Consider the following 144,179-nt stretch of genomic DNA (forward strand, 5'->3'; position numbering starts at 1 on the left):
CTCTTAAAGTTATGTACTTACTCGATTCCTATGGTCTATGTCTAGTACCATCAGGTTGAATGCACTTATTGTAAGTCGCTTTGGACAAAAGCGTCTGCTAAATGACATGTAATGTAATGTAATGTAATGTAATGTAATGTGTGTGTATTTGAACCGATACACAAGACTTGTGTCTACTATTTAAAGTTTAAATGGAGCGGAGAAGTAGACGTTTAAAAATCTCCAATTAATGTTCTTTTTTGCTCATTTTTTTCGGCCGTCATTCATTTCAATGCAAAATTTTGGGCAGTTTTTCGCGACTTACGTTGTGAAAAATTCATATTCTGTAGAGAAAAGTAATAGCACACCAATCCCGATCAAACCGCACGTTTTGATATATAATTTGTCCTGCAACTCTTCAAGTTGCAGGACTAGTAGCGGGACGAAATTGCGTCCGGAAGAGGAAGAAGAAGCCACGGGATATGACTGGCATTAACTTGCATTGTAGCCAAATCCGTGTCAGTTTCTCACGGAAATTTGAGCGATTCCGTGGCTATTCCACGGATTTTGAGTTAAGCGAATCCGTGGCTATTTCACGGATTTCTGTGAGACCAGATTCACATTTAGACAACATTTTTTTTGTTTCTAGCTGCAGGTTCAGCCGTCACCAGAGCCGACAGACGAGCTGTTTCCCCGTCTGTGCCACCTGCTGAAGGGGGAGAACGGCTACGGCTTCAACCTGCACAGCGATAAGAAGGGAGGACAGTTTGTGCGCTCGGTGGACCCCGGATCAGCTGCTGAGAGCGCCGACATCAGGCCCCGAGACAGACTGGTGGAGGTAGGAACCAGAGCAAACACACACTGACACCTGACTGATGGGGAAACAATGCCAGCGCTCCCCGTTTTAACCCACTGAGGCCTAAAAAATGCCTGTAAAACCTCTGGGCGATTTTAAAATCAGCCCCTAAAACCTGAAGTTTTTCTGGAAATTCAACAGAAGTGTCAACTCTTCTACTAAATAATAGGTTTTTCAGCCTCTGTAGCAGATAGAAATGAAATTCAAAAAGTATTTGAGAGCTTATACAAATACTACAAAACGACGTATCCGCTTACCAGGCTTCAATGGGTTAATCAGGTCTGTGATTGGATTAGAACAGATTAGCTGCACTCAGGATTAGAGTGGTGGGAGAGTGAGGTGTTGTTTAAAGGGGGAAAGGAAGAAAAGACGGCGAGGGATCATCTTGAAGTGTAGACGAGGGTCTTGTGTTCATGTGTCTCTACACTGTAAAAAATGTTTGTAGAAATGACAGTAAAACACTGTCAAATTGCATCAGAAATAGGTCGTAAAATTAAACATTGTACATCACCGTAGTAGATACTTTTAATTACTGTAAATCAAAGAATAGTATAAAACTTAAAATTCTACTGTCATAAACTATAGAAAACACACAGTTTTGCTGTAAAAATATAACATTTTCATTGAAAATTAATGGAGAAATACCACGATGATACAATTATCCTAAAGGTAATTGGATTATTCAGTATAAATTACAGTTTTTGCTGATATTTACATTTACATACGCTCACTGTGATTTTTACGGTGAAGTTCTGGCAACCACAGCTGCCGGAATTTTACCGTAAATTAAACAGATTTTTTTTTACAGTGTACATGAGGCCTAAAACAGGGTTAGTGCACCTGTTCCAATGTCAGATTCAAGCACTTTTTTGTAAATATGTTTTATTGGTTTTTACAGTTTTTATCCCACAGAGATGAAAAATACAGAACATATGCATATTACTTCAATTTACACATTCATCTCCAAAAATGTACAAGTGTATTGTTTAGCACAGCTATTCTCAACCTGGGGGTCGGGACCCCAATTGGGGTCGCGAGATGATTTCTGGGGGTCTCCAAATCATTTTGGAAGTCAGCTCTGTCTCCACTGTGTTAAAGTGTTCATGTGTTTTAGTCTTTTTGGTCATTTAATGTCTTTTTTTTTGTCATTTTGTGTCTTTTTTGGTCATTTTGTGTCTTTTTTTGATCATTTTCTGGTCAATTTGTGTCTTTTTTGGTCATTTTGTTTCCTTTTTTTGGTCATTTTGTGTCTTTTTTGGTCATTTTGTTTCCTTTTTTTGGTCATTTTGTGTCTTTTTTTGGTCATTTTGTGTCTTTTTTGGTCATTTTGTTAATTTTTTTGGGTGATCTGAACTGTGCGTGTGAGATTGTGTTCAGTGAGCGGGGGTCGCGGACAACATGCATGTTAAATTGGGGGTCGCGACTCAAAAAGGTTGAGAACTGCTGTCTCAGGGAATGGTTTTTACAATTTATAAAAAATGATAAAAAATACAGAATATATGCAAATTACTTCAATTTACACATTCATCTCCAAAAATGTACAAGTGTATTGTTTAGCAGAAACGTTGATAGAGCGAGTTCCCCTCCCTCCCTCTCATAGGGTCATAGGGTATAAAGCACATTTAGGAAAACAAAAGAAGAGAGAAAAGAGAGAAATAAAACAGAAGCAAACACAACAACGACAACAAAAGCAAAAGCAATACGCTCCTGCAAGGAGTCATGAAAGTCGAGAAAGGGCCTCAATATTATTATATAATAAGATTGAGAGGAACCTTTGAGTGTGTATTTGATTTTTTCTAGCTTAAGAAATACATAACGTCCTGACCCAATGAGAAAAGGATGGTGGAGCTCGTTGTTTCCATCTGAAAAGTATTAAACGTCTGGTGAAGGAGTTTGGTAAAGGCTATAAGATTCAAGCACTTTTTAAGCATTTTCAAGGTGCATTTTTCAAGCTTTAATAGTAAATTACATCCTTATATACATCACATACTTTATATTCTGCCCTACAAAGCCTAACTGCAGTGGCTATATTTTCGGTCGAAATTGAGTTCTAACTAAAATGGAACTCCTTGACGTCTGTTTTATCTTGTGACAATGTTTTAGATTCCAAATTTGCTTTATTTCAGAGAAATAATGATATCAAAATTGCAGTAACTACAAAATCTAACTCAAAACCAAAGCAGACTGCAGTAATTGTACTTACCACCGTCTACTTTGGATAAATATACAAATTATAACCAATATAACCAAATAAAATACATATAACCAAAGCAGACCGCAGTAAGTTCACTTAACGTGGTTTTCTGTGACTGTGATACAGTGTAGCCTTGTATTTCTTCATTGTGTTGAATAGTGAAGACAAGAATAATAGAAATTATAAGTTTATTTTTATCTAGATCAGCTATTCTCAATCTTGGGGTCGGGACCCCAATTGGGGTCCCGAGATGATTTCTGGGGGTCGCCAAATCATTTTGGAAGTCAGCTCTGTCTCCACTGTGTTAAAGTGTTCATGTGTTAATGTGTTTTAGTCTTTTTGGTCACTTAATTACTTTTTTTGTTCATTTTGTGTCTTTTTTGATCATTTTGTGGTCAATTTGTGTCTTTTTTGGTCATTTTCTTTCCTTTTTTTGGCCATTTTGTGTCATTTTGTGTCATTTTTGGTCACTTTGTCTTTTTTTGTTCATTTTGTGTCTTTTTTTGTTCATTTTGTGTCTTTTTTTTGGTCATTTTGTGTCCTTTTTGGTCATTTTTTGTCCTTTTTGGTCAATTTGTCTTTTTTTGGTCATTTTGTGTCTTTTTTTGTTCATTTTGTGTCTTTTTTTTGGGTCATTTTGTGTCTTTTTTTGGTAATTTTGTGTCTTTTTTTGGTCATTTTGTGTCCTTTTTGGTCATTTTTTGTCCTTTTTGGTCAATTTGTCTTTTTTTGGTCATTTTGTGTCTTTTTTTGTTCATTTTGTGTCTTTTTTTTGGGTCATTTTGTGTCTTTTTTTGGTAATTTTGTGTCTTTTTTTGGTCATTTTGTGTCCTTTTTGGTCATTTTTTGTCCTTTTTGGTCAATTTGTCTTTTTTTGGTCATTTTGTGTCTTTTTTTAGTCATTTTGTGTCTTTTTTTGGCCATTTTGTGTCTTTTGGTCATTTTGTGTCTTTTTTTGGTCATTTTGTATCTTTTCTGGTCATTTTGTGTCTTTTTTGGTCATTTTGTGTCTTTTTTGGTCATTTTGTTTCCCTTTTTTGGTCATTTTGTGTCTTTTTTGGTCATTTTGTTTCCCTTTTTTGGTCATTTTGTTTCTTTTATGGGTGATCTGAACTGTGCGTGTGAGATTGTGTTCAGTGAGCGGGGGTCACGGACAACATGCATGTTAAATTAGGGGTCGAGACTCAAAAAGGTTGAGAACTACTGAGCTAGATAGTGATTAAGTAAACAATTGAGATAAAATTATATAAGGCAAAAATATAACATTACTTTATAATATTAAAAGCTGAAAGAAGACAACAACATTGTAGTTACTGCACTCTGGTTTTACATTAGTATTAGAACATTTTACAGCGTGCAGTAACTACATTTTTGGGGTCAAAGGTCAAATAAATCATCATCAATACATGTAAAAATAAATGTCACCTACCTAAACAACTTTAACGCTGTTTTTCTCAGTTTTACCTCTTGTGTCGTTACTGCAGTTAGACTCTGTAGGGCAGTTCACTGATTATTTCACTTCTTCTTCACATTAAATCAGAATTTATTGTGCTTACACAACCAAAAATAGGTTTTGTGACAACATTCTACAACAGGATGTTGAATTAAAGGAAAACACAAGAAGTTGCATGTTTTAAAATGTGTCACTTGTTTCCTTTATAACCTGACTAACCCCAACAATTACTAAACAAATCATTTCAATAAAATCTTAACTGAAAATGTTCAAATAAGATAACATTAGTCTAATTTGTAGGCAGTCAATCAGATCCTTTTCCAATAAAATTACATATAATACTAAAAAACAATGAAATGCAGCTTCTAATTTAAAATATTAAATTATTATTTGGTCAAGCATATTCCTAACCTTGAACATAATGGCTAAAAGAAGCATTTTCTTTGGTAACACTTTACAATAACCATAATTTATAAATGGTAAACAGATAGTTTATTAATGTTTAATCATCATTTATAAACCGTATATAGACAATTTAGAATGGTAAAGACATAATTTATTAATGTTTAACTAACTACATCATTTATAAATGACAAATAGATGGTTTATTAATGTAAGTTTATAGTTACTTTACCATTACCAAAAATTAAATTATAATTAATAGTTCATTAATAGTTTTAGTTGCACTCATTTTAACACCATATTAAGTATGTAAATTATTTTAAAATGATTCATATACCTAAGAAATTGGTTGAAAAAGATTAAATATGTATAGCACTTTGTGAATAGTTAATAATTGGTCTATAAACCATCTATAAACATTATTTAGTTGGTTATTGTAAAGTGTTACCTTTTCTTTTTTTTTTTAGAAACCTTTCATTCAAAATAAAAATAAAAACATTAAAATCAAAGTGTTTTCAAGGATTTCCAGGACCGATACAAACCCTTTTCTTTCTTTTCTTCCCTTTCTTTTTTGCTTTCTGATTTGTGTTTGCATGAATTTGGACCTACATAATATGGAGCTGTGAGTTACTGTAACTGCTGTGTAGAGGAAGACTCTGGAGGCAGGAAGAGAGTTCATGCAAATAAACTCACATCTACTCAAATTGCAGATTCTATCTGAACCTTCTGCTGCTTCCTAATCTCTGTCCGTCTCATTAGCTCTCTCACTTATACACTACCGGTCAAAAGTTTTAGAACACCCCAATTTTTCCAGTTTTTTATTGAAATTCAAGCAGTTCAAGTCAAATGAACAGCTTGAAAGGGTCCAAAGGTAAGTGGTGAACTGCCAGAGGTAAATAAAAAAAGGTAAGCTTAACCAAAACTGGAAAATAATGTACATTTCAGAATTATACAAGTAGGCCTTTTTCAGGGAACAAGAAATGGGTTAACAACTTAACTCTATGGAGTCTTGGGCTATTTTGTCCATTTTTGAATTCTTTTCATGTCTTTGTAAGTCATTTTTGTCTTTTTTTGGTCATTTTGTGTTTTTTTTTTTGTCATTTTGTGTCTTTTTTTGGTCATTTTGTTTCTTTTTTAGTCATTTTGTGTCTTTTTTTGGTCATTTTATGGTCATTTTGTGTCTGTTTTTGGTCATTTTGTGTCTTTTTTTGGTCATTTTGTTTCTTTTTTTAGTCATTTTGTTTCTTTTTTTAGTCATTTTGTGTGTTTTTTTGTCATTTTGTGTCTTTTTTTGGTCATTTTGTGTCTTTTTTTGGTCATTTTGTTTCTTTTTTTAGTCATTTTGTGTGTTTTTTTTTGGTCATTTTGTGTCTTTTATGGTCATTTTGTGTCTTTTTTTAGTCATTTTGTGTCTTTTGTTGGTCATTTTGTGTCTTTTTTTAGTCATTTTCTGTCTTTTTTTGGTCATTTTGTGTCTTTTTTTGGTCATTTTGTTTCTTTTTTTAGTCATTTTGTGTGTTTTTTTTTGTCATTTTGTGTCTTTTTTTTGTCATTTTGTTTCTTTTTTTAGTCATTTTGTGTGTTTTTTTGTCATTTTGTGTCTTTTTTTGTCATTTTGTGTCTTTTTTGGTCATTTTGTGTCTTTTTTTGGTCATTTTGTGTCTTTTTTGGTCATTTTGTGTCTTTTTTGGTCATTTTGTATCTTTTTTTGGTAATTGTGTGTCTTTTTTTGTCGTTTTGTGTCTTTTTTTGGTCATTTTGTTTCTTTTTTTAGTCATTTTGTGTCTTTTTTTGGTCATTTTGTGTCTTTTTTTGGTCCTTTAGTCCAACATAAAATGTGATTTTGAATCTTTTTTTTTACTTTCAAAACACTATCATGCTCAATAAAGAATTTTAAATGTTGCAAATGTGCATTAATTTCAGAGTACACTGAGACATTAAACTGCATCATTTTCAATTCAATTCTGGAAAAGTTGGTGTGTTCTAAAACTTTTGACCAGTAGTGTAGTTTCTGCATCTCTTCTTCATTTCCTCTTCCCTTCCCTCCTCTGGTTCTGTTCTCTCTGACCTCTTGTATTGTGTCTCAGGTGAACGGAGTGAACATCGAGGGCCTGAGGCACTCGGAGGTGGTGACTCTGATTAGATCAGGAGGGGAGGAGGTGCGCCTCCTGGTGGTGGACCAGGAGACAGAGGAGCTCTTCCAGAGGCTGGGCGTCTCCCCCACCAGCAGCCATGTCAAAGGTCAAATTCTACACTCACATGCTGCGTTTCAGACCAAATATCTATTTTTTGACTTTCAGAATAAACTGCAGCTTCTCTCGCTAAGTGTGTACTGTTTGAAGTTTGAGCCCCTTGCTCATAAATATTCTGTATAGAGGATTGTGGGTCAGAAACAGTGGTGGGATGTAACTAAGTACATTTACTCAAGTACTGTACTTAAGTGCAATTTTGGGGTACTTGTACTTTACTTGAGTATTTCCATTTTATGTAACTTTATACTTCTACTCCACTACATTTAGCTGACAGCTTTAGTTACTTTTCAGGTCCAGATTTAACACAAAAAATGTGATTAATTTAGAGTGATTAGACTCATAACAGTATATTAAGTAGTTTAAATGAGCCCTGGCTTAAGAAAATAAAAAGGCTGTTTACATAAAAGCATCAATAATAATAATGTAATAATATATTTGGAATATATAAAACAGTCTAAGTGGGTCTATTTTGCATAACAAGTACTTTTACTTTTGATACTTCAAGTGCATTTTGATGCTGATACTTTTGTACTTTTACTTCAGTAAGTTTTGAATGCAGGACTTTTACTTGTAGTGGAGTAATTTCACAGTTTGCTATTAGTACTTTTACTTCAGTAAGAGATCTGAATACTTATTCCACCACTGGTCAGAAAAGCCAAAAAGTTTAAAGGTTTGCATGCAGCAAAATGTGAATAAACATAGTAGAACATCCTGCTGATATTGGCCTACTATTCAATTCAATTAGCTTTATTGGCATGACGTAACAATGTCAGAAAAAAAGATAACAAGATAAGGAAAGCAATATTTACAATAAATGATTATAATTCTATTATTCATTTTAAAAGAAAAGAAAAACTAATAACAAGAAAAGAAAGCAATATTTACAATCATTGAACAATATTTACAATCAATATATAATTCATACAATCTAACTGTAGATTGCCTACTACCTTGCTTCTTTGTTCATTTTAATGCCTGGTACGACTAAAGGTACAATTGTTTGGACAAATATAATGATAACAACAAAAATAGCTCATAAGAGTTTAATTTAAGAGCTGATATCTAGACATTTGCTATGGTTTTCTTGAAAATGATTTTGGTTATTTTCAAGAAAACCATGGAAGATGGCTAGATATCAGCTCTTAAATGAGCTGTTTTTGTTATCATTATATTGATCCAAACCTAGCTTTACCTTTAGTTGAACCAGGCATTAAAATGAACAAGAAATTGAAGGAAACAAAGGTCTAAAAATGTTTCCATGACTGTATGTTTTGAGACATGCTAAATCATTTTCTGCCATACTAAATAGTACAAACATGCACTAACTCTGTTAACTCTGGAGATAAAATGTCTCGTTTCTGTTTCTTCTCTCTCAGAGGTCTACCTGGATGAATCAGCCTCAGAAAGCGTCCCCCCCACCCCGTCTCCCACCACCGAGCTCCCCACCACAGACCCTCCCATCATAAACGTCACGCTGACGGACTCACCCATCACAGATACGTCTCCAAAGTCCCGAACCAATGGGAGCTCAGCATCTCAGTCCTCCAGGAGCTCCACCACCCAATCAGAGATCAGCAGCTCCGACATGAGCTTCCAGGTGGGAACGGGTGTGATAAAAAATTAATTGATAAAAATGGAGGAAATGAAAATGCATGTGAACTAAAAAATGGAGTGACACAATAATGCATTATTTTTTAAGATTAAGTCATGGAAAAAAATTACTAGACCACCCTTTTTCTTCAATTTCTTGTTCATTTTAATGCCTGGTACAACTAAAGGTACATTTGTTTGGACAAATATAATGATAACAACAAAAATAGCACATAAGAGTTTAATTTAGGTGCTAATATCTTTCCCATGGTTTTCTTGATAATAACCTAAATCATTATGAAGAAAACCATGTAAAGTGGCTAGATGTCAGCTCTTAAATTAAACTCTTATGAGCTATTTTTGTTGTTATCAATAGGTTTGTCCTAACAAATGTATTACAAGGACCTTAATATAAAGCGTTACCCATTAGATTATCATGGAAAAGTCCATTTCTAGTAGTTCAAGTCAAATAGCCTCAACCAAGTATTGAGTCATATAGATGGATACATATTTTGAGACACTGAATTTTAGGTCTTCATTAATGTAAGGCATAATCATTATAATTAGAAAACATTAAATAAAGACATGAAATGTTTCATTCTGTGTGTAATGGATATATATAATGTGTTATTTCCACTTTTTCAAATTGAATTACTGACATGAATAAACTTTTCTATGATGTTCTAATTTATTGAGATGAACCTGTACTTTAAACCTGCATTCTTTCTAATGACCAGCAGGGGGCGAACCTGCTGGTTGCAAAGAAAGAAAGAATTTAGGTGCTAATATCTTTGGTTTTCTTGATAATAACCAAAATCATGATGAAGAAAACCATGTTAAATGTCTAGATATCAGCTCTTAAATTAAACTCTTATGAGCTATTTTTGTTGTTATCATTAGATTTATCCTAACAAATGAACCTTTAGTTGTACCAGGTATTAAAATGACCAATTAATTGAAGAAAACAAGGGTGGTCTAATAATATTTTCGACATTTATGTGTATTTCAGGTCCCTGATGAGGATGAACGGCGTGTTTCGGACCCGTTCATGGAGAACGGCCTGCGTCTGAGTCCAACAGCTGCTGAAGCTAAACAGAAGGTGGTCGCTAGCCGAACCAAGAAGAGAGCTCCTGCTATGGACTGGAGCAAGAAACAAGAGATCTTCAGCAACTTCTGACTCCACAACACAAGGAGAGAAAAGAAATGGGCCGTGAGATCGGCCTAGGATGATGAATATTATGGAGATTCTTCTTGTAATCCTAAACACTGCACCACAGTAAAAGAAAGAGTCATGTGATATGGGAAAAAAAGTAACATTCCTAGATCCTGTTCTGTGTAAAAGTACATTGTAAGATATCAAATAGCATTCTCTAGACCAGTAGTTCTCAACCTTTTTGAGTCGCGACCCCCATTTTAACATGCATGTTGTCCGCGACCCCCACTCACGCACACGCACAGTTCAGATCACCCAAAAAAGAAACAAAATGACCAAAAAGAGTAAACAAATGACCAAAAAAGACACAAAATGACCAGAAAAGACACAAAATGACCAGAAAAAGACACAAAATGAACAAAAAAGGACAAAAAATGACAAAAAAAGACACAAAATAACAAAAAAAAAGACACAAATTGACCAAAAAGGAAACAAAATGACCAAAAAAGACACAAATTGACCACAAAATGACTAAAGAAAGACACAAAATGACTAAAATTAACACAAAATGACCAAAAAAAGACACAAAATGAACAAAAAAGACACAAAATGACAAAAAAAGACACAAAATGACCAAAAAAAGACACAAAATGACCAAAAAAAGACACAAATTGACCTAAAAGGAAACAAAATGACCAAAAAAGACACAAATTGACCACAAAATGACAAAAACAAGACACAAAATGACTTAAGAAAGACACAAAATGACCAAAATGAACACAAAATGACCAAAAAAAGACGAAAACACATGAACACTTTAACACAGTGGAGACAGAGCTGATTTCCAAAATGATTTGGCGACCCCCAGAAATCATCTCGCGGCCCCAATTGGGGTCCCGACCCCAAGGTTGAGAACAGCTGCTCTAGATGCTTATTTTACAGTATCTGTGAGGACCAGAACATGTTGTGGAGGTGTCAGAAATCTTACTACACACACATCAAACACTGTTAATGACTGGCTGAGAGACTCATCCATGCAAATGGTGCCTGGTCATATACATTTATTAAATTATAGTCATTTCAGAGCCATAGAGACTATAACAGCCACTCTGTTTGATTATTTTCTGTAGATACTCTTGTTGTTACTTTGGTAGATAGTTTCAGGTTTTTCAATTTTCATTGAGCTCAGTTCTTCGAGTAGTTTTATTAACTTTTTTTTGTCCATCAATTTAATGTAGAATACCACTTGTAAATGTAAATACAGAAGAAACGGTAGATGTTAAGTTATGAAATGTATGATGTCAGATCACCTCAGTGCTTCTCTTCAATGTTGGAGTGATTTCTGTTAAGGAGAATATTTAAAAAGGCAGATGGTTGACAAGGTAGTAGAACTAATTAGACTCTCTGATGTTTTGTTGTAGCTTTTGGAGGAAATGTCTCCCAACTGTGTTTGGCTGAAACTCCCTATGTAAAAAAATAAACTTTCAGAATATGTTCAAATGTCAGTAATTAATACATACAGTGTGTTGGATAAAGATTCCCGTGGAAGCCCGGTAATGATGATAAATACTGTTTGTTAAACACTGTTCTCTTGACCTACAAGACCTTTAAACTGCCTCACTCAGCAGAACCAGATACTCCTCACAGCATCACAGCATGCTAACCTACATTTGCTAAAACCACTTCGGCTTGTTTGATAGGCAGCTGGGACCAAAACATTATGTTTACAACATGAAGTTGGGAGCAAGGTTATTATAGTTAACGAAAACTAACGAAATAACGAAAACTAGAATTGAAAAAACATTTTCGTTAACTGAAATAAAAATAAAAACTAGAGTTTTTAAAAAAACGATAACTAACTGAAACTGTATTTTGTGGTTACAAAACTAACTACAACTAACTAAAATTATAGTGAAAATGTCCTTAGTTTTCGTTTTTGTCAACTTTTTTCATTCATAATTCAGTGTTTCTATTTGAACATGCAACACATGGTGAATATGTTTACTGAGACTGGGATGTTTACACTAGAACCAAAATACAAAACACCCAGAACTGTAAGAGTTAATAACCTTATTGGGGCTGAGATGATAAACCAAAGGAAATAAAGGAAACATTTATTATGACCTCTTTGAATCTGGCACCCAACACATAGCCCATTACAAAAAAACTAAAACTAACACTAAAACTAATAAAAACTAAACTAAAACTAAGCATTTTCAAAAAATAAAAACTAAACTAAAACTAGAAAACTGACTCTAAAAACTAACTAAAACTAACTGAATTTGAAAACAAAAATTCACAACAAAATTAAAACTAAAACTAATGAAAAATCCAAAACTATTATAACCTTGGTTGGGAGTATACAAAAGTCTGCAGAGTCAAAAACTCTGGTTTCATTGAGTTGGGCCCATTGCCTTCTGAACACCAGCTAACAACTTTTATTTTTTTAATCTGACAGCTTTAGCTACCTGTTACTTTCAGATTTAAGTTTTACACATAAAACCTATAGTGAGATTGTAAAAATGGTATATTGTTATAGTGGGGCGGATTAGCTCAATATTTTACAACAATCGTTCACTTTGTGATAAAAGCATGAAATTTGGTAGATGTGTTGGTGAATATGTTTCGAACAAATCTGGATATTGGGCCACCTCAAAAGCGCCCCCTAGTGGCCGTGGCAGGCATTTGTTATACGAATAAATCAATGATGAATAAAAACTGCCCTTTTAATAATACCAACTGATGATGAATTGTATATTGTTGGAAAGCCTGATTAGTCACCTTTACAACGAGGTACAGCTTGTAAGGATCGTGCATTCATGGAATGAGCAACGGGGCTAAACGTGTGGGTAGCACCCCCCAAAAATGTGCATCCCCTGTGTAGTGGGGCGGATTAGCTGAACAATCGTTCATTTTGTGATAAAAGCATCAAATTTGGTACACTCATTGCTGAATACATGTTTAATGAATCTGGATATTAGGCCATCGCAAAAAAAATTCTGATGGCTGTGGCGGCCATTTTTAAAAATGGCCATTTAAAAGCGGCCATTTTTTAAAATGGCCACCGGTGGTTACTGGCGAGGAATGCTTTGCCTACCCTACAGCTGCTGTTTCATGTTTTCAGCACCACAAATATAATTTAGAGACATGTTAAAGTGACAAAAGCTTTATTACAGTCTAATAGAAAAGAACATTAACTTTGTATAACATTTTAGTAGGTCTTGATATTCCCATTCACAGGCTACGGCCTCCTCTTTGGCTTGTATTCTTCTGTTGCTCCTTAAAAAGAAAAAATAATTTTCAATATTGTATGACTTGCAACAATAAAAACAAAACACATTTAGACAGAGAAAAAAATCATACATTTTAAAAATTCTACTAGGGTTACTTGTAGCAGGTTACTCTTTCTGGCAAAATCCTTGTACTGAGGTGTGTGACTTAGTCAGGACGCTTAGCCAAATAAAGGGGACACGCCGGACAAGAGCACCACATTTTTTCCACATACTCTCTATCATTATAGGTTTCAATTTTTAGTAGGAGCCACTTCATCAAGATTGTGGTGATGGCAGCCATATAAAGTCTATGAGAAATGCTATATCTTCCAAGCCACTTAGAAGGTCAATCTTGGTGTCAAAATATACATTTTCTGGGTCCAGGAATCATTTAAAGCTATTGAGAATATCACTAGATGATTATTTGATCAAACAGATATGTTCATTTTCACTCAGACTGGGCAACTCGCTTCAAGTGCTGCAGCAGGGTATCCTGAGTTGAAACTGTTTGGAATCAATGTTCACGGGAGAGTGTGGATTAGCTGCCATGTACACTGCTCAAAAAAATCAAGGATACGCTTTCATCTCATGTCAGATTGATCAACAAATTATTTACAGTGAGTCATCCAGTGATATTCTCAATAGCTTTAAATGATTCTTTGACCCAGAAAATGTATATTTTGACACCAAGATTGACCTTCTAAGTGGCTTGGAAGATATATTGGTTCTCATAGACTTATGGCTTATATGGCTGCCATCTCCGATCTGCAATCTTGATGAAGTGGCTCCTACCAAAAGTTGAAACCTTTGGTGATAGAGAGCATGTGGAAAAATTTTGGTGCTTTTGTCCGGCGTGTCCCCTTTCTTCTCAAATCTGGTCCTAAGCCACCTGACTAACTGTGATGGAGTTATAAAATACATTTAAAAAAAGAAAAAAAGAACCACATGGGCAAAGGAGACATTACATATAGTGTCTGTGTGTGTGTGTGTGTGTGTGTGTGTGTGTGCAGAGAGGGATGTCCACATTCCACAGGACATAATTTAACAGTGTCTTATTAAGCTTTCACACCCAACAGCCACTGATACATGTTCCAAGCTAACTAGCTAGCTTAAGTACCTATTTTTGCTATCTTGCTAATTTACTTTTCCGCCAAGGCCCATGATGATTGTTTTTCTCTTTAGCCTTTATGATGTTCATAGCATATTTTATTCATAATTATAACAGGTGAAATAAAATATTTAGACATACCTTGATGGACAGTCCACTGCACTGCTTGTCCCAGGAAGCAAATGCTAGCTAGCTCATTTGCTAGCTAGCTCGATGGCTAGCCCGATTGTGGTGGGGCAGGAAAAATAACTGAAACAGTGTCTAACTGGATTTTTGTTAATTTAATATGTGTATTTACATTTTTTAATTTACGTTTGTATATTTGGTTTACATTTTTTAAATATTTTAAGAAATAATTTAAATATTTTTTGTAATTTTAACGAAGAAAATGACTGCTATGGCCACTAGGGGGCGAATTTGCGATGGCCTAATATACAGATTTGTTTGAAACATATCCACCAACACATCCACCAAATTGTGTGCTTCTATCACAAAATAAACAATTCTTGTGATTTATTGAGCTAATCCGCCCCACAGGGGATGCACATGTTTGGGGGGTGCTACCCACACGTTTAGCCCCGTTGCTCATTCCATGAATGCACGATCCTTACAAGCTGTACCTCGTTGTAAAGGTGACTAATCAGGCTTTCAAACAATATACAATTCATCACCAGTTGGTATTATTAAAAGGGCAGTTTTTATTCATCATTGATTTATTTGTATAACAAATGCCTGCCACGGCCACTAGGGGGCGCTTTTGAGGTGGCCCAATATCCAGATTTGTTTGAAACATATTCACCAACACATCTACCAAATTTCATGCTTTTATCACAAAGTGAACGATTGTTCAGCTAATCCGCCCCACTAACTTAAGGTTGAACTATAAAATATGAAACAGTAGCATTACAATAACATGGCCCATTCTGCTGCTTCTGATTACATTTACTTACCTGTTGTTGTTTATACTTTTACCTATTTTAAAGAATTGTTCTATCACAGCCACAACAAACCAACCATCACCTTCAGCTTCTGCACCTGAGCAGGTAACAAAGCAGCAGCAACTGTTGGTTCTGAAAGGGGAAGCTAATGCAGAAGTACAGGTGCATCTCAATACATTAGATGGTAACGCTTTATATTAAGGTCCTTGTAATAACCATTAATTAACAAGTAAAAAGGCCCTTGTAAGTCCTTACAAGATGCTTATTAACATTACTGTGTGTTTATAAGCCTATATAAGTGTTAATAATGGCATTATAATACAGCTAATAGCAGGCTATAAGAGATGTATAATAAGAACATTAATAAAAACCTCATGAGTATCTTATAATTCTTCATAATAGCATTACAAACACCCATAACCCACCCATTATGTCTTTGCCATGCCTTTATTAATCTTTTGTTTGCTTATTGATATTAAAATATACTTTATTGCTCATCTATTATAAGTTAACTATGCATTTGTTAACAGTTAACTATGCTTTTTGCAGCTAAAGGGGATCTAAAGCCAGAACAATGCCTTATTACTTATTAATTAATGGTTATTACAAGGACCTTAATATAAAGCGTTACCCATTAGATTATCATGGAAAAGTCAATTTCTAGTAGTTCAAGTCAAATAGCCTCAACCAAGCATTGAGTCATATAGATGGATACATATTTTGAGACACTGAATTTTAGGTCTTCATTAATGTAAGGCATAATCATTATAATTAGAAGACATTAAATAAAGACATGAAATGTTTCATTCTGTGTGTAATGGATATATATAATGTGTTATTTCCACTTTTTCAAATTTATTTACTGACATAAACTAAAGTGACATTTAACTTAATAACTGAAATTGGTTACTTAATGTCTGAAATACATTAAAGTAACTTAATCTGCCCTGAACATTGAGAGTTCAATTGTATGAAAAAGTCCACTTTACTATAATTAATATCCAGTTTATTATATTCAAATGAACATGTGTGGAACATGTGGGTAGTGTTGGTGAAGGGCTAAACAGGCCTAATTAATCTGAAATAGCTGTGAGAACATCTGACCAACGAGGTTGGGAACTACTTCAGCAGGTTCTATAAACTCAAACACTTCTTTTTCTCACAAAAGACACCAGACTGGCAACGCTAACATCCGGCCTTCAGCATGCATGACATGATTTATTTCAAAAATCCAGAGATATTACACACAAACTATAAATCATATAAAAGACTTAAAGCATTTTATTTCCATTCCCACCTTCAAAAAAACGGGAACATGACTGGCGAAAGTAACCCACATATAGATAAACAAAACGTACTAAAGTCTGTCTGCCAAACTGCAATAATATCATGCTCTTTATTATATAAACAAAAAAAGTAATGTCTCCGTTATCTCCTTTCATCCCTCCTTTGTTCCCGTCATCTTTGCACGTATTAGAAAAAGCGGCCACACCTTTTTTCCTCTCCTTCAAACTCCTACTGAAGCTCGCTGCTGCAGCATCATCCAAAGAAAATGTACACGGATCCTTCAGATACAAAAACTGCTCGTGAAACTAATAAACATCAGTTACACAAATTAAAAAAGCACTAAAATTAACAAGCAACCCAAAGCATTTTCTTGTACAAGCTCTGAACTAGGAGGCTGTGGAAATGGAACTAGACTGGGGTTCAGATTGTCTCGTATTTGTCGTGATTAATGATTCAATTGATTATTGATTATCTCCGTGGTCACAGTCTAGGTCAGATCAGGTTCCAACGACTGATTGTTTCTAAACGTCCGCACGCTGGAAGATACAGAATATTAATGACAAAAATATAGATCCCTGTAGTCAATTTTACTGGCAAAAATGTTATTATTCCATAATTAATCTGAAAAGCCCTTCATTGCCTGTACTTTTACATCATGATGATGAACACATACTGAATATTGAAATAGCAGCTTATCTCTACTTACTGTCGGTTTTTTTAAATTTCAGTGGCTATTGCTCTTTGGCAGTGTCCTAGCTCTTCTGTTTCTAACTATATTGTGCTCTCCTCTTGTGAATTGAGGTGGTGTGTTGGTGTGTAAAGGGCAATCATATTACTCTGAAATATACGTCACACACACACACATTCACACACCCACACACACTCTCACACACACACAGTGAAGACACAGAGCATGCACACAAAGTAGGCTGTTGCAGGCTACACGTCCTTCCAAACAAAACTGGATTTGCACCCCTACTGAACGCCATCTAACTATCCAAAACATGCTCATAGGCCAAAAAACGGGAACTCATGCGCGCCGACTCATGCAGGATCTCACACACATGCAGGATCTCACACACATACACACACACCTCAGCAATATGGCAAAGTTAGTCATTGTAAAAGTGCGGATTAGTCCCAGTTTCACAGAGTTGTTTTTATTTGCCATTTAGTATTGGAATATTTTTGCCATTTAAAGACACTTAATTTCACAGTGCAACACAGTATGACAAACACTGACATTAGGGTCAAGACATATCATATGGGTGAGGTTAAAAAAAAGTCCATACAAAAAAGAAAAAAAAAAAAAAAAGGTAAAATAAAATAAAAAGTGCAAAAACAACTCAACAGTCACTGAAAATAGCATTAATTCAAATATTTTTTTTGCGTTAATTGTGCGAATTTAAGTCCACTATAGAAACAAAAATTATCAGTAGCAGCAAAACAAAAAAAAAAAAGAAAAAAAAGAATATGGACCATTTTTAAAACATTATAAAGATCACAATGACATTGCCAATCACTGTTTTACTTAAGATATCAATATGGCATCAAATGGATATCAGTACGAATGTAGACATAAACATATACACACACTCATTCTCTCACACACACACACACACACATACACACACAAACACTTGGTCACAGTTAACAGGTGCCAAGGACATTGCGGTGGGAGTCAAGTTTTAGCTCGGTACCATATCAAAAACAATACATATTTCACACACCGTTGACACAGAATGCCGAAGTGAGGATTTACAAACTGCACATGCACGCGCACACACACACACACATATACACACACAAAACCTCAAAAGAGGACAACTAAGGATGTGATGTTTTCTTTCTACGAGTTCCTCCCCTCTGGTGAGAAAACAAAATGTGTTAGCCCTAATCCTCCCTTCCAAGAGGAACGGTTTCTGTGAAGCCAAGAGGAAAGACACTTGCTTTTATTTATTTTTCTCTCTCTTTCTTTCTCTTTCTCTCTCGTTCTCTTTCTGTTTTGATCAGGTAGAAAATGTGACAGGAATATGTCTGATAAGATGGATAGCTCTGTGAAGCAGCACTCTGGTCAAAATGAAAGGTAGGTAACATAGATGCGGATAGCGAGATTATCTTACAGCTAAAGTAGAATTCAGTGACTACAGATAAAGTCGTTCATATTGAATCCTATTCCCCGGAAAAAGAAAGATATCACCCAGAAAATGAACAGAGTTTAGACCCCTGTCTGTCTGTCCCTAACTACATGTAGTAGGTCTAAAAAAAAGTCTAATATAATAATAATAGTGCCACCCACAGTCAGTTCCATGTACTGCATGTGCAGCGTGTGCATGTGTGTGTGTGTAAGTCTGTGTTGGTCTGTCTCTGTCGGTCAAGCTATCGGTTGCTCGAGTTTAAGAATCCCATTAAAATCTCAACTATCCCTGTCCTCCCAGTAACAGACCAGTCTGTGGCTCTTTTCTCTGCCTGTGTTACTGATCCCCTCCCTCTCTTTTCCCTGAACGTTGCTGGTTTCTCTCCCTCCGTCCCAACTTCCGTCTGTCCTCCATGTCCTTCTCTCTGTCCCTCTCTATCTGTCCCTACCAGTTAGTTTTTCTGTGTCGGGTCCCTGCCTAGTTAATCTAGAGGTGTCCCTCTGTCCCACCCTCCCACCCGCCCGCCCACCCTCCCTCTATGGACAAACACATAGGGCGTGGGGGCCGTCCGTCAGGGGGAGCGGCCAATAGCGTCCCTCTCCCTCCCCCCAGATCAGGGCAGTGCAATACACAGATGGATGAGTTTCCCATTCACCCTCCTCCTGCTGGCTCACCTGGTGGACGGAGAAAAAGAGGAAACATGAGGTTAACAGTAATAAGGACACTTTAAACCTTTGAGTTTAAATAGTAGTCCGGCGGCTTAGGACCAGATTTGGGAAGAAAGGGGACACGTCGGACAAAAGCACCACATTTTTTCCACATGCTCTCTATCACTATAGGTTTCAATTTTTGATAGGAGCCACAGATCGGAGATGGCAGCCATATAAAGTCTATGAGAACCAGTATATCTTCTAAGCCACTTAGAAGGTCAATCTTGGTGTCAAAATATACATTTCCTGGGTCAAAGAATAATTTAAAGCTACTGAGAATATCACTAGATGATCAAATAGATATGTTCATTTTGGCCATGTATTTACATAATTATTAGATTCCAAACATTTTCATCTCAGGATTCTCTGCTGCAGCACTTGAAGCGAGTTGCCTACCAGTCTGGGTGAAAATGAACATTTCTATTTGATCAAATAATCATTTAGTAATATTCTCAATAGCTTTAAATGAATCCTTGACCCAGAAAATGTAGATTTTGACACCAAGATTGACCTTCTAATTGGCTTGTAAGATGTATTGGTTCTCATAGACTTTATATGGGTGCCATCTTGGATCGGCCATCTTGATGAAGTGGCTCCTACCAAAAATTGAAACCTATAGTGATAGAGAGCACGTGGAAAAAATGTGGTGCTTTTGTCCAGCGTGTCCCCTTTATTCAGCTAAGCCGCCTGACTGTAGTGATGTGTGTGTGTGGGGTTACCTCTTGGGTGGGTGTAGAGAATCTAAACGCCATAGCAGGCTGCCAGTCTCTCCTTCAGCAGTGGAGGGAACTGCTCTGAGAACTGCTGCCAGTTCTCCTCCCCAACCTGCTCCTTAAAGCCATGCAGGATCTGCAGGAGGGGCAGAAGGTGGAGGAGGAAATTCATTTTAGACACGAGAGATCAGACAGCTTCACATTTCTAATATACTGACAATTCCGCTGTCATAGGGACAGATATAAAAAATCTTTCCTTCCACATGCCATCACACTGTACAATAACAAATAGCCTGGTTCATTACATACTGTTGCTATGCACTTTATGTGTTTTTTTTAATGCACACTGTTCATTGCACCTTATTTGTTACAAAGCACCAACATTTTTATACTGTATATTCATATTTATTCTGCACTGGAATTCTACTCCTTAACCCATACTCCTTCTTTAGACACTTATTTGTATTTTTACATTACATTTTATTGTATTTTTATATTTTATTGTTTGAAGTATGCCTAGGTTGTTCTTTTTATTTAATTATTTAATTGTGTTGTTATTGTCTCTGTGTGTAATGCTGCTGCTACACTGTAATTTCCCAGCTTGGGATAAATAAAGTATATCTATCCATCCATCCATCTATCTAATTCCAGCCGCAGTTGGAGGCAGCTTGTGTGGAACTAGCAGCAAGAAACATGCCAGAAAATTCCCCACAGAATCAATCCTGTAAACACCTGTAATCAGCTGTTATTGTACACTGGAGCAGCTGAGGGGAAGTACCCTCATAGTTTTTTTAAATTGCTTGTACCAAAGTTGTTTTCGCCTCTTTAATGGCAGTGACAGGCAGGGATGTGTCCTCCCTCATGAATATGTGATTTATTGTGATTTTTTATTTTTTGATGCCGTTTCTGCATTCTAAAATGAATGTGATAACATGCGTTTTTGTCATACGGTCAAATTTGGTCTAAAAACCACCTCCAGTACAGGCCAAAGGTTTGGACACACCTTCTCATTCAATGCGTTTCCTTTATTTTCATGACTATTTACATTGTAGATTCATCAAAACTATTAATGAACACATGTGGAATTATGTACTTAACAAAAAAAGTGTGAAATAACTGAAAACATGTCTTGTATTTTAGATTCCTCAAAGTAACCACCCTTTGCTTACTAGAATATAAGACATGTTTTCAGTTATTTCACACTTTTTTGTTAAGTACATAATTCCACGTGTTCATTAATAGTTTTGAGTATAATGTATTGAGATGTACCTGTAATGATTGAGAGACAGTGGTGAAGGCCTGATCACTGAGTTCATAGGCTGGTTGAATGTTATAGAAGTATTACTGAAATTCTCTATTCGTGTAAATACATGCATGTGTGGAGTTTGCAGAGATAACAGGCAGAACATTGTGTCTCCTGAGGGGGAGTGTGTTCTCTTCAGTTCTCTGCAGAACAACAGCGTGTCCTTGCTGCTGAGATGAGAACACTCTGCTGCCTGAGGTCTCTACACCTCACAGTGACTCACACAGCAGGGGAGAGAGAGCGGTAATGTCATGCTGCATTAAAATCAGCCTTTAGTATGGGAACTATTTGTGGAACAACCAGACCCTGCTCCTCTACATCAGCTATTCTCAACCTTGGGGTCGGGACCCCAATTGGGGTCTCGAGATGATTTCTGGGGGTCGCCAAATCATTTTGGAAGTCAGCTCTGTCTCCACTGTGTTAAAGTGTTCATGTGTTTTAGTCTTTTTGGTCATACCATGTCTTTTTTTGGTCTTTTTTGTCATTTTGTTTCTTTTTTTGGGCTGTTTTGTGTCTTTTTTGGTCATTTTGTGGCTTTTCTGGTAATTGTGTGTCTTTTTTTGGTCATTTTGTGTCTTTTTTGGTAATTTCGTGTCTTTTTTTTTGTCATTTTGTGTCTTTTTTGGTCATTTTGTGTCTTTTTTGGTCATTTTGTGTCTTTTTTTGGTCCTTTTGTGTCTTTTTTTGGTCATTTTGTTTCTTTTTTTGGTCTTTTTGTGTCTTTTTTTTGTCATGTTGTGTCTTTTTTTGGTCATTTTGTTTCTTTTTTTGGTCATTTTGTGTCTTTTTTTGTCAATTTGTGTCTTTTTTTGGTCCTTTAGTGTCTTTTCTGGTAATTGTGTGTCTTTTTTTGGTCATTTTGTGTCTTTTTTTGGTCTTTTTGTGTCTTTGTTTGGTCCTTTTGTGTCTTTTTTGGTAATTTCGTGTCTTTTTTTTTTGTCATTTTGTGTCTTTTTTGTCAATTCATGTCTTTTTTTGGTCATTTTTTTTGCTTAATTTTATGTACTTTTTTGGCCATTTTGTTAAAAGTAACAATAAAATATAAAAAAAATATAAATGTACAGACAGAGAGATGTTTTAGTGTTTGTCTGCTACATTATTTGTCCAAAAGTCATCGTATCAACTGAGTTTGTATGATCTGAACTGTGCGTGTGAGATTCCGTTCAGTGAGTGGGGGTCGCGGACAACATGCATGTTAAATTGGGGGTCGCGACTCAAAAAGGTTGAGAACTACTGCTCTATATGACCTGGACTTAGTATCTAGCCCTGAACAGCAGAGCCAGGAGCCCTCACCTTGTAGAACATGTCTCTCAGATCGTCTTTAGGGTTCACCCAGGAGGCCACGGCGTCACAGAAGAAGATGAAGTCCTGAACAAGTGAAAGGGTTTAAACATAAATCATCTGTGGGTTTACAGACATATACACATGGTGAAATGCAGAACTTCCTGCTTCCAGTGGACGTTGTCTCACCTGCACCACACCTCCCGGGTTCACACCGATCATCATGCAAATCCCGCGGAAAGCAGAGTCTTTCTCCTCGTTGTCTCTGATGTTCCGCAGAGACGTACACCTGCAGCAGGACATTTGTAACCAATTAGCAACTCTTGCACTTATTGATTGATTGTCTTTATTTCGAACATGCAAGCAAGTAAAAAAAACAACAAAAAAACAGTTTAAATATTAATAGATGAATAAATAACAAACAAAACAAAAAAGGCAAAAAAAAATTGAGAAAACAGACACTTTCTGCAAGCTCGAAAGTGAGTAGGAAGAAGTAAAAAAACGTATCGAGTCCTACCCCTTAACAGGTCTCTATATCTATATATGAATAATCAATATAGTCACATACAAATATTATAAACAATTATATATATATATATATATCACTTCTAAGAATTCTAATTATTTGTTTATGACAGAATATTTATACCATGAGTGAGCTAAAAACCCATTGCATAAAGTGAAATGCTAACAGTCAAACTGCTGTTGGCTCACTGTGTGTGTGTGTGTGTGTGTGTGTGTGTGTGTGTGTGTGTGTGTGTGTGGGAGGACATTTGTCCTTGTTCGAAGAGAAGTGACACACTGCAGAATGCATTTAACCCTTTAAACCAACAACCTACTGCTGGGTTTGAAAGGCAAGTTTGCCAAAATGGCACCATTTATCACAGCCAGAATTTATTTATTTTTTTTAATTTGTGTGTGACAATGCTTTCATCATAAAAAGTAACCAAATGTAAGCTTAAAATATGTTTTATAACAAACAAAAAAAGTGCTACATGTCTCTTTTAAAATGTCAAGAATAAACAGATCCTGTGAAGAAACAATGAATTCTGCACTTATCAGCTCAACTAGTGAACCATGAATATCAGTCGCATGAGAAAAAATCATCAAAACTTGAAATGAAACGCAGGACAAGAGAGGTTGCAAGTAGAAGTTGTATAAATGTAAATAGTTCAATATATAGCATGTGGTGTCCCTATTTCCCCCCAATATTGGCAACACTTGTGAGCACTTGGAAACGTGTGTATGTATAAATAAGCTGCATTTTTCATTGTTTTTGTAAAATTATAATAAAAAGAATTATCCAAAAAATGAAATGCGTCATTTTTCTTTTTCCAATTTATGGCATTACACATGTGCTACACTGCACAAAATACTTTTTCTGAGTACTCCTTTACTTATATGCAATTGTGCTGTTTCCATAGAGTTGCAGGACTCACAAGTTGCAGTGAAAAACAAGGCCCGAGTGAGTAAAAATGTGCCCTGAAACTGCTTGGGGTTCAGAGGGTTAAATAATGTCTGCTGCTGTAATTGCAGCAATGTGACCATACATAAAAGCAAGAAGGAAAAATAAGAAAAATTAAAAACAGAAATGGATTTGTATTGACTGACAGGGCTAAAAAAAAAAGTCAGCTTATCTGCAAGTAAAGATCAGCTAACACAATGATGTACAGAATGAAAAAAGTGGAAGAAGACAAAACGCTGTGGTTGCTGAGTTTGTGATAAAAAAATGGCCAGTGTGCAGATGTTGTAAATTAAGATGACACCACAAAGATGTCATCGTATTTGGATTGAAAAACACAAAAAAAGTGGTTAAATGTTTGCTCACCAGGGTCGGATAAACTGTGGCAGCATAGGAGCGACCTCCTGAGGACACACGTAGCCCAGCCGGCCGATGGTGATAGCTGGAGGAGGAGCGAGAGGAGGAGCGAGAGGAGGAGCGACTGCTGTTAGAATTATGTGAGCAGCACCATGACACTGACTGCACTGCCAGGCCTCATATAGAAAAAAAACAAGTGTTAAAAATAGGGGTGCACCGATTGCAATTTTCTGGCCGATCATCGATCACCGATTGTTAAAAAGCCTGACCTGCCGATTCCGATTTTTTTATAACTCACAGCTGAACCTTCAATGTTTGAATCTTATAATATTGAAAAAATAATAACACAGCAGTATTTTTCTTTAACAAATAAAGGAAATCACAGTGCCTGAGGTAGTTAATAAAATATTGAACTTAAAATAAACAGCAACAATTTACAGGACAAACTAAAAAAAAAACTGCAACCATAAATAAAGTGTTTTTTGTTCTGTACAACATACAGACAACTAGGGAGGGCATCGATTTTCGAATATTCCAATTCATTAAATCATAAAAAATCGAATAGTTCATCATATCTGGAAGAAAAAAAAGTTGTATTACTGGTGCCTTCCACACGGGGGCAGTGTAACATTTGATGATACAGTGTGGCGGCTAGATGCCAAACTGTAGAAGAAGAAACAAACTGTAGAAGAAGAAACAAACAGGGGAGAGGGTTTTCCACGGCAGTCTCTGGGCGGGACAAACAGAGATCGCTAAGTGAACACCTGCGCAGCAGCACATACACACTGTACTGCGACAGAGCTAACTGTAGCTAGCTGTAGCTAACTGCCGCTAACAGCGGCTCTTCTTAACAAGCCGGCCTCCGGCCTATTATCTAGGTAGATAAGATCGGTAGATAAGATCGGTTTGACTTAAAGGAATCGGCCGATCGCCGATCCCGCAAAATTAAGGAAATCGGCGCCAATCGATTGGCCGGCCGATCGATCGGTGCACCCCTAGTTAAAAATATCTGAGTGTCAATGTACCCGTGTTCTCCAGCAGAGTCTTGGGGGTGTTGGGTCGATTAATAATCTCCACCAGCTGGTTCAGAACCATCGCGATGTACGGCTGCATCTCCACTCCTGATGGAGACACACATCCACACGCTGCATCTCATATCCACAAGCACAAGCACTTAAGTGCATAACATAGCAATAGATTTGCTCCAACTCACCCATCTGCATGCAGATCTCTCCTATGGCCCAGGTAGCATTATTACAGACAGAGATGAACTCCGGGTTCAGATTTGTCCCAAGGATTGGCATGAATTCAGCTGCAGTGCACGCACACACAAAAAGAGAAAAGTTATAATCACAACCAAAAAGACGACTAAGGAACATTATGAATGCACTGTAGATAAGTGAGATAATTACCAATACAGGGTTTGACGTGAGGGAAGCAGGCCTTGGTCAGGTCACCCAGCAGAGCGAATGAACTCTGTCTTACTTCAGGCATCGTATCCTGAGACAGAAGAGACAGAGACACAGAGAGAAATGTGAACACACACCGTTAACAGAGTGGAGGACTTTTGCAGTGACACATGATCGATAGGATATTGACTTAGGCTGAAATTCTCTAAATCTGTGTCAATGTGATTGCCAGGGGCACTAACTTTAAATTTAAATGAACTCAAATTCAATGAACTGGTGGATTTCAAAACAGCACAGTTTATGTTCAAAATTAACAACAACATGCTGCCTGACTGTATTCAGAGAATGTTCAATCTAAGACAAAGCCATTATAATTTCAGAGGGGAGTGTATATTTAAAAAGTTAAAAACCAGAACCAACACCAAATCACGATGCACCACGGTAACAGCTGTTAATTTATGGAACAAATTGGAGAAAAACTTGAAAACTTGCAATACCATTAACTTATTCAAAAAATTACTTAAAAATAGGATGATTAATTTATATAAGTTAGAGTAATGAGTAATAAGCTTCTTTCTTTTCTCTCTTTTGTGACTGCTTATTTCTTTTGTTAATAAATAACAGATTGTACATTTCTAAATTTTAAATTTACTTGAGTTGTAACAGGGTTATAAGGTGTAATAAGCTGCTTCAGCCTTTTCGGTCCAAATGTCTATTATCAATTTTCTCTCTCTGTTTACATGTTGTTTACTTTGATCAATGTTTTGTTTTTGTTTTTTCTGGTTTGTTTTGATGACATGTATTGACCGAAATAAACAGATACGAAACGAAAAAAAACTTTAACTCTACTGGGCCAAATGTGGTCCTGGAGACTCATAGTGTCGGGGGAACTACAACAGAAGCAGTTTGAGTGATTGTAGTCTTGTTAATGTTGAGCAGCAGGTGTGTAGGTGACAGAAATCCAGATCAAAGACAGAAACTGTGCTGCAAGATGGGAAAGAGGTATTAACAAAACACCTCATATTCATGGAGGCTACAGCCAAAAAAGACTTATTATCACATTTAAATGAGCGACAAAACACATACTTATGCTTGGAAAAAAACAAAAATATGGCAGCAACTATTATTGTTATAAATGTGACTGCAGAAGAACAGCCAGGCTGCTTCTGAAATGCTTGGAGACATTATTGAGCTTCAGTGCTGCCAGAACCTGATGCAACCAGAAGCTGTGTGCAGTCAGCATTACAGTACAGTAAATCAGACTGGAAATAAATAAATAAATAAAATAAATAATAATAATTATATATATATACACACATACACACAGTCATGGAAAATAATATTAGACCCCCTTGTTTTCTCCTTGCTTTCTTGTTCATTTTAATGTCTGGTACAACTAAAAGTACATCTGGTTGGACAAATAAAATGATAACAACAAAAATAGCTCATAAGAGTTTAATTTAAGAGCTGATATCTAATATTTTTTCCATGACTGTATGTAAACAATCAGACTCTGAAAATAATGGACAAAAAGCAGGTCTTATATAAATATACAATCTATTTATCTTTGAGAGCTTCATTACTTTTTTTTCTTAAATTAGTCTTTTAATGTATTAACTGTCTATTAATGTATTTTTACTGTGGTTTTCTTAAACTGAAAGTTGTATATTTTAATCATTTTGTACATATAAAAGCCCCAGTAGGAACAAGAGCTGAGAATAAGCTAAAGCTTTAAACTCCCTCTGGGCACTTCATGCTTTTGTATTGAAAAACGTTAAATTGTTCCTAAAAAAAATAAAGAATAAACTGTCCTAACACTTATTGCATTACTAATATGAACACAACAATGTAATATCCTTCATTCATAACAACATGATAGTGATATCTGGACATTTAACATGGTTTTCTAAATAATAACCAAAATCATTATCAAGAAAACCACCTCTCTCACACACAGACACACACACACACACACACAGACACACACAGACACAGACACATACACAGACACAGACACAGACACACACAGACACACACAGACACACAGAACTCTTTTTCCTTTTGAGTCTGAATACACTTGTTGTTAGCATTTATTCGTCAGTTCTGCCAAAGTGTCTGCAAAATGAATTTCACCAGGTGCAAAAATGACTAAACCAGACAAATTGGAAAAAGGTGAAATGACACACACACAGGCTCTCCTCACCTGCATGCACTGGAAGAGCAGCGTCATGATGTTGCTGCGGGCCACCAGCGTGTCCACGTGGCCCCCCAGACCCTCAGCTAGGCCGCTTAAAAGATCCAGCGCCACGATCATGAAGTCCTTGTCGGGTGCTTCATACTGGTCCGGCTGCTGACTGTACATCTGTACCGCAGACACGGGAGAGAAGTTGGAGAGAAAAGGTCAGAGGTGGAAGACGATGGGACAAAGACACACACTTTGCCTCCTCGCATCTCTAGCACGCAAAACAAATTATCATTCAAAAAATTACTTAAGACACACTTGATGCCGCCCACCAAATGAATAATTACTAATATGTTGCAATTTATTTTGTTTTCTTATTTTATTTCTTTTTCTCTGCTAGATCTGTAGCCGGATGATTCTTCCTTTTAAATGTTCTCTAATGAAATGATAAATTATAAGTGTATACAGCTGATATTGACACTATAGACATCTGAATTAATGATTTTTGCAGTATAACATTTGTCGGGTAAATATGAATGTAGAATTTTTTTAACAGTATTGCATGTATTATTATTATTGTTAGTTTATTTAAAAGGGGACAGTGCAATTTCATAAAACACATGATTATATATGGTTAAAAAAGCCAGAGTTAGCCAGAAGGCTAGTTTTCATCTGTAGTCCCCTGGCCATGATGTAAAAAAGCAGAGAATTACGAAACAAAAAACAAAAAAAACAAAAAAAAACAACCCCAAAACAAACAAAAATAAAAAAATACGTACAATATACAAAATACATATACAAACACTTACGATACGATTAAGAAAAAATACAACATCACATACAACATCACAACATAACATTTTATCATAACAATGTATTAATTGAGTTTGTTATTGTTTTTCTTGTACTGTTTTTGTTTATGTTGTTTGTATGTCATGTTCTATGTCTTTTTAGGGACCCCAGGAGGACTAGCAGTCGCCAAAGCCTCAGCTGATGGGGATCCATTCAATAAACAATAAACAAATAAACAGAGTCCAGGAGCATGGAGTGTGTCTCACCATGGCCTGGGCCAGCGTCTTCTGGACCAGCGTGACGCAGCGCTGGTAGACGGGCTCGCAGTACGGCAGGAAGCCGCTCTGCAGCGCCGTGGCGACGGAGGACAGACACTCCAGCAGAGGGAAGAGATCTTTGTCTTCGTCCTTCAGCTCGTTCCACTTTGCTATCAGCGGAGGCATCAGCTTCTGGATGTACTCCTAAAACACAAGCGTGTGTCATTTTGGCTTATCAATTTCAAAAACAAGGCATAAATGTGCAAATGTGTGTATTTGTCCTCACAGGCTGGTTGAGATGGTGTCCCACAGAGTCAGCCAGTGTTCCTATAGCGTCGTAGAGGATCAGCAGGTTCTTGTGCTGGTACTTCCCAAAAGCAAACACCAGCGTGTCCAGGATGAAGCTCAGGTAAGGCACCAGCTCCGTACACGCCTCCTCCTCCAGGGTGGCAAACGCACTGTAGGAAAGACGAGATGGGTTAGATTTATGAGTGAAAAGAGAAAAAAAAAGGAGAGTTGGATGTAGGGTTGGGTGGTATAACTCGTAATACCGATATATTTTAGAAAAGAAACACTACCGGTCAAAAGTTTTAGAACACCCCAATTTTTCCAGTTTTTTATTGAAATCCAAGCAGTTCAAGTCAAATGAACAGCTTGAAAGGGTCCAAAGGTAAGTGGTGAATTGCCAGAGGTAAATAAAAAAAGGTAAGCTTAACCAAAACTGGAAAATAATGTACATTTCAGAATTATACAAGTAGGCCTTTTTCAGGGAACAAGAAATGGGTTAACAACTTAACTCTATGGAGTCTTGGGCTATTTTGTCCATTTTTGAATTCTTTTCATGTCTTTTTAGTCATTTTGTTTATTTTTTTAGTCATTTTGTGTCTTTTGGTGTCTTTTTTTGTTATTTTGTGTCTTTTTTTTAGTCCTTTAGTCCAACATAAAATGTGATTTTGAATCTTTTTTTTACTTTCAAAACACTATCATGCTCAATAAAGAATTTTAAATGTTGCAAATGTAGATTAATTTCAGAGTACACTGAGACATTAAACTGCATCATTTTCAATAAAATTCTGGAAAAGTTGGTGTGTTCTAAAACTTTTGACCAGTAGTGTATGTAGTTGAGACAATATCGCCATAACAATGTAGCCGCTATATATACTGGTATCATATGAAACTCGAAGATCTAAAGAATCTATAGGCCAAGTATGTCAGGATATCATCTCGGGAAGTTGTAGAGATGACACTGCAAATTTAGGCTATTTTTTTTATGTTTCATGGTGATTTTCAAAGCAGTCATGTGACCTCTGACATCATGTTCCTAAGAAAGAAAAACAATGGTTGTGTAATTTGGAGGTATTTCGGTAAACACCTACATAAAACAGTTTGATGATGATTTCTTGTGACGTTGAGTTAAAGCTAAACACTATGTACAGTCATGGAAAAAAATATTAGACCATTGTTTTATTCAATATCTTGATCATTTGAATGCCTGGTGCAACTAAAGGTACATTTGTTTGGACAAATATAATGATAACAACAAAAATATCTCATACGAGTTTGATTTAAGAACTGATATCTAGCCATTTTCGATGGTTTTCTTCATAATAACTAAAATCATTATCAAGCAAGGAGAGTCAGTTTTTGGTCCATATTGCCCAGCCCTAGTTGGATGCAAGGTTATTATAGTTAACGAAAACTAACGAAATAACGAAAACTAGAATTGAAAAAACATTTTCGTTAACTGAAATAAAAATAAAAACAAAAACAAGAGTTTTTAAAAAAACGATAACTAACTGAAACTGTATTTTGTGGTTACAAAACGAACTAAAACTGTATTTTGTGGTTACAAAACGAACTAAAACTAACTAAAATTATAGTGAAAATGTCCTTAGTTTTCGTTTTTGTCAACTTTTTTCATTCATAATTCAGTGTTTCTATTTGAACATGCAACACATGGTGAATATGTTTACTGAGACTGGGATGTTTACACTAGAACCAAAATACAAAACACCCAGAACTGTAAGAGTTAATAACCTTATTGGGGCTGAGATGATAAACCAAAGGAAATAAAGGAAACATTTATTATGACCTCTTTGAATCCCGCACCCAACATATAGCCCATTACAAAAAAACTAAAACTAACACTAAAACTAATAAAAACTAAACTAAAACTAAGCATTTTCAAAAACTAAAAACTAAACCAAAACTAGAAAACTCACTCTAAAAACTAACTAAATTTGAAAACAAAAATTCACAACGAAATCAAAACTAAAACTAATGAAAAATCCAAAACTATTATAACCTTGGTTGGATGTACAAGAAAGCCCAAGAGCTGTACCTGCATGCTGCTTCCTGGACCCTCTTGTTGCCGTCCAGGATGCGTTTGAGCAGCTCAGTCATGAGGGGCTTGAGGTGAGCGTCGGGGGGCTGGCTGACCACCCAGTGAGCGTAGCGGCTGAGGGTCCAGCAGGCGATGGAGCGGACAAGGGCCTTCTTGTCGCACAAGCACTGGATGAGGTGGGGGATGAGCTCGGGCAGGTAAGGTACCATGCCTTGCATACAGCCTGGAAGGACCAAAAGGTTTTATACGTCTTAAAAAGGGATAACTGCTTACAGATATTACTAGCAACAGCAATTAAATGCATTACAGTAAGGTGGTTGAAGCCCCAACATATAGTATGTGGTCTGAAAAAATAAAGGAAATATATCAAATGGAACAAAGAACATACTCCTTAAGACTTCAAAAACATATATTCACTAAAAAGGTGGTGCCCCGCTATGGGTATACTGATATAATTTTATTTATTTTATTCCATTTTAATTTATATTTTTCTTTGTCATTTTAGTCTCTGTATTTTTTTTGATGTATCATAAGTGTTACCATGTGTATGAAACAGCAGATATGTTGAATATGATTCTGTACACGATTGTGAATGAAACTTAAATAAAAACTAAGCTAAAAAAAAAAAAAAAGGGATAACGGCAACATTTTGGGAAATATGCTTATTCACTTTCTTGCCAAGAGTTAAATCAGAAGATCGGATGCCGCTGTCATGTCAGTGTATGAAATATAAAGCTAAAACAAGCAGCTGGTTAGCTTAGCTTAGCTTAACACACACACTGGACACACAGGGAAACCGATAGCCTGGCTTTGTGGAAAGGTAATCCACCTTCCCGCATTTATAAATCAAATCAAAATGACTATTTATCCTTGAGGGGAAATTCAGTTAGTCTGTAAGCTCTTCTGTAAAAAAGCTCAGTAATTAACATGTTACATCTACTTAGTTTTCTCTGTACAAAAACTGAGTCCAAAAAATTATAAATCCTCTTATATCATCCTATTTATATTGAAGATCATTTATATTTATTAATTTTACTGCCAGTTTCTAAGATTTACAATTTCTGGATTTTAATTTGAGTAAAAAAAACACTGACAGTAGTTCTGGATTTCAAAATAAAATAAAAAATAAATTAAACAAAACTGCTTGTGACAACTGGTTGCACAAGTTGCCAGACATAAAGTTGCCTAATATAAAACTTAATAATGACTGAGCCTTATTTGACTGAAATATACTGCATTTCAATAGCAAGTTATTGGTGCAGCTCACCCTCAGCGATGGCTCCCAGCACCAGGATGCCAGACTCCTTGATGACCCAGTCCGGGTGGAACAGCAGTCCTTTGAGCAGCGGCAGCAGGTGGGGGAGCAACTCCTCACGAAACACGTTGGCAAGAACGTCCAGAGCCGCAGCCGAACACTTCCCTGGAGAGGGAAACCACCGTCAGGGTTAAAGAACTTTGAAACAGTAATAATATTCTGTGGGATCATTGTTACAACACAGTAAGACAGAATCCAACAACAGACTTACACAGACAAACTGTGGGTAAACGGAGATGGTAAAAGATTTTCTTTTAACCTGCTTGAGAATATGTTAAACCAGGGGTGGGCAATTCATTTTCCCAAGGGGCCTCATGACCAACACCACGCAGGTTGCAGGGGCCGGACCAAAACTCTGAACTAAATTCTGCTCAATATTAATGTAATCGCTTTATAAAATATAGTAAATTATCTGGTTTTGAGTTGCTACTGATAGGAATACATGTTATGATGAGACTGTTAATGTGGAGTAAATCAAATATAGCAGTAAAAAGTAGTAAATACTCCAATCACTATATCACTTTTACATTTATTTTAAACACAACTGTAAATGACCTTTAGCAAGGTTCCTATTTGTGTTTTTGTATTATATAGCTTGTTTTTCATGTTTGTACATTGTCTAGGTGTTTTACAATGTTGTGATGCTTTTATTTTGAAAAGGTGCCGTCCAGTGTAAAACGGGTGCTTTAATTTTGAAAGGTAGTGACAGGAAATAACCGGTAGAACGGTTAAATGAAAAAACGAACGGTAAATAATAACGAGTGCGTCGTAATTCATATAAAGTTGATATAAAGTATCAAAAGGCTTCTATAGTGGCTGACTGACAGGACACAAGGTTTGTTAAAGTTTATTTTCTTCTGTCATATATATTAGTGGCTATATTTGTTGTCTTAACTATAGTAAGCTTGTTAGCTCTAGTGCTAATGCTAATGTTTGCTATTTTTTTCAAAATAAAAGCACTGCGGTTATATTGATTTCTAATTTCTGGGTAACCTCACGCGGGCATGCCCCCCCGGCGGAAAAATGTTGTACATTTAGAAGTAAAATGCATCAATCTTGAGCACTTTGAGAGCTAAATGACATGACGTCACATAACATTTTTCACAGTCAAGAGATACCATATTATAGAATATTTATTGTTATGCCACTGTGACATTTTTAATTGCTGTTAACAGGGTTTTCCACTAGGACATGGAGGAGCCAGTGTTGGAAAATAGCTCGCTAGGGGCTTTGGGACATGCCCACCCCGGAGAATTTTTTCCCCATAAAAGCCCAAATTTGGTGGCGTCTTGCACATTCTAATGCCACTATTCCATCATATACATTCATTAAAATATGCAAATATTAAGATTTATTGCATATTTTAATGAATTCTTTTAAAGGTGAATAAGGGTTATGTTTTATTTAACTCATCTTATTTGACTTATTTTTATTTGTCTTCTTGCAAATTCTGTGGTGGATTCTGTTCACACACTGTGCTCTTATTTTGAAAGACTGACGGGTGACAGACACTGCTGAGCAACGGCAACACAACGCAAAATAACTTTATAGCATGAATAGTGTAAATATACTTTCTGTAGCTTGAAATGTGACATTAGCGCAGCACATGAGACTCTGGCAGGACAGATTAGAGTCTGGAGGGCCGCCAGAGTCTGGGTAATTAATGGGAAACCCTGTACATTTAAAGTTAACATACACATGGATGATATATGTGAAAATACATCCACACATGTATACATGAACTGCCAAAAAAAATGGCAGTAACTGGTCTGTAACTTACGTAGATTCCAGTCAGACAGCGTATCATCGTCGTCGTCCTCGTCTTCATCGATGTCCTCCCCCTCCTCGCCCTCCCCTCCTTCATGCTGCAGAGTGACGGTGCGGGACTTGTGGAAACGAGGCTTGATGTCTTGCTCGCTGTCAGGAACCGCCTCATCCTCTTCAACATCGCCCTGCAGGATAACAAGAGAGAACGGGCAATGTGTGTTACATTAGAAAAGCTAACCTATGTAATTAAGGGTAAAGTGCAAGAATTTGAAGAGGTGTGGACACCCTTAATGGACTTTCTCAAGCAACAGTAGATTATATTTATCTGTAAGCATAATGAGTGTAACAATTTTTTTATTTAAAAAAATAATTATTATTATTTGTTGTAATTGTTATTTTATATTCACACACTTTTTTATTTTATTTTTATTTTTTTAACTCATTTTATTTTATTTATTTTTTTGTGTATGTGTGTTCAGCGGGGTCTGCCTGCTTTTCATTATGTGGCTAGTGTGGTGAGTGTTGATGTGTTTTGTATCTTCTTACTGAAAATTAATAAAAACATTGTTAAAAAAAACAAAAACAAAAAACAAGAGAGAACGGTGAATAAAGAACGGACACATGTGAAAAAGCAACAGCCGGGAAGACCGAGCTGGAAACACCTGTTTGATCCAGGGGTTGCTCACCTTTAGAAGAATAATGTCAATCTCGGAATATTTCATCCCATTCACCAGGATAGGAATCAGCCTGTGAGAAGAGACAGACATTCACATTATTACTAAGATAAAAATTGTATATTTACACTTGATTTTCATTTCCTTGTCATCAACTTAACCCTGTCCAACGACAACACTTACTGGACCAAGTGGCCAGACAGAGCCTCTTTACAGATGGGCTGCTCAGCCAGAGTCAGCCAGAACTCACAGGCCTCCAGAGCCACATTCTCATCTGGGTCCTGGGTCCGCTGCAGCATGTACTGGTGACAGACAACAAGAGGTGATGAGGTACAGGAGGAGGAGGAGGAAGGGAAAGTTCCCCGTGTGTGAGATCAAGCCCCACCCTCACCTGGATGATGCTGTGCATGTGTGGGATGAGGCGGTCGATGCGGACTTCCAGCAGCATGACCAGAGCTCTGCACACGTTCTTCCGCACTTCACTGTCCTCATCACCAGCCAGCGCAAACAGACTCTGAATGTGAAAGAGACGAGGAGAGAAAAGAAGGGAAGAATGAGTCGGGCCAACAAATGTGGGAGAAGAAAAGAAACGAGGAGGGAAAACTCACCCTCACCCCACAGTGTCGTCACAGCCATTGAAAATACAAACTGACTTTGATTCTAAAAAGAACTTTAACGTGTAGCCACCTAGTTACATAAAAATTATGCTTAAAATGCAGCATCTCAATGCCGGAGCCGGTCTCAAAGAAAGAAAAAAAAACACCTCCCCTATCACTAAAATGTATCCTTATATTAATTAATCTTTATACATTCACTGTTACATATTCCATCTCTGAAAGGGGCAAAAAAGTTAGAAAGGAAGGTTTGTAAACAATGAAAATGAAACCAACATAAAATCCTGTAGTGCTCACCTCAATAAAGGTGTCAATGTTATCCATCAGAGCCTGAGCTCGGCCAATGATGAACTGGTTCACACAGGCAATAGCATGAGACCTGAGAGAGAGACAGACAAGGAGGATCTGTGATGATGATGATTCTAACAGTGGAAAGTGTGAGGCAGAGAGATTCAGAGCCAGTAGAGAGAGCGTCACGAAGCAAAAGACTGTTTTTCTAACCTGATCTTGGGGCTGCAGTGCTTGAAAAACTGGAGGAACTTGGGGATCATGATGTTGAGGGGTCTGTTCAGAGCATCGCTGTCCAACAGCTCTGATGAATCCTCACAGATCTTCTGCAACGCTCCGAATGAACCCTGAAAGGTGGAGAATATCATAAAGAATGTTACAAACAAAAGTAACGCTCATAAATCTTTTCCATCACATTAACATTGCAAAGCTGCAAGTGTTTGCATAAAGGTGAGCCTGACCTCGCAGGTGTTATAATCATCTGAGTTGAGCAGATTACAGAGCTGAGGCAACAGTTCCGGCCAGGTCTGCAGCTCTCCTTTCGAGGCTATGGTCGTGATCAGGATACCTTTATGATAGATAGCAGAAAGGTTACACCATGTATGAATCAGGCTTTAAAAAGAGTTACTAATAACTCACTTTTAATCATTCAAAACATCTTGAAAATACAGCGTTTGCTCCCACACTGCCACATTACCTGCAAAAATCAAAACCACCTACATAGCAGTCTGACTCACACTGGCAAGGAGATTCAGCCAACACTCGCTTTCTCTTTCTCACTCAAACACCCACCGATCGTAGCTCTGATAAGCGGTGAAGGGTCTCCGATGTTGTTGAGGCATTCTCGTTTTATGAAGTCTGCCACATTGGGAGGGAAGTTCTGGTAGTGAGCCTTAACATTGTTCTTCAGGATCAGACCGCTCAGAGAGCGAGTGGGCTCGTCTAAAGAGGGAAAAGCAGCAGAGAGGAAAAGAAATATGGTATTTTAGAAATGGGAGAGATGAGGATACATACAGAAAATTCTGCTGAGGAAAAGCATGGTAATTCAGTAAATGATGATTTTCTTATTGTTAGAATTTTAACATTTGATGTGCACATACATACCCTCAGATTTGAGGCTTGTGAGGACAAAGATAAGATAGTTGTTGAAATCTGGAAACTGGTTAAGTTGTTCCAGTTTCTGCAGTCTTTGTTAAGGAGTTCAACCAACAAAAGCATTAGGTCACATACCCTCACAAACCTTGTTATTCTGCTTGACATTTGGGCAGTTTGTACTAATATAACATCAGAATCAATCACACCAGCTCATGGGATGCGAGCTGCACATCACAACACAAAGTCAGTTGTGATTGTCACCCACAGTGACACGCACACACACACGCTCTCATGTGTGAAGCTAAATCTCACACCTTTCTCTCTCACCCTCACAATCTAACACACACACACACACACACACATATATATGAGGATACTTCTTGCACAGCTCTTTGTGTCGCTGTGTCTGGGGACTGGGAGTCCTTGAGTAGCTGAAGCACTTGCTGCAGACCTTGTTCATCTGGCTGCCACTCCATCCTAAAAGACACAACACATATACATAACCCGTTTATGAAGCATCTACTAAATATACAGGTTCTTACAACCAGCTGACCCCACTTGTGACCTCAGCACGTCGAAGTAACGTAAGCTACGCAGTAATGGTTACAAAACAACCAGCATGTGATTTTTCACCCCCAAATTCTACTGTTAGATGTTACCCTCACCATCTTAATCTTAGAGAAAACACTGCATTCATTATAAATAACTGCCTTCAACGTAGCCCTACCGTGACAGCGATCATTTAAAATGAACATTTTCCGTTTCTGGCTGCATGAAACCTAAAACTAACACTACGCAGTTGTCAATTAGTAAGTAACAGCTGCATGATTAAGTAGCCACATAAACTATAAATCACGATCAGTGCAGCTTTTTCCAAATCGTCACCCTGTTAAAATAATCGCCTAACTCATTTTTTTCCCAAGTTTTGCAGGAAACACAAAAAACTTCACCAAAAGTGTAACATATGATATTTATTGATCATTTCACTCAAAAATTATGTAACAAAGGATGGCTATTGGTATAGTAATAACACTGTGTGTAAATTGTGTAACTTAAATAAATAAATAAATGACTTAGGCAATTTTTTTGAACATGCCTTTGTGACTTAAGCAAGATATGGCAACACTTTATTTTGAAGGTGTCTACATAAGAGTCACACAAGCCTGTCAGAAACATGACATGACAAGTATCATGAGCATTCATTTTACTTCAAAGTGTCATTAATGTTCATGCCATTGTTGCCAGGCATGTTAAAAAAATGCCTAAGTCACATTTTATTTTGACTTAGGCATAATAAATCCGCTTAAGTCACTCACTTGACATAGGCCATTATTTTAAAGGGGTAAAATCACATGATCTGATCAACTGAGGATGGAGGCGAATTTACCATGAGTAGATGATTTAGACACAAAAAACAATTTTGACAATAAATGACTTAGGCGATTATTTGAACATGCCTTTGTGACTTAAGCAAGATATGTATGGTAACACTTTATTTTGAAGGTGTCTACTACATAAGAGTCACACAAGCCTGTCAGAAACATGACATGACAAGTATCATGAGCATTAATGTTACTTCAAAGTGTCATTAATGTTCATGACACATCCCATGTCATGTTTATGACACGCTCATGTCACTCTTATGTAGACACCTTCAAAATAAAGTGTTACCATGTTTTGCTTAATTCACAAAGGCATGTTCAAAAAATTGCCTAAGTCACATATTAGGCAATTTTTTGAACATGCCTTTGTGACTTAAGCAAGATATGGTAACACTTTATTTTGAAGGTGTCTACATAAGAGTCACACAAGCCTGTCAGAAACATGACATGACAAGTATCATGAGCATTAATGTTACTTCAAAGTGTCATTAATGTTCATGACACATCCCATGTCATGTTTATGACACGCTCATGTCACTCTTATGTAGACACCTTCAAAATAAAGTGTTACCATATCTTGCTTAAGTCACAAAGGCATGTTGAAAAAAATTGCTTAAGTCACATTTTATTTTGACTTAGGCATAATAAATCCGCTGAAGTCACTCACTTGACATAGGCCATTATCTTAAAGGGGTAAAATCACATGATCTGATCAACTGAGGATGGAGGAGATTTTACCATAGGTGAGACGATATGAGGTAATATTCTCATGGTAATAGCTTGGATTTTTTTTTTTTTATGTTTTTTGTTAGTCATTTAACACTTTATTTTGAAGGTGTCTACATGACATGACAAGTATCATGAGCATTAATGTTACTTCAAAGTGTCATTAATGTTCATGACACATCCCATGTCATGTTTATGACACGCTCATGTCACTCTTATGTAGACACCTTAGAGTACAGTGTTACCAATATTAGTGTCAACAATAAAACACTGATAAACCAAACTGATAACTAAATCTCCCTCTAGCTCTTCTTTGCTGGGTTCTTATCTGATGCCTATGAATGTGGCAAATTGTCAAAGAAGTGATTATTCTAAAGGGGTAAAAAGGGGTTCAAAAAATTGCCTAAGTCACATTTTATTTTGACTTAGGCATAATAAATCCGCTTAAGTCACTCACTTGACATAGGCCATTATCTTAAAGGGGTAAAATCACATGATCTGATCAACTGAGGATGCAGGCGAATTTACCATGAGTAGATGATTTAGACACAAAAACCAATTTTGCCAATAAATGACTCTTATTTGATTATTTTAACAGTGTGACGAAATGAGGCCCAGACGTCACAGGCGTCTGGCTCATTCAGCTCGCGAGCTAGCTAGCTTAGCGTTGCTATGATACCAGATTCCCACTAAAAAAACAGCCGTTAAAACCGTTATCTTACGTTAACAATCGGCCCGACAAACTAGTCTAGGTAATTAAAACAACAATGGAGGCGCATTATTACTCATAATAACACAACAGTCGCATATTATCAAACCCCGGCAGCTAGCTACCAGTAGCATGGCTAGCTAGCTAGCTAGCTAGCATCATCCTGAAAGTACCGCGAAAGATTTTACCTGGTCACTCCGATGCAGTAGATCTATATTTCTATAGATGAGAGTGCAGTTACGCTCTAACGACTAACATTAAATACAATATGACTGCGATCTGCGTCGCTAAATAAACCTTCTGATCTCTGCAGGGCTCTGTGGTTGCTATGCTAGCTGCTATGTGACAGAGATTGCATGCCTTGCAATCAAGCCGGGTGATCAGTTTGATCATGTTCGGCTTCCGTACTGCATAAACTGCGCTGCAGGTTAATGCGAGGACAGTTAAATCACTTCGCTTTCCGCTTTAGACAGCCTGTAAACACTATATATTCCAGTGTTTTGTGTTTTCTTAAGTTTACGTTTAATTATTCAGATTCATTGCATATTCAACCCATAAGAACCCATGGTGACACGTTTGTAACAAACACTTTAAATGTTGAAGAATCTCCCATATCGTCACAATGTTAAAATAATCGCCTCAGTAATTTTTTTTTTTTTTTTTAAAACATATGTTTATTGCACATTTTGTTAATTTACAAACGGTGAACAACATAGAACAAGAAGGCACATACAAGAAAAAAATAATAACAATAATGATAGCAATAATTATGATAAAAAATAAATAAATAAATAAAAATAAATAAATAACTGGGGAAAGAAAGAGAGAGAGAGAAAAAAAAAGGGGGGGGGGGGGCTTTATAACCACAAAATAAATAAATGAAAAAATAAGTAAATAAATATATACATACTTATATCTATACACACACACAGATACATATACATGTCTCAGTAATTTTTTGTCAATTTTTTTTTTTTTTTTTTTTGTTGTTGCCTAAATCATTTTATTTTACCCCTTTAAGATCATCACTTCTTTGACAGTTTGCCACATTCATAGGCATCAGATAAGAACCCAGCAGAGAAGAGCTAGAGGGAGATTGTTTAGTTATCAGTTTAGTTTATCAGTGTTTTATTGTTGACACTAATATTGGTAACACTTTACTCTAAGGTGTCTACATAAGAGTGACATGAGCGTGTCATAAACATGACGTGGGATGTGTCATGAACATTAATGACACTTTGAAGTACATACATGAAGTAATCATCTACTCATGGTAAAATCTCCTCCATCCTCAGTTGATCAGATCATGTGATTTTACCCCTTTAAGATAATGGCCTATGTCAAGTGAGTGACTTAAGCAGATTTATTATGCCTAAATCAAAATAAAATGTGACTTAGGCAATTTTTTTAACATGCCTGGCAACAATGGCATGAACATTAATGACACTTTGAAGTAACATTAATGCTCATGATACTTGTCATGTCATGTTTCTGACAGGCTTGTGTGACTCTTATGTAGACACCTTCAAAATAAAGTGTTACCATATCTTGCTTAAGTCACAAAGGGATGTTCAAAAAAATGCCTATGTCATTTATTTCTCTTAAGTTACATCATTTACACACAGTGTTATTACTATGCCAATAGCCATCCTTTGGTACATCCTTTTTGAGTGAAATGATCAATAAATGTCACATGTTACACTTTTGGTGAAGTTTTTTGTGTTTCCTGCAAAATTTTAAAAAATGATTTAGGCAATAATTTTAACAGGGTGACGATATTCAGCTTTATGCTTCACCTTAACTCATTAAGTCCCTTAGCGAGACTGTGTGACTGTGACAAGAAGTGACTTTTTTATTTCAAAAAGCTTTTTTTTGTTACTAGGCTAAGTTTAAACCCATTTAACAATTCTAATCCGTTAATGTCCTGTATTGCATTTAACCTGTTTTGACCATATTTCCTGAATAAATTAATATAAAACAAGTAATAAAAATATTGCCGTGACGTATACATCACATCAGGCTTTTAACCTAAGAATCAAAAACCTGATGTGACGTCTTTGTCACAATAACAAAAATGGTAATAGTCCACTCAAGTATTTTCACTGTTTAAATTATTTTGAATTAATATATGCTCTGCTGTTCAATTTAAAGTACATTTGACCAAATATAAACAAACAATAACCCAATCCTATCCTGTCACAATTTTGATATATGTTGTAGAGATGCAAAGAAAAAGGTAAATTTGTGTTTCTGTAAGCAGAAAATGTGTCTAGTTTATTTATTTTAAAATAAGAAATATCATAAACATAAATACCATAAACGCCCAATGTAACGTATATGTCACATCACAGATCTTTGACATTTAGGGCTAGAATTAAAACAGAAAAAACATCATAAATGTGTTCTATGTGGTCCTCTTGGTCTGTGGTATATCCCCCATAATTTTCCTTTCAGGATAACTGGGTCTGGGTTCTTATGGGTTAAAATCTATGAACAGACATGTTATTTGGATAGTTTTGTGTTGTGTTTCCTTTTTGTCCACCAGATGGTGTCAGCATCCTAAAACATTTGTTACTGTGTAAGTGATTTGTATGAACTGCTACAGGGCGTGGACCAAATATCATTTACCCTGAGGAGACTTGGGCTGTTCAGTCAGTTTTTGAATATTTTTCATTCTGCCACTTTACTTATGTTTACCATGCCACGTTGGTATCATTTTTTATCATTATTTATTTGTATCTAATATATAAAATGTTGTCTTTCCAAACAGAATCACGCTCAATTAAGAAGTTTTAATGTTGCAAATGTGAACACAGGTTGCAAATATAACATATAAGCGATAAAATTAGGATAATATCTACACTGTAAAAAAGAAACTGTTGTTTTTACGGTAAAAAACCGGCAGCTGTGGTTGCCAGAACTTTACCGTAATAAATATGGTGCAACTTTTTGTTATATTACAGTAAAATTATATTAGCACTGGTGGTTTCACGCTAACGGTTGCCATTATATTCCATATTTTACCATAAAAAATAAAGTTTTTCCATCAAAAGAAATTGTGCTTTGCCATATAATTGACAAGGAAATACTTTATGAATGCTGCATAAATTAAATATTTTATCATAAAATATTACAGTATATTTTTGTTATATGATCTTTAGTACATTTAACAGTGAGAAAAAGTATTTTTACAAAAAATAAATGCAAAAATGACAGTGATGTTTGTATATATATTACAGTACATTTTTGTAACAAACACAGTGCCACAGTATTTTACAGTGGAGTAATGTATTTTTCAAAAACATAAAAAACTGTAGAAAAAAAAGAAATACTGTTTTGGCTGATATATGCATTTACGGTGTTTCATTGTTACTGAAACTGAATTAACCCATTTATCATTTTACGGTCTTTTACTGTCATGGTTTAGCAGTTTTTCACCATAAAATCTACAGACATTTTTTACAGTGTAGTTCTATATTTTTATTCTAGATATGTTTGCCATTATCTCCGGTTTTACTTATTATTATCAAACAAAAACGGACAAGTAGTTTCAATTCAGGACTTTCAAGGGAAGTTGATGGCAGGGCCCGACACTGCTTCGTTTTTAAGTTTTGACATCATGAAGAAATGATGCTCCTCTGTGTTTGTGGACTCAGTGCAAGATTACAACAAGCACTATCATTTTTATTTTTTATTTTTTATTTTTTATTTTTTATTTTTTATTTTTTATTTTTTATTTTTTATTTTTTATTTTTTATTTTTTTTTTATTTTTTTGGCCCACCACCACCCCCCCCCCACTTTTGGAGGACAACTTTATTTTTATTTACATAACAAAAAAAGGTCAAACAACCTGAACAGAAAATCAGGTAAATAATTTAAAAAATAAAAATAAAGAGTTGATATTTACAACACCAGTTGTTGTTTACGTTGATTTCTGACAGTAGGTATGAGGAGGGTTATACTATCATTTTTATTTATGTTACAGTCAGTTTTGATGATAATATGTCTCAGTATGAGTGTGATAATTAATATCTTACAGAAAGATGAGCAAATTCCAATGAACACTTTGAAATAATCAAAGTCCAACATTATAGTCTTACAGAGGCAGTATGCTGCAGGTCTATTAAACTGAATCTATTGATGTTGAAGTATGCTGGTAAAATCACAGAGATTTGCTATAATTCAGTGAATATGAGGCCCCCTGTGATGAGTCACCACCACTTCCTTTAGTGTTGAAATACTTGACAATTCTGTGTTTCTGAAACAACAACAACGCTTCAGAAAAGTGGAAGTGTTCCAACGGCATACATTTTAGTATTTTGTAAGAGGAAAAGAGACTCTCATACCAACAACATAAAGCTTTATTAAACATCTTTTTAGAACATGATAATCATAGTAAACACATTTTGAGAACACATTTACATTCCTGTATCAATAGTTAACACATGGACGATTGAGTTTAATGGGATGTGGTATTCTAAGTGTGAAGAAATAAAGGAATCAAATAGGAAAAGAGTAGAGCTTTGCATGAGTAACAAGACAAGATGTAAGACACAAGGTTCAGCACAGAGAGCTGATTTCACTCTTGCTGCAGCCCCATTTGCAGCAGGCGTTGGACAACCCGACCACGACGTCCCGTCCTTTTCTGTCTACGCTCCGTAGAGCCTCCAGCACCTCCTCTGAGATCGGTGAGCGAGCTGAGCGGCTGAATCCAGGCACCACAGACGCCTTGTTCAGTGTTTGATCCCTCCATGCTTGGGACTCTGCAGGGTCCTGCTCACTGGTGAGTGGAGGGATGGAGTTGGTGTTCCATGGGTCAAAGGCCTCTTCCCCAATAAGAGCTGATAAAAACCAAGGGTAAGAATGCTTAATAGGCTAAAGGCTATAAATGATGCAACATGGTCTCACAGAAATACATGGCATAGCCACGGATTTCGCTTAACTCAAAATCCGTGGAATAGCCACGGAATCGCTCAAATTTCTGTGAAACTGACACGGATTTAGCTACAATGCAAGGTTTTTATTTTTATTTAACCTTGACTTAACCAGGGAATATCCCATTGAGATTAAGAACCTCTTTTTCAAGGGAGCCCTGGCCAAGAGGCAGCAAACACAGAATACAGTTACATATTTACATAACATACAGACCTTAAACACATCATGAGAAACTAGTGCATGTTATGGAATTGGCCTCAATAACTCTTAGTTTGGATTTAAAAGTGCTCAAAGTAACAAATTCAGTTAATTTCCATTCTTTCTGTAGCATATTCCAGCATAAGGTGCAGAGTTAATGACATAGTCATATCCCGTGGCTATTCCAACATACAAAGTGATTATGTACATTCACTGAGTGAATATTTAGAAAATAAAACATATATTTCTCGCTAGAAATGTGATCAAAATCCATTTTTATGCAGAAACAAAGTCAAAATATTAATTTTTTCACTAAAAATGAGAGAACTGTCCGCCATGTTTTTTGTTCTGACCGCTGGAACCTTGAAAGTCACGTGACTTGGAACAAACCAATAGGAACAAATATCCATGGAATAGCCACGGGATATGACTGGCATTAACTTGCATTGTAGCCAAATCCGTGTCAGTTAACTCAAAATCCGTGGAATAGCCACGGAATCGCTCAAATTTCCGTGAAACTGACACGGATTTCGCTACAATGCAAGATAATCATATTTTTCTGGTGAGATCTTCACCACAAAGTGATTATGTACATTCACTGAGTGAATATTTAGAAAATAAAACATATATTTCTCGCTAGAAATGTGATCAAAATCCATTTTTATGCAGAAACAAAGTCAAAATATTAATTTTTAAACTGTCCGCCATGTTTTTTGTTCTGACCGCCGGGACCTTGAAAGTCACGTGACTTGGAACAAACCAATAGGAACAAATATCCATGGAATAGCCACGGGATATGATGTCATTAACTTGCATTGTAGCCAAATCCGTGTCAGTTTCACGGAAATTTTAGTGATTCCGTGGCTATTCCACGGATTTCTGTGAGACCAGGTTCAAATGATGACACATCACAACAAAATCAACTTGCATCAGTGGTTTCTTATCCCCTTACCTGAGTCTCCCAGGCTTCTCCTCCAGCGAGAACCACCGCAGGTAAAGATGACGGCTCGTATGAACTCTCTGCCACACAGTTTCACCCCGTAGAAAGACGGATGGCCATCATTGGACTGCACCCGGTCTACCAGCGCCACCAACAAGCCCAGGGTCAAGACTGCTGCCTTCCACATGGTGAGAGTGAAAAGATGCTGTAGGCGTCTCAAAGGCTTCTTGTGCTTTGTGTTTTTTGTGGACAGCTCGTACCTTATATAGGCCTCAGCATCTGAAAGAAGGACCTCGACTCACCTTCGCTCATCTTCATGCATGCCCAAAGATAAGACCGGAGACCTTTAGGGGCAACAATGCACATTGAGAAATAATGAAATGGTGATAAAGTAGCAAAGGATGCCACAGGTGATGTCAAGAGAGCTCTTGGCTATCTAATCACCTGCAACCTTTCGCTGGCCTTTCCGTCCCTTACACCGGTTGTGTTGTGTTGTGTGTCACCACACAATCTCCGCCTCGCTATCTGCTCTGGTGTGCATTGGATGGAGATCACTATCCATTTACGTCAACGATAACTGGGTGCTAAACACTGTAAAAAATGTTTGTAGAAATTACAGTAAAATACTGTCAAATAGCATCAGAAATAGGGTGTAAAATAAAAAATTGCATATCACCGTAGTAGACACTTAATTACCGTAAATCAAGGAATAGTGCAAAACTTAAATTGTAAAAATATATGTAATAAAAACATATATGTAAAATTAATTGGGAAATACCATAATCTCAAAAAGACACAATTACCCTAACAATAACAGGATTATTCAGTCTAAATTACTAATTTTTGCTGATATTTATATTAAAATTTAAAGTAGAAAACCCACTTGCTGTATTTTTTACGGTGAAATTCTGGCAACCACAGCTGCCGGTATTTTACCGTAAATTAAACAGATTTTTTTTTACAGTGAACATTGAACACACACATCCAGTGGCGTCAGGTACACTGTAAAAAAAAATCAGTTTAATTCACGGTAAAATATCAGCAGCTGTGGTTGCCAGAACATCACCGTAAAGAATACAGTGAGCGTATGTAAATGTAAATATCAGCAAAAACTGTAATTTATACCGAATAATCTCATTACTTTTAGGATAATTGTGTCATCGTGGTATTTCTCCATTAACTTTACATGAAAAATTTATATTTTTACAGCAAAACTGTGTGATTTCTACAATTTATGGCGGTAGAATTTAAAGTTTTTTACTATTCTTTGATTTACAGTAATTAAAAGTATCTACTACGGTGATGTACAATGTTTAATTTTACGACCTATTTCTGATGCAATTTGACAGTTTTTTACTGTTATTTCCACAAACATTTTTTACAGTGTAGTTACAATGGGCCTCGCCTTATTGTAACGAACCCTAGTGCATGCTAGTTACGAGTTATAAAGCACACACACTATAGCATTTTTTACAAACAATATGTTGATTTGAGATTATATAAATATATAAATAATTTAATATTTATATTTATTTTACTAATTTTATTTTTTATTTTTTTTAGAATTTATGTAGAATAAGCATATCATTTGTTATAGTTTGCTACTGACTATTATATAGAAAACAAAAAATAAAAATGAACGCCCCAGTAAAACCACACTGCCTTCACTGTTTATATTCACGCCCCTGCACACAAACACACACTAGAGATGAATTTATACTACAGTGACTCAAATCACTTGTCGTACAATGTTGTTGTTGTACAATATTAATTATTTATAGCATAATCATAATCAGAAATACTTTTTGATCCCCAGGGGGAAATTGCTTTTGTTACAGTTGCTGCTGTATATGGAATAGACATAGAAATAAGTTGGTATGTAAATAAAATATATATTTTTAAAAAAGAGTACTATACTAAATCTACAATCACAATATAAAAATACAAATGCAACAAGTCTTATTTAAACAGAGATTTTTGCAAATATAAATATGGAATATTGAATACATTTGAAGTAAAAATATATATGTACAAATATGCATACATAAGCCTATAGAGGGAGCAGAGATGAGTCATGGGAGCAATCTTATGTGAAGTGAATGAAATGACATTTCTTCATTTTCCATCTATCTGCTTGACATTCTAAGCAATCATGGAGGTGGTGCCAAGTTATTAGTATCTAGGTGTTTACCTGGATAATAAGTTGGACTGGTCCCTAAACACAGACGCTCTCTACAAAAAGGGGCGGAGCCTCTTTTTCTTCTTAAGGCTCAGATCTCTGGACATGTGTAGTGATGCTGCAGATGTTTTATCAGTCTGTGGTGGTAGTGTGTTGTTTTATGCTGCAGTCTGCTGGGGAGGCAGCATCACACACAGAGATGATCAGACTGGTCTACAGAGCTGGTTCTGGTCTACAGAGCTGGTTCTGGTCTACAGAGCTGGTTCTGGTCTAAAGAGCTGGTTCTGGCCATCCTGAAATACCAGATCATCTGCTACACAAAACCTTTATGGACCAAAAAACCAGCAGTGGACGGCTCCTCTCTCTCTGTTGCAGGACGGAGAGATTCAAAAGATTCTTCTCTCCTACAGCCAGTTTCTCCGAGACTAACTGAATTTCCCCTTGGGGATAAATAAAGTAATTTAGATTTTTTTTTTGATTGATTAAAAGTTGCTGTCTACCAATGATCAGAGACTTGACGTTGGACAACAACATTTTTTTTTTTTCTATTGTTGTTTTTATTTATGCTACCTCGGTATTTTATTCTATTGTATTTTATTGTACTTGAATACCGGACTGCTGTGACAACCGAATTTCCCTTCGGGGATGAATAAAGTAATCTATCCATCCATCTATCTATCTATCTATCTATCTATCTATCTATCTATCTATCTATCTATCTATCTATCTATCAACAACACAATTACCCAGCAATCCTCATTTCATATCTGTAAATGAAGAAAAACATTTAAGGTTATTTAATTGAATATTTTATGAAACTTTCTTAATAGTTTGTGTAGAATAAGCATATCATTTGTTATAAATTGCTACTGACTATTTAACAGAGTAAAACTATTTACACCCCTGAACTACAGAGAGATTCATTCGTACAACACTTGTTGTACAATATTATATTTTCCATCTGCTTTACAGTTTGAGCAATCAAAGAAGTAACATTAAAAGTGGCCGTTTGACGTTTGCCTGTGGTGAAAGTGACTGACAGGCACTGTCTTCCAATTAACGATCGATTATTTCACCGACGCAGCGACCGCCTCCCGAATCAGCCAATCAGCGTTTAGTGCAGGGCGGGGCTATGACGAGAGGGTAGCAACAGTTGCCCCGGTGAAGGCAAAGCGCCATAGTCACGGTAGTCGTGGCGACAAGAACCAAGCAACGGGAGTCAACAACAACAATCTAAATCTAAAGAAACAACTTCACCGACTAAAGAGGACAATACTGGGATAAACTAGAGGTGAAAAAGTAAAATATTTGAGAATTATCATCTATTTTTCTGTTATTATTGATGTGTGCTGCCTGTCTGTCCAGCCGTCAGCGGGAACGTGAAGCAGCTCGAGCCTGTCTGTATAAACTGGTTGTCGCGCGGACACCGTTGTTATGGCGATGTCAGATCTGTGATAAGAGCACAAGATGGCGGGTGTGTTGCTGTGCCAATCCTACTTTTTTGGGGCTCATTTGTGAGATTGTTCAGGGCTTTTTAAGTGCTACAGTGTCTATTACGATGATATTATAATGAGACGTGTTTGGTCGCGTGGTGATGGGTTATTATAAACTATCACAACACGAGCAGCGCGAGCTGTTAGCTCCCTGAAACGTCACAACTTAGCGCGAGCTGTTAGCTCCCTGTGACGTCACAACTCAACGTGAGCTGCTAGCAGGGGAAGCTACCACTCTCTGCCTTCTCAACTCACTTCTTCCAAGCAAAGCAAAGCTCTGCAGAAACATTAGTGGCAGAAAAAAAAAATGGATCATGCAACTCAAACGCTGTGTTATGAGCTGTGAAACGCTATGCTGTGAATTTAGTATGTTATGCATAATCTTTTTGTGACTTTGAAAAAGTTTTTGGTGTGACATTGAATTCGGCAAGTCACTGCCGGATGATCATCTGATTGTCTTGTTTGCCGTGTTGGTTTACAGGAGTGGCTTATCTTCCACTGGGATGGCCTAAAGTTATGACTGACAGGCTGTTCTGTGATTAATAATAACTGTTAAAATAATTGCCTAGCTCATTTTTTCCCAAGTTTTGCAGGAAACACAAAAAACTTCCACCAAAAGTGTAACATATGAAATTTATTGATCATTTCACTCAAAAAGGATGTAACAAAGGATGGCTGTTGGCATAGTAATAACACTGTTTGTGTAAATTATGTAACTTAAGAGAAATAAATGACTTTTTTGAACATGCCTTTGTGACTTAAGCAAGATATGGTAACACTTTATTTTGAAGGTGTCTACATAAGAGTCACACAAGCCTGTCAGAAACATGACATGACAAGTATCATGAGCATTAATGTTACTTCAAAGTGTCATTAATGTTCATGACACATCCCATGTCATGTTTATGACACGCTCATGTCACTCTTATGTAGACACCTTCAAAATAAAGTGTTACCATATCTTGCTTAAGTCACAAAGGCATGTTCAAAAAATTGCCTAAGTCACATTTTATTTTGACTTAGGCATAATAAATCCGCTTAAGTCACTCACTTGACATAGGCCATTATCTTAAAGGGGTAAAATCACATGATGTGATCAACTGAGGACGTAGGAGATTTTACCATAGGTGAGACAATATGAGATAATATTCTCATGGTAATAGCTTGGATTTTCTTTTTTTATTTTCTTTTTGTTAGTCATTTAGTTCAGTTTGATGGACAGATTGATTTAAATCTTTATTGCGCCCATGTACATTTTTAATGTATTTATAAAGATCATAAACAAACAAGCCAAGAAAAGAATAGTGCAGAAGGAAAAAAGTCAATTATAATTGCATGTTCAAAAAGGAGTGTAAACTCATCCAACCCCACAGCCTTTTCATTAAACTTAAACTAATAAGTCAGCATAAGCTTCCTTATTAAATTACAAGTTAGGAGTTTAGTTTTGAACCACCCTAGTCACGGCCAATGAACCTTGTCTTTGACATTTAAATAATTGCTTTATGAATGGTGGTTAAGGTCTCATACTGGTGTAATACTGGGCCAAACAGGAAAAGCTCCAGACTACTGTTAGTCTCAGACAAAAGCCCTACTTCCTGCTCTGGTTCATGTTCCACGTGCACACACACGTGTGCACACACTCTGATGACAGAGAGGTGAAATAGCACGGCAACAGATGTGTTAGTATGTATGTTAGCAGCACTTTCATTAATGAGCGTTGTCTCTTTTTCTTTTTTATCCACAGAACTAGTGCCTCAAAGCCTTCGGTTGCCATGGCAACTCCCGGATACTCGGAGGACCTTCAGCCTCAGCAGGCCAACGCAGTAACCATAGCAACACCCGCTGCCACCACACCCTCCTCCGCAAAAACGGCACACTTCCTGTCCGAGATTCAACCTCCGACCTCTGGAACCATTGCAGCAGCTAACCAATCAGCCGCCGCCTCAAAAGCGAGACAGGATGCACTTTGTTCTCAAGCCCCGCCCACCAGCCAGAGCCAGAAAGTGGTTCTGGCTTCACCCACGCAGCACTATGTGGCCCCAGAAATCCAGCACTCTGCAGTCCAGAAAAGTAATGGTCAGAGCAATTCACCCCAGTACATCATAGTGACTGTTACAGGTAAGAGACATGACACACACCTGCATAATACATCCTGGGAACACATACTGTGAACACACATACACTACCGGTCAAAAGTTTTAGAACACCCCAATTTTTCCAGTTTTTTATTGAAATTCAAGCAGTTCAAGTCAAATGAACAGCTTGAAAGGGTCCAAAGGTAAGTGGTGAACTGCCAGAGGTAAATAAAAAAAGGTAAGCTTAACCAAAACTGGAAAATAATGTACATTTCAGAATTATACAAGTAGGCCTTTTTCAGGGAACAAGAAATGGGTTAACAACTTAACTCTATGGAGTCTTGGGCTATTTTGTCCATTTTTGAATTCTTTTCATGTCTTTGTAAGTCATTTTGTGTCTTTTTTTGGTCATTTTTTTGTCTTTTTTTAGTCCTTTAGTCCAACATCAAATGTGATTTTGAACCAGTAGTGTACATACAACACATACAGCACAGCAGGAGGACATGATGTGGCTTTGGTTTGTCCATGTACACTACTGGTCAAAAGTTTTAGAACACACCAACTTTTCTAGAATTTAATTGAAAATGATGCAGTTTAATGTCTCAGGGTACTCTGAAATTAATGCACATTTGCAACATTTAAAATTCTTTATTGAGCATGATAGTGTTTTGAAAGTAAAAAAAGATTCAAAATCACATTTTATGTTGGACTAAAGGACTAAAAAAAGACACAAAATGACAAAAAAAAGACACAAAATGACTTACAAAGACATGAAAAGACACAAAATGACTAAAAAAAGACACAAAATGACCAAAAAAAAGACACAAAATGACCAAAAAAAGACACCAAAAGACACAAAATGACACAAAAAGACTTACAAAGACATGAAAAGAATTCAAAAATGGACAAAATAGCCCAAGACTCCATAGAGTTAAGTTGTTAACCCATTTCTTGTTCCCTGAAAAAGGCCTACTTGTATAATTCTGAAATGTACATTATTTTCCAGTTTTGGTTCAGCTTACCTTTTTTTATTTACCTCTGGCAGTTCACCACTTACCTTTGGACCCTTTCAAGCTGTTCATTTGACTTGAACTGCTTGAATTTCAATAAAAAACTGGAAAAATTGAGATGTAAACAATTGGTCCTCTAATTAATCAACATAAAACTAATTGTCAACAACTTTAATAAAAGTAATTTATCAAGAAAAAAACAAATATTTGCTAGTTCAGGCTTTTCAAATGTAAAGGTTTACTTCTGATTGACATACAGTACATCATTGTCAATTATTTTTAGGTTTTGGGCTAATCAAAATTAGATGATGTCACTGTGGGTTCTTGAAAAGAGAATGTTCACTGTTTCCATTTACCTCAAATCAAAAATGTAAAATAATCAGTTAACACAAGTTGTAGAAAAAAGTGCTCCCCATTAGTCACTTAGACACAAAAAGGTGTGGAAGTAGAATAGGGTTGGGTAATATTTTGCTAGTATATTGACATCATTATGTGAGAATAGATATGCTGTTAGATTTTTAATACATGCTGGTTTTAAAGGCTGTATTACAAGTTAATTCTATATTACTTGACCTAGGTTATCATCTTAAATGTCTTTCAAAAAGTGCACAGCAATTTTCTCACTGTATCCCAAGGCTTGATTTAGCTTGTTGAGCAACATTTTCACAGCAGGACCTAAAATGTATTAAAAAATAATTGTTGTGTACTGTGGAGCTAATCATCAATATATAGCATAGAAACATGTTCGAGTGATATCCACAGACATCTTAATACAATAATATCTTAATACATTCAGATAACATTCTGCATATAATGGTTATAATGATTATGTCTGTTAGGTTACAGGTTTTCAGCCCTACATGGTTTCATGCTATCTTTAAAATAGTCTGATTAAATGGCTAGAATGAAGATAAGTAGAGATCAAAGTCTGATGTAGTTTGCCTGTCTTGTTGGGTCGTGCATACATTATGAGGACAAAATAAGCTGATGGACTTGGTTGCTAGGCTGCATAGTCCCAAACGTGGGAGCAACGATAGCTGATGGATAGAACCTGACTTCACTTGCACTCTGCTGCTTTTGCTGCTGTAGAGTCGATGGTATAGTGATGTTTTCTTCTAGTTCTATTTCATCAACAGGGCAACTTTGTGTTTCATATTTTTATTGATGTGTATACAAAAAAAAACAGAGGGACATACCTACATCAGGGTACATTGGTGTCGACATTAAACATGTTGTACACATCCTTAGATTTAAATTGTATGATTTTAAGAACAGTCACACAAAACGAAACCAAATAGACTATACAGTATTTAGATATTTAGACATAGTCTGTATAAAATGAATAAACTGACCACATAAACATAACAGATAAAATACATTAATAATAATAAAAGAGAGAGGGGAAAGAGGAGGAAGTAAAAATAATAATAATAATAATAATATGTATATACATATATATATATATATATATATATATATATATATATATATATACACATATATATATACATACATATTAACAGGGCAACTTTAAGTGTGCAAGGCAGTTTTTATGGTAGGTAATCTAATGTGTGTCCACAAGGCTTCGGCTTTAAAAATAATTTAGACCATTTTGTATGTAAATGTATCCTGAATAAATAAACAAATGCTCAGACGTAAAGAAATCTGTTACGTTTGAAACATTTTTTTGTTACCTAGTGGAAATGAGAGAGAATTGACCCTAACACCAGTGTCTATCTCTGTGTTTATTTTAGGGCCGTCTATTCGCAGACATTTTTGCCTGCTAGTATCAAGTATCACTGTGCACTCTCACCCACAGTCAGACTCTCAGACTTGCAGCTTATCTCATGAAGTCGGTCTTCTAAGTTAACTGAATTAGTCGGCTTATGAAAACCTGGCAGACCCTCATATCTTTGGACTGCAGTTATTGAAATTCTGAATCAACATCCATGATAGTGTTTTGAAAGTAAAAAAAAGATTCAAAATCACATTTTAATGTATGACTAAAGGCCTAAAAAAAGACACAAAATGACCCAAAAAAGACCCAAAATGACAAAAAAAAGACGCCAATAAATTACTTAAAAAAGACACAAAATGACCAAAGAAGATACAAAAAGACACAAAAAGACACAAAATGACTTACAAAGACATGAAAAGAATTCAAAAATGGACAAAATAGCCCAAGACTCCATAGAGTTAAGTTGTTAACCCATTTCTTGTTCCCTGAAAAAGGCCTACTTGTATATTCTGAAATGTACATTATTTTCCAGTTTTGGTTAAGCTTACCTTTTTTTATTTACCTCTGGCAGTTCACCACTTACCTTTGGACCCTTTCAAGCTGTTCATTTGACTTGAACTGCTTGAATTTCAATAAAAAACTGGAAAAATTGGGGTGTTCTAAAACTTTTGACCGGTAGTGTATATATTATCAGTGTAAATATGCACATATTCATGTATTTAAGCGTTTGGGCCCAATGGCACCACAAGACCGACTCGAAAGTTGTAATTGCACCATTTGACCACCACAAAAATTGATTTGCATCAAACCCCAGAGCTCTTCCTTCCTGGGGGCCTGGTAGCCTACAGGTGCAACTCAATACATTAGAATATCATAGAAAAGTTCATTAATGTCAGTAATTCAATTAAAAAAGTGGAAATAACACATTATACAGATCCATTACACACTTCATTTATTTCATTTCTTCTAATTATGGTGATTATGGCTTACATTTAATGAAGACCTACAATTCAGTGTCTCAAAAACATTTGAATATTACAAAAAAGACAAATTTTAAAAAGTATTTTTTAATATGTAAATGTTGGTCCATCTATATGACTCAATACTTGGTTGGGGCTATTTGACTTGAACTACTGGAAATGGACTTTTCCATAAATATTTATTAAATAAAATAAATATTCTAATTTATTGAGATGCACCTGTATAATGATAAGTATAAGTATTTATAAATTAAGTGTTTATTGCTCTTGAATTGTGTTATGGGAGGCAAGGAAAGTTTATTTATATAGCACAATTCGGACACAGGGACATTCAAAGTGCTTTACAGGGGCAAGATTAAAATACATAAAACACATTAGAAGACATTTAAAAGCGAATAAAAAAAAAGAAAAAAAAAAGTGAATGAATAAAAATTACAGGTTGAAATGGAAACAGAAAAGTCTTCAGACTTGATTTAAAAGAGCTGAGAGTTGCAGCAGACCTCAAGTTCTCTGGGAGTTTGTTCCAGAGATTTGGTGCATAAAAACTAAACGCTGCTTCTCGTTTGAGGGTTGTTTGGTCTCAGGTGTGAAGGGACATTTAGTTCTTATCTATATTATTTTCCATCACTTATCATAATGCAAAATGTGAAACTTGGCCCCAAGTACAATGACGTGTGTGTTTACCAAGGTTATAATAGTTTTGGATTTTTCATTAGTTTTAGTTTTAATTTCGTTATGAATTTTTGTTTTCAAATTCAGTTAGTTTTAGTTAGTTTTAAGAGTGAGTTTTCTAGTTTTAGTTTAGTTTTTATTTTTTGAAAATGCTTAGTTTTAGTTTAGTTTTTATTAGTTTTAGTGTTAGTTTTAGTTTTGTTGTAATGGGCTATGTGTTGGGTGCCAGATTCAAAGAGGTCATAATAAATTTTGCCTTTATTTCCTTTGGTTTATCATCTCAGCCCCAATAAGGTTATTAACTGTTTTGTATTTTGGTTCTAGTGTAAACATCCCAGTCTCAGTAAACATATTCACCATGTGTTGCATGTTCAAATAGAAACACTGAATTATGAATGAAAAAAGTTGACAAAAACGAAAACTAAGGACATTTTCACTCTAATTTTAGTTAGTTTTAGTTAGTTTTGTAACCACACAATACAGTTTCAGTTAGTTATCGTTTTTTTTAAAAACTCTAGTTTTTATTTTTATTTCAGTTAACTAAAATGTTTTTTCAATTCTAGTTTTCGTTATTTCGTTAGTTTTCGTTAACTATAATAACCTTGATGTTTACAGCGGTTCACCTAGGCTGAAGTAAAAGCAGCACAGTGACAACACAAATCAGTTTAAGTAAAATGTTTTCTCACCTGAAGGATACAAGGAAGTGAATATTAGCCTCTCCTCCACCTACCCTCCACCCTCCACCCTCCACCCTCCATCCTCCATCCTCCATCCCTCGTGTATCTCTCAGTTCCTCTCTCATCTGATCTGCATGTTTACAAGATGGAGTGATTTCTCTCTCCATCTGGGAGATTAGCTGTCCAAGGCTGTCCTTCTGCATGCAACATATAAGGATGAAAGCAAAGCAGAGTGGGACAGACTCACTCTTTCACCTCCCCACTGTCACTCTCCTCTTAGCTGAAACAAAAAAAACATTGTTTCAACATGTTCTGTGGTGGCTGTTATTACGATTTGGAAGCAGTATGTCGTGAGTACTGAACTTCTGAAATGCACTAAAGCTACGCACGACACTTTGCTATGTTATTAATATTATTACTATTAGTGTTATTATATATACTGTTGCTGCCATCACTATTATTACTATATACTGTAATATACTACTATTATTATTATTGGTATACCGGCCTTATTTATTATTATTATTATTATTTATTATTATTATTATTATTATTACTATTATTATTATATATTATATATCATATTATTTTACTTAAAATTACTTTATTTATATTTTTCATTTTATTTTTATATTGTTTATTATCTATTATTACATATTCTATTATATATATTATATTATATACTGTACTATTATTGTTATTATATGTACTGTTGCTGCCATTACTATTATTACTATATATTGTAATATACTACTATTATTATTATTGTTATACCGGCCTTACTTATTATTATCATTATTATTACTATTATTATTATATATTATATATCATATTATTTTACTTAAAATTGCTTTATTTATATTTTTCATTTTATTTTTATATTGTTTATTATCTATTATTACATATTATATTATATATATTATATCATATACTGTACTATTATTATTATTATTATATACCGTCTAGTCACTATAGTTATACCGGCCTTATTTATTATTATTATTATTATTTATTATTTATTATTATTATTATTATTATTATTATTATTATTATTATTACTATTATTATTATATATTATATATCATATTATTTTACTTAAAATTACTTTATTTATATTTTTCATTTTATTTTTATATTGTTTATTATCTATTATTACATATTATATTATATATATTATATTATATACTGTACTATTATTATTATTATATACCGTCTAGTCACTATAGCATTGTTGTCATCATATCACCAGTTTAATTATTACCATCATCTTGCTAACCATCATACCAACTGATGTTCTTTTTTTAACTTCTTAAGTGTCCTTGTTCTATTCTGTGTTTTTTTTCTATTGTTGTTTTTATTTATGCTACCTCAGTATTTTATTCTATTGTATTTTATTGTACTTGAATACCGGACTGCTGTGACAACCGAATTTCCCTTCGGGGATGAATAAAGTAATCTATCTATTTATCTATCTTCTGCTGATGGTGGCTGGCTTTTCTGTTGCCTTTTGGTCAATCCTTTAATAAATCCTCTGTCCTCTCTGCCGTCTCTAGAGGGCTCTGTTCACTCCAATGACAGCCTGTCGGACTCCAGCCCTCCTGCCCCTGGTGTTCCTACTCAGGTGGTCCAACCAGTGCAGACCACCCAACAGGTAAGACGCATATATAAACACAAACAACCTTCATTCACCATTTCAACACATACTGTAGGAGGAAGTCAGAACAAAGAGTTCTCTCTGACTCTGGTTTACTCACCTGCAGAGGTCAGTGTTGCAAGCAGTGTTACAGGCAGCCAAGAAGACTCAGACCAGCCACATCAACCAGCTACAGTCTGTACACATTAACCCCGAGGTAAACACATATACAGACATGTCATCTATTCATGTTAGGGGTGTGCCATATCGTATCGTTCACAATAATATCGGTTTATTTCTTTTATGGTTAAAAAAAATGCATATCATGATATTGGCAACATTCGTACTTCTTGATTTAGTGGCGTAAGGCTAACAATTAAAGTTGGGTTTTTTTGTGTATTTATTTTTATTGTTTTCATAACAGAAAAATATATACAAAATATACGTTTTTTGAATGTGCGATAAAGTATGTGGGAGTTATTAGCCCAAACGCACTTTCCTTTATTATAGCGCCACCTAGTGGTGGAAATTCAGGATGACAATAGATTATAAAATTTTTCACCAGGTGTGACTTATATTTAAAGTTTCATGAGTTTTGGGGTATGTTCAGGCAGTGAAATATGCGATCATTTGGGAAGAAGAAAAAAAATAAAAAATAATAATAATAATAATTCGAAATACAATAGGGACCTCGCAGGTCGTTGCCTGCTCGGGCCCTAATTATGTATACAAATTAGAGATAAATGGTGGAGCTACACAGAACAATATGTTTTGGTTTTTTTTGACAGAGTTTTTGACATTAGACAAACAAAACAAGGGTATAACATAAATGGCACAGCAACAGAATAACACTAATTCAGTTTTTAGACATTAAATCAAGAAAAGGTTGCCATATTTTAAAAAAGATATCCTCTTTAGTAGATATGATGTACCTGATTTTCTCCAAGTGTAAAACATCTCCCAGCTCTCTCAACCACATTTCAAATGTAGGAGCCCTTTCAGATTTCCAAAACTGTAGAATTAACTTTCTGGCTAACAGTGTTGAAAGGGAGATAGCTTTAGCTTCATAACTACTTTTTACACTATCTGGATTAGCCGCTCCAAACAACACAGTGAACAGGTTACATGGATGATTAAAGGCCTTGGTGAAGAACTCAAACAAGGATAATTAAAGTTGTTTTAATCACAAAAAGCCACTTACTCTCTGTCGCTAAACACATGCAGCTTTCAAAATACGAGCACAGTGTGTTAACAGAATCCACCACAGAACTTACAAGAAGACTGTCAAAATAAGATGCCTTAGATAAAACATACAAGAACATTTATTCTGCTTTACAAAATGTCATTAAAATATGCCCTCGGAACCCCTAAATCAGGGGTCTCAAACTCAAATTACCTGGGAGCCACTGGAGGCAGTATTAAAATGACCAAAAAAAGACACAAAATGACAGAAAAAAGACACAAAATGACTTGAAAAAACACTAAATTATTTTGAAAAGACACAAAATTACCAAAGAAGACACAAAATTACTAAAAAAGACACAAAATTATTTAAAAAAGACACAAAATTATTAAAAAAGACACAAAATTATATTTTTTTAAAAGACAAAATTATTTTAAGAAAGACATAAAATTACCAAAAAAAGTAAATAAAAGGACCTTCCACACGCAACATGGTAAAGTGCCATTCATATAAAACTCACATTAAACTTTCATATCAAGGTGGGGGCCACAAAATATCGTCACGAGGGCCGCAATTGGCCCGCAGGCCGCGAGTTTGAGACCCATGCCCTAAATGGTTATTTTTATTATTTGCTCATACTCAAGAGTCAAGAGTAAATTTTTTTGTATTTGGAAACTGTTGAGATTTGCACTTCACACTACGTTTTAGATTTTTATTTATTTATACAGACTAAAAAAAAAAAAACATATTTTCTATATCTATTTGAAGTATTTCGTAATATCGTGAAGAATAATCGTTATCGCAAAAATAGCCTGAAATATCGTGATATTCTTTTAGGGCCATATCGCCCAGCCCTATATCATGTATACAATAAATACATTCACCTGAAGTGTAATGGTCATGTGATCATGCTAGTCATGGCTTTGTTCCTCTGCGACACTCAGATAGTGAGAGAGGGAAAGCCTTTAGTGCCCTTCTGACAAAATAAATAATTGATCCATATCCATAATTGATCCATCACTATAGCCTCCCCAGGCTGTCTGAGATGTTCCTGAACACTGAACTCTGCAGGTCATGCTGCACACCTGGATGAGGGAATTTGCTGTTAGGGTTGTTTAGTTTTATCTTTAATATACTCTACTACTTTCTTATATTCCTTGTTGTGTACCTTAAAGCAGGGGTGTCAAACTCTGGCCCGCAGGCCAAATTTGGTCTACTTTTAATCTTGGGTGTGATAAAGAAACGGGTCAAATTTTTCCACCCAAATTCCCTCCACGTTAACACTATAACTTCATAGATTAATAATATGTTAATATTGTGTTAATAATTGAATGTGCTGCCCCCAAGTGGCCACAAAAATACTAATCAATGGATTAAATCTCCTGTCTCCAGGTGGAGCATGTGTACTCTGGCCAGGTGCAGTATGTGGACGGAGGAGGAGACGCAGCGTTCACAACATCCAACATGTGAGTTGGGACGAGGCTGCTGTCTCACACACATATATTATATATTATATATTATATACAGTACAGGCCAAAAGTTTGTTCAAGCAGTTCAAGTCAAATGAACAGCTTGAAAGGGTCCAAAGGTAAGTGGTGAACTGCCAGAGGTAAATAAAAAAAGGTAAGCTTAACCAAAACTGGAAAATAATGTACATTTCAGAATTATACAAGTAGGCCTTTTTCAGGGAACAAGAAATGGGTTAACAACTGAACTCTATGGAGTCTTGGGCTATTTTGTCCATTTTTTTAATTCTTTTCATGTCTTTGTAAGTCATTTTGTGTCTTTTTTTGGTAATTTTGTGTCTTTTGGTGTCTTTTTTGTCATGTTGTGTCTTTTTTTAGTCATTTTGTGTCTTTTGGTGTCTTTTTTGTCATTTTGTGTCTTTTTTTAGTCCTTTAGTCCAACATAAAATGTGATTTTGAATCTTTTTTTTACTTTCAAAACACTATCATGCTCAATAAAGAATTTTAAATGTTGCAAATGTGCATTAATTTCAGAATACACTGAGACATTAAACTGCATCATTTTCAATTAAATTCTGGAAAAGTTGGTGTGTTCTAAAACTTTTGACCAGTAGTGTACATTATATATTATATATTATATATATTATATATTTCTGTGTTCCCGTCTAGTCGACCGGGCAACTACCCTTTCTCCGACTCGCCCCTCTACTCCCAGACTCCTCCCACCTCCTCCTCCTCCTACTACGAGACCACGCCCACCTCTGAGTCGGACATCAGCGGCTCTGTGACCTCGCAGGCGGTTTCCGTGGCAACAGCGGGAGCCAATAGCGGGGGAGCTTCTGCGGGCGGAGGGGGCTACGTCATTCAGGGAGGTTACGTGTTAGGAGGAGGAGCAGCAGCAGGAGGAGGAGGAGGAGCACAGAGTTACTCCAGCCCGAACTCTCGCGCCCCGCCCGCTACTGTGAGTACTCAAGTTACATTACATTACATTACATGTCATTTAGCATTTAGCTTTTGTCCAAAGCGACTTACAATCAAGGTTATAATAGTTTTGGATTTTTCATTAGTTTTAGTTTTAATTTCGTTGTGAATTTTTGTCTTCAAATTCAGTCAGTTTTAGTTAGTTTTTACAGTGAGTTTTCTAGTTTTAGTTTAGTTTTTAGTTTTTGAAAATGCTTAGTTTTAGTTTAGTTTTTATTCGTTTTAGTGTTAGTTTTAGTTTTTTTGTAATGGGCTATGTTTTGGATGCCAGATTGAAAGTGGTCATAATAAATTTTGCCTTTATTTCCTTTGGTTTATCATCTCAGCCCCAATAAGGTTATTAACTGTTTTGTATTTTGGTTCTAGTGTAAACATCCCAGTCTCAGTAAACATATTCACCATGTGTTGCATGTTCAAATAGAAACACTGAATTATGAATGAAAAAAGTTGACAAAAACGAAAACTAAGGACATTTTCACTCTAATTTTAGTTAGTTTTAGTTAGTTTTGTAACCACACAATACAGTTTGAGTTAGTTATCGTTTTTTTTTAAAACTCTAGTTTTTATTTTTATTTCAGTTAACGAAAATGTTTTTTCAATTCTAGTTTTCGTTATTTCGTTAGTTTTAGTTAACTATAATAACCTTGCTTACAATAAGTGCATTCAACCTGATGGTGCTAGACATAGACCATAGGAGTCAAGTAAGTTGAAAGCAAAAAACACATTAAATCAATTAATAAGTCAGCCTATTACCACCTTAAAAACATATCAAGAATTAAAGGGCTTATGTCTCAGCCAGATTTAGAAAAACTTGTCCATGCATTTATCTTTAGTAGACTTGACTACTGTAACAGTGTCCTTGCAGGGCTTCCACCCCAGTTCTGAGGTCTTTACACTGGCTTCCTGTCACTCAAAGAATTGATTTCAAAATATTAATGTTGGTTTATAAAGCCCTAAATGGTCTAGGGCCAAAATATATTACCGATCTGCTGATATTTTATGAGCCGTCCAGAGCCCTGAGGTGGTCTGGGACAGGTCTACTTACAGTCCCCAGAGTTATATATATATATATATATATATATATATATATATTTATATATATATATATATATATATATATATATATATATATATATATATATTAGGACTAAACAAGGAGAAGCAGCGTTTAGTTTTTATGCACCAAATCTCTGGAACAAACTCCCAGAGAACTTGAGGTCTGCTGCAACTCTCAGCTCTTTTAAATCAAGTCTGAAGACTTTTCTGTTTCCATTCTAACCTGTAATTTTTATTCATTCGCTCTTAAATGTTTTATTCATTCACTTTTTTTTTTTTTTAATTCGCTTTTAAACGTCTTCTAATGTGTTTTATGTATTTTAATCTTGCCCCTGTAAAGCACTTTGAATGTCCCTGTGTCCGAATTGTGCTATATAAATAAACTTGCCCTGCCTTGCCTAATGTTTTGGTCATGTGAAAGTTACATTCTGGTGACCTTCCATCCTCCCTGCAGGTGCAGTGGCTGTGTGATAACTACGAGGGGGCGGAGGGGGTGAGTCTACCGCGCTGCACCCTCTACTACCACTACCTGCTGCACTGCCAGGAGCAGAAACTAGAGCCGGTTAACGCTGCGTCCTTCGGAAAACTCATCAGATCTGTCTTCATGGGGCTACGCACACGCAGATTAGGGACCAGGTATAAACACAAACAATACACCGCATACAATCATTTTACATGACAAGTATCTTAGGGCAGCTGTTCTCAACCTTGGGGTCGGGACCCCAATTTCTGGGGGTTGCGAGATGATTTCTGGGGGTCGCCAAATCATTTTGGAAGTCAGCTCTGTCTCCACTGTGTTAAAGTGTTCATGTGTTAATGTGTTTCAGTCTTTTTGGTCGTTTGATGTCTTTATTTGGTCATTTTGTGTCTTTTTTTGGTCATTTTGTGTCTTTTTTTGGTCATTTTGTTTGTTTTTGAGGTCATTTTGTGTCTGTTTTTGGGCCATTTTGTGTCTTTTTTGGTCAATTTGTGTCTTTTTGTGGTCATTTTGTGTCTTTTTTGGTCAATTTATGTCTTTTTTGGTCATTTTGTGTCTTTTTTGGTCATTTTGTGTCTTTTTTTGGGCCATTTTGTGTCTTTTTTGGTCAAATTGTGTCTTTTTGTGGTCATTTTGTGTCTTTTTTGGTCAATTTGTGTCTTTTTGTGGTCATTTTGTGTCTTTTTTTGGTCATTTTGTTTGTTTTTTTGGGCCATTTTGTGTCTTTTTTGGGCCACTTTGTGTCTTTTTTGGTCATTTTGTGTCTTTTTTTGGTCCATTTGTGTCTTTTTGTGGTCATTTTGTGTCTTTTTCTGATAATTTTGTGTCATAAAATATAAAAAATATATATAAATGCACAGACAGAGAGGTGTTTTAGTTGTTGTCTGCTTCATTATTTGTCCAAAATTCGTTTGTATGATCTGAACTGTGCGTGTGAGATTGTGTTCAGTGAGCGGGGGTCGCAGACAACATGCATGTTAAATTGGGGGTCGCGACTCAAAAAGGTTGAGAACTACTGCCCCAGGGAATCTTCGTAACTCTTTGTGTGTGTGTGTGTGTGTGTGTGTTTCAGAGGGAACTCCAAGTACCACTACTATGGTCTGAGGATCAAATCTGGTTCCCCTCTGCTCAGACTGATGGATGAGCAGCAGCACATGGCCATGAGGCAGCAGCCTTTCTCTCAGAAGAACAGGTAAACACACATTCATACTGGTGTGCAACTTCAGCATTTTTTTGAGTTCTAGTTGTAAATACAGGATTATACAAAATCACAGTGCTGTTCAGTATATCCACTCTTAAAAAATGCATCTCTAATTGAGTTGGTGGCCTGATTATAGCGTCCTCAATGCACTTTGTTTTCGATTAGTTCATCCAGACACATGACAGTGCCCAACAGGGTTTCCATCCAAAAAATGGTGCAGGTACACATGTCCTGGGAGATTTCAATGTGTCGGACAAGTAAGAGATTTGTAATATTTTATATCGAACGTAGGCAATTATATTCCAAATAAATTAAGTCCAGAAGGAATTATTGTCACTGGTCATCATGCAGGAGAGATTTAAATGTTGGACTTACTTGTACAAAATCATAAATTACTTTTACTCATAAAAGTGAACAGGGCATAAGTACAGGTGCATCTCAATTAATTACAATATCATAGAAAAGTTTATATATTTCAATTCAAAAAGTGGAAATAACACATATACATACATTACACACAGGACGAAACATTTCATGTCTTTCATGAATTTATTTCATTTCTTCTAATTATAATAATTATGGCTTACATTAAATGCAGACCTAAAATTCAGTGTCTCAAAAAAAAGTTAATATTCCAAAAGACCAATTTTAAAAAGTATATTATTAGTTTAATATGGAAATGTTGGCCTCTGAGAAGTATGTCCATCTATATGACTCAATACCTGGTTAGAGCTGTTTGACTTGAACTACTGGAAATGCACTTTTCTTTTTTTTTTTGTAAATAAAATAAAATAAAAAGGGGAAAGGTACAAAGAAATGAAAGTATTCTGATCGTCCAATCTGAGATTACCTGAAATCCGGTTTTATGGTAGAGACATATGTAATCCATTTTTGCCAATTTTCAATAAATACCTCTTTTTGTGTTCTTAAATTGAAAGTAATTCTTTCCATTACAAAGATACTGTACACAATATCAATCATTCATCTGCACTAGGAGCCTCCCTCTGCAGACATTTCTTTGTTATTGATTTCTTACAGTCCACCAATAATATTCTAAGTAAATATTTATCTTGAAAATGGACTTTTCATCATATTCTAATGTGTTAAGATGCACCTGTCCATCTTTGACCTGTTTTAAGTTCTCCAATTACAACACAAGGGCGTGTCTCCCCTGTGACTCTTTCTCCCTGTCTCTTTGATTGATGGATGTTCTGTCCAATAGGATAAAGCCTCTTCAGAAGGCCCAGGGCATCACCAACGGGACGTCGGGGGGGATCGGGCAGCAGCAGGTGGCAGCTCTGTGTGACATCTCAGCGCAGGTGCAACAGTATCAGCAGTTTCTGGGTGAGCAACACCTGGAGTCTGCAAAATCCTCTCCATTTATAAATTCAGTTAAAATAATTGATTTTGTAAAAAAACCACCTGCTGTCTGTTGTGCAGAGGCATCGAGGCCGCTGCCAGAGTTTGTTGACATTGATCTGCAGGATGGAGCCCTGCCGGACGGGATCCTCTTAGAACACCTCAAGGCCTTTCAGACTCTCTACAGAGAACACTGTGAGGTAGGCAGTCATGGACCAAGACATTTACATTTACATTTAGTCATTTAGCAGACGCTTTTATCCAAAGCGACTTACAGGAAGATTAAAAGCAAACAATCAAGGTATAGTGCAATAAGAGCTATTAGTGCATCAATAAGTTTTTTAAAGGTAGAGACATGGTTCTCTGTCCTCTTACAGTCATAGCTCTTGATGTAGTAAGTCAGGGATGGGCAACTGGAGGCCCGGGGGCCGCATACGGCCCTCACCATCACTTGAAGTGGCCCTCAGTACAACTCACTACATGCATTTGAGCATGAAATCTTAAAAGTGCTGCTGTTCTTGCACTGAAAAAAAAAGAAATCACAGTAAAGTGATTATTTTTTATTTGCTTCAAACCTTTTGTATTCCTATTTATACTGTTCTACATGCATTTTAGCATGAAATATGTTAAGTTACTGCACTGTTAACATATTGAAAAAAAAAAAAATAAATTTGTCATCTTTTATGATAATTGAATGTATTTATTATTAGTAAGATTATTCATTTTATTGGCAATGGATGAAGGTTGGGCTGGAGGGGGCTGGGCAAAAAAAATAACAAATATGGAAGGACAATCATTCACATTTTCATTGCATTTGTATGTTGCCGTATATCAGGGATGGGCAACTGGAGGCCCGGGGGCCACATACGGCCTGCACCCTCACTTGAAGTGGCCCTCAGTACAACTACATGCATTTGAGCATGAAATCTTAAAAGTGCAGGGTAAAAATGCACAAAATTACATCTTGCAATTAATTAATCAAACCTTTTTTATTCCTATTTATACTGTTATACATGCATATGAGCATGAATATGTTAAGTTACTGCACTGTAAACATTTTTAAATTGCAGTTTCATCATATCTGGTTAAGTGACGCTCCTATATGTGGCCCTGTGGTAGTCAACATGAAACATTCTGGCTCCCTGCAGCATTTAAGTGTCCCATCCCTGTAATAAGTGTTGAAGAGACCTGTTAAAAGCTTCATGCCACCAGGCTTCCTGCACTAATAAAACATTACTATGAAAATGTCAAGTAATCAGGACTCTCCTGTGGTGTTACGTGTGATCCCCTACAGGCCATTCTGGACGTGATGGTCAACCTTCAGATCACTCTGGTGGAGACTCTGTGGAAATCCTTCTGGAGGTTCAGCCAGAGCAGCGACACAGAGTCACTCAACCTGTGAGGCTCTTTAATACACTCAGACATACCAGCACAAACACTACTGGTCAGAAGTTTTAGAACACACCAACTTTTCCAGAATTTAATTGAAAATGTTGCAGTTTGGGCGTCCCATGCGCTAACCATGTATGCCGTGTGCTGCGGCGGAGCCGGGTTCGAATCCGGCCTGAGCTCCCTTTGCCGCATGTCTTCCCCTCTATCACCCCCTTTCTATCTCTCACTATCAATAAAGCAACAAAATGCCAAAAAATAATCTTAAAAAAAAGAAAGAAAATGTTGCAGTTTAATGTCTCAGTGTACTCTGAAATGAATGCATATTTGCAACATTTAAAATTCATTATTGAGCATGATAGTGTTTTGAAAGTAAAAAAAAAGATTCAAAATTACATTTTATGTTGGACTAAAGGACTAAAAAAAGACACAAAATGACTAAAAAAAGACACAAAATGACTAAAAAAAGACACAAAATGACAAAAAAAGACACAAAATGACAAAAAAAAAGACACAAAATGACTAAAAAAAGACACAAAAAGACACAAAATGACCAAAAAAAGACACAAAATGACTTACAAAGACATGAAAAGAATTCAAAAATGGACAAAATAGCCCAAGACTCCATAGAGTTAAGTTGTTAACCCATTTCTTGTTCCCTGAAAAAGGCCTACTTGTATAATTCTGAAATGTACATTATTTTCCAGTTTTGGTTCAGCTTACCTTTTTTTATTTACCTCTGGCAGTTCACCACTTACCTTTGGACCCTTTCAAGCTGTTCATATGACTTGAACTGCTTGAATTTCAATAAAAAACTGGAAATATTGGGGTGTTCTAAAACTTTTGACCGGTAGTGTATCTCTCACCTGCTGCTTGAACTGAGTACGACTCTCTGTCTCCTCCTCCTGCAGGCACAATGAGTCTGAGAAGCGTCTGCCTAAGTCCTGCCTGGTGCTGCTGTGTAAATATGAGCCGGTGCTGCGCTGGACCAAAGAGTGTGACAACCTGCTGTACCAGACTCTGGTGGAGATCCTCATCCCTGATGTCCTGAGACCCATCCCTAGTGAGTTAGTAGTGATTCATTTACAGCATGCAAACTTCTACCACACACCTCCATGTTTAATATGTGTTGAATGTAAACTCTCTCTCTCAGGTTTTAATGTCACAGTTTGCTTATTTGAGATGTAAACAGTTAACAGTCAATAAAGTTTAACAACAACAAAATATTTTATGTGAAGTGCCTTTCGTTTAGACGGTGACGGCGTTTTGGGGGCTTAAAAACGCAAAAATCTGAAACCACCCTCCAAAGTGTAAAAGTGTAATCCTCTCCTCCGTAGCGTGTCGTCTACACTGACAAGACACAAAACTCTGATCTGATCTGCTCACGTCACGTATGTGTTTACGTCACATACATGCTCCAGGACAGGAAATAAAGAAACGTGGGATTATTTCCATGGTGGGACCTTCAAGCTGCTCTGGCAGCTCTAATAAACTTACAGGAGTCTTTCCACCAAATGTCCAGGATATGTACAGATAGTATTAGTGAACAGAGAAGGATCTGGAATTACCTCCATCACATTCTGGATGCAGCGATTGGTGGGAGGAGCCAGACGGCTGTGAACGAGACCTGGGAGATCTAGTGATGGTGGAGAACTTTGTGGAAGGAGGAGTAATGGCAACAAAAAGACACAAAATGACAAAAAAAAGACAAATAGACCAAAAAAGACACAAATTGCCCAGAAAAAGACACAAACTGGCAAAAAAAAGACACAAATTGACCAAAAAAGATGCAAAATAAGCAAAAACAGACACAACATTACTGAAAGATGAAAAATGACCAAAAAAGATGCAGAATGGCCAAAAAAAAAGATGCAAAAATGGCCAAAGAAAGACAAAAATTGACCAAAAAAAGACACAAAATGACAAAAATCACACAAATTGACCAAAAAAAGAAAAAAATTGACCAGAAAAAGACACTAAATGGCCAAAACCAGCCAGACGGCTTTGGAGGAGACCTGGGAGATCTAGTGATGGAGGAGAACTTTGTGGAAGGAGTAGCTGATGAAAATGTGTGGCGTGAAAACTTCTGCATGCCCAAAGATGCTCTTATGGCTTTAAGTGATGCCGCCTGGCTGCATACAATCACATTTCACACACTTTTGCGTCACCGTATGCAGCAGATTTCCTCCTGAAAACGCTCGTCTAAACGAGGAATAAAAAGTGAAGACGAGACGCCACTTTAGGTCTTCTGTTCAGACCGTCATCATGTAAACGTAGCCTTAGTGTGATAAATGTTTTATTCGTAGCATATTTTTTATCTACTAAAACAGTCATACCAGGCTGGTACTCACAGTTTGATGGCAAATGTGACCAAATGTCATGAAAAGGCATCAAAACCTTCAGAGCAGAGCAGTGTAGTGATCTTTCCCCATTAAACACACACATGGTGCTCTATACAGGACAGATGGTCAGCATGGGATTTTCATTTTTGCAAAAATTTAAAATAAAAATGTTTGGGTTGCCTTTGATGAGAATGATCCTGTTGTTCAGATACCATCTCTCTCTCTCTCTCTCTCTCTCTCTCTTTCTCCATCTCTCTCTCTCTCTCTCTCTCTCTCTCTCTCTCTCTCTCTCCACCATCACTCCATCAGGTGCCTTAACTCAGGCCATCCGCAACTTTGCCAAAAGTCTGGAGAACTGGTTGACAGGCGCCATGATGAACATCCCAGAAGAAATGGTTCGCATCAAGGTATTAGTATGCTTCAGCGCTGATCAGAGACTCAGACAGAGCTCTGCATTCATTATTCATCAGATCTTTCTATTTCACACCATCACATGGCCAGATGTTACAGGTTTTCCTTTAATCTGTCTAGATACAGTTCTCACCTGGTGTGGCAGTTTATTTTAAATGTGTGAAAGGACCAGTCTGGAATACAGGGTTCCTGCAGACCCTTAAAAAGTCTCACATTGTGATGTGATGCCTTGTTGCTTGAAAAATATATTTTAAATATGGTTTGATCTTTGGTCCAGCTCTTTGTGGTTCTGTTTAGTTTGACTAGTTCTCTACAGGCCGTCTGCTCTCACAGGGCGACATGATTGAAGAAGTAGACAAAAAAGAACAGATGATGCCCAGATATTTGGCCAGGAGGCTTCAGAGAAGACACAAAGCCTTCTGTTTTCTTTCATATTTGCTAGAATATGCTGGATAATAGTATTTTTAGTGCGGAGCTGCAACAGCAACAGTATCTGACATGAAGAAGAGGAGCAGACTTTTAATTTGGTGACAGCTTATCTGGAGTTTACAGATTTAATGGACTGTTAAAGTGTTTAAAATGTCGATATACTGTAAGTTATACCTGTCTCAACATGGAGCATAAACTACAGCCAGAACAACCTTTTTAACACAATATTGTCAGATTGATTAGATTAGGTTACATTCAACTTTATTGTCATTACACAGAGAACATATACTTATACAATGAAATGCAGTTTAGCATCTAACCAGAAGTGCAAAAACACAGTAAAGTGCATCTGTACAGTAATAATATGTAAATGTCACATAAATAAATACAATAAGGTTTGGGGTTTTGTTCTTTTGTTTTGTTTTTTAGCAGCAGATAGCAGTAGCTAGTGCAAACAGTTTAAATAGTAGAAATAAAGTGCAGTTGAATAAATACAGATGTTCAGTGCTGTAGGGGGTGTTGGGGGGTCCAACCAAGAAAATACTAGTGTAAGGGGCCGAGGGAGACATTTCCCATTCATTTGATTATTTTATTAACCCATTGAAGCCTGGAAAGTGGATACGTCGTTTTGTAGTATTTGTATAAGCTCTCAAATACTTTTTGAATTTCATTTCTATCTGCTACAGAGGCTGAAAAATCTATTATTTAGTAGAAGAGTTGACACTTCTGTTGAATTTCCAGAAAAACTTCAGGTTTTAGGGGCTGATTTTAAAATTGCCCAGAGGTTTTACAGGCAGTTTTAGGCCTCAATGGGATAAGTAAAAGTATTATTGTCAAGTTAATGTCAACCAAACAGGTCAGTTCTAATGTGCTGTGGGAAGAGTGTTAAATCAGAACCTCAACAGAGGAAATGTTCCAGTGTTTATTATTATTATTATAATGTTATTTGATGGGATGTGTGTCTTGTCTTGTCTATTTTTAACTCTGTCGTCTTGTGATTGAAGAAGAAGCTCTTTGGTTTTCCTATGAACTGGGCCTATATTCCTGACTCGTGCCTCCTTCTTACAGCTCCTTCACGTCTCCTCCTCCCTCTGCTCCTCAGGTGGTGTGTGTGGGCTCCTTCTCCCAGACGCTGCGCCGCTACACCAGCCTGAACCACCTGGCCCAGGCGGCCCGCGCCGTCCTGCAGAACTCAGCCCAGATCAACCAGATGCTGTCAGACCTCAACAGGGTCGACTTCACTAACGTTCAGGTCTGTAGAACCATCTCCTCCTCTCATGTACCTTTGTGTTTATGGTTTATTGTTTATTGTTAAAAAGATCCCCATTAGCTGTCACCAAGTGGGAGGAGCTAGTCTTCCTGGGGTCCACAAGACAAAACAAAAATCACTTAACAATTAAACATTGTAGACATTATTATATACGTCATCAGAAATCATTCCGAATAAGTTATTACATTCATATCTATTACATTCATTCTCACTTTCATACAGTAAATATGTTGATTCACTACTCACAAATTTAAATAGTGCATTCTCAAGTAATAATTAAAAGCTACTTTACTATTCAGTTCACGTATATTCAGTGGGCAATTATTCCAATAACTGATAGCACGATAAATAACTGTTCTCTTTAAGGCATTTGATTTTGGACATGGTAACATCATCTGACCACCATTAGCTGACCTTGTCTCATAAGAATGAACCTGATCACATCTGACAATTTGGTTATATAAGAAAACAGGTTGAAAAGAATAGTGGTGAAAATGGTGAAATAGAGCAAACCCTGATCCGCCCCTCTGGTCCCCGCTACAGGAGCAGGCGTCCTGGGTGTGTCAGTGTGAGGACCGTGTGGTCCAGAGACTGGAGCAGGACTTTAAGATGACTCTGCAGCAGCAGAACTCTCTGGAGCAGTGGGCCACCTGGCTGGACGGAGTGGTCACCGAGGCCCTGAAGCCTTACGAGCACAACCCTGCCGCTCTACCAAAGGCTGCCAAGGTCTTCCTGCTCAACTGGTCCTTCTACAGGTGATGTTATATCCAATCCAATCCACTTTATTTGTATAGCACATTTAAACAAAGGGTTGTACATAGAATCAACAATAAAACAAACATTTCCATATAACAATCAGCAATAAATAATAAGTGTATGAATCCAAAATTATGCTATAAATCAGGGGGGTCAAACTCAAATACACAGTGGGCCAAAATGTAAAACTTGGACAAAGTCGCGGTCCAACATTGATATTTATTGAAAAAATGGACCTAAACAAGTTCAAACGAAATGGAACAAGCAAAGCTTGATATAACTTAATATTGCAAACATGCAAAATCAAATATCAAATAAAACAAACAAACACATCAATGGCATTCATTTCTTCAATAAAATTCAAATAAAAATCGTATGTCCCTTTATTTTATATGCGGCCTTCTTTAAATTTAAATTTAACAGTAATCTTTTTCCACAGGCTAAAAATAAATGTGAGAATAAAATAACAATAATAAACCAAATGACTAATAATAATATCCTTCAATGAATGTGCAGCCATTCAAGCCTTGGACTAGCAAGAAAAAGTGCATAAAGACAACTTTAACTGTTGCTCAGTTTGCTCCACACTGATCTACTGTGTTCAAGCCAAAACACCAGCAGAGCATTCTGGGATTTGTAGTATTATTTGTGCTGTATAATACCGGCGGGCCAGCTCTGGCTGTCATTCGGTATTTCCTTGCGAAATATTGCCAAATATAATTATACTGTGGGCCAAATTTGAGTTTGACACCTCTGCTATAAATAAAACAATGCAATCAAACAGATAAACATAGTAAAATAAATAAAAGACAGAGAGGACCACAAAATAAAAACTATTTGGTTGATGTAGAAGATAACAGTCTTGTGTGCGTCCCCACAGCTCCATGGTGATCCGGGACCTGACCCTCCGCAGCGCTGCCAGCTTCGGCTCCTTCCACCTGATCCGCCTGCTGTATGATGAGTACATGTACTACCTGATAGAGCACCGAGTGGCCCAGGCTAAAGGAGTCACGCCCATAGCAGTCATGGGAGAAGTACGTGTCAACCAGGAACAGTCACACCTGATGCTAACATGCTAACATGCTAACATGTGTATTAATGTGTGCTTCTTCCTCTGTGTTGCAGTTTGCCAGCACGGTCAAGAGCCGGATCTCTCCAGACCTGGAGAAAGGTATTTTCTTTGGCTTTTTTTCAAGATTTTATTGGAAATAACATTAGATATACAGCAACATACAAATGCAATGAAAATGTGAATGATTGTCCTTCCATATTTGTTATTTTTTTTGCCCACCCCAACCTTCGTCCATTGCTAATAAAATGAATAATCTTTTTAAGAATATATTATTTATTGGAAGAAAGATTTGGTTTAGAGAAACATGCAAAATAAATATTAAGAGAAACAATAATGAGAAAGGTAGTGTCTTTTATTTTTTTCAGTAATATTTTATTGAAGGTAACATATTTACAGAAACAAAAATCATAAATCACACATCAAAAAACAAATGGACAAAAGGGCGGGGAAATAAATGAATAATAACTAATATAAACATTACTGATAAGAAAGGTAATCACAGCACGGCTCTCCTAACAGAAATGTTTAGTTTCAAGTCCCAGTCTCTGTTCTTTTTTTTTTTATTTAAACAAAAAAAATAATAATTTTTGGCTGGGGCATTGGTTTTTATCACAGACTTGGGTAGGTCAAAGATTAAGAACAAAATTGATTTTGATGCATTTTTAGTTTTTGTGTAGTGTCAGATTTAAAATGTAAAAACCCCTTTTTGGCCACTTGATAGCAGACATTTCCACTTCTAAATAACGCTTTAAAAATATTACTGAAATATATGTTTTTCCAAAATATATGTTTTTCCAATTATGTATTATATGGAAAATAACTCAATTTTTTGTGTTTTTTCTTTGAAAAACAGTGACATTGTGCGATCAAACTGTCATTTAAAGGGTTAAAATTCTCAAAATCTTTTTCAATGTTTGGTAGTTTTGAGCAGGGCAGAAGTTGTTTAAGAGGTTTATGCAGAAAAAAGTAGAAAAAAATATTAATCTGTAAAGTTTTTATAGCATTCTTTTGGAGGTGGACATTTTCAGCCCGAAAGGGCTCGAAAGGGTAGTAAGCTTGTACACAGTGTATTATAGAGCCATTAGAAAAAATTAAATTAGAATTTCAAAATATATAAAAAAAGAAATCCTTCTTCCAAAAATCATGTAATTTGCAGTATCACAGCCAAAATGATTGCCAAAAATTTAATTTTTGATAAAATTTAATTTTTTTAATTTTTAATTTTTGGAGGTGGACATTTTCAGCCCAAAGGGCTCGAAAGGGTAGTAAATTAAAGTTGGCCCTGAGGGTTAATGCCACCTCAATGCTTTTCTCCATCAGAAGAAGAAGAGGACGATGAGGAAGAGGAGAGTGAAGACGAAGGTGGAGACCTGGTGCTGCAGTCCAGCTCTCTGGGTCCCGTCGACGACGACAAGGACCCCGTGGAGCCGCCGGCCAAGCTGCCCCGGACCTCCTTCAGCCTGCACACGCTGGCCGACAGCACGCCACCTTAGCCACGCCCACACACTCTACACACACACACACACACTCTACACACACCTTCTGCTTTACGTTCAGCATCCTGCCATCCCATCCTGTCACCATGTCACGCTGTGGGTCTGCTAACAGCTGATGTTTGGTGTGGAGTGTGTTCGTGTGTGTGTGAGGAAGTCGGAGAGCTTTTTGCCAATTTTGTACTTTAGTGCTGCCGTTCTCTTTCTCTCTGCCTTCATGTGATATTTGACTCGTTCCCTCGTTCCCTGTGCCTTTCCCTGTTTATCAGCGGCTCCATGCTAGCAGCCGCTCCTGTCCAGCCTCAACTATATTCTATACAGTATATATATATATATATATATAGATATCGTTAGCCTCATAGCATAATTGCCTAAGTAATTTTTTGGCCAAATTGTGATATCTGCCTAACTTTACTCTCCTACCACTGCTGCATCTTTCTGCCTTATTGCCTTTGTTCTCAGCCTATCAGAACACTTGTTAGAGTCCAAAATCACTTTCATCTCTTTGACTTCGGCATTTTTGCCGCTACATACAAACCAAACTACATTATTTATATGTAAGAGAAAAACTGCCTTAGTCAGGGCATATTCTGCCTAAGTCACTTTTATCTGTTATGAAATCAATGTGTTTAATTTTTTTATGCAAACTTGTTCACACTTCTATTTGAACTTACTGTTACAATATCAACTAAAAACACCAATGGGCTTACTAAAAATTGTGTTTTTTCTTGTTTCCCGAAAACGTTCAAATATAACTTGACTTAGGCAAATATGCTATGAGGCTAACAATATATATATATTAATTCCCTCCTGCCCCGCCTTAACCACTGACCTGATTGCTGTGGAGAGATGAGAAGATGTTCTTCGTTGTATAAAATATCACTTACCTTGCCTTTAAAGTGACGACTATGCAGGGGAGCTGGACTTTAATGAACTTTAATGTCTGAAATATACATTTTTTTTAATGTCAGAGTAGCATCTGGATCGATACTGCACCATGGATTATGTTGATATTGACATTGACGGCTCTTTGTGGATGCCATATTCTATCTACATCATGTCATTTTATTTACTAATTTGGCCAATTAACTGAAACCCTGTGCCTTTGAGAGATTTATAGCCTGATAAAAAAAATCTTGTATTCTACATATTGTGTGTCGGTGGATTAATAAATGAAGGTCCTGTGAAGTATTCTCGGTGTCGTCATGAACTTTTACTCGGTGAAACGGTGACAGTCAAGCCTTGTTGTGATGATGGTGTACTCCTCTTCATCCCTCCATCCTTTTCTCTTCATCATCATCCATTCTTCTCACACACACATACAGGTGTGACACACTGCCACACACACCTTCATAGATGCAGTGCCAGATGAAAGGGTCCCAGGACAAGGTCAAAGCTTATCCCACCCAATCAGCAGCACTTACTACACTGTATCCATGGCAACCTTTGTACCAGCTAGATGTACCAGCTACACAGCTATTTCTTATTTTGTAGTGTAAAAGTAGATTGTGTATTTTCTGGGTGTCAATGTTGAACATTTTGTAGATAACCTATATATTCTGTACCTTTTTGTGTCATATATCCAGACTATTTGTATGTTGTCTAACCATTATTGCCTTAAGAAACATGTCGTGCTATGTCCACTATCCAAATATTTGAACTATATTTTTATTGTGATGATGGACCAAGTGTTTGATGAATATGGTGACTTTCTAGATGGAGAACATGCTGAGTCAGCAGCGTCTCTCGGGGCCGGAGCAGATGTTGGACTGTCCGAATACCAAGATCCCACCAAAGAGCAAAACTAAAACTAGATAGGAAACAAGGGTATATTTACATTTCTTCATATGGTGAGGGCAGACTGCAAAATAAAACCAACTGCTAACTGCGACGTCACCGTTACTGGATTCTGTCCTTGGCTTGTGCTGCTGAACCTTTTCTAAACAAGGTCCTCGTAATGTTCTTCTGAAGGCCTTTGTACTTTAATCTGTGATCAACGTTTGTAGCTTTATTCTCACTGTTAACTAAAAGGATGTGATTGCTCTAAACACTTGTGCCAGTTTTATTTTTCTTCATGTGGCGGCTTTCTTTTCTTTTCTTGGTCTTAGCTCGACCACATCACTTACACCAGAGGCTCCCTGTGATTTTCATGTTATATTTGAGGAACCTGAAGAGATGAAATTATAGTAATTTTAGAGGAAAAAATACATTTACAAGCACCATTGACCTACACCAGCTGTTCTCAACCTTGGGGTCGGGACCCCAATTGGGGTCTTGAGATGATTTCTGGGGGTCGCCAAATCATTTTGGAAGTCAGCTCTGTCTCCACTGTGTTAAAGTGTTCATGTGTTAATGTGTTTTAGTCTTTTTGGTCACTTAATGATTTTTTTTTTGGTAATTTTGTGTCTTTTCGGGTCATTTTGTGGTCAATTTAAGTCTTTTTTGGTCATTTTGTTTCCCTTTTTTTAGTCATTTTGTGTCTTTTCTGGTCATTTTGTGTCTTTTTTTTTGGTCATTTTGTTTACTTTTTTTTGGTCATTTTGTTTACTTTTTTTTGGTCATTTTGTTTACTTTTTTTTGGTCATTTTGTTTACTTTTTTTTGGTCATTTTGTTTACCTTTTTTTGGTCATTTTGTTTACCTTTTTTTGGTCATTTTGTGTCTTTTTTTTGGTCATTTTGTGTCTTTTTTGGTCATTTTGTGTCTTTTTTTGGTCATTTTGTGTCTTTTTTGGTCATTTTGTTTCTTTTTAGGGTAATCTGAACTTTGTGTGAGATTCTGGTCATTTTGTCTTTTTTTTGGGTCATTTTGTGGATTTTTTGGTCATTTTGTTTCCTTTTTTTAGTCATTTTGTGTCTTCTGGTCATTTTGTGTCTTTTTTCTGGTCATTTTGTGTCTTTTTTGGTCATTTTGTTTACTTTTTTTTTGGTCATTTTGTTTACTTTTTTTTGGTCATTTTGTTTCCTTTTTTTGGTCATTTTGTTTCCTTTTTTTTGTCATTTTGTGTCTTTTGGGTGATCTGAACTTTGCGTGTGAGATTGTGTTCAGTGAGTGGGGGTCGCGGACAACATGCATGTTAAATTGGGGGTCGCGACTCAAAAAGGTTGAGAACTTGAGTACTGACCTACACTACACTGTTTTCTCTGAAGTTCCCTCCAGTTCTTAATACAACAGACTGACAAAAATCTTTAAATGTTTTATTTTCACAAAATATCCAAATAGAACATAGTCTTACTTCCATGCCATTAAACATACAGCATGTCAACCAGCTGAACATCTGAACAACCCCACTACTCCATTACTTAGGTCTAAAAAAAAAAAAAAAAAAAAGATCTTAAGAGTCAAGTGATGCAGTGCTGGGTTCAGTTTGTCTTGCTTTAAATACTGCAGCAATATGATTCAACACAGCCAGACTAAACTGGTCCAGGTCAGGTGAGGAAAAAACTTATTGAGAAGCAGCAGAAATCTCTCAAAGGTTACATACATATTAAACATTCACACACACACACACACACACTTATTCTCTGGATGAAATTCTCTTTGTGAACATCACACAGGTGCAGATATTGCATACGTTCAGTTACAGACACACCAGAAACACTCACACTACAATAACAGGACACCTTTATGTATAAAAACAAAAAGTAAAAACTAAATCTTCGTTCAGTCCAGCTCTTCGTTTTGGTGGTTTCAATAATACAGTACACAATTAGAAAAAAAAAAAAAGATGAAACCTTTAAAATTAAAACACAGACTAACCAAAAACGTCATCTTTACAGCATCTAGAGCGCTCCGTTTGGTTTCTCTTTGACTCTTTGTGTTGAACTAGTCTGAATGTGTGCAGATTCTCTCAGATTGAGTCGAGCTCCGTACTGACGATGAGGCCGTGATGCCGCGCATCTTTGTTTCTGTTGCTTTCTTCATAATATAATCCAGGTACATCGGTCACTATCTGCCAATACCTGCAGGGACGAGCCTACAGGGAGAAAACCAGAGAGCATGTTACAATTCACAATAACCAACACACTAGTAAAACTTCTAACAGTGTCTAGTAGAGGGGGGAAATTGATACAGCATAGTATCGCAATATTATGCGTGGCAATATTATATCGATTCATGGCCGCCAAGTATTGATATTAAGGGTACCATCTGCATTTTCACTGTTTTTTTGTTTTTCCGGAGGCCGTAGCAGGCTATTTTAGGAATATACTGGGGATGTTGGTGTCATATGAAACTAGAAGATCTAAGGAATCTATAGGCTTTAACAGGCTTTAGGCGTCAGGATATCGTGTTGGGAAGTTGTTGAAATAACGCTGCAAAGTTTGGCTTTTTTTATGTTTCATTAAAAAAAAATCCAGAGCAGTGAAGCTTTGAACTTTTTGAAAGTTTGAGAAAATTCTGCAGTTGTTGTCGTCCAACATGTTGATATCAGTTCAGTTCAGTTTGACTGAATAATTTTAATATTTAAAGTTTCATGAGTTTTGGGGTATGTTCAGGCAGTGAAAAATGCAATCATTTGGGCACGAGAAAAATTATAAAAAGAAAAAGAATAATCATTAGAAATACAATAGGGACCTTGCAGGTCGTTGCCTGCTCGGGCCCTAAAAATGCAGTTAAACAGTTTAATCGCAATATATTGTATTGCAATACTCATATCGCTAAATGCTTAAAATCGCAATAATATCGTATCTTGACTCAAGTATGGGGATAAAATCGTTTCGTGGGGCCTCTGGTGTCTGTCTTTGTCTTAAAAAAGGGAATATAAGACGTGATCACACCTTATGAGAGGTAACTGCCATGCTATTGAAATGTATGAACATATACTACAGCTGTATTTGTCTGAAATAAACATTTCAAAGAATCAACAAGTAATAAAATAATTCCAGGACACTTTAATATCACAAGGCCCCTTTCACATTAGACATATATTGTGGTCAAAGTAGGAAAACACAGGTGTTACCATTACAGTTCTGTTTAACAACATGACAATGTGACAGTCGGCCAGCATGCACAATAATAGCTAAATGGAATTCAACCATCATTCATTTTAGTGTTTCCACCACCTGTCCTTTTCCTACTGTGTCAACATGTCTTCTGTCACACTGCATGACTTACTGGGACACTTAAACTAAACTATTTTTAAATCTTTTTCCTGCTATGAGTCAGAGTGTCAGATTATCTGCAGTGAACAGGTCCTCTTAGTCATTAATGTTATTATCTGCACCTGTGCCTTTTCTTGCTGGGACAAGTCTAAATGTGGTTTATTGTTTGTAACAAACTTCTGCATTACATCTAATGGTTTTAAAACTGTTACAATTTACATTTAGCAGACGCTTTTATCCAAAGTAACTTACAGAAAAAAAGGGAAACAATCAAGGTATAGTGCAATAATTAGTGCAGCAATAAGGTCTAGTGAGGATTCTTTAAGGAGCAGAGTTGTGGTGTGTTATGTGTGTAAAGATGTGTTATTAATTAATTATTAAATTCAGGCTATTCAATTTTGTGTCATTTTTTGGTCATTTTTGCATCTATTTGTTGGTTGTTTGGTAATTTTTACATGTATTTTTGGTCAATTTGTGTCTATTTTGATAATTTTGTGTCATCTTTGGTCATTTTTGCATCTATTTTTGGTTGTTTTTGATCTTATAATGAAGCGTAGAAGAAGTTATCGTCTTGTTCTTGTATCATTTTTCCAGCCTGTGTTATGATGACGGGTTGTATTCACTCCACGCTCATTTAAATTTGCTGCAATTTTTGTTCAACGCAGCTCAAAATATTATAACATTTGTCCCAACGGATCTGCTTTCTGCCTCTGATCCTGAGCCTGTCATCATCCTCCACCTTTAATATGGCTATAAAAACTCTTATTGCATTTTGTTTTTGAAGGTGTGGGGGATTGGGGGTGCGTCAACCCGGTTGGGACGTAGAAGGGGGTGCACGGCTGAAACCACTGATTGGTCAGGGCGGAAATCATTTCTAACACAACATCCTGCACAAAGCCGCCATTTTTAAATAGCCATAGTGAATTTTATTATTCACTGGATCCATATTTTTTAAAAAGGCAGCCTGCAAACTTCACTATCCAGCTGACAAACGTTTGGTTTCCATGTTAAAGGATCCAGCAAATGTCACATTGAAGATGATGTCATAGCAGTTTCAAGCGGCATCACCATGGCAACCAGCTGAGTATCCCTCCTACACTGAGCTGGTCAGAGTTGGACGCTAGATATAGAAGACAGAGACTTTATCTCATCCAGCTGCATCTCACCTCTGACCTGGATGATTATATCCTCAGGTATAAAGACACTGAATGTGAGTAAATGTTATATAACTCACCTTTGTGTAGAGCTTCGTTGGTCATGCGGTTAATGTAGCGGGAGCTGCTCTCTGGAACCAGCCACTTCATCACCGTGTTCACACACGACTTCCTGTAGGAGCTCCACACACTCCCACTGACAACACACACAAATACTGTATGAGCCATTTTCATTTTAGTATTATTTCATGTCATTTTGCTCCGTGCCACTAAAGGGAGCTGTGTTTGCTGTGAGGCTCAGCTGGTTGGGCCATTTAACCTGGGAAACCACACTGATTTGGGAAGCAAACAGTTTTTTGACTGTGCCCAGTTTATGCCCAGTTTGTGCCCAGTTTGTTTGTGCCCAGTTTGTGCCCAGTTTGTGCCCAGTTTGTGCCCAGTTTGTGCCCAGTTTGTGCCCAGTTTGTGCCTAGTTTGTGCCTAGTTTGTGCCCCGTTTGTGCCCCGTTTGTGCCCCGTTTGTGCCCCGTTTGTGCCCCGTTTGTGCCCCGTTTGTGCCCAGTATGTGCCCAGTTTGTGCCCAGTTTGTGCCCAGTTTGTGCCCCGTTTGTGCCCCGTTTGTGCCCAGTTTGTGCCCAGTTTGTGCCCAGTTTGTGCCCCGTTTGTGCCCAGTATGTGCCCCGTTTGTGCCCAGTATGTGCCCAGTATGTGCCTAGTTTGTGCCCAGTTTGTGCACAGTTTGTGCCTAGTTTGTGCCTAGTTTGTGCCCAGTTTGTGCCCAGTATGTGCACAGTATGTGCACAGTATGTGCACAGTTTGTGCCTAGTTTGTGCCCAGTTTGTGCCCAGTATGTGCCCCGTTTGTGCCCCGTTTGTGCCCAGTTTGTGCCCAGTTTGTGCCCAGTTTGTGCCCCGTTTGTGCCCAGTATGTGCCCCGTTTGTGCCCAGTATGTGCCCAGTATGTGCCTAGTTTGTGCCCAGTTTGTGCACAGTTTGTGCCTAGTTTGTGCCTAGTTTGTGCCCAGTTTGTGCCCAGTATGTGCACAGTATGTGCACAGTATGTGCACAGTTTGTGCCTAGTTTGTGCCCAGTTTGTGCCCAGTATGTGCCTAGTTTGTGCCCAGTTTGTGCCCAGTATGTGCCCAGTTTGTGCCCAGTTTGTGCCCTGATTGTGCCCAGTTTTTTGCCTAGTTTGTGCCCAGTTTGTGCCCAGTATGTGCCTAGTTTGTGCCCAGTTTGTGCCCAGTATGTGCCCCGTTTGTGCCTAGTTTGTGCCCAGTTTGTGCCCAGTTTGTGCCCAGTATGTGCCCAGTATGTGCCTAGTTTGTGCCCAGTTTGTGCCCAGTTTGTGCCCAGTTTGTGCCCCGTTTGTGCCCAGTTTGTGCCCAGTTTGTGCCCAGTTTGTGCCCAGTTTGTGCCTAGTTTGTGCCCAGTTTGTGCCCAGTATGTGCCCAGTTTGTGCCCAGTATGTGCCCCGTTTGTGCCCCGTTTGTGCCTAGTTTGTGCCTAGTTTGTGCCCAGTTTGTGCCCAGTTTGTGCCCAGTATGTGCCCAGTATGTGCCCAGTTTGTGCCCAGTTTGTGCCCCGTTTGTGCCCCGTTTGTGCCCCGTTTGTGCCCCGTTTGTGCCCAGTATGTGCCTAGTTTGTGCCCAGTTTGTGCCCAGTATGTGCCCAGTTTGTGCCTAGTTTGTGCCCGGTATGTGCCCAGTTTGTGCCTAGGTTGTGCCCAGTTTGTGCCCAGTTTGTGCCCAGTTTGTGCCCAGTTTGTGCCTAGTTTGTGCCCAGTTTGTGCCTAGTTTGTGCCTAGTTTGTGCCTCGTTTGTGCCCCGTTTGTGCCTAGTTTGTGCCCCTTTTGTGCCTCGTTTGTGCCCCGTTTATGCCCCGTTTGTGCCCCGTTTGTGCCTAGTTTTTGCCCAGTTTGTGCCTAGTGTGTGCCCAGTTTGTGCCTAGTTTGTGCCCCGTTTGTGCCTCCGTTTTGAACTGGGCGTGCGTCTAAACTAAATCATCCGTATTAGCAACCAGTACTAGTCTTCTTTTAGGACTTAGTCAGTACAGATACATTTAACAGAACAGAATCAAACAAGATGGAGGCAGACAGGAAGTGTGTGTTTTTGTGTGTGTGGCAGTAGTTCCTCACCTGGTCTGACCCTTGACCTCTGTAAGGTCACCTACACCCACAGTGCGACACACGCCTGTGTTTAGGTCCCAGCTCACCTGCAGGTTGGAATGATACGTGTTTGGCCTGGAACATAAAGAATGAAACACATAGTTAGATAAAGGAGACAGATGCAGGCTGAATGAGGCTTGGGGCTGATTTAAACGTACCTGCAGTGCTCCTCGTCTGAGTTGGAGAAGGCCAGCAGCAGCAGACCGATGTTGATCATCACAGTGTTGGTTTCAGGACACACCTGATACACATCAAACACACATTATCTAAGAAACGCATGTGAAGTTAAGTATGTGACATTACTGAATTCACATTTACTGCCCTCACTGATAAAAGCTTCACAGTAACACATACACTACCGGTCAAAAGTTTTAGAACACCCCAATTTTTCCAGTTTTTTATTGAAATTCAAGCAGTTCAAGTCAAATGAACAGCTTGAAAGGGTCCAAAGGTAAGTGGTGAACTGCCAGAGGTAAATAAAAAAAGGTAAGCTTAACCAAAACTGGAAAATAATGTACATTTCAGAATTATACAAGTAGGCCTTTTTCAGGGAACAAGAAATGGGTTAACAACTTAACTCTATGGAGTCTTGGGCTATTTTTAATTCTTTTCATGTCTTTGTAAGTCATTTTGTGTCTTTTTTTTGTCATTTTGGGTTTTTTTTGTGTCATTTTTTGTCTTTTGGTGTCTTTTTTTGGTCATTTTGTGTCTTTTTTTAGTCCTTTAGTCCAACATAAAATGTGATTTTGAATCTTTTTTTTACTTTCAAAACACTATCATGCTCAATAAAGAATTTTAAATGTTGCAAATGTGCATTAATTTCAGAGTACACTGAGACATTAAACTGGATAATTTTCAATTAAATTCTGGAAAAGTTGGTGTGTTCTAAAACTTTTGACCAGTAGTGTATATTAAAAGCCCAGAAATTACTTCTGTTCCAAAGTCAACAACTGTGTACCAGACAACTCAAGAGATTATGTTGTATAGCTACGTAGAATACATTTCACCCACAGACATCATTTTAATAAGACTTGTTATTAAGACTCACAATCATTGCGTTCTGGGTGTGTGTGTGTGTGTGTGTGTGTGTGTGTGTCAAGTCAAGTCAAGTCAAAGTTTATTTATAGAGCACATTTAAAAACAACCTCAGTTGACCAAAGTGCTGTACAGTTATTAAAATAGAATAAATCGTACACAACTGGGAATAATAAAAACAATAAAAAGAATAAAATACTAAAAACAGTAAAACAATAAAATAAAATAGAATAAAATAGTAATAAAAACTCAATCCAAAACAGAGTTAGAGATAAAAAAGACAAATGAAAGGGTAAAAAAGTAAAAAGAAAGCCAAAGATTCTTGCCTAGCTGGGACTGTGTGTGTGTGGGTGTGTGTGTGTCTGTGTGTGTGTGTGTGTGTGTGTGTGTGTGTGTGTACTAACCTCTAATATGACAACATCGTAGTCACTGAAGGAGCAGAACTGAGGAGCCCAGGCAGCATCGCTCCTGATCACCTCATTGATCAGATACTCAAAGTCTAGAGTCAGCTGCTCCACACACACACTCTGCAGGAGAGAACACACACACACACACACACACACACACACACACACACACACACACACACACACACACACACACACACACACACACACACACACACACACACACACACACACACACACACACACACACACACACACACACACACACACACACACACACACACACACACACACACACACACACACACACACACACACACACACACACACACACACACACACACACACACAGGGTCAAACGTAAGCAAACTTGAATCTTTGGGACACAAAATTAGTGTAAAAGGAAATTATCTCCTAATCCTCCCTTAAATAAATGATGTGGTTTGGTTTATTTTTTTCTTTTATGTTTATTCTTTGAGTGTTTCTTTTCTTATTTTTTTATATATCCATTGTTATCAGTGTAAGAAAACAAATTAAATGTACAGCTACATGCTTATTGTTGTGTAATTTATTATACGGTTTTAAATAAAAAATATTTTGGGAGGAAAAAGTGACAAGATCAAACACACAAGCCCTCATTACTTCCTTTAATTAATTAATTAACTAATTATGCTTCCTCTGTTTGAAGTTACTCTGAATGCACCTTCTGTTACAGAAGTTAGAGGCAGGTTAACAGGCTGACATTACTGAAGATGGTCTTCCAGTCGATTGACTGATTTGAAAGTGACATATTTAATTAGACTTATAAAACGGATAGATCTGGTTCTTGCTGCTTTTCAAAGCCGTTGGAAAATAAACACCCAGCAGTGACATCACAGCATTACATCAGCGTTACAGCGGTAAAATGTCAAACTGTTTTCAAAATGTCAAATTTTGTTGTGTCTTCTTTTACTGATTGAGATGGTCAAAGAAGACAAGCTGCGTGTTGCTAGGCAACCATTCTGCTAAATGTCAGAAGGATGATTATTTGTTATCAATAAATGACTTCATTTTGTTTAGTTGTATGTTTATTTTCTGAAATATTTCCAGGTATATGAAGTAGCCGTTTTATAATAGCAATAAACTACTCGAGGCCGTTTACTGATGTTTTAGAATAGTTAATGTAGTTTACTGATGTTTTAGAATAGCTAATGTGGTTTACTGATGTTTTAGAATAGCTAATGTGGTTTCAGGTACTCTGTGAACGCCCCTTAGCTTTTCTCACATCACTGAGAACCAAAACCTGTTGGGCTTTATTGCTTTACTCTGAACAACACTAACCCACAGCAGGGATCAAAACTTGCTTCCTTGCTAAGATTAAATAATGATCAACTGTTCCAGAGACTTGCATGAATATGGAAACACAATGTGTCTTACTGTCCAAACTGGAAATTAAATCTTTCCCAAAAAAAATGTAACTGTCATGTAACAGTTGGTAGAAATGGAAGAACTTTTATTTTGAAGAGGTGACTTTTATTTTGGTGACTCTCCGGTCTCCTTAAGGTTAGAGGAGTCCTGTTTTGTTATGCGGTAGAGCAACAATCCTCATCCTTCTTTATTCTTGTGGCATTGCCAGTGAGTATGTTTATTTGTATTTGTATATTAGTTTAGGAGGATTTAACATGTTTTAAGGTATATTTGACTCATGCAAATGGTTAATATTGTCTGTATTATTGGTTTATTTTCAGTTTTACCTTTTCTTCATTAAAATCCTGCCAAGTACTTCAAACAGCCTGATCATTGGAGGAGATTTTTGGAGAAATTAGTTTAGCTTCCTGTTTCATAACTCTGATGAGAACAGTACAGTAACAGTTGAAATTCTACTAGGACTTTTTATGGAAAACCGGACTGATACTCTGACATAATTCCATTCAGCTGAATAATGACCACTGATTCCAGGACATGTAGGCAATTTGATATTTATACTCCAAAGTTTTTGACTTTATAACAACAGAAATGCTGAAGCAAACACTCACCTGTCCGTTGTGTGGTCCGGTGACCAGCTGCAGGTTTCGTCCTTTAAGGTCCGTGACTGTGAAAGGGAGCTGAACTTTATCGTCTTCATAACCTGCAGGAGCAGAAACAGAGAAGAAGAATCACAGTCAGCAGCTTCACACTTGATCTGACGTTATTTATCATTAATTCTGCACTGCAAAAAAGGTGTTTAGTCTAAAAACAAGATAAAACAGTAAATCTGAGGGAAATGATCTTGCTGCATGGACAGATAATTTACCTTGACAAGATTTCTTAAATTCAGATTGTTAAATCTAGAAATAAGCATGTTGAACACTTAAAATAAGAAATTAACTGTTCAAACAAGATAGATTATGTAACACTTCTAAATTTAAAGTTTTTTTTAATCTTGGTAAGTAACAAATCATTTGCAGGTCACTCTGCTCTGTTCAGTTCATCGCTGCTGGCAGCTTTAATTTATCTCTTTTGTACATTTTTTGTCTTTTTTGGTCATTTTGTGACCAAAAGAATATGTAAAAAGACACAACAATACCAAAAAGACTAAAAAAAGACACAAAAAGATAAAAAAAAGACACAAAAATACCAAAAAAGACACAAAATTACCAAAAAATGACACAAAAAGACCAAAAAAGACACAAAATTACCAAAAAAAATACAAAAAAGACACAAAAAGACAAAAAAAGATACAAAAAAGACACAAAAAGACAAAAAACACAAAAAAAAGACAAAACTGTTTTTTTTATTTTGGTAAGAACCGAATAATCATCAGGTCACTCTGCTCGGGCCAGTTCATCACTGCTGGCAGCTTTAATCTATCTTGTTTTAAGAGTTAATTTCTTATTTTAAGTGTTCAACATGCTTATTTCTAGATTTAATAATCTTAATCCAAGAAATCTTGTCAAGGTAAATTATCTGTCCATGCAGTAAGATCATTTCCCTCAGATTTACTGTTTTTATCTTGTTTTTAGACACCTTTTTTTCTTCCTCTCACCTCCTGCGCCTCCTGTGTTCTGCTCTGCTGCCCCTGGCTGTTGGAGGCGGTAGTGCAGACGTGAATAGTTGACGTACCCCGGCTCGCTGGGGCCGGCCTCCTGAGAGGAGGACGGGGTGGGAGGAGATGAAGGGGACGAGGAAGAGGAGGCAGGAGACATGACTTGTTCAGAGCACTGAGGCAAACTGTGGCTCCCTCCTGAAGTAGACGCTGGTGGTAAACTAGTCCGTTTCTCCTCCTCGCCTCGCCTCCTCTCTACAGTTATCCCTTTGTCTCCAGGAGTCTGTGCTGCCTCCTTCTCAGCTCCATCAGCTGATCTCCTCTCTGCCGGGCCCTCGCTGTCTCTGGCTCCGCCCCCCTGGGCTCGCCTGAACAGGTCTGCTGCAAACTCCCGGGCTCGCACTGCTGCTTGTGACTGGATGGGAGACGAGGGGACCGAAGGAGGTCTGCTGGGCGGCAATCGGCTTTCTGGAGATCCCTGAGGTAGCGAGGAAGAGGAGGCCGAGGAGGTGGAGGAAGAAGATGATGTGGAGGCTGGACTGGACAGAGCTACTCTCTTAGTGTAAAGGATCTGTGAGGACTGACCCTGTTTACCTGCAGGAGACATTTAAAGAAACAAAACATCAGCCTGGTAACAAAGAATTATACAGCGGAGCAATGAGTATCTGAGGCCCCGTTTACACCAGGACCCTTGCGGGTAAAAACGACAAAATATTTTATGGGAAGTGCCTTTCGTTTAGACGTTGACGGCGTTTTGGGGGCTTAAAGACGCAAGACGAAACCACCCTCCAAAGTGTAAAAGTTGAATCCTCTCCCCACCGTAGCGTGTCGTCTACACTGACAAGACACAAAACTCTGATCTGGACAAGGAAACAGGAAGGAACAGGAAATAAAGAAACGTGGGATTATTTCCATGGTGGGACCTTCAAGCTGCTCTGGCAGCTCTAATAAACTTACAGGAGTCTTTCCACCAAATGTCCAGGATATGTACAGATAGTATTAGTGAACAGAGAAGGATCTGGAATTACCTCCATCACATTCTGGATGCAGCGATTGGTGGGAGGAGCCAGACGGCTGTGAACGAGACCTGGGAGATCTAGTGATGGAGGAGAACTTTGTGGAAGGAGTAGCTGATGAAAATGTGTGGTGTGAAAACTTCTGCATGCCCAAAGATGCTCTTATGGCTTTAAGTGATGCCGCCTGGCTGCATACAATCACATTTCACACACTTTAGATCACCGTATGCAGCAGATTTCCTCCTGAAAACGCTCGTCTAAACGAGGAATAAAAAGTGAAGACGCGGCGCCACTTTTGCGTCTTCTGTTCAGACCGTCCTCGTGTAAACGGAGCCTGATTTATTGAGAACTTGTATTAACGACTGGTCAATTTATCTAATTTATGGCATTGACACAATGGAACAAAATTTGGTATTTTGGACACAACAGAGATTAGCATGTCAACCTTTTCTGGTATTTGTTGACCTGGTGTGACATTGTCCCTCCTTACACCAATTTAGTTTTTTTTAAGCACAAATACTGTCATATACTATAAACCCTGGACAGGAAGGTATCATCTGCCTCATCTGATGGTCTTACATCCATAGTCTAATTCAAGGCCTAAGAAACAGACGAGGACTAACAATGTGCTGTGCTGCTGTTAGTGTAGAGCTGTTACCTGGGCAGAGTGAGATGCCGCAGGCCACCAGAGAGTAGCTGGTGTTTAACAGGATCACCTGGTCCTTCTTCAGCTGGAAAGCGGGCTGGAAAGTGGGGAAGGGGTACACCACCTGGTACCTGCTGTTCAGCACATAGCCGTGCTCCAGACACTCTCCTCCTGGGGAGAGACACGGACAGTGGTGGAATAAGTATTCAGATCCCTTACTCAAGTAAAAGTACTAATAGCAAACTGTGAAATTACTCCACTACGAGTAAAAGTCCTGCATTCAAAACTTACTGAAGTAAAAGTACAAAAGTATCAGCATCAAAATGTACTTGAAGTATCAAAAGTAAAAGTACTTGTTATGCAAAATAGACCCACTTAGACTGTTTTATATATTCCAAATATATTATTACATTATTATTATTGATGCTTTTATGTAAACAGCCTTTTCATTTTCTTAAGCCAGGGCTCATTTAAACTACTTAATATACTGTTATGAGTCTAATCACTCTAAATTAATCACATTTTTTGCGTTAAATCTCAACCTGAAAAGTAACTAAAGCTGTCAGCTAAATGTAGTGGAGTAGAAGTAAAAAGTTACATAAAATGGAAATACTGAGTAAATGTACTTAGTTACATCCCACCACTGGAAACGGATGGAGTCGGACGAGGGAGAGAAAGATGGAGGCAGTGACAACAGTAAGCTAGTTTAACGGTGTGTGTGTGTGTGTGTGTGTGTGTGTGTGTGTGTGTGTGTGTGTGTACCTGTGCGTATGGTTGTAGCTGAGGGCACTGGGCAGCAGTAGGAGCAAGGCTTGGGAGGAGGCATGGAGGCGATAGTGATGTAGATGTCTCTGTTGTTCTCATCACTCATCATCAGGTTCATCAGAACAGAGCTGGAACTGCGAGTACTGGCAGGTAGAACCACACACACACATGCATTAAATATCATTACTGAGACTCCATTTTTCTGATGATTTTTCCTAATTATTCTGCTTACTTGAAGCCGAAGATGACTATCTTGGAGTGGTCATTGGGCCACTCACACACAGTCAGGTACAGGTCGCTGTAGATCTCCTCTCCTGCAAACAGACGGACATGATGGACCTACAGAGAAGAAGAAGAAGATATGAGACAAAGAACAAGACATCTACACAATAAGATGATTTCTAGTGAGTACATTGCTGATAGATAGATAGATAGATAGACTTTATTTATCCCAAGCTGGGAAATTACAGTGTATCAGCAGCATTACACACAGAGACAATGACAACACAATTAAATAATTAAATAAAAAGAACAACCTAGGCATACTTCAAGCAATAAAATATAAAAATACAATAAAATACAATAAAAAATAAAGTGTCTAAAGAAGGAGTATGTATTAAGGAGTAGAATAGAATTCCAGTGCAGAATAAATATGAATATACAGTATAAAAATGTTGGTGCTATGAAACAAATAAGGTGCAATGAACAGTGTGCATAAAAAACACATAAAGTGCATTTTGCTCTACCTGTTTGAGTCGACTGTGCAGGTTGAACTCCCACCAGTAGAGATGGTAGGTATAGAAAGAGAAGTCATCATCTTCTCCACAGTCGCTGGTGTAGGACAGAACGTAGCGGCCACATTTGGTGAAGCCAAGAAAAACATGTCTGGAACCAGAAAGACACTCCACTGAAATACATGCCTCAGTTACAACATTAATACGTAATAAACAATATTAAACGTGATTAATCATCACTCTGGATGGTCCTTAGGAGAGGTGCAATTAGTCAATTTTGATAATTGATTAATCGCTAAGATAATTTTTCATGCAAAAAATAGCAGACAATTACTTTACTGCTTTTCTGGGTTTTTTTTTTTTTTACCAATTCAAACAAAATATCTTTGGGTTTTGAACTGACAAGACATCATCTTTGAGAAAGTGAAATTATCATATTTCTGCATTTATTTGTTTGTTTTATTTTATTTGCACAGTTAGAATTACATAAAATGACAAAGATAACATATAATGTAAAGTGCAGGGAGAGGCAGAAAACCCACATGGGCTTATTTATTTAAAGCCTCCACCTAAAATTTCATAGTTATTAGAAAGTAACAAACTGATAATAGAAAAAACAAATGTATAACATCAACAAGTTATAATGACAATAACAAAAACAATTAAAAACAAAAATGAACATGTTAAAATTGTATTTGTGTGTGAATTAGAATTTTAAAACAGCAGTTAAATGAGCTTTCAGACATCTTTTGAAGCATTTTACAGAGATGGAGTTCTTTGCCAGATGGGAAAAGGTATTTATCCATAATTTGTTCCCCTTAAATTGAACAATAAATTGACCTCTACATGTCAGAAATCTTGGAGGATGAAGATCTAAAGATTGACGCGTTGAATAAGAGTGAATCTGAGAATGAAATTTAAAATAAGTCTTAAAGTCATCTTTTGACATTTTATAAACCAAATGGTCAATAGAGTTCTGCAGAAGTAGTGCCTGGCCAAATGTTATCTTAGATAAAAATGGCCCTAATGAGTTCCTCTTAGGGAGGTATACAGATTTAATATTTGCAAATTATAAAGCTTTGGCATTGGACCTGTATGACTGAGAAAATGAACTGGGAGTGCTTATCATTGCCTGTACTAGCAGCATCATAGTCATAGAGAGCATTAACAGTCCTGAGTCATACACCATTTGTTTTAAAATGCTCTTAGTGAGCTAAACAACAAGTACTGCAGTCCACTGTATATCATGGAAAAACATATTAGACTACCCTTTTCTTCAATTTCTTGTTCATTTTAATACCTGGTACTGAAAATCATGTTAAATGTCTAGATATCAGCTCTTAAATTAAACTCTTACCAGCTATTTTTTGTTGTTATCATTATATTTGTCCAAACAAATGGACCTTTAGTTGTAGCAGGCATTAAAATGAACAAGAACGTGAAGAAAACAAGGGTGGTCTAATGTTTTTTTTCTATGACTGTACATTGAACATACATTAAAATTAAACTCAACCTATAATTAATTAGGCATGGTACTTAAACCTTTGGAGTCTTGGGCTATTTTGTCCATTTTTTAAATACTTTTCATTCTGCCGCTTGAGAAAAAATATGTAGCATGCATATTTAACATATATAACATCACTATCACTTATATAACCTGATAATATTTGTTTCACTTTGACTGACTGGATTAACATTTTGAACCCAAAAGAAACAAAAAAACAACAAACATTAGAATCTGATTTTGAAAATGATGTGGGTTTTTTTAAAATTTCAAAACAATAAAGCTCAATGAGTTTTAAATGTTGCAAATGTGTTTACAGGTTGCAAATATAACATAAGTTCTATATTTTTATACTAAATATATTTGACCGTATCTCCGTTTTACTTGGTCTATCATCATTAAACGAAAACTGGAGTTTCAAGCCGGTCCTTTAGATCAGTAGTTCTCAACCTTTTTGAGTCGCGACCCCCAATTTAACATGCATGTTGTCCGCGACCCCCGCTCACTTTATATTTTATTGTTACTTTTAAGTCCTTTGCTATAAGTTTAAAGGTCCATTCTGACCTCCTGAGTGTGTAACAGTCAGCTTCAAGCCAGAGACTCCTTGGAAAGTAACAACTTGAAACTTTGGGATTTGTCAGAAAAGACACAAAATTACCCAAAAAATAATCAAATTGACCACAATGATCAAAAAATTACATAAAATTAAGCAAAAAATGACTCAAATTGACCCCCAAATGACAAAAATGACCACAAAAAGACACAAATTGACCAAAAAAGAAACAAAATGGCCCAAAAAAAGAAACAAAATTACCAAAAAAGACACAAAATGACCAAAAAAAGGAAACAAAATGACCAAAAAAGACACTAATTCACCAGAAAAGAAACAAAATGACAGAAAAAAAGACACAAATTCACCAGAAAAGAAACAAAATGACAGAAAAAAAGACACAAATTGACCAAAAAAGAAACAAAATTACCAAAAAAGACACAAAATGACCAAAAAAAGGAAACAAAATGACCAAAAAAGACACAAAATGACCAAAAAAAGGAAACAAAATGACCAAAAAAGACACAAATTCACCAGAAAAGAAACAAAATGACCAAAGAAAGACACAAATTCACCAGAAAAGAAACAAAATGACAGAAAAAAGACACAAAATGACCAAAAAAGACACAAAATGACCAAAAAAGACACAAAATGACCAAAAAAAGGAAACAAAATGACCAAAAAAGACACAAATTCACCAGAAAAGAAACGAAATGACCGAAAAAAGACACAAAATGACCAAAAAGACCAAAAATACTAGAACACATGAACACTTTAACACAGTGGAGACAGAGCTGACTTCCAAAATGATTTGGCGACCCCCAGAAATCATCTCGCGACCCCAATTGGGGTCCCGACCTCAAGGTTGAGAACAGCTGCTTTAGAGGGAAGGTGACTTGACGTTGCCACTTTTTTTTTTATGTTGTGACGTCATGAAGAAGTAATGTGCCCGTGCTTTCTCTGACTCCAGAGGATTAATGACAACAAACCCACTTAGTGTAAACAAACACTGACCCTGCTCTCAGGAACTCCTCGCTGACAATATTCTTCAGTGGGACACACACTCGAGGTGGCAGCTTCCTGAACATGCGCTGAGAAAACTGTCCTGACAGCTGCAGAACAGAGAACGGATACAGATGTAGACCACGGAATAAACACACACATATATAGGAGTCAACAGAAAGCAAACAGGTGTAGAAGTAATGATGGGAATTGCAGTGATGGTTCTGGTTAAAAAACAAAACTACTCAGGAAATTCTGCTTCATTCAATGTACATTAACATACCTTAACCCAGGCATTTAACACACACAGCATATCAGTTGTTTAAGTTAAATGGTTACGTGATTAAAGTTAGTTGGTTAGTTTTTATCTATAAATGTATTCTTATTCCTGTGTGCATACGTGTGTTGAAACCAAGCTAAACATGGTCTACGCTCACAAAATATTGTCCAGATGCTGGAGCCAAGAGTGAGAACTGAGTTACGTCAGAAAGCTATTAGTTACGCCGCTTTATCATGGAACAATCTGCAAAATGACTTGAAATTGAGTTGATCACAATCGGTAGATTTAAATCGATTCTAACGGATAAAGAAATAATTTCTCTTGTTCAGTGTGACTGCTCCGTATGAGTCTCTACTGAGGCTCCTTCACTGTTGTTGTGATAATGTATTTGTATTTAATTGTTTATGTTAACTGTGTTTAAATGTTGTCACTTTTTATGGTGCTTTCTTGGCCAGGTCTCTCTTGAAAAAGAGATTTTTTTTATCTCAACGTGACTTTTACCTGGTTAAATAAAGGAGATATATCGTCACACTGTTAAAATAATCGCCTAAGTCATTTTTTGTCAAAATTGTTTTTGTTTTTTTTACATCCTCAGTTGATCAGATCATGTGATTTTTCCCCTTTAAGATAATGGCCTATGTCAAGTGTGTGACTTAAGCGGATTTATTATGCCTAAGTCAAAATAAAATGTGACTTAGGCTATTTTTTGAACATGCCTTTGTGACTTTAGCAAGATATGGTAACACTTTATTTTGAAGGTGTCTACATAAGAGTGACATGAGCCTGTCATAAACATGACATGAACATTAATGACACTTTGAAGTAACATTGATGCTCATGATACTTGTCATGTCATGTTTCTGACAGGCTTGTGTGACTCTTATGTAGACACCTTCAAAATAAAGTGTTACCATATCTTGCTTAAGTCACAAAGGCATGTTCAAAAAATAGCCTAAGTCATTTATTTCTCTTAAGTCACATAATGTACACACAGTGTTATTACTATGCCAACAGCCATCCCTGGTGTGTAATACTCGCCTGAGGGTAGAAGTTATAATTAGTGCTGCAGGTTGCTGTTTAGCTGAAGCTAACGACTTAGCTAGCATGCTAACATTGTTAATTTACAAGCAGGTGTCTATGAGCATGTTAGCAAACAACACCAAGGTAGACAAATACTAAGACACGTGACTAAAAGCAGCGGAAACTCAAAGTGTTATTACATATATTATATTGTAGCATTTGTTAATGAGCTCCGTCTGTTATGAGAGGTTAGCATCCGAGCTAACGTTAGCTAGCAGCTAGCATCAGAAGCTCCTGGCAACAGGGACTCCGAACAACCAATTTTTCGTGTTTTCTGTCACGCGGGTTTGTGGATTCACGCCTACCTTCCCACGCATGAGAAGTTTCACGACATGGTCTTTGTGCTTTCTCTGAGCTTTCTGCTTGCTGTCGTCCTTTTCTGATTTGGAGCTGGGCGCCATCTCCCACTCCACTGTTGTCCCCGCTGCAGCCAGCGCCGCCCCGCGATTGGTCCAGAGCCGCCACGTGACCGCTTCACTTCCTGCTGCAGCCAGCGCCGCCCCGCGATTGGTCCAAAGCCGCCACGTGACTACGTCACTTACCGGCGGGCACATCCATCAAAACCAAAACAAAGGGAGGGCAGCGCAGAGGTGACACCCCGCAGGAAGGAGCCACTCAGGGAGGGAATGTTGTGGTGCTGTGGAGTGACATAAAACATCTAACAGGATCATGTTCCTCTTTAAATACTTTTAAAGAGGAGTTTTTTTAATCCCTATAGATCAGGGGTCTCAAACTCAAATTACCTGGGGGCCGCTGGAGTCAGTATCAAAGTGACCAAAAAAAGACAAAAAATGACAGAAAAAAAACTAAATTACGTAAAAAAGACACAAAATGACAAAAAAAAAGACACAAAATTACCAAAAAAGAGACAAAATGACAGAAAAAAACACTAAATTACTTTAAAGACACAAAATGGCCAAAAATACACCGAATTACCAAAAAAGACAAAATGACAGGAAAAAAAAACTAAATTACGTAAAAAAGACACAAAATTACCAAAAAAGAGACAAAATGACAGAAATAAACACTAAATTACTTTAAAAAGACACAAAATTATTTTTTTAAAGACACAAAATGACCCAAAAAAGACACAAAATGACCCAAAAAAGACACAAAATTACCCAAAAAAAGGACACAAAATTACCTAAAAAAAGACACAAAATTACAAAAAAAGACATCCATCAAAACCAAAACAAAGGGAGGGCAGCGCAGAGGGGACACCCCGCAGGAAGGAGCCACTCAGGGAGGAAATGTAGTGGTGCTGTGGAATGACATAAAACATCTAACAGGATCATGTTCCTCTTTAAATACTTTTAAAGAGGATTTTTTTAATCCCTATAGATCAGGGGTCTCAAACAGGGGCGGTTCTACACAGGGGCCTCCAGGGGCCACTGCCCCTGTGAAGAAGCCTTTGGCCCCTGCTGTGGCCCCTGTGTCAAATTAACACTAAAATTATCAATTTATAACAATGAACAATGGAACATTTCTTACCTTTTTTTTGTTCAAACAATATCTCATTGTACACAAAAGGAACCCAGAATGTTACATTGTATAATAGTTTAACTCTCTAAGTCAATTTGTGTCTTTTTTGGTCATTTGTGTCTTTTTTGTGTCTTTTTGTGTCTTTTTTTGGTCTTTTTTTGTCTGTTGTTGTGTATTTTTTAGTTATGTTGTCTTTTTTTTTTGTCATTTTGTGTTTTTTTTTTTGTCATTGCTGCCATTTATGTGTCTTTTTTGTGTCTGTTTTAGTTATTTTGTGTCTTCTTTTTTTGGTCATTTTGTGTCTTTTTTTGTCATTTTTATGTCTTCTGTGGGGTGTTTTTCTTGGTTATTATGTCTTCTCATTTTGTGTCTTTTTTGGTCATTTTGTGTCTTTTTTGTCATTTTGTGTCTCTTTTTAGTCATTTTGTATCTTTTTTTGTCATTTTTATGTCTTCTGTGGGTTTTTTTGTTATTCTGTCTTCTCATTTTGTGTCTTTTTTGGTAATTTTGTGTCTTTTTCAAGACATTCAAAGATTTTGAATACTTAAATATCATCTTTGCCATTTTTTCATGTGCTAATGTGCCCCTCTGATTAAACACTGGCCCCTCCTTGGCCCCCACATTAAAATTGGTTTAGAACCGCCACTGGTCTCAAACTCAAATTACCGCTGGAGTCAGTATCAAAGTGACCAAAAAAAGAAAAAAAATGACAGAAAAAAAACTAAATTACGTAAAAAAGACACAAAATGACCCAAAAAAAAAAAGACACATAATTACTTAAAAAAAAAAAAAAAAAGACACAAAATTACCAAAAAAAAGACACAAAATTACCAAAAAAGAGACAAAATGACAGAAAAAAACACTAAATTACTTTAAAGACACAAAATGGCCAAAAATACACCAAATTACCAAAAGACAAAATGACAGAAAAAAACACTAAATTACTTTAAAAAGACACAAAATTATTTTTTTAAAGACACAAAATTACTTTAAAAAGACACAAAATTACCCAAAAAAAGGACACAAAATTACCTAAAAAAAGACACAAAATTACAAAAAAAGACACACAATTATAAAAAAAAAGACACAAAAGTATTTAAAAAAAGACACAAAATGACCAAAAAAAGACACATAATTACTTAAAAAAAAAAGACACAAAATTACCAAAAAAAAGACACAAAATTACCAAAAAAGACAAAATGACAGAAAAAACATTAAATTACTTTAAAGACACAAAATGGCCAAAAATACACCGAATTACCAAAAAAGACAAAATGACAGAAAAAAAACACTAAATTACTTTAAAAAGACACAAAATTATTTTTTTAAAGACACAAAATGACCCAAAAAAGACACAAAATGACCCAAAAAAAGGACACAAAATTACCTAAAAAAAGACACAAAAGTATTTAAAAAAGACACAAAATTACCACAAAAAAAAAGTAATTAAAGGGACCTTATACACACAACACGGTAAAGTGCCATTCATATAAAACTCACATTAAACTTTCATATCAAGGTGGGGGCCACAAAATATCGTCACGAGGGCCACAATTGGCCCGCGAGTTTGAGACCCATGCTATAGATGTTTTACACCTTTGTATTTGTTTTGTTTGTATTTTGTTTGTATTTTTTTATTTTCATCTAGCTATGTAATTTAAGTAAAGTATAGTTACTTATAGGTTTAAGAGGGAGGGTCGTCTATATATAAGCCCTTTGGGCTTTTTGATCTTTCCTGCATTTTCTTTTACTGTTTCTTGTACTGTTATTTCCTAACGATTGTATGTTTTTTAAGTGCAAACAACAATAAATAAAATAAATAAATAAATAAATAAAAAATGGACGAAATTTTGATTTCAGACGTGGGGGTGGGGGGGAGGACACAAGGATCTTTAATAAAACTCAAACTCAAAATCAGTTCATTGTGTTTTCTAGTAGTTCTAGTTTTCTATTGTTGCTTTTTAAGTTTACTGTTCCCTTTTTTGTATGACCTTTTGTAAAGCATGTAGCAAAACATTATCACTGACAAAAATATATTGATGGATGACGTGAACTGTGTGACAATTTGCAGTGTAACAATCATCAATTTTGATGATACTGTTATAGAGGAAAAAACTTAGTTTCACAATTATCATGAGTATGGATGTATAAAATCACATTTGTAGTCTGAGGTTTTATTGTAGGCTATTTTTCCCTAAATATTTCAGTGTTAAGTGTTTTTTTTTTAAACAGTTGCTGCCTTTCAACACACATGAAAATAATGAATAAAAATAATCAAAAGTGCATCTCTTTGGCATTAAATATAAGCTTTTTTAAAATCTCTGCACTGTTGAGCTTCTACAGTTACAATAATAATACATTTTATTTACCAGCACTTTAAAACTCATACACTTTACAAGATTGAGAGCTTTGTAATTGATGAGAAGGATCTTGAAGTGGATGCCGGTGAAGGTGTTTCAGGATGGCTGTAATCTGAGTAATTTACACTGACTTCTAAAGAAGTCTCTAATGTCCACTTTACTTCTTTTAGACATCTCTTTTGGACAGTAAAAACTGCAGGGGACAAAAACGGCCTTTTGAAAAAGTGCAGGGGACATGTCCCCCCCAAAACTACATCTGTGGAGCCACTACTAACCCAGGTACATACGTTATATCAGCTATTCTCAACCTTGGGGTCGGGACCCCAATTGGGGTCACGAGATGATTTCTGGGGGTCGCCAAATCATTTTGGAAGTCAGCTCTGTCTCCACTGTGTTAAAGTGTTCATGTGTTTTAGTCTTTTTGGTCACTTAATGTCTTTTTTTGGTCATTTTGTGGGTTTTTTTAGTCATTTTGTATCTTTTTTTAGTCATTTTGTGTCTTTTCTGGTCATTATGTGTCTTTTTTGGTCATTTTGTGTCTTTTTTGGTCATTTTGTTTCCTTTTTTTGGTCAATTTGTGTCTTTTTTTTGGTCATTGTGTCTTTTTTTAGTCATTTTGTGGGGTTTTTTAGTCATTTTGTGGGTTTTTTTTGTCATTTTGTGTCTTTTTTTAGTCATTTTGTGTCTTTTTTGGTCATTTTGTTTCCTTTTTTTGGTCAATTTGTGTCTTTTTTTGGTCATTTTGTGTGTTTTCTGGTCATTTTGTGTCTTTTTTGGTCAATTTGTGTCTTTTTTTTGGTCAATTTGTGTCTTTTTTTGGTCATTTTGTGGGTTTTTTTAGTAATTTTGTGGTTTTTTTTAGTCATTTTGTATCTTTTTTTAGTCAATTTGTGTCTTTTCTGGTCATTTTGTGTCTTTTTTTGGTCATTTTGTGTCTTTTTTTGGTCATTTTGTGGGTTTTTTAGTCATTCTGTATCTTTTTTTAGTCAATTTGTCTCTTTTCTGGTCATTTTGTGTCTTTTTTGGGTAATTTTGTGTCTTTTTTTGGTCATTTTGTGTCTTTTTCTGGTCATTCTGTGTCTTTTTCTGGTCATTTTGTGTGTTTTCTGGTCATTTTGTGTCTTTTTTTGGTCATTTTGTTTCCTTTTTTTGGTCATTTTGTTTCTTTTTAGGGTGATCTGAACTGTGCGTGTGAGATTGTGTTCAGTGAGTGGGGGTCACGGACAACATGCATGTTAAATTGGGGGTCGCAACTCAAAAAGGTTGAGAACTACGGCGTTATATCAGGGGCACTTCCAGCACGGATATTATAAAGTGTAATATCAGCCAAATGGGGCGTTTTAATATGATACTTTAGCATCGAGTCTAAAATAGGAAATACAATACCAAAAAATCCCCCCATGTTACCCTATGGAGAGGCTAGAGTGGATGACATCATCACTAGAGTGCAGAGGGAGAGAAAAATTTGTCAAAAAACAAATTTGGAAACTGCGCTCAAGGCCGCAGATACCACTCTACAGAAATAATTTATACATAGAAACGTAGGAAAATTGGTCTTCTCCCTCACATTGGTCTGCTAAAAGCTGTCAGAGTTATAGTTTGGGCATAAACAGTTCAAATTGTATTCTAATGTAGCTATTCTCAACCTTGGGGTCCCGACCCTAATTGGGGTCGCGAGATGATTTCTGGGGGTCGCCAAATCATTTTGGAAGTCAGCTCTGTCTCCACTGTGTTAAAGTGTTCATGTGTTTTAGTCTTTTTGGTCACTTAATGTCTTTTTTTGGTCATTTTGTGGGGTTTTTTTAGTCATTTTGTATCTTTTTTTAGTCAATTTGTGTCTTTTTTGGTCATTTTGTTTCCTTTTTTTGGTCAATTTGTGTCTTTTTTTGGGTCATTTTGTGTCTTTTTTTAGTCATTTTGTGTGTTTTCTGGTCATTTTGTGTCTTTTTTGGTCATTTTGTTTCCTTTTTTTGGTCAATTTGTGTCTTTTTTGGTCATTTTGTTTCCTTTTTTTGGTCAATTTGTGTCTTTTTTTGGGTAATTTTGTGTCTTTTTTTAGTCATTTTGTGTGTTTTCTGGTCATTTTGTGTCTTTTTTGGTCATTTTGTTTCCTTTTTTTGGTCAATTTGTGTCTTTTTTTGGTCATTTTGTGTCTTTTTTGGTCATTTTGTGTCTTTTTTGGTCATTTTGTTTCCTTTTTTTGGTCAATTTGTGTCTTTTTTTGGTCATTTTGTGTGTTTTCTGGTCATTTTGTGTCTTTTTTTGGTCATTTTGTGTCTTTTTTGGTCATTTTGTTTCAAAAAATAAATTTGGAAACTGCGATCAAGGCCGCAGATACCACTCTACAGAAATCATTTATACATAGAAACGTAGGAAAATTGGTCTTCTCCCTCACTGAAGCTGTCAGAGTTATAGTTTATAGTTTGGGCATAAACCGTTCAAATTGTATTCTAATGTACGGGTAGAGTCACGGACCAGAGTCAAGCACACTCGAAATTTCTTTAGAAATTTTCTAGTTTGAATGTTTTATTTAAGTATTTAAAAACAAGCTGTAAAAAATAACATCTAAAAAAAAAAAAAAAAGAAAAAAAATCAGCGTACAGTAACAGAATCTATTGGAACAACAAAAAAATTAAACCGAGGGCAGTCAAGCACACAAACACATACATGCACACACAACCAGCCTACATACTGTAGGACAGTTTATGCCTTATTACAGCCAACTTGCACACATTCCTCTGTTCAGTAGCTTCTACTGTATACAGACACACACAACCCCCCCAAAAAGGAAAATAATTACAATGAATAAAATTAAAAATAAGAAATCATGATAGCAGGGAGAAATATGCCTGCAACTTAAACACTGGGAATGTTCATTAAAAAAAATGAAGTTTAAAAAAAGTACCAAGAACAAGAAAAGGACCAAACATGTTGAATTTCCTTTTTTTTCTTCTTTTTTTAACAAACATAATTTCTGAATATATTTCAAAATACTGCTAGACCGTTTTTTTTACCCTCAGGAAACTGAAGGAAAACTACTTAAATGTGAGTCAGTGTTGAAATGCTGTTGTCCTAACTTGAAAACAAAAGATGCTTATTATTTCATTTTTTTTTGTTAAAAATGAGCAAAAGTATTACAAGGTGTGGGTGGGTGAGGTGAAGGGGCAAGCTGAATTATAACCCAAGTAGTCATTTAGTGCTTTGTTCAATGCATGGGCAAAATTGTTCCCTTTTTCTTCAATTTTTGATTTTAAAAAACAATCAGGAAGGTTGAAATAGAAAATGTCTGGGTGGATGAGGAAACCATGGTGTTGTCTCGTTAAAGCCAGAAAGGAAATCTCTTGATAGAAAAAACAAGTCCAGAGAGCCGTCGCTTGAGACCTTCCAACAGGCCGAGCTAGTCGTTTACTGGGCCTGGAAAGAGACAAAACTTAAATCAGTCTTTGCTTTGGAAACAAATGTGAACATTCTTTACTATTGTATAGTTCTAGGTTGCTCGTCTAGAACTAGCACTCTTAAAATGCAATCTAGCCTATCATGGCTCAATGTTGAAAAGAGGCTGGCCTCATGCACAGTGACATTTCTGAGCAACACATCAACAACACACAGACCTGAGTTCATGAGAGATAAAATAGTTTTTTGTAATACTGTGCATAAACATAACACCAGGAAGGCAGACAAGGGTGATATTGTGCAAGCTCATCCAAGAACTAATTCTCTGAAAAGAACAGAGCTTTATAGAGCGAGTAATATATGGAATGATTTACCACTTGATATCCGTCAAGAAAAAAGCTAAATATCCTTCAAAAAGAAATTAAAGATGTACTTTGTCAGTGGTTAATGTTAGGTGTTGGGCTTATTATATTTTTTGGGGGGGTTTATTTAATTTTTTTTTGTTTATTTTGGTTGAAAGGACACTACTCTTTATAGAAGCGATGTTTGCCTGGATTCATGATGTCCAGGATTACAATCAATGATACTGGTTAAAGCTGGATTGTTTTTTTTTTGTTTTTTTTGTATTTTATTTGTTTTCTGATCAAATGCATTTGACCAATTATTCCTAAACATTTAATCCAAATGGCTGTAATTCAATGGTTTGATTCTACAAACTGTCTTTTAAATTTGTGCTGCATTTTGTAATGAAATTTTGTACTTTTGTGCTTAAAGTTGTTGTAGGACTGTTGAGTATTACTTGTTGGAATGTGGACCCCAGGAAGACTAGCGAACTGCCACGGCACAAGCTAATAGGGATCCTTTAATAAAACAAAACAAACAAAAACTATTGTATGTGTAAAGTGTGTGATAACTCAGTTTCAGTTAGTAACGCCTGCCAGGTGTCAAACTTTTTTTAATACTTTGTTTTTCCCCCCCATGTACTTAACCGTGGATGGTTCTCCAAGTTGTTGTTTTTTACTAGAATCCTCATGGGGTTTTCTTTGGGGCAATATCAGGGTAGGGCTGGGCCATATGGCCCTAAAAGAATATCGATATTTCAGGCTATTTTTGCGATAACGATATTCTTGACGATATTACAAAATATGTAAAAAGATATAGAAAATAGGATATATTTTTTAGTCTGTATAAATAAATAAAAATCTAAAATGTAGTGTGAAGTGCAAATCTCAACAGTTGCCAAATAAAAAATAAAATATATGTATGAGCAAATAATAAAAAATAACCATTTAGGGGTTTCGGGGGCATATTTTAATGACATTTTGTAAAAGGAGAATAAAGGTTCTTTTATGTTTTATTTAAGGCATCTTATTTTGACAATCTTCTTGTAAGTTCTGTGGTGGATTCTGTTAACACACCGTGCTCTTATTTTGAAAGCTGCATGTGTTTAGCGACAGAGAGTAAGTAGCTTTTTGTGATTAAAACAACTTTAATTGTTAGCTAATGTTAACCTTACACCACTACATCAAGAAGTAGAAATGTTGCCAATATCATGATATGCATTTTTTTTTAACCATAAAAAAAAATATACCGATATTATCGTGAACGATACGATATGGCACACCCCTACATCAGGGGTCACCAAGAATGATTCAATAATTAATAACCATGCAAGTGACTTTCACTGCATCTTATTCTAAACCAAAAGGCTGTAAACAGTTGGCAAAACATTCCTGTACAAATGAGTCTTGAATACTTCAGCTAGTGAATGGCGTGTGTTATAAATTCCCTTTGTGACCAGCAAATACACCCTATTAATTTGATTATATTGATAATGTTGATTTAAACAGGTTAATCATTTATTCAAGCACTTTTTAGTTCAGTCTGTTTGAATCGGGCAGTTTACAGGGCAGCTATGTTTACATTCGGGGTCCTTAGAATCAGCATGTGTTGAATAAGTGTGTGTACTGACCTGCTGCTGAAAAAGTTTAAGATAAAGAAGTTAAAGTAAAAAACGGTGTCCTTATTCCCTAACCGGAGTACGCTCACGGGTGAAGAGCAAGGTTATAATAGTTTTGGATTTTTCATTAGTTTTAGTTTTAATTTCGTTGTGAATTTTTGTTTTCAAATTCAGTTAGTTTTAGTTAGTTTTTAGAGTGAGTTTTCTAGTTTTAGTTTAGTTTTTATTTTTTGAAAATGCTTAGTTTTAGTTTAGTTTTTATTAGTTTTAGTGTTAGTTTTGGTTTTGTTGTAATGGGCTATGTGTTGGGTGCCAGATTCAAAGAGGTCATAATAAATGTTTCCTTTATTTCCTTTGGTTTATCATCTCAGCCCCAATAAGGTTATTAACTCTTACAGTTCTGGGTGTTTTGAATTTTGGTTCTAGTGTAAACATCCCAGTCTCAGTAAACATATTCACCATGTGTTGCATGTTCAAATAGAAACACTGAATTATGAATGAAAAAAGTTGACAAAAACGAAAACTAAGGACATTTTCACTATAATTTTAGTTAGTTTTGTAACCACAAAATACAGTTTCAGTTAGTTATCGTTTTTTTAAAAACACTAGTTTTTATTTTATTTCAGTTAACGAAAATGTTTTTTCAATTCTAGTTTTCGTTATTCCGTTAGTTTTCGTTAACTATAATAACCTTGGTGAAGAGTCCCAGCACAACACTTTCCCCCTATAGATCTTTAATAATGTGTGTTTTTAACCTGGGCAGCTACAGGCTTCATGTTTGTTGTGGTCATGATGTGCTACCTGTTGTCCCTGCTGTGGAGCGGCTGCCTGTCCAGGCGCCTGTCCTGGCTGTCCGTAGTAGGCAGCCTGCTGTCTGTAGTACTCCGCCCAGGCTGCACTGTAGTCCTGCTGGCCTCCAGCTGCAGCTCCACCTGCTGCTGCTGCTGCTGCTGCTGCAGTTGGAGCAGCTGCAGCTCCTCCAGCTGGCTGGGCTGCAAAAATAACACACAAACACTTCTTACTGGAAACATTAACTCATTTCATTTCCCAGTATACTACCAACAGTGGTGGGATGTAACTAAGTACATTTACTCAAGTACTGTACTTAAGTACAATTTTGAGGAACTTGTACTTTACTTAAGTATTTCCATTTTATTTAGCTGCCAGCTTTAGTTACTTTTCAGGTCGAGATTTAAAATTTGTACTAATTAAACCACACAAAAGTATATTAAGTAGTTAAAATGAGCCTTATGTTGACAACAGTAAATTCAAAGCTAACATAAATGCATCAAAAATAATACAATAATATATTTGGACATTCTGAGTGAATCCATTATGCATTGTGAATACTTTTACTTTTGATACTTTAAGTGCATTTTGATGCTGATACTTTTGTACTTTTACTTCAGTAAGTTTTGAATGCAGGACTTTTACTTGTAGTGGAGTAATTTCACAGTGTTGTATTAGTACTTTTACTTGAGTAAGGGATCTGAATACTTCTTCCACCACTGGTGGGATGTAACTAAGTACATTTACTCAAGTACTGTACTTAAGTACAATTTTGAGGTACTTGTATTTCACTTGAGTATTTCCATTTTATGTAACTTTATACTTCTACTCCACTACATTTAGCTGACAGCTTTAGTTACTTTTCAGGTCGAGATTTAACGGAAAAAAATGTGATTAATTTAGAGTGATTAGACTCATAACAGTATATTAAGTAGTTTAAATGAGCCCTGGCTTAAGAAAATTAAAAGGCTGTTTACATAAAAGCATCAATAATAATAATGTAATAATATATTTGGAATATATAAAACAGTCTTAGTGGGTCTATTTTGCATAACAAGTACTTTTACTTTTGATACTTCAAGTGCATTTTGATGCTGATACTTTTGTACTTTTACTTCAGTAAGTTTTGAATGCAGGACTTTTACTTGTAGTGGAGTAATTTCACAGTTTGCTATTAGTACTTTTACTTAAGTAAGAGATCTGAATACTTATTCCACCACTGACTACCAACACCGTAAAATAAGCAATACTACACTCTCCCAAACAAAATCTTGTAGTTTAAAGCTCACAAATCACACTTACTCATGCCCATCTTCTTGTAGTACTCCTCCCAGGCTTTAGTGTAGTCTGGCTGACCCCCTGAGGCCTGTGGTGCTTGGCTCTGGTCCCCTGGTGCTGCCGGTGCAGGGGCTCCTGGAGCCTGTGCAGGCATGGCGCCCCCTGGTGTCTGACCATAATATTGCGCGTAGTACGCTGCCCACGCTGCATTGGGGTCTGCTGCTGCCTTACCTAATGAGGAGGAAGGACAAAACAAAAAAGGATGAATTTAGTATTGAAATAAGTGTGCATACCACAAACAAGTGCCTCAACAACTTGAGGAGAGAGCAGACATTTATCATTTCAAAGTATGGAAGCGAGAGCATAAAATAAGGTACTCACTGGGGTCATGAGGTCCGGGGGCTTGCCATTGCTGGTAAGTATTCCCTCCCCAACCCTGAGGACAGTACTGGGGACCAGCAGGTGCAGCACCACTGCAGAGAAGGATAGAAGCATTTTTACATAACATGTCATTTTTCTGACGCTTCTGTCCAAAGCGACTTACAATAAGACCACAGGAATCGAGTTAGAACATAACTTTAACTTTAAGAGCCATCTGTAATTGCTACAGGAGTGCTATCTATATGCACAAGAGAGAAATAGAAGAGTAGAGGGGTTTTTTTGTTTTGTTTTTTAAATATAGATTGATAAAGTATCTAGTAGATAAATACCTATTTTTCAGTTTCCCCTAAAGCAGGGGTCTCAAACTCAAATTACCTGGGGGCCGCTGGAGGCAATATCAAAATAACCAAAAAAAAGACAAAATGACCAAAAAAAAGACACAAAATTACAACAAAAAAAAAAGTCACAAAATGACCCAAAAAAAAAAATGTAATTACTCAAAAAAGACACAAAATGACCAAAAAAAGACCAAAAACACAGAATTACCAAAAAGACACAAAATGACAGAAATAAAACTAAATTACTTAAAGAAAAAACAAAATGACCCCAAAAAAAATACAGAATTATCCAAATAAATATTTTTAAAAAAAAGACACAAAATGACTGAAAAAAACACTAAATTACTTAAAAAAGACACAAAATTATTTAAAAAAGACAAAATTATTTTAAAAAAGACACAAAATTACCACAAAAAAAAAAAAGTAATTAAAAGGGACCTTCCACACACAACACATTAAAGTGCCATTCATATAAAACTCACATTAAACTTTCATATCAAGGTGGGGGCCACAAAATATTGTCAAAAGGGCCACAATTGGCCCGTGGCCCGCGAGCTTGAGACCCATGCCCTAAAGGAAAACTCAAAATACCTGCTGTCAAATGTTGTTTGTGGTTTGTACTTACTGGGGAGCACCACCGGGAGGCCCTGCGTTATAAGGGTTGGGATTATAGGGACCCATAGGACCACCTGGGCCTCCCGGACCTCCTGGACCAGGACCACCGCCCACTGGACACAATGGAGCCTGGAGAAAAAAAAAGAAAAAAGAGAAAAACAATCAAACTAGGAGTCACTTATCTCTTGACAGCTGTGTGAAAGGTGCATTTCTTCACTTAAACATACCTCAATCTTCTCTTCTATAAGCTGCTTTGCGTGGTCGATCTGTTGTGGGGACCCTCGGATGATGAACAGTTTAAAGTTAGGGTCCCCGTTTGGTGGCGGCTGACGAGAGATCTCCACAAAAGCGCCGGTCTGTTGGTTGATGGACTTAACATTCTCTCCTCCTCTTCCGATCACAAGTCCACATTTGTGTGCAGGAATGGAGAAGGTCATCTCTCCTCCTGGAGGTCCCCAGTTCCCCTGGCCTCTACCTCGCCCACGTCCCCCTTGTGGCATCCCTGAACCAGAACCTGGGGGGCCCTGTGGAAGAAATTCATCTTACATTAGGTTTCACAGCAACACAGCAACAAAGAAGAGTTTAAAGAGTTTTAAAACACCTACCCCTCAACCTAAAGTTAGACATATTTATGAAACACTGGGAAAGATGGGTGCAGTTCATCAGACCTTTAAGACCGGATTTTGTAAAGGTAACGAGTTCCTTTTTCTTTTTTTTTTTGGGTCTCCCGCTGTATATCAGTGACATGAATACAACTGAATGATGCCCAACTGCTACAGACATTTATATTTATTTATTCATATTATGTATTTACTTTTTGCCTCTATACCCCTCTGGATGTAGATAGTTAAATTGTATGTCTTTGTTTTTTCTTTACATATTCATATTATTAAAAAGGGAATGGACAATGAACATTTGGAACAAGAAGCTATTGATACAAAACCTTTGGCTCTGTACAATTTTGATACTAACAGCTGTAAATCCATTTGTACTTGTCAATTGTTGTGAAATTTCCTAATAAAAAGATAATTAAAACACCTACCCCCTGCCCGCCCTCCTCTCGTGCACGGATGCTCTGCAGCAGGTCGGTGATGATTGATGCAGCATGCTGACATTGGTCTGGTGGACCCATGATATGAGCAATTTTATCAGGACCTGTCCCATCATCTGTAAGGGTTGACAACAGAACACAAAGTTTTATTAGTGGGGTTGATTGATTTGATTGATTGTCTTTATTTCGAACATGCAGGCAATAAAAAAAAAAACTAGTTTAAATATTAATAGATGAATAAATAAAAAACAAAAAAGCAAAAAAATTGAAAAGAAACAGACACTTTCTGCAAGCTCGAAAGGGGGCAGGAAGAAGTAAAAAAACGTATCTAGTCCTACCCCTTAACGGGTCAGTATATACATGCATATATGAATAATCAGTATAGTCACATACAAATATTATAAATAATGATATATATATATATATATATATATATACTATAAATTTATATTACAATGTGAAAACCTATACATGTATATTATAAATTACTATATATATATATAAATATTATAAACATAAATACAATTACCATGTATATAACAAAATTACAGTCTACATATGGGTTTGTACAAGAACTGAAAACAAAAGGATCAATGATCTTAGCTGAAAATAATCAAGACATTGGACATTTTACTGCCAAAAAAATAGTTGGAAAAAAAGAGAAAAAACACAGAAGCTTTAGTTGATTTGATATTTTCTGTAACACTTCAAACTGTCCAATTTCATAAATCTAAAAACATACATTTAACATTTCTTTATGTTTTGGTTTATCAGATAGTATTCATTTTATACAAGGGGAAGACCAAGAGTTGGAATTAAATTTATGACAAATGAAGGACAGCTCACCTGGCTTAAATTGTATCTTGACTCCAGCATCGCTCTGAATCTTCTTGATCATCTCCCCACTTCGGCCAATAACAACTCCCACAGAGTGGCGGGGTACGGCTATCTGTAGAATTAATAAAATTGTCAGAACTGCTCCAAGCGGTTGAGTCTCAATTAATGCAATTCTCATTCTGCTGTTAGGGGGGGAAATGGTCTTTAACCCATTGAGGCCTAAAACGCCTGTAAAACCTCTGGGCGATTTTAAAATCAGCCCCTAAAACCTGAAGTTTTTCTGGAAATTCAACAGAAGTGTCAACGCTTCTACTAAATAATAGATTTTTCAGCCTCTGTAGCAGGTAGAAATTAAATTCAAAAAGTATTTGAGAGCTTATACAAATACTACAAAACGACGTATCCGCTTTCCAGGCCTCAATGGGTTCAATAAAAAAAGCAAAGTTAGAACTAAGTGCTGTAATAGCAGAAATGACTTACATCGATGCCCCCGCCTCCTCCTCCACCACCTCCTCCGCCCCCTCCTCCTCCTCCGCCTCCTCCTCCCATCCTCGATCCGTATTCACCCCGGTCTCCAAAACCGGCGTGATCCCGGTCTCGTAGAATTTCATTAACCATCTCCTTTGCTTGCTAAATAAAACAAAAGACAATCATTTGAAGGGTAAATTGGGTCATAATCAATTTTCTACTTGGCTAAAACTATTTCACTGTGTTTGCAGCATACCTGCACTTTATAAGGGTCTCCAATGATGCGGAGGGGTTTATCTATGTTGGGTGGCTGGGATCCATCTTGAATAAGAATCATTTTAACTCCAGCCCGCTCCTAAGATTTTACAGGAGAGGGATGTTACACATTACAAAATGAGCATGTTCAATAGTTTATAAATGCAGCACACTTTAGAAATCAGCTCCACACCTGTAAGTGGTTATGTTTATATTAAGGGCAGCCTCACCTGTAGCTGTTTGATGGTCTCTCCTCCTTTACCTATAATAAGGCCGGCCTTGCCAGCAGGGATGATCATCTCCTGCATGGAGCCTGACTGCCCGTTAGTCGTCTCATGCCCTCTTGAAACTATGTCCTCTATAAGTGCCTTGGCTCTCCTGAAGGCAAATTAAAAAGAAAAGGACCGTGAAACATTTGATGAACACATGACTAAGATAGAATAAAACCAGTTTAGTTAATGGGCCACACTACACTGTGTTTAGTTGTTTTAATCCTTTGATTTTTTGTTTTTTTATTGTATTCATGCATATTTTATTGTGTGCGGGCAGTACATTTTACATTTTATTTTATCCCATTTTTTATTTATTTTATCTTATTGCATCTTACTGTTCTATTGTTTACTACATCTTTGTATTGTGTTATGTATTTATTGTTTGTGCAGCACTTTGGAAACCTTGTGTTTGCTAAAATTGTGCTTTATAAATAAAGTGGATTGGATTGGATTTGATGCACAACATATGGACAACCCTTCTAATACACAACATGGGTCAAAAATGACTCATTCATACAAATTTGATTTAAAATGAAATGACCTAATACTATAATAATAGTAATTTGTTTCAAATAGTTACTTTCCACACTCATATATTTAATCTATTTAACATGTTTATGCATCATTTTGTCACACATACAGTGTATCTGGAAGGTATTCACAGCACTTTACTTTTTCCACATTTTTTTTTATGTTTCAGCCTTATTCTAAAATTGATTAAGTTAATAATGACATTTTTGACCCATGTTGTGCATTTGAAGCGTAGTGATACGAAAAGGGTTTTTATTCAAAAAGTAAGAAATGAAAACAAAAAATGAGGATGTATGATGATCAAAAACAAGTTGACATAGGAAAACCTGGAACACTGAATGATGAAATGAATTTATTGCAAAGATATAGAAAACTAAAAACTCAGTCGGGTCACTTTAGACCCATGTTGTGCATCAAAGGGTTAAATAGTAGAAATCAACTTACTGTATGGCGTCTGCTGACCCCGTGAGAGAAACACTTCTATCTGGAAGACCGGCACTGTCTGTGAATGAATATTAAAGTATATATAATCAATCCAAGAGAAACGGGAATAGCTGGGATACTTTGTGGACTTCCAGGGGTAGAATATATATCTCACCGTGTGCAATCTGGACTTTACAGCCAGAATCCTGTTGGATTTTGTTAATCTGTTCACCTCCTCGGCCAATGACTTCAGGGACAACAGGAAAGATATTTCATTTTTAGTTCAGTCACATCACACAGCCATCGTGTCTACGGTTTAGGAAACATATGTGCGTGTACTTACTGAGGCCGACCATGCCATCAGGCACCCTGAACTCTTCTGTCATTGTGGAGGACCTAACACTGCAGAAAAGTTTAAAATAATAGAAGGATCAATAAGTGATCTGATCCAAGCATTAAAAGTGTTCATGTATCAAGAAGGTGGTTAAAACAAGACCCACCTACAATAGGAGAATGTTAGATGTGGTCCATGATATATATACAATGGAAAAGTTATTCTACTCCCTCAAAATCCAGACTGACACATTTTCTAGAATATGGTCTAAATGGACTGGGTATGTTGATCATATAGGCCTAAGATCAGATTTTGTTTGAGTATTTTTTGTTTTTGTCTTGTTGTAATTATCTATGTGTATGCATGTCCCTTTTTCTTTATTTATTTTCTTTCAGAGAATTAAAGTGAAACTCCCTCTTATGATTGAACTGTTCATAATGTTAATACCGTATTTTCCGGACTATAAGTCGCAGTTTTTTTTCATAGTTTGGCCGGGGGTGCGACTTATACTCTGGAGCGACTTGTGTGAAATTATTAACACATTATTACCGGTATATCATTTCACATGTTATTTTCACACTAAACCGCAAGAGGGCGCTCTAGGCCGAGTATGAGGATGAGTCTGACGTAAGCGACGTAGAAGAAGAAGCGCCGCATCTTCTACCTCCGGAGTTAGCGGAGTTGTTTCAAAGTGACACCGAGGATGAAGATTTCATTGGATTTTAGTGATTTGGAGTGACACGGATGGTTTGGTAAACTTCTTAGCATGTAATTTATGCTATAGTTATCTGAATAACTCTTAATATGTTATGTTAACATACCAGGCACGTTCTCAGTTGTGTCATGTAACGTAAGCATACCGTACAATTATTCAGCCTGTTGTTGCCTCTATTCTATTTTTATTTTAAATTGCCTTTCAAGATGACATGTCTGTTCTTGGTGTTGGATTTTATCAAATAAATTTCCCCCAAAAATGCGACTTATACTCCAGTGCGACTTATATATGTTTTTTCCTTCTTTATTATGCATTTTATGGCTGGTGCGACTTGTACTCCGGAGCGACTTATAGTCCGGAAAATACGGTACATAAAAATGTTAAAAAATTGGGCCTGGGAAGAAAACTGATGTTGATGTATATCTATGGATACAGAATGAAAATCCTGATGGTTATCTTTTCTATGATTTAGTTTTCTTTTCCTTTCCTATGCATCAGGAACCTGTACATATAAGAGAAATTATGTTTTGTTTTTAAGAAGGGAAAATATCCTATGTTGTATGTAACCTGTTGGCCTCAATAAAGATAAAATTAAAGTGTTCATGTAAAGAAACCAATAAAAACCCTGTACCTTTGTTGGGACAGGGCAGCCAGCTGAGCTCCAATAGCTGCAAGAGAAGGAGAATGTGGTGAATGGTTGGAAACTGGAATGATTGAGTGTTTGAAAAAAGGATCAATGAGCGATTTAACGTACACAAAGCAGAATCAATTTCGGTCTGTGATGCTACCTTCTTGGCATCGGGTTCATCTGAGCACAAAAGAAAAAGTGAGTCAACTGATGAACTAACAAATGCAGACAAACTGCATGTTTGTGCTGATGTTTCACCTGCTCCTTCCAGGGATCGTTTCTGTGCTGTGAATGGATAGTTCTCAGCTCCTCCGTTGTTGCTCACTGAGGGAACACCTTCTCCACCGATTTTAGCTGCAATCTACAAAGACATACAGTGGATGAAGTGCCTGCAATACGCCCGAAAATAGTGAAAAAAGAAAGATCATCTCATTTAAGTGTCACTCTGCAGACACATGAAGATCAATTGACTCAGGAGGAGAACTGATGTTGTCATCTGGATCTGGAGAGTCCAAATTTAGAACACAAAGCTTTTGTTTTTTGTTCTTTTTGTTGGCTTTGTGGAGTTCGAAAGCGTACGCATTTACCAGACAGGGAGGATCTAACAAAATATTTTAATGAGCTGTATTATGGGAAGTGTAGGATCTAGTCTTTGGCACTGATATTCCATACCACTGACTAAAAGCCAGACATCCACATCTATGCTGCATCTATTTTGACGCGTCTCTCAAATACCTCAACTTTATAGAAGTGCAATATTAAATCAGTGGAGCAATTTCTAAACTGGAATTAGATACAACCATTACACCAACAGTTGATTAATCTACAGATAGAAAAATTATATGCAACTATTTCAAAAATAACCTTAGTAATTTTTTGTTAAAATTGTTTTTTTTGCCTAAATCATCTCCTCATAGCCACCTATGGTAACATCTCCTCCATCCTCAGTTGATCAGATCATGTGATTTTACCCCTTTAAGATAATGGCCTATGTCAAGTGTGTGACATAAGCGGATTTATTATGCCTAAATCAAAATAAAATGTGACTTAGGCAATTTTTTTCAACATGCCTTTGTGACTTAAAGATATGGTAACACTTTATTTTGAAGGTGTCTACATAAGAGTGACATGAGCATGTCATAAACATGACATGGGATGTGTCATGAACATTAATGACACTTTGAAGTAACATTAATGCTCATGATACTTGTCATGTCATGTTTATGACAGGCTTGTGTGACTCTTATGTAGACTCCTTCAAAATAAAGTGTTACCATATCTTGTTTAAGTCACAAAGGCATGTTCAAAAAATTATCCAAGTCATTTATTTCTCTTAAGTTACATAATGTACACACAGTGTTATTACTATGCCAATAGCCATCCTTTGTTACATCATTTTTGAGTGAAATGATCAATAAATGTCACATGTTACACTTTTGGTTAAGTTTTTTGTGTTTCCTGCAAAACTTGAAAAAAAATGAATTAGGTGATTATTTTAACAGGGTGACGGTATAACCGATAACGCCAAGCATCCTTTGTCCATTTAATTCCAGTTACCAATACACGAGAACTATGGAGGACTAAACATGACTTAAGTATAAATAAATCAATCAATCAATGCATAAATAAATGTATAAATAAATGCATAAATAAATAAATAAATAAATAAATGCTGAAATAAATGAATAAATAAATAAATGCATGAACAAATGTATAAATAAATTCAGGAATAAATAAATAAATGCATAAATAAATGCAAAAATAAATGTATAAATGCTTTATATTTAAGCATATTTATGCTTTATTTCAGCATTTATTTATTTATTTCAGCATTTATTTATTTACTCCTGTATTTATTTATACATTTATTCATGCATTTATTTATTTATTCATTTATTTCAGCATTTATTTATTTATTTCAGCATTTATTTACGCATTTATTTATTTATTCCTGTATTTATTTACACATTTATTCATGCATTTATTTATTTATTCATTTATTTCAGCATTTATTTATACATTTATTTATGCATTGATTGATTGATTTTTTTATACTCAAGTCATTTTTAGTCCTCCATAGAGAACAAGCGAGTCCTTATTTGACCTTATTTCGTTACAATCACAGTGCCATGAAACTGTTATTTGTTCTTTTTTTTTTCTAAAATGGCGTTTTACACATGGTTGAATATAAAAACTTGGTTATCAGCTTACCGTTAAACCAGCGTGGTGACCGTTAAACCAGCGTGGTGACCGTTAAACCAACGTTAACCGTTATCTAACCAAGCTACCTTTAGCTAAAGCTAGCTAGTCCATTTAACTCAACGTTAAAGTGAGTGTGTGGACAAATGAATGGCAGCGCTACCAGCTAGCTAGCTAGCTAGCTCGCTAGTTACCTAAAGCTAACGTCACGGGTAATTGAGCTAGCTGCTAGTTTCCCCACCAGCTAGCTAACTACCGTTAGCTAACCGGGCTAACTGTCTCGCGCTTTATTTACCTGTCTGGCTCGTTGTACTGCATCAGCAAAAGCGTCCTTTTTCATCCCAGCGCCGACCCCATTAGCCGGCAGACCGCCGTAATCAGACATGCTGCTCACAAGGGGCAAATAGACACAGGGAGGGGGCAGGCTGGGTAGCTTTAGCCGGGGCGAGCTGCGCAGAAGCGGGAAGGCTGAACGGGAGCGTGCGGGGGACACCAATGTGCGCGAGACAGCCTACCACGCCGGCAAACTTCCCTGCTTAAAATAGCCAATCAACAAACCTTCAACCCCCGCGTCTTCTTCTTCCTCTTCCTCTTACTGTCGGGTGGTGACGTCAAAGGTTATACAGCAAAAAACTACCGCCACCTGCTGGTGAGGAGGAGAAGAGCAGGTACCAGACAGGACAGGCCTGTTTACAGCATTTGGTTGTTGTTGTTGTGTCTTTTTTAGTTATTTTGTGTCTTTTTTGTCATTGGTGTCATTTATGTGTCTTTTTTGTGTCTGTTTTAGTTATTCTGTGTCTTCTTTTTTTGGTGATTTTGTGTCTTTTTTTGGTCATTTTGTGCCTTTTTTTAGTCATTTTGTATCTTTTTTGTCATTTTTGTGTCTTTTTTTTTCCATTGGTGTCATTTATGTGTCTTTTTTGTGTCTGTTTTAGGTATTTTGTGTCTTCTTTTTTTGGTCATTTTGTGTCTTTTTTTGGTCATTTTGTGCCTTTTTTTAGTCATTTTGTATCTTTTTTTGTCATTTTTGTGTCTTCTGTGGGTTTTTTTGTTATTCTGTCTTCTCATTTTGTGTCTTTTTTGTCATTGGTGTCATTTATGTGTCTTTTTTGGTCATTTTGTGTCTTTTTTTAGTCATTTTGTATCGTTTTGGTCATTTTGTGTCTTTTTTGGCCATTTTGTGTCTTTTTCAAGACCAATGTGCGTGAGACAGCCTACCACGCCGGCAAACTTCCCTGCTTAAAATAGCCAATCAACAAATCTTCAACCCCCGCGTCTTCTTCTTCCTCTTCCTTTTACTGTCGGGTGGTGACGTCCAACGTTACACAGCAAAAAACTAGCGCCACCTCCTGGTGTGGAGGAGGAACATGCACCAGACAGGACAGGCCTGTTTACAACATTTAGAGCCTTTCATGCCCACTGGCATTAAAGGGGATATATTAAAAGCATGGGTTAGGCTCTGAAGACTTTTTTAGATACCTGCAAGTCAGACACTATTTCAACCAAAATATTAAAATACCATCGACTGACCAAGGGCCATTTCAAACATTTATATCACTTACAAAATCAATGTTTCCCTCCAAAATTATTTCTAAGCTATACAACAACATGCTGCAGGGTGGGGGGGGGGGAACACATATTATGTGAAAGAAAAATAGGAAAGAGAAGGAAGCTTCACGATAACTGAGGAAGACTGGGAGCACATCTGTAAAATCCAGTGGGTCTCAACTGGGTCAAATATCTGGCGTGAATTTTGTTGGAAAAATATAATGCGTTTTTTCATTACACCAGCTCAAAAAAGATAGCGTAGAAATGGAGATGCCTGCTGGAGGTGTGGTATTGAAGGAGCTAATCATTTCCATATTTTCTGGAACTGTAAAATTATTCAAAGGTATTGGGTTGAAATTCATCATCATTTGCAAAATGTATTCTCAATTGTTTTCCCCTTTTTATTTGAAACTGTGTATCTTGGGAACATATTACTAGACGGCTTTAGCAATGCAGACAAGAAACTGCTTTATATTCTTTTAGCAGCAAGCAAAAAGCCCATTATTACCAGGAGATGGCTCAAACCTGAGCAACCACAACATGAGGACTGGATCAACATCATACAAGACATCTACACAATGGAAAAAGTGACTTTTCATCTGAAGTTACAAATGGACTCATTTTACAAAACCTGGTCAAAATGGACAGAATATGTTAAGCCTACAAGTTCTGATTTTATATAAAACTGTCATTTAACCAACAACGACTGCTGCAAAGAATGATGATAGGAGAAAATGATGATGCTGTGTGATATTGGAACCCCCCCCCCCAACTGTTCCTGTTCTTTGTTCTGGATAAAGTGTTTAAAAAATTCCTCAATAAAAAGTGAATTAAAAATAAATAAATAAAGGGGATATATTATGCTCATTTTCAGCTTCATTGGCTACTTGCATTTTAGGTTTTGATTAGAACATTAGTTTACATGCTTTAATGTTCAAAAACACATTCATTTTCTTATACTGTCTGAAAATATCTGTATTGTAGTGATGGCCAGATGAAGCCCCATGAAGTCTTGAAGCTTTTCATCCAAGTGATTAAAAAGAAAGGTTAATATCTCAAGACTTCATGTGCTCACAACCCTCCTGCTGGTCAAAACCTTTATTGTCATTTCAGCTATTCGTGATTGTCTCTTGTCTGTCTGTAACAGTGTCAGCACAGGAATAATCACTGCCAAGAGCAATTTAATTTGATTTCATGTGGTTCATTCAATCATTCATTTAATCTTTTTTTGATTAATTTATGGGTAATGGTAAAAGTCTATTAATGTAAAAAGAAAATTAAAAAAGTATGACAGTATGAGTTCAATCAATGTTTGAATAAATCCAATAGGACATGAGATGTTTATGTTAAAATTGTGAGTGTTTTCCAAAGATTTTTTATGAATACTGGGGTGATGATGATGACTTCATTTTTATTAAGAATGAATATTTTTGCCACTGTGCTTGGACTCAATTTTGCGAGGATCCATTGCACACATATATATATATATATATATATATATATATATATATATATATATATATATATGTTCATATAACACACAGACCTGATGCCAACACTCAAACATTCCCTGAACCAGCGAGGCTTCAAACGCCATCAATGACATCACTCGCCCTTAAAGAAACACGCCTCGACACGCTTCATAAAATACTTCCCGGATTTCTCAACACACGCTCCGAAGCTTCAGCACAGTCCGTCCCGTCACGACTTAATGCCGCCTGGCAGGTTCATACTTGCATTTTAGGTTTCTATTAGAACGTGTTTACATGCTTTAATGTTCAAAAAACACATTCATTTTCTTATGCTGTCTGAAAATATCAGTTTTGACCTCCTGTCTGAACACTCTGTGTAGGTCCCTGTCTCTTTAAGGCCCTCCAGAAGAAGCCCAGTCTGCTGAGATTCATCAGTGTTTCTGGGTCTTCAGCATCTGTGCTGTCAGATGACTGTATAGCTTCAGACAAAGGCCCATCCAAGTGTTCAAAGACGAACAGCTGCAGACACATCCCATTGACAGGAGGATATGACTATATACACTACTGGTCAAAAGTTTTAGAACACTCCAACTTTTCCAGAATTTAATTGAAAATGATGCAGTTTAATGTCTCAGTGTACTCTGAAATTAATGCACATTTGCAACATTTAAAATTCTTTATTGAGCATGATAGTGTTTTGGAAGTAAAAAAAAGATTCAAAATCACATTTTATGTTGGACTAAAAAAGACACAAAATGACAAAAAAAGACACCAAAAGACACAAAATGACCAAAAAAAGACACAAAATGACTTACAAAGACATGAAAATAATTCAAAAATGGACAAAATAGCCCAAGACTCCATAGAGTTAAGTTTTTAACCCATTTCTTGTTCCCTGAAAAAGGCCTACTTGTATAATTCTGAAATGTACATTATTTTCCAGTTTTGGTTAAGCTTACCTTTTTTTATTTACCTCTGGCAGTTCACCACTTACCTTTGGACCCTTTCAAGCTGTTCATTTGACTTGAACTGCTTGAATTTCAATTAAAAAAAATGAAAAATTGTGGTGTTCTAAAACTTTTGACCGGTAGTGTATATTATTAAAAAAACTCTAAAAAATGTATGTCATTTTTTTTTCAATTGCAATGTCAAAAAACAGAGGCAAACCCCGTTATCACAATAATTACATTACTTCGATAATGTCGCACATGGAAGCGAAGCTGGAGGGAATCAGAGAGGCACCATTATGCTAACATGGAGAAGGAGTATACAAAAATAGTACTTAACATGTGGTTATTTTATATAGGCTTATATAATCTTATGAATATCGTTGTCAAGGTATGAAACAACCATTTCAGGATAGAAGACTTTAACTGACCTCTTCCGTCACTTTTTTGACCTGGTCATAGGCAGGTGATGACATTTATGTCATACGGACCAAAGAGGACCCTTAAAGAAAGGTACGATGTAAAAAAATGTTTTTTTAATAACTGAGGTGGGGAGAAAGTCTTGCACTTACTGGAAATCACTGCATTGAATCATAAAATAAATTGCAGACTTGTTTTGTTAAAAGCATATATAAGTGTAACCAGTAGCAGGGTAACAAGAGCTAAGAATATGATGTTCTTTTTTTTTTTTTTTTCTTCTTTTATTATGAAATAGTGCTACAATGTACATTGCATTTCCTCTCCTGACTCTCCGCTGTCTGTTGTGTGTTTGTCTGTGTGTGTGTTGTTGATTTTTTTTTTGTAATGCTGGTAAAAAATGAAGAAAACTGATAAATATTTTCCTGCCAAAGATCCGAGAGGTGTGTGTGTGTGACACAGTGTGTGTGTGTGTGTGTGTGTGTGTGTGTGTGTAAATAATTATCCACCTGACAGGTGATTGAATTCTGTTTTGTGTGTTTTAAAATCTGGTTCCTCTTAAAAGCTTCTGTAGACAAAAATAGTCAATTCTTAAGACTGAATAGAAACATGAATCAGTTATTTACTGTGTGTGTGTGTGAGAATATGATGTTCTTAACTACAGTTGTAAGTTGCCAACTTAAGGCAACGAGCCAAGCAAAGTCAACTAATAGGAACAACCTGGTAAGTCACAGTGCAGTGATTTCAGTTCAGAAAATCAGAAAATTGCATTTATTTAACAAAAGCAGCAACATGCATGCATTTTTTTTCTTGCACATTCCATAATAAATACTGACATATCTGAAATGTTCATAGGCAATAAATCTCATTTGATATTTTTTGATATGATAGAGACAAAAAACTAACTCTTCACCATAGTGTTAAACCTACACATTGTGCGCATAGAGTTGATGAAAACACTGTGTGGCACTGGACCCTGAAGTGTGTTTCAAACATAGAAACACTTCTAAAAACATGAGCGTTTTTGCATGAGTGGTTATCCAAGAATACAGTTCAAGATATGGCTTTGGCAGTTCCACTCGTGTGAAATATAAAGTTCTTTGGTGTGCGTTATTCAGGAAAGAGAAGATTGACCTTTTTTGATCGTCCATTTCAATGACCATCTCAGATGCCATTTGAGAGTTAGGTTCAGTCTGTTTGTTTTCTGTTTTACTATTATTTCTGTTCTTTAGCGTATGTAACATTGGTTTAAGACATGTCAATGAAAAGCCAGATTCTGTATCTGAGACGATGTGGAGCAACTTCAGGTTCCCCTCACTTACACACAAACAGGAAGTGGGATCGGTCCTCCTATCAGTCCTGTATCTTCTCTATAAATCACCTAGGAGACAAAAATAATGCTGTAGGAATGTAACACGGCCTCCATATTTGGTAGCACCACACTTTTTACCTGTTCGTTCTCAGGCGAGTTCATGCAAGTCTTCATCAAACACAACAAGTCAATGCAGCAGCAGCAGGAGGCTAGTGGGTTAGCTTTCACACAACTGCCAGCATGCACTGCAATGTAAGATATCACACCTGAAGTTCATCACAGCAGCTGCCAGTGTACAGTGCATACGGAAAGTATTCACAGTGCTTCACTTTTCCCACATTTTGTTATGTTGCAGCCTTATTCCGAAATGGATTCAATTCATTTTTCCCCTCAAAATTCTACGCAAAATACCCCATAATGACAACTGTAAAAAAGTTTGTTTGAGATTTTTGCAAATTTATTAAAAATAAAAAACGAAGAAATCACTTGTACATAAGTATTCACAGCCTTTGCGATCAAGCTCAAAATTGAGCTCAGGTGCATTCTGTTTCCACTGATCATCCTTGAGATGTTTCTACAGGCTGTAATTGCTGCCAGAGGTGCCACAACAAAGTATTGAGCAAAGGCTGTGAATACTTATGTACATATTATATTTTCCTTTTTTATTTCTAATAAATTTGCAAACATTTAAAAAAAAATGTTTTTAAAGTTGTCATTATGGGGTATTTTGTGTAGAATTTTTAGGAAAAATTAATTGAATCCATTTTGGAATAAGGCTGTAACATAAAGAAATGTGGAAAAAGTGAAGCGCTGTGAATACTTTCGCACTGTAACATAGTTAATCAGGTAATAAGTGATTCCACTTGCCATCTCTAAATAACCACAGGTATTGAACGCAGCACCCCTGGGGGTTAGTGTCGTGCACCCCGGGGGCAGCTGCATTCAGACCTTGTGGTGTAACGGTAAGGTTACGGGCTATGAGCTCCGTCTTTTTTCTTTAATATATTAATTTAATTTCACTTTATTTTAGTAGAAACTTAACGTGTCTTTTAATTTTATATTTTTCAGAGGGATGCACCTGTTTTTATTTCATCAGGTATGATTTTTGTATTTTTCTGTATGATTTTTGTGTTTATTGTCGGGCATTCGGACCTTGTGGCGTAACGAGGGATGCACCTGTTTTTATTTCATCAGAATAAATGGCTGGATGCCAATCCCATGTCCTGGTCTCGACTTAATAACAACGCAGAGAGAGCACAAAGCCGCTACACCAGTTGGGGTGAGGTTCTTCAAATGTGAGGCTTTCACAACTCATTACATATAATGATGATCTACTGTTTTTCTCTTTTCCTTCCATGTTTTCTTTCCATCCTGTCATCCTCATTCTGAAAACTCAAGACTTATGATCACAGGAGCATGAACTCATCCAGTCAAGGCCCAGGTCCTCATGCATTGCCAACAGATCTGTGCGTGCTTGTCGTTGAAAAAGCCACCTCAAACCGTCTTTACCCCGTCCGTTTCCCACCCCTCCTACCCTCGATGTCCACTCCCAGCGCTATCCTGGTGTACTCGTAGACCACGTAGGACACGCTGACGGCAGGGATGACCTTCAGCAGGTTGGGGGAAATCCCTCGATAAAGTCCGGCCACGCCTTCCTGGGTCACGATGGTTTGAAGCAAGGCCAGAAAGGAGGGTTTAGGGGCTCCCTTCACTGAAGCTGAGGGGAGAGAAGAAGAAAAGTTCTAGAAACTCATTCTGGTCTCCGACTACATGTGAAATCTGTGCACAGTAGTCTTGTTTGCTCTTGATTCTCTCTCTAATTGTACAAGTTTGTATCACTAAGTTAAAGGAGCAGTTCGTACGTTTTACGGGGGGTCAATTGGCACTCAATTTACCTCATGAATAAATTATAGCATTTTAAGTAGCCATTTATTTATTCTTATACTTATTTATTACATCACATGTCCTTGTTCTTGTTTTTGTCCTTGTTTAGCTCGGTATTTTTTAAATGTTTTTACTCATGTTGTTTTGTGTTATGATTATTATAACTATGCACCTTATGCAGTGGCACTTTCAATTTCGTTGTATAGTGAACTATATAATGACAATAAAGACTATTTGATTGATTGATTTGATTGAAATAGAATATTCAAAGTTATGTTTTCATTGGTGAATAATCACCTTAAACTTATAGGCTTTGTCCACCACCGCCGGGTTCCCAGCTGGTGCCCAATTGTGCCCTGTTCTTTGGTTTTCCACCGCCAAAGAGCCTGCTCCCAGCTGGGAAAACGGGTTCCACAGCGGCGCTAACTCTTTGCTAGTCTTTACCCGCGAGTGCTTCGTCAGGTTGCTGGGGGCGGGGTTATCTCACATGCATGTTGTAACATGCATGTTGTCCGTGACCCCCGCTCACTGAACACAATCTCACACGCACAGTTCAGATCACCCAAAAAAGAAACAAAATGACCAAAAAAAGGAAACAAAATGACCTAAAAAGACACAAATTGACCACAAAATGATCAAAAAAAGACACAAATTGCCCACAAAATGATCAAAAAGACACAAAATGACAAAAAAAAGACACAAAATGACAAAAAAAGACACAAATTGACTACAAAATGATCAAAAAAAGACACAAAATGACAAAAAAAGACACACAATGACAAAAAAAAGAAACAAAATGATAAAAAAAAAGACACAAAATGACCTAAAAAGACACAAAATTACCAAAAAAAAGACACAAAATGACCAAAAAAAGACATTAAGTGACCAAAAAGACTAAAACACATTAACACACGCTGACTTCAAAAATGATTTGGCGATCCCCAGAAATCATCTCGCGACCCCAATTGGGGTCCCGACCCCAAGGTTGAGAATAGCTGCTTTAAGGGTCCATCCTGGTGGTTTAACTTTTTTTTTTTTAACTGCAAATGTGGTAAACAATCTAGCATTTTATGTTAAAAAAAAAACAGTATAGATGTGGAATCACAGCACTGCTAACCTTTCATTCAAAGCTCATCACAGAGTTTGAAGTAGAAAGCAGAGTTTGAGTTCAGATTTTGTTAAGACTTTATAAGAGTATATCGTTAGCCTCATAGCATAATTGCCTAAGTCATACTTTGGCCAAATTGTGATATTTGCCTAACTTTACTCTCCTACTACTGCTGCATCTTTCTGCCTTATTGCCTTAATGTTCTCAACCTATCAGAACACTTGTTAGAGTCCAAAATCACTTTCTGCCTTAGTCATCTCCTTGACTACATACAAACCAAACTACATTATTTTAAGAGAAAAATGGCCTTAGTCAGGGCATATTCTGCCTAAGCCACTTTTATATGTTATGAAATCGATGTGTTTAATTTTTTATGCAAACTTGTTCACACTTCTATTTGAACTTACTGTTACAATATCAATTAAAAATACCAATGGGCTTCCTAAAAATTGTGTTTTTTCTTGTTTCCCAAAAACGTTCAAATATGACTTAGGCAAATATGCTATGAGGCTAACGATATTCCAAAGCGTTATCCTGACCTTGTGCCTGCATGCGGGTGCGGATCAGTGCCAGCGGGTAACTGGCCAGCTGTCCACAGGTGCTGGACACGGCGCCACAGCCCACCAGCACCATGACCCCTGGGTCAGCGATGCCCTGGTTCCTGTTCAGCCAGGCAAACTTCAGAGTCTAGGGAATAGAAGGAGTGAGAAGATGGTAAAATCTAAGGAGATGCGCTGAGACAGCCGTGTGCTTCTTGTTTGTCTCTCTGACCTCGTAGACAGCCAGGTCAATGCCTGCATAGGGGACAATGCTCAGCAGGTTGGGGACGTAGCCCTTGTAGAAGGCTGTGACGCCTTCTTTCTCCAGAATCTGCCTGGCACAGTCTGCTATCCCTGAGAATTGGCCTGTTTTTCTCAGTGTGAGACGGGTCTTCAGCACCTATGAGGACAAGAGATGGAAAGGAAACAACAAGGATAAACAGAGAAAATCATATCATTTGTCATGCAACCCAGAAAGTACGTTTAACCCTTTGATGCACAACATGGGTCTAACCCTAACCCTAATTTTATGTTATCCTGTATCCATTTTTTAATAAAATCCCTCTTCTAATGCACAACATGGGTCAAAAATGACCCGTATCCATTTTTTAACTAAGTAGCTTGCTAAGCTAAATACTTAGCTTACTTCTTAGCTAAGTATTTAGCTAATTAGCTTGCTAAGCTAACTACTTAGCTAACTTCTTGACTAAGTATTTAGCTTAGTAGCTTGCTAAGCTAACTACTTAGCTAACTTCTTGACTAAGTATTTAGCTAAGTAGCTTGCTAAGCTAACTACTTAGCTAACTTCTTGACTAAGTATTTAGCTAAGTAGCTTGCTAAGCTAACTACTTAGCTTACTTCTTAGCTAAGTATTTAGCTAATTAGCTTGCTAAGCTAACTACTTAGCTAACTTCTTGACTAAGTATTTAGCTAAGTAGCTTGCTAAGCTAACTACTTAGCTAACTTCTTGACTAAGTATTTAGCTAAGTAGCTTGCTAAGCTAACTACTTAGCTAACTTCTTGACTAAGTATTTAGCTAAGTAGCTTGCTAAGCTAAATACTTAGCTTACTTCTTAGCTAAGTATTTAGCTAAGTAGCTTGCTAAGCTAACTACTTAGCTAACTTCTTGACTAAGTATTTAGCTAAGTAGCTTGCTAAGCTAAATACTTAGCTTACTTCTTAGCTAAGTATTTAGCTAATTAGCTTGCTAAGCTAACTACTTAGCTAACTTCTTGACTAAGTATTTAGCTAAGTAGCTTGCTAAGCTAACTACTTAGCTAACTTCTTGACTAAGTATTTAGCTAAGTAGCTTGCTAAGCTAAATACTTAGCTTACTTCTTAGCTAAGTATTTAGCTAATTAACTTGCTAAGCTAACTACTTAGCTAACTTCTTGACTAAGTATTTAGCTAAGTAGCTTACTAAGCTAACTACTTAGCTAACTTCTTGGCTAAGTAGTTAGCTTAGCAAGCTATTTAGCCAAGTAGTTAGCTGTGTAATAACACAAAAACTTTTTTTTCCTCATAAAGTATGAGAAGCAAAATGGAAATAATGATCTGTTGTTATCAAATACAAGATATTTAAAGAATACTTGGAATATTCAATCTTAAAATAAGTTGATATCAAAAGATAGAGCACAGAAACACACAGCAGCATTAAATAACATGAGAAATGAATGAGGGTCATTTTTGACCCATGTTGTGCATTAGAAGGGGGGTCAATATGTTGTGCATCAAAGGGTTAATATGATTGTTTTTATGTGTATTACCCAGATATTACCTCCATTGGGTAGATGGCTGTCTGAGCTGTAGCTCCAGCTAAAGAACCAGCAAAAAACCTCTCATGGACCCTTAAAGTTCTTGATTCGTGTCTGCCACGCATTACATTCTTGATCTGTGAGTTAAACAGCAAAGGATAGAATAAAACAAAGATAATGTGAGGGATTTTGAAGATTGATATCACTCTCCACATTCAAACTCTATCTATCTATCTTCTTATGTGCATTTTAACAAGAAACTGATGAAATGTTGAAGTATTCCTTTAAAAATTTGACTGGGAAAATGACTGAGGAGTTACACAAGAAAAAAAATACACTACTGGTCAAAAGTTTTAGAACACACCAACTTTTCCAGAATTTAATTGAAAATTATGCAGTTTAATGTCTCAGTGTACTCTGAAATTAATGCACATTTGCAACATTTAAAATTAATTATTGAGCATGATAGTGTTTTGAAAGTAAAAAAAAGATTCAAAATCACATTTTATGTTGGACTAAAGGACTAAAAAAAGACACAAAATGACAAAAAAAGACACAAAATGACCAAAAAAGACACCAAAAGACACAAAATGACTAAAAAAAGACACAAAATTACCAAAAAAGACAAACAAAGACATGAAAAGAATTCAAAAATGGACAAAACAGCCCAAGACTCCATAGAGTTAAGTTGTTAACCCATTTCTTGTTCCCTGAAAAAGGCCTACTTGTATAATTCTGAAATGTACATTATTTTCCAGTTTTGGTTAAGCTTACCTTTTTTTATTTACCTCTGGCAGTTCACCACTTACCTTTGGACCCTTTCAAGCTGTTCATTTGATTTGAACTGCTTGAATTTCAATAAAAAACTGGAAAAATTGGGGTGTTCTAAAACTTTTGACCGGTAGTGTATATAAAATGAGAAATTATTATAAATGCAAAAAACAAAACTAAAACCAGAAGGACTGGTCTCCCCACCTGTTCATAAGCTGTGAACTTGATGGCAGTTTCAGGAGCAATTTTCAGCACATTCATCCCGTTTCCCCTCCACAGCGACCGCACGCCTCCTTCTTTCAACATGTACTTGAAGCCGCTCACTACATTCCCTCTGAAATCAATGAAGCCATGAACCTGGAAGAGGAGGGTCAGAGAGGAAGACGTTGTGTAAAGCAGGAAAGACCGAATGAAGGTTCACCTGAACAGACGTTCTCACAAAGATCATGGTTCCGTGGTTCAGACTGATCTAAAACAGGAGTTCTCAACCTTTTTGAGTCACGACCCCCAATTTAACATGCATCCTGTCCGTGACCCCCGCTAACTGAACACAATCTCACACGCACAGTTCAGATCACCCAAAAAAGAAACAAAATTACCAAAAAAAGACACAAAATTACCAAAAAAAACACAACATGACCAAGAAGACACAAATGACCAAAAAAAGGAAACAAATTGACCAAAAAAGACACAAATTGACCACAAAATGATCAAAAAAAGACACAAAATTACCCAAAAAAAAGACATTAAGTGACCAAAAAGACTAAAACACATTGAAGCCTGACAAGCGGATACGTCGTTTTGTAGTATTTGTATAAGCTCTCAAATACTTTTTGAATTTCATTTCTATCTGCTACAGAGGCTGAAAAATCTATTATTTAGTAGAAGCGTTGACACTTCTGTTGAATTTCCAGAAAAACTTCAGGTTTTAGGGGCTGATTTTAAAATCGCCCAGAGGTTTTACAGGCAGTTTTAGGCATTAATGGGTTAATCTAAGTCCTTTGCTATCAGTCTAAAGGTTCATTCTGACCTCCTGATTGTATAACAGTCAGCTTCAAGCCAGAGACTCCTTCTAAAGTAACAACTTGATACTTTGGGATTTGTCAGAAAAGACACAAAATTACCCCAAAAATAATCAAATTGACCACAAAATAAAATGTTTTTAAAAAGACAAAATGACCAAAAAAAGACACAAATTGACCAAAAAGACAAACAATTACCAAAAAAAGACACAAAATTACCAAAAAGACACAAAATGACCAAAAAAAAGACACAAAATTACCAAAAAAAACCAAAATGACCAAAAAAATACATAAAATTAAGCAAAAGGACTCAAAATGACCACAAATTGACCCAAAAAGACACAAAATGACAAAAAAACCCAAAATGACCAAAAAAAGACAAAAAAAGACAAAATGACCAAAGAAAGACACAAAATGACTAAAAAAGACACAAAATGACCAAAAAAGACAAAAAAAGACAAAATGATTTAAAAAAAAGACAGTAAATGACCAAAAAGACTAAAACACATGAACACTTTAACACAGTGGAGACAGAGCTGACTTCCAAAATGATTTGGTGACCCCCAGAAATCATCTCGCGACCCCAATTGGGGTCCCGACCCCAAGGTTGAGAGTGACTGATCTAAAGGATGAGACCTTAACTGACTGACCTGTCTGAAGACCTTGAGGCGGTCTAACGGGGCCGTCCCTGTCCGGGACACGGCTCCAGCCACGGCTCCAGACATCAGCTGCCTCCACACATAGCCAGACTTCTTCTCCTCCTCAGAGAACTCATCGGGGACAGTCAGCTGCTCACCGATATCCAACATCTACTGAACCCGTGGTGAATGAAATAAGGGTCCAATAATATCATAATAAATGGGGGAAAAAAGAAAAAAGAGTGTGTCTGTCAGTCAGAGGTAAAACACTTTACACAAATCAAACTCGAAACGCCAATTTCCTCTTTAAATCCTGTCTACTTTGTTGAACAGTGGGTTATCATGTTCATATTGTTTACTGTAGAAGACACAGTACACCAAGGTTATTATAGTTAACGAAAACTAATGAAATAACGCAAACTAGAATTGAAAAAACATTTTCGTTAACTGAAATAAAAATAAAAACTAGAGTTTTTAAAAAAACGATAATTAACTGAAACTGTATTTTGTGGTTACAAAACTAACTAAAACTAACTAAAATTATAGTGAAAATGTCCTTAGTTTTCATTTTTGTCAACTTTTTTCATTCATAATTCAGTGTTTCTATTTGAACATGCAACACATGGTGAATATGTTTACTGAGACTGGGATGTTTACACTAGAACCAAAATTCAAAACACCCAGAACTGTAAGAGTTAATAACCTTATTGGGGCTGAGATGATAAACCAAAGGAAATAAAGGAAACATTTATTATGACTTCTTTCAATCACGCACCCAACACATAGCCCATTACAAAAAAACTAAAACTAACACTAAAACTAATAAAAACTAAACTAAAACTAAGCATTTTCAAAAAATAAAAACTAAACTAAAACTAGAAAACTCACTCTAAAAACTAACTAAAACTAACTGAATTTGAAAACAAAAATTCACAACAAAATTAAAACTAAAACTAATGAAAAATCCAAAACTATTATAACCTTGCAGTACAGGTATTGCAAATATGTGTGTCTGTTTGGCAATAGTTGCTTCAGAGATGCTTTAACGCATCATGTCGTCATTAAGAGAAACACAACGCTGTTCTTGCTCAAGGTGTGTGTGTTGAAGTGTGTGTGACCTCACCATTGAGCGTTTCCAGTAGCGCGCTACATCCTCCATGTTGGTGAGAGGCTTAAACAGGAAGTACTCTCGCCACTCAGTCCAGTCAATCGTCATGGTGCCGTCTTTGTCCATTCTGAGGGACAAACACGTAAACGAGGAGGGAAATTTAAAGATGGTAGTATCTGTAAATTACCTTTATCAATCAATCAATCAGACTTTATTTGTATAGCACTTTTCATACAAGAGAGATGCAACACAAAGCGCTTTACATAAAAAAGAAAGAAGAAAATAATGATAAAGAAAAGGTAACGAAACATAGAAATGTGAGGAAACACTGGAGGCAGGTTAGAAATAAATTAGATAAAGGATAAAGTAAGATAAAATAAAATAAGATAAATATATATAAATATAATAATAATAATAATAATAATAATAATAATAAAAAATAAAAAGTAAAAGTCAATAATGACAATGGAAAGTATATTTTTATATAAAATATAATATAATAAAAAGCTAGATAAAAAAAGATAAAACAATACATAAATAGTTAAGAACTAGAGCATGATAATATATATATATAGAAATAGACTAATAAATAGTAGCAAATTAATAAATAAATAAAAGAGAAGATGTAATAACACTAAGATGCATGAGCAGAAAAATCTCTAAAAATGGTTCAGGTAAAAGCCAAGTTAAAAAGATAAGTCTTCAGTTTGCTCTTAAAAATATGAGCAACGTTCTTTAGCAACGTTCTTTGTGGTGTATTGTATAAGTTGGTGACCGGAAGTAAATGGAACGATGAAATTAAACAACGAACGGTGTGTATATATATATATATATACACACATATATATATATATGGTATCAAAAAGTTCTATAGTGCCTGGCTGACAGTGGCACAAGGTTTGTTGGTTTGTTGTACTTTATTTCCTTCTCTATGTTTATTAGTGGCTATTTTTGAAGATATTATAATTGTAAAAATGATTATGTGCTAATGCTAATGTTGGCTATTTACAGTGATTTTACAAGGTGGAGCTACGGTTCGTTAATAAATCTGGTTAAACATCAGTAAAGGAGTCGGCTGTCATTCAGCCAGGGATGCTACAGGATCATTAAGGTGAATTCTGATAATATGACAATGAGGGATCATTTAATGACTCAGCAGGATTAACAACCTTTGCAGAATCCTGGTGGCGTCCTCGAGGCTAACGTCCACACCGACGGTGCGTAGAGAGTGCTGGATCTCTGCTGCATCTATGTGACCTGGAAATATAACAATAGCATAGAAAGCATTTTAAAATTGTCTCAAAAGGAAGATTACACTGTAAAAAAGGTTTGTAGGAATAACAGTAATACACTGTCAAATGCATCAGAAATAGGGCATAAAATGAAAAATTGTATATCACTGTATTAGACGCTTTTAATTACCGTAAATCAAAGAATAGCACAAAAATGTCATGTCATAAACTGGAAGAAACACACAGTTTTGCTGTAAAATATAACATTTTCATGCAAAATGTATGGAGAAATACCCTGATGTGTGAATGAATGACACAATTACCCTAAAAAATAACAGGATTATTCAGACTGAATTACAGTTTTTTTGCTGATATTTACATTTAAATTTACAGTAGAAAATCCACTCACTGTAATTTTTACGGTGAAGTTCTGGCAACCACAGCTGCCGGTATTTTACCGTAAATTAAACAGATTATTTTTTTACAGTGTATGATAATAACAATAATTAGTAATACATTAGAGACAAATAAAAAATAAATTAGAGACATTAACTATTGTTTTAACTGTGTACTATTGGCTGCTACAGACCGTCATTGTTTCTGTCCAGGCTCTTAAACATGAGTTTGAGCTCTTTTTCATGGGTGCGAAGAAACTGTGTGAACTCTTCAAAGTCCAGAACTCCGTCCTGGTTGGTGTCTCCGGCCTCCACAATCTGAGAAAAGATCCAAGATAATTGATTGGGCATTTGACAGATATTTGGTCAGGAAATTAAAAAGTTCTAGTTACCCAGAGGGTAGGTTGTAAACACAAGTGTAAAAATGCTTCATAAGTTTAAGTCAGAAACTCTCATAGAGCTGCTACGCCCATCTTCCTTAATGTGACTAAAATATACACTACCGGTCAAAAGTTTTAGAACACCCCAATTTTACCCAATTTTCACCAATTTTCACCCCAAGGTAAATAAAAAAAGGTAAAATATAATGTACATTTCAGAATTATACAAGTAGGCCTTTTTCAGGGAACAAGAAATGGGTTAACAACTTAACTCTATGGAGTCTTGGGCTATTTTGTCCATTTTTGAATTCTTTTCATGTCTTTGTAAGTCATTTTGTGTCTTTTTTTAGTCATTTTGTGTCTTTTTTTTGTCATTTTGTGTCTTTTTTTAGTCATTTTGTGTCTTTTTTTAGTCCTTTAGTCCAACATAAGATGTGATTTTGAATCTTTTTTTTACTTTCAAAACACTATCATGCTCAATAAAGAATTTTAAATGTTGCAAATGTGCATTAATTTCAGAGTACACTGAGACATTAAACTGCATCATTTTCAATTAAATTCTGGAAAAGTTGGTGTGTTCTAAAACTTTTGACCAGTAGTGTATCTTAACCCATTCCCACCAGGATCATCAGTATTTGATTCATTCTGTACAACAATATAAGTTTGTTTGAGCTATCAGCACAAAAACATGTCAATTACATTGCAAAAACTGCCTTGTTTCATCTAAAACACATTGCCTGTCTTCAGCCCATCCTCTCCTTCTCAGCTGCTGAAGGCTCATTCTCATCTTCATCATCTCATCATGACTCTATCTACTGTTGCAGCAGCATCTTTGGAGGCAAATCCTCCAAAATCAACAGACAGATGGACGACAGACATATCACACAGAATGTACAAGCTAGAAAGTAATATTGCTTTATAATACAGCATGTTGTGCAATTGAGTGTAAAATGTGTAAAAAAAAGTGTAAAATACTGTGCAGTTTGTGTTGATTTGACTATACACCAAGGTTATAATAGTTTTGGATTTTTCATTAGTTTTAGTTTTAATTTCGTTGTGAATTTTTGTTTTCAAATTCAGTTAGTTTTAGTTAGTTTTTAGAGTGAGTTTTCTAGTTTTAGTTTAGTTTTTATTTTTTTTAAATGCTTAGTTTTAGTTTAGTTTTTATTAGTTTTAGTGTTAGTTTTAGTTTTTTTGTAATGGGCTATGTGTTGGTGCCAAATTCAAAGAGGTCATAATAAATGTTTCCTTTATTTCCTTTGGTTTATCATCTCAGCCCCAATAAGGTTATTAACTCTTACAGTTCTGGGTGTTTTGAATTTTGGTTCTAGTGTAGACATCCCAGTCTCAGTAAACATATTCACCATGTGTTGCATGTTCAAATAGAAACACTGAATTATGAATGAAAAAAAGTTGACAAAAACGAAAACTAAGGACATTTTCACTATAATTTTAGTTAGTTTTAGTTAGTTTTGTAACCACACAATACAGTTTCAGTTAGTTATCGTTTTTTTTAAAAACACTAGTTTTTATTTTATTTCAGTTAACGAAAATGTTTTTTCAATTCTAGTTTTCGTTATTTCGTTAGTTTTCGTTAACTATAATAACCTTGCTCTACACATTCAAATATTAAAAAACAAAACATAAAAATGTGTTTTCAATGGTACTTATATGTTGCTGTTTAAACTATCAAAATCATTTTTATAAAGGTACAGTTAATCTATGATCCAGTCCCATAACTGAAATCTTGTATAAAAAGTATTGAAAAAGTCTGGCCTACTGAACATAATGTACTCTCTGACGTAGTCTAAATCAGTGGTTTCCTAACCTTCTTGGTTTATGACCCCCTAAAACAAAGCTATGTCTATATCTGACCCCTCATCACTGGTTGCATAAGTCGACTGGTTGTGATCAAGTCAACCAGAACGGGAAAATTCTCCTTTATTCTATTTGAATATTGATTAATTATTAAAATCAAGTACCTTTGTGTTGCAGAAATATGTTTTTTAGCACGGCAAATAAATGTAGATTAAAACAGGAGATATTCAAATTGCTCCAAAACAATATTGACACAAAAAATAATTAGAAATGGTTGACCGACTTTATGTGAAAAGAGATCAAGTGTAGGACCAAGAGAAAGGTTACTGCTCTCATCTTACAGAGTCCTGCTCCTCCAACCAAAATAGACAGCATGCTGCCCTTTACTCACACACACACACACACACACACACACACACACACCAACCCTAACTCAAAACTACTACACTGCAAAAAAAGCCAACTTGTATTTTGTAGTTGGTAAAACTTGGAAATATAAATTATTGACATTTAGGGCAATAATGTAAGTTAGCACAACAAAGGAAGCCAGTTGTCTGCTCAAAAACAAGTTGGTGAGTTGTTGTTACTTATATCTTTAAGTTGGGGTTCACAACAAGGGACAATAGTTCTGATAACTCTTATTTCTTTGTTGGGAAATGCGGGAAAAAGGTGAAATTCATTAGCGAAAGCTAGCAGCTAAATGATGCTAGCAGCTAACTGATGCTAGCAGCTAACTGATGCTAGTGGCGCTGCTTGTTACAGCTACAAGAGTAGCCATTAGCGTATCAATGCTAACTCAAAATTGTGGTCGCAACATTAGCTGACATTTCACAGCAGCGTTACAATCGTGCCAATTCAGCACATTGCAGAAGTTAGCAGAAGTAAGGATTAAAAGTTATTACAATGTAAAATTATAATTTAGTACAACTTACAGTTGAGTTAACAAAAATCTGAATTCAGAGTTGAGCAAACTCAAAAACAAAACTTAAAATATTTAGTTTAATTGTCCAACTTAAAATTTTATTGAAGTTTGTTGCCTTGAAATTCTGAGTTCACCCAACTTTTCTTTTTTTGCAGAGTAGTATAAAATTGAATATGTACTTTTTAGGGACCTGTTCCCAACAGGGAGGTGAGTCCCCACAACGTGGTAAACATGTTTAACATGAGTCATATATTTTCACAAATGCACACAGAAGAGAAAGAGGGAGAAGTGGCAGATAGGAGCTGATGGTGACCCACACATCACATTTTTTGCCAAAACAAACAGATAAACAGAGCTTCAGGACAGAGGCAGTCTGTGTGTATTCACAATAAAGTTGTGCTGTTGATGTTCTTAGACAGGACTGTTGCACAAACAGAACTAGAGGCTCACACACTGACTCCACTTGGAAGGAAGTCACAGGAACTTTACTCTCCATGTTTAATGTGGAGAGGAGAGATCACTGGGTCATCTGACTTTCTATTAGAGAAGGAAATCCCTGCACTGCAAAAAAGTGTTGTCTAAAAACAAGATAAAACAGTAAATCTGAGGGAAATTATCTTTCTGCATGGACAGATAATTTACCTTGACAAGATTTCTTAAATTAAGATTATTAAATCTAGAAATAAGCATGTTGAACACTTAATATAAGAAATTAACTCTTAAAATTAATAAATTATCTAACACTTCTAAATCTAAAGTTTTTTATTTTTATCTTGGTAAGAACCAAATAATCATCAGGTCACTCTGCTCGGGCCAGTTCATCACTGCTGGCAGCTTTAATTTATCTGGTTTTAAGAGTTAATTTCTTATTTTAAGCGTACAACATGCTTATTTCTAGATTTAATAATCTAAATTTAAGAAATCTTGTCAAGTGAAATTATCTGACCATGCAGCAAGATCATTTCCCTCAGATTTACTGTTTTTATCCTGGTTTTAGACACCTTAGACCCCTTTAGACATTTGCAGTGTGCAAACACCTCCCTCTCTCTCTCAAACACACACACACACACACACACACACACACACACACACAGGCATATGTATAACAGGTTAAACCATAGGATTGGTTTAAACAATGGCTCTGTCACCAGTCTAGCAACAAATTATTTCAAGCATACCAGTTTAAAACCTTCTTAGTTGGTCAAATGTGCCACTATGTGCATGTTGGTTAATACAGTTTTAGTAGAGAACAAATAAGTGATGCTCTGTGTAACATGATCAGCCCTCTATCAATCTATTTCCACAGATTAGATTCTTTAATATGACCTAGGGTGGCTGACATTACATCAATTAGCCGCAAGCATCAGTTAGCCGCTAGCTTTCACTAATGAATTTCACCGTTTTCCCGCATTTCACAGCAAAGAAATAAGAGTTATCAGAACTATTGTCCCTTGTTGTGAACCCCAACTTAAAGATATAAGTAACAACAACTCACCAACTTGTTTTTGAGCAGACAACTGGCTTCCTTTGTTGTGCTAACTTACATTATTGCCATAAATGTCAGTAATTTATATTTCCAAGTTTTACCAACTTAAATCACTGTTTTAGGCCAAAAAATACAAGTTGGCTTTTTTGCAGTGTGGTAGTTTTGAGTTAGGGTTGGTGTGTGTGTGTGTGTGTGTGTGTGTGTATATAATATACAGGTGTGCTGCTGTCTTACCTTCTGCAGGGAGCTTCTAGAAAGCCCTCTGCCTGCCAGCCCTGTGCGTAGCTCAGAGATGTCGATGTGTCCATCTTTGTTTACGTCCAGCTGATCAAACAGCTCCGCCCAGTGCTGCTCCCTGTCCTGGTCCGGACCGGGGGACCTCCTGTCCTGGTCCAGACCGGGGGACCTCCTGTCCTGGTCCGGACCAGGGGACCTCCTGTCCTGGTCCAGACCGGGGGACTTCCTGTCCTGGTCTGGACCAGGGGACCTCCTGTCCTGGTCCAGACCGGGGGACTTCCTGTCCTGGTCTGGACCAGGGGACCTCCTGTCCTGGTCTGGACCAGGGGACTTCCTGTCCTGGCAGCGCGCCCAAGGGAACCACTGGGGCCTCATAACTGGTTCCAGTCAGAGTCAGCTGATGGGATACAGAGGCATCAGTTTAATCACCATAAATAGGACATCCTTACAGCCTTAATCCCTTAATTACTCACTTGTACAGATACAAATGCAAGGTCTTTTTAAAAGTCATTATAGTACAGACAATAAAATCCAAACTTGTGATGTACGTTTACATTATTGGACCAGTGGTTCTCAACCTGGGGGTCAGGGACAACACAATGGGTCGCAAGATGATTCTGGTGGTTCCATAAAGGAGAACTCCACTGGTATAACATTGCAATCCATTTTTACACTCTGAATGGACCATTTTATATATTTAATATATTATATTTAAACGGATACAGCAGAACCAGAGATATTGTCCTACAATTATTATAAATGAATCCTTGAGTGGTCCGAAATGGTTCAATTTAGCACCAAATCTGTGTCGCAAAATTGCATATGAGGCATAATTGAGCATGATAACGGCCTTCATATACTCATTTTATAATTTTCTATGCCTTTATAACTCTAAACCTAAAAGAACAAGCAGGCTCCTCACCAGAACACAATCTTGTTGTTTTTTTAAACGTATTTATGACTAGAACAGTTTGAAACAGTGCTGAGCTGCAGCTTAAATTAACTATTAAACTACTGCTTTAGTCTGTCAGAGACAACAGTATATCTGTCTTGGTTACTCTCTATATATTGAGTATTACTCCTACTACATACTGTATAGGGGCAGCGGGGCACCACCTGTTAAAGTTGACTCACCCAGCTCGGTTTGCATTACAGGACTGGTTTATTATAACATTATAACATAATAATCTTTGTGTCCAACCTCTGAATATTTACTTAAGACATGCAGCTATACACCAGCAGCTTCCAAAAATATTATTTTTCAAGGTCAGAGACATTTCTTGACGTGAGTGGATCAATAACAGATGATTAGTGAAAGTATGAGTCTATACCGATATATCAATAACGTTATAACGCGCAGGCTGCAGCAGGTTGATCACAGTAGACCGGATCAGTCCATATTCTGCATTCATCAGCCTAAACCTGATCCTCAGTCTGTTATGGTCTAGTAGTAAATCCTCCGAGACCATTTTGAGATTCACTCACTGTCTGTTTATCTCCAAACCGAGCCGCGGCCCATGGCAGGACGCACTGGATCAGGATCAGGATCAGGATCAGGAGGAACCAGCGGGTCCGGAGCTCAGTTCCGGTCTGGGTCCGCGTCGTGGAACCGGATTTGACACCAGCTGAGCAGTCCCGGGACTGGACCAGTATTGATCGCTCCGTCTTGCAGATCTCACGGCGACTCTTGTTGAGGAAACAGGAAGCGAGAAACACAGCTCCACTCCCCGCTGCTGCAGCCTGCAGGACTCACTGCACAGGGACGACATAGGGACTACATAGGGACTACATAGGGACTACACAGGGACGACATGTGTTTAATAAACACTATACAGGCTGTGGACGGCCACTGATCCGGTCAGTTATAGATATTGTTTGGTAGTGATGAAAAAAATAACATGACATAATAATAATAATAATAATAATAATAATAATAATAATAATAATAATAATAATAATATCGTTATTATTATTGTTAGTAGTAGTAGCAGCATTATTATAATAATTATTATTAATATTATTATTATTAGTAGTAGTAGTAGTAGTAGTAGTAGCATTATTATTATTATTATCATTATTATTATTATTATTATTATTATTAGTAGTAGTAGTAGTAGTAGTAGTAGCATTATTATTATTATTATTATTATCATTATTATTATTATTATTATTATTAGTAGTAGTAGTAGTAGTAGCATTATTATTATTATTATTATCATTATCATTATTATTATTATTATTAGTAGTAGTAGTAGTAGCATTATTATTATTATTATCATTATTATTATTATTATTATTAGTAGTAGTAGTAGTAGTAGCATTATTATTATTATTATTATTATTATTATCATTATTATTATATGATGTAGCAGTAGTAGTAGTAGTAGTAGTTGTAGTAGTAGTAGTAGCATTATTATTATTATCATCATTATAATAATAATAATTATTATTATTATTATTAGTAGTAGTAGCATTATTATTATTATTATTATTATTATTAGTAGTAGTAGCATTATTACTATTATTAGTAGTAGTAGTAGTAGCATTATTATTATTATTATTATTAGTAGTAGTAGTAGTAGCATTATTATTATTATTATTAGTAGTAGTAGTAGTAGTAGCATTATTATTATTATTATTATTATTATTAGTAGTAGTAGTAGTAGGAGTAGTAGTTGTCGTAGCATTATTATTATTATTATTATCATTATTATTATTGTTATTATTATTATTATTATTTTTTGTTTGTTTTCAACCACGGCTTTAGCCAGGGTTTTAAAAATACTGAGGTCAAAAGCCCAAGGTGCAAAATTCTGTCCAGACCCCTTAAAAAATTGTTCTGACTATAAACTAAATCATCACAGTAAAATGTTTCCAGCTGTGACATTAAATGCTGCCAATGTGTGAACGCCTCAGTAATAATCCAGTGATGTAATTAGAGTCAAAGGCAATATGTATACCCTATACCTGTTATATATAAAGGGTTGGGCTGTAACAGGTTACATGTTGGGACAATTGGGGTTATGTAATCTGATTACAAAAAATGAATTAGGAAACACAGATTACATTTTAAAAAAAGCAATTTGATTATAGTTTGCCTAGAAAATGTTTCAAGATGTTTAAAATAAAGATAAATATTAATGGATTTTTGCAATAGTGTCCATTTTTTGTGTCCATAAGAAGTAACATTTTCAATGTTTGATTATGAAGTAATGCAAAAGTGCTCAGATTAGATTTGTAGTCCAATGAATTATGTTACTAATTACAAAAACTGCCATGCAGGCTAATTTGTATTCAGTAACGGACCACATAAATTATAATGTGACCCACGCCTGTTATTCTGCTGATAATATCTTTGTAATTTTATGAGATAAATCTAAGGCAGCACCTTTTCTTCCAACAGAGTATTTATTATTTAAGTTAACTGAAAGGTCCCTTAGAGCAGTAGTTCTCAACCTTTTTGAGTCACGACCCCAAATTTAACATGCATGTTGTCCGCGACCCCCGGAAAAAAAAGGAAATAAAATGACCAAAAAAGACACAAAATTACCCAAAAAAAGACACAAAATTACCAAAAAAGGAAACAAAATTACCAAAAAAGGAAACAAAATTACCAAAAAAGAGACAAAATTACCCAAAAAAAGACACAAAATTACCAAAAAAGGAAACAAAATTACCAAAAAAGGAAACAAAATTACCAAAAAAGACACAAATTGACCACAAAATAATCAAAGAAGACACAAAATGACCAAAAAAGACACAAATTGACCACAAAATGATAAATAAAAAAAAACACACAAAATGACAAAAAGAAAGAAATTAAGTGACCAAAAAGACTAAAACACATTGACACATGAACACTTTAACACAGTGGAGACAGAGCTGACTTCCAAAATGATTTGGTGACCCCCAGAAATCATCTCGCGACCCCAATTGAGGTCCCGACCCCAAGGTTGAGAACAGCTGCCTTAGACGTGACTCTATTAAAGCATTCATCCTTGAATGTGAAAACTAGCTGATACATTCATCAGCCTGTAGAATGAAGGTCAAACACCAGGTGAAGGACCAGTTAGTTCAACACATTTCTCCACAGTAAACAATATCATATATATAATAATAATATATAATACTGAGGGGCCTTTACCCTGTTTTTAACCTCCAAAAAAGTGCCATAATTGGTGAGCATGCAAAGAATAAAGAGGGAAAAAAGGAATCAAAAGACAGCTAGGAGGTGATTTATGAATTGTACAATATACTATAAAATTACACACTCTAGGCATTAAGAAAGAGTTAACCAATATTAGTAGTACGCCCTATTTTTCTCTAACATCATTTGCAGTGATATACAGTCATGGAAAAAAATATTAGACCCTTGTTTTCTTCAATTTCTTGCTCATTTTAATGCCTGGTACAACTAAAGGTACATTTGTTTGGACAAATATAATGATAACAACAAAAATAGCTGCTAGAGTTTAATTTAAGAGCTGATATCAAGCAGTTTTCCATGGTTTTATTGATAATAACCAAAATCATTCTCAAGAAAACCATGGAAAATGTCATGATATCAGCTCTAAGATTAAACCCTTATGAGCTTTTATTTTTTGTTGTTTTCATTATATTTTTCCAAACAAATGTACCTTTAGTTGTACCAGGTATTAAAATGAACAATAAACTGAAGAAAACAAGGGTGATCTAATTTTTTTCCATGACTGTATACTGTAGATATTTGTTGACTGTAGAGAGCCACAAGCAGCTTAACAATTAAATAAAAGTCTGAACAAGTAACTCATAATAAAATAATTTATGGGGGATATACCACAGACCAGGTGGACCACATAGAACACATTTATTATGATTATTTAAAAAAAAATTCTACCCCTAAATGTCAAAGATCTGTGATGTGACATAGATGTTACAATGGGCGTTTATGGTATTTATGTTTATAATATTTCTTATTAAAAAACTAGACACATTTTCTGCCCAGAAACACAAATTTGCCTTTTCCTTTGGCATCTCCACAACATTTATTTCACAAAATTGTGACATTAATAGTGCTGTTTAAGAACAAATTATTATTATTATTGTTTGCATCTCCATAACATTTATCAAAATTGTGACTTTAATTTGTTCAGGAAATATGGTCAGAACAAGTTTAATGTAATACAGGACATCCTATTAATGGATTAGAATTGTTAAATGGGTTTAAACTTAGCCTAGTAACAAAATAGATAGATAGATAGATAGATAGATAGATAGATAGATAGATAGATAGATAGATAGATAGATAGATAGATAGATAGATAGATAGATAGATAGATAGATAGATAGATAGATAGATAGATAGATAGATAGATAGATAGATAGATAGATAGACTTTATTTATCCCAATACTTCATACTGCATACTTCAAGCAATAAAATATAAAAATAGTAAATAAATAAAGTGTCTAAAGAAGGAGTATGTATTAAGGAGTAGAATAGAATTCCAGTGCAGAATAAATATGAATATACAGTATAAAAATGTTGGTGCTATGAAACAAATAAGGTGCAAAAAATAAGCTTTATGAAATTAGCTACTTCTTCACATTTCTGTTTCCAGTCACAGCCACATTTAGGAGAAGTCACTTCCTGTCAAAGTCACATGACCACCACACTAGGTGTAGAGTATGTCGCTTAGGGATTTAATGAGTTAATGTGAAGCATAAAGCTGAATATGGGAGATTATAGAAGATTTTAAGTGTTACACGGCTCTCACCATAGGTTCCTATGGGTTAATGTGATTACAGACGTGCTGTATTCAGTGAACTTGTCAAGTGTTTTTCCTTATTTCTTTCATCATGTAACACTCTCCTCACACCCGTCCGTCTTCTTCTCTCCTGAGATGAGTGCTGCTGCCAGCTCACCTGCTCCTGCGTCATCACTTTATTCTCTCGTGATAAACACAAGACAATTAATCTGTTTGACAATGAATGATGCCTGACCACGCACAATGGAAGTCCCCCAGCTTCAGTTTTCCTCTTCTATGTGCTGACTAACTTTCTATCTCGTGTTGACAGAGAGACAGGACCTGTAAGCACGTATACAACTCTCTCATACACCTCTATTCAGCCTCCAGCTCTGCACCTGCTGCTCTGAACCAAGCACACTGACAGATCGGATGGCAAACAGGTCGACTATATAAGATCAGGAGACTGGAATCAGTCAGTCAAACAGCTCCGTCTGCTCATCTACCTGTGCAGGTTCACCCAAACCACAGATGTGTAAGGGGCTCTCCTCCCTGCCCTCCTCATGCCTGGGGAGGTAAGTACACCGCTGCTTCTTCATGTTTTAATGCTTTATAAAGTCTTGTATATATACAGGGGCGGTTCTACACAGGGGCCTCCAGGGGCCACTGCCCCTGTGAAGAAGCTGCTGTGGCCCCTGTGTCAAATTAATACTAAAATGATCAATTTATAACAATGAACACTGGAGTCTTTTTGGGCTATTTTGTCAATTTTTTAAATCCTTTTCATGTCTTTACGTGTCTTTGTAAGTCATTTTGTATCTTTTTTGGTCATTTGTGTCTTTTTTGTGTCTTTTTTGGTCATTTTGTGTCTTTTTTTAGTCATTTTGTATCTTTTTGGTAATTTTGTGTCTTTTTGTGTCTTTTTTTGGTAATTTTTTTGTCTGTTGTTGTGTCTTTTTTAGTTATTTTGTGTCTTTTTTTGTCATTTTGTGTCTTTTTTGTCATTGGTGTCATTTATGTGTCTTTTTTGTGTCTGTTTTAGTTATTTTGTGTCTTCTTTTTTTGGTGATTTTGTGTCTTTTTTTGGTCATTTTGTGCCTTTTTTTAGTCATTTTGTATCTTTTTTGTCATTTTTGTGTCTTCTGTGGGTTTTTTTTGTTATTCTGTCTTCTCATTTTGTGTCTTTTTTAGTCATTTTGTGTCTTTTTTTAGTCATTTTGTATCTTTTTGGTCATTTTGTGTCTTTTTTTGCCATTTTGTGTCTTTTTCAAGACATTCAAAGATTTTGAATGCT

General features: G+C 36.3%; 8 protein-coding genes across 11 annotated transcripts in view; 3 read left to right on the forward strand and 5 right to left on the reverse strand.

Annotated features, from left to right (window-relative positions):
* LOC131984463 (Na(+)/H(+) exchange regulatory cofactor NHE-RF2-like) overlaps positions 1–10,181 on the forward strand; it is a 20,201-nt gene extending 10,020 nt beyond the window's left edge. Inside the window, exons 3-6 of the mRNA XM_059349319.1 lie at positions 629–817; positions 6,972–7,125; positions 8,513–8,733; positions 9,736–10,181. Of these exons, the coding sequence (XP_059205302.1) occupies positions 629–817; positions 6,972–7,125; positions 8,513–8,733; positions 9,736–9,903 (732 nt within the window). The 3' untranslated portion in view covers positions 9,904–10,181. The remainder of the gene's footprint in view (positions 1–628; positions 818–6,971; positions 7,126–8,512; positions 8,734–9,735) is intronic.
* A 7,441-nt stretch (positions 10,182–17,622) lies between these two features.
* On the reverse strand, positions 17,623–40,389 carry tnpo2b (transportin 2b). Its single transcript, XM_059344800.1, has 24 exons — positions 40,191–40,389; positions 37,563–37,662; positions 37,195–37,270; positions 36,883–37,032; positions 36,552–36,658; positions 36,304–36,437; positions 36,100–36,181; positions 35,580–35,702; positions 35,372–35,490; positions 35,201–35,261; positions 34,528–34,699; positions 32,700–32,852; positions 31,430–31,655; positions 29,375–29,546; positions 29,098–29,292; positions 28,061–28,219; positions 25,861–25,948; positions 25,662–25,760; positions 25,474–25,569; positions 24,458–24,533; positions 22,819–22,918; positions 22,642–22,716; positions 20,052–20,181; positions 17,623–19,296 (listed from the first exon to the last, which is right to left on the reverse strand). Exons 2-23 carry the CDS (start codon positions 37,659–37,661, stop codon positions 20,074–20,076), a joined length of 2,670 nt encoding a protein of 889 aa, XP_059200783.1. The 5' UTR covers position 37,662; positions 40,191–40,389; the 3' UTR covers positions 17,623–19,296; positions 20,052–20,073.
* A 3,947-nt stretch (positions 40,390–44,336) lies between these two features.
* On the reverse strand, positions 44,337–46,305 carry rln3b (relaxin 3b). The gene is given in 2 exon segments (XM_059349550.1): positions 44,337–44,844; positions 46,065–46,305. Coding segments are annotated over 2 exon segments (480 nt in total). The 5' UTR covers positions 46,264–46,305; the 3' UTR covers positions 44,337–44,563.
* A 3,119-nt stretch (positions 46,306–49,424) lies between these two features.
* rfx1b (regulatory factor X, 1b (influences HLA class II expression)) lies at positions 49,425–77,904 on the forward strand. 4 transcript variants are annotated; one of them, XM_059345016.1, is made up of 18 exons: positions 49,425–49,546; positions 51,493–51,866; positions 58,454–58,551; positions 58,661–58,750; positions 61,109–61,182; positions 61,852–62,143; positions 63,674–63,855; positions 64,770–64,889; positions 66,121–66,242; positions 66,339–66,457; positions 67,552–67,655; positions 68,558–68,709; positions 70,298–70,395; positions 71,931–72,080; positions 72,642–72,853; positions 73,735–73,888; positions 73,980–74,025; positions 75,247–77,904. In XM_059345016.1, the coding sequence occupies exons 2-18, from the start codon at positions 51,521–51,523 to the stop codon at positions 75,417–75,419; spliced, it is 2,532 nt and encodes an 843-aa protein (XP_059200999.1). In that variant the 5' UTR covers positions 49,425–49,546; positions 51,493–51,520; the 3' UTR covers positions 75,420–77,904. The 4 variants fall into 4 exon arrangements, with proteins under 4 accessions (XP_059200999.1, XP_059201201.1, XP_059201067.1 ...); XM_059345084.1 differs by having other exon boundaries at positions 49,434–49,554; XM_059345156.1 differs by lacking the exon at positions 49,425–49,546 and adding an exon at positions 49,691–49,729.
* Positions 77,905–78,601: 697 nt separating this feature from the next.
* On the reverse strand, positions 78,602–96,313 carry dcaf15 (DDB1 and CUL4 associated factor 15). The gene is made up of 13 exons (XM_059345525.1): positions 96,168–96,313; positions 94,515–94,612; positions 91,459–91,597; positions 90,945–91,051; positions 90,710–90,855; positions 89,960–90,118; positions 88,286–88,879; positions 87,297–87,388; positions 85,279–85,401; positions 83,998–84,080; positions 83,810–83,914; positions 81,755–81,870; positions 78,602–79,394 (listed from the first exon to the last, which is right to left on the reverse strand). The coding sequence occupies exons 1-13, from the start codon at positions 96,261–96,263 to the stop codon at positions 79,339–79,341; spliced, it is 1,914 nt and encodes a 637-aa protein (XP_059201508.1). The 5' UTR covers positions 96,264–96,313; the 3' UTR covers positions 78,602–79,338.
* Positions 96,314–102,134: 5,821 nt separating this feature from the next.
* khsrp (KH-type splicing regulatory protein) lies at positions 102,135–116,755 on the reverse strand. Its single transcript, XM_059345445.1, has 18 exons — positions 116,467–116,755; positions 114,231–114,333; positions 114,099–114,152; positions 113,976–114,012; positions 112,639–112,697; positions 112,471–112,542; positions 112,317–112,374; positions 111,300–111,447; positions 111,071–111,169; positions 110,827–110,976; positions 110,356–110,458; positions 109,501–109,625; positions 108,686–108,982; positions 108,469–108,587; positions 107,506–107,597; positions 107,149–107,355; positions 105,859–106,049; positions 102,135–103,118 (listed from the first exon to the last, which is right to left on the reverse strand). Exons 1-18 carry the CDS (start codon positions 116,554–116,556, stop codon positions 103,110–103,112), a joined length of 2,013 nt encoding a protein of 670 aa, XP_059201428.1. The 5' UTR covers positions 116,557–116,755; the 3' UTR covers positions 102,135–103,109.
* Positions 116,756–122,669: 5,914 nt separating this feature from the next.
* On the reverse strand, positions 122,670–137,356 carry LOC131961888 (mitochondrial adenyl nucleotide antiporter SLC25A23-like; the record flags this gene model as incomplete). Its single annotated transcript, XM_059326843.1, has 10 exons — positions 122,670–123,584; positions 125,399–125,546; positions 125,631–125,798; positions 127,176–127,289; positions 128,128–128,280; positions 129,596–129,754; positions 130,707–130,818; positions 131,861–131,948; positions 132,513–132,636; positions 137,159–137,356. Coding segments are annotated over 10 exons (1,476 nt in total), but the record flags the coding sequence as incomplete, so codon positions are not given.
* Positions 137,357–143,184: 5,828 nt separating this feature from the next.
* si:ch211-196h16.12 (regulator of G-protein signaling 5) overlaps positions 143,185–144,179 on the forward strand; it is a 4,065-nt gene continuing 3,070 nt past the window's right edge. Inside the window, exon 1 of the mRNA XM_059348297.1 lies at positions 143,185–143,460. Coding sequence (XP_059204280.1) covers positions 143,417–143,460 — 44 coding nt within the window. The 5' untranslated portion in view covers positions 143,185–143,416. The remainder of the gene's footprint in view (positions 143,461–144,179) is intronic.

The sequence above is a fragment of the Centropristis striata genome, chromosome 1 (assembly GCF_030273125.1).
Source record: "Centropristis striata isolate RG_2023a ecotype Rhode Island chromosome 1, C.striata_1.0, whole genome shotgun sequence".
NCBI classification, from domain to species: domain Eukaryota; kingdom Metazoa; phylum Chordata; class Actinopteri; order Perciformes; family Serranidae; genus Centropristis; species Centropristis striata.

Excerpts from the sequence above, each read along its gene's own strand:
- tnpo2b (XM_059344800.1), bottom strand. The coding sequence starts at position 37,661 with ATGGAGTGGCAGCCAGATGAACAAGGTCTGCAGCAAGTGCTTCAGCTA. Across the intron at positions 36,659-36,882 it reads GCTTATCAGAGCTACGATCG|GTATCCTGATCACGACCATA; the intron begins GTGGGTGTTTGA and ends TCTATCATAAAG. Across the intron at positions 20,182-22,641 it reads TGAGAGACATGTTCTACAAG|ATCCTGCATGGCTTTAAGGA; the intron begins GTGAGGGCTCCT and ends CCCCTCCTGCAG.
- rfx1b (XM_059345016.1), top strand. The coding sequence starts at position 51,521 with ATGGCAACTCCCGGATACTCGGAGGACCTTCAGCCTCAGCAGGCCAAC. Across the intron at positions 66,458-67,551 it reads TCTACAGAGAACACTGTGAG|GCCATTCTGGACGTGATGGT; the intron begins GTAGGCAGTCAT and ends GATCCCCTACAG. Across the intron at positions 72,081-72,641 it reads TCGACTTCACTAACGTTCAG|GAGCAGGCGTCCTGGGTGTG; the intron begins GTCTGTAGAACC and ends TCCCCGCTACAG.
- dcaf15 (XM_059345525.1), bottom strand. The coding sequence starts at position 96,263 with ATGGCGCCCAGCTCCAAATCAGAAAAGGACGACAGCAAGCAGAAAGCT. Across the intron at positions 94,613-96,167 it reads AACTTCTCATGCGTGGGAAG|CTGTCAGGACAGTTTTCTCA; the intron begins GTAGGCGTGAAT and ends TCTGTTCTGCAG. Across the intron at positions 87,389-88,285 it reads GAACACAGGAGGCGCAGGAG|GTTATGAAGACGATAAAGTT; the intron begins GTGAGAGGAAGA and ends CTGCTCCTGCAG.
- khsrp (XM_059345445.1), bottom strand. The coding sequence starts at position 116,556 with ATGTCTGATTACGGCGGTCTGCCGGCTAATGGGGTCGGCGCTGGGATG. Across the intron at positions 114,153-114,230 it reads ACGATCCCTGGAAGGAGCAG|ATGAACCCGATGCCAAGAAG; the intron begins GTGAAACATCAG and ends TTTTGTGCTCAG. Across the intron at positions 111,170-111,299 it reads AGACCATCAAACAGCTACAG|GAGCGGGCTGGAGTTAAAAT; the intron begins GTGAGGCTGCCC and ends GTAAAATCTTAG.